The sequence below is a fragment of the Carassius carassius genome, chromosome 8 (genome assembly GCF_963082965.1).
Source record: "Carassius carassius chromosome 8, fCarCar2.1, whole genome shotgun sequence".
NCBI lineage: Eukaryota > Metazoa > Chordata > Actinopteri > Cypriniformes > Cyprinidae > Carassius > Carassius carassius.
The window spans coordinates 1724218-1868396 of NC_081762.1; the positions used below are offsets into that span (position 1 = coordinate 1724218).

Genomic DNA, 144179 nt, shown 5'->3' on the forward strand with positions numbered 1-144179 from the left:
AGAGCGTTATTGTTTCTGTAATTTCTCCTTTACTAGACGATTCGGACCGAGTGTACAATGTGTCCAGTTTGTGTGATGGAGAACGGTGTTCAGTGCAAGGTTGTTTCCAGAGAGACTCACTGTATACACTGGAAATATACGACAATTATATTGATACAGTGTCTCAATTGCTCTTCTCTAAAACCAATTTACAGCCTGGTAAGGACTCTAACCATCCAACCCATGCATAAAGAACTAGTTTAACAATCATTTGAGTGAACTGTTCTTGAAGTTATACACATACTGAATAAGTTATTGATCGGTTGTCTCTCTAATTCTCCACAGACTGTAGTCCAAAGAGCAGACCAGTCAGGAAATGTAAGTAAACAACCATTTAACACCCCATCATTTTATATTAAAGTTTTCTATCAACATTTAAAACTTTATTTCTCTATTTTTCAGATGACTAGGTTTACATGCACCCTCGTAATGTGAATCAAATCTGATTCAAGCAACATTGCATTAGGTGTGCTGAAAAAAACTACATTCGTGTTGATAGCTCTGCGTGACATGAACATAATGCAACGTGTCGTTAGTCAAAAACCTTGAAATGGAGACATTTTTAGTCTGGATACCAAGAAACTGCGATCATTATTAGTGCGCATGTGAACACAGTCAATGATAGAGTTACATCTGGTGCAGGAATTCATCCAAATTCTGTTTCTTTTCCAGATCCAAACAGTGCTGACAGGAAACTCAGTAACAAGCTCCTGATCTCGCTGGCCTTTTGCTTCTGGATCGTCTTCGTCCTCGAGAGATCCAGATAATGACAATCTACACCGCAGCTAATCCAGTTCTTCATCCAATACAGCATCTATCATCTCACACTTTATATTCCAGGACTATGAGCTTTCTCAGACCAAGAGGCCTTTCTGATCAAAAATGCACTAAATGGACCATTGTTTTATGATACATGTTTCTATATCAGACTTCCTGTGTCTTCCTCATTCTCTCAAACATTGGTCCACTTTAAGAGCACTGACACTTTATATGTGCATCTCTTTTCTGGTCTTATGCTACACACACAGCATTGCAAAATCTGAAATAAACTCAATTCAGTCTTCAAATAAGCACAACATAAAAAAAACAAAAACAGACATTCTTCAGGAGGCCTCAGACCAAATGTGCATTAAAGGGACAGTTATTATTTTTCCCTACATACTCTATTAGACTCAATTTGTATTTTATTATTGTATTGTATTATATACATATATTCCACATTTGATCTATGTTTAAAAAAAAGATTTAAATTAAATATGTATTTAAATGTTGTCTTCAGAAGTTATTTTGTTCGCTATTTATAAAGCACTTTAAATGATGTCGTAGCTTCATAAGCTTTCCTAAAGAAAGGAAGGAAACACATTGTGGTTTAGTGTCTGCACAGTTCCCGAAGCTCGTTTCATTAACAGGTGCTTTACAATCCACATTACACTCAGTGATGATTCGCTGGATTAGTAATTTGGTCGTTTGTTGAATGTTAGTAATTTGGTCGTTTGATGAATGTCTCATCAAATTATTGTACCCGATGAGATATAATATAAATAACACAAAATTCACTGTTGTTGGCACTAGGGATGTAAACGATTAATCCACGATCGAAAAGTTGTCGATGAGAGGATGCAATCGATTAAAGCTTTCGATGGTCGGTTAACCGATGTAACGTTGGGCTCGTGATCAGAACGCGCGAGCGGCTGTGAGTGACGGTGGGTCATTAAACGTACATTAAACAAAAGTACATTAAACTAGAAACAACACAAAAGTTAATATTAAAAGGCTACACTGATCAGTTTAAAATAGACCAGTATACCGGTCCTCTCTGCTGTTATGAAGTACGTTTTTGCTCATATGAAGAGGATCATCTTTTCTGTCTATGTGTAAATGTTTAAGTAGTTTACATTATAAATAATAGTTTAACATTCAAATACATTGCGAACATTTGGATTTGTGCCGAATGAGACATGAGCAGCAGGGCCATGCAGAGACCTTTGGGGGGGCAGGAGCTCAAAGTATAAAAGGGGAACAAGGCTTTAAATGGCACTGTTCAAAACATCAATACAGCAATATATTGTGATGCATTCCTTGCTGATTCACGTATAGATATGTATGATTATGTATTGATAAGAGAAGACAATTTTAAGTTTAAAAAGTAAAAAAAAAATATTTTCTTTCCACCTAATAATAACTCTGGGATTAGAAACTGAAATGTCTTAAATTGTCCCAACCTGATGGCTTTTTCTCGAATAATTAAGAACAGCGGTTATAGTAAAAACTGAAGAAAACACGTGTGCCTCTACATTTTCCTCTTTCTCACCAGCCTCTGTCTCCTGGCTTGCTGTTACCTGCTCTCTTTCTGTCACTTGTGCCTCTACATCTCCCTCTTTTTCTTCCTCTATCTCCATCTGCTCATCTGATCTATTACTTTCCACTCTCTGTCCATCTAGAAACAAAAGGACATTTCATACCTTTTCCTGAAATCTACTAGGGTCACATCTCCTTCACACTGCACAGTGCACTTTGATGTCAGGTATATTATTCCAACGTGATCTCATGAGAATACGTGTGTATTTTTACGTTAAATGTGGTTCTACCATACGCACATTTCCTTATGTTTTCATGAACATAAAAACGTACAATATTGACGTATTTATAGCAGTAAAACGTACAAATACTTATGTGTTAGCAGCTAAAAAACGTAAATAATCTAACGTAAAGTTTCAATGTATATGAATTCCCATGTATTAATATTAAAATCGTGGCTTTAATTATTTAAATCTGTTGTATTTAATGGTCATATCAATACATGTTTTTATTGAATTTATTGAAAGCAGTTTACTCATCTACTTAATGCTGCAAACTCCTTTCGGGGGATTACATAATGTTTTCTCCTATCCAATGACTGACAACCATAGATACACAAAAGCACAGCATAAAGCATCACATCCATTTTATTTGTTTGCTGTACTCCAGATCTTTAGAATCCAGATAATTGCAAGGAACATATCCAAATTCAGCCCTTTATCAATCGATCTTCATCTTCATTCTCAGCAACAGCGACCGTCACAGTCTTCTTCTTCTTCTTCTTCTTTTCGTTTTTTGGCAGATTGCAACCATGACTATAAAGGTGCATACCGCCACCTACTGTATAGGAGTATGTAACATGAGAAGATATTATCATGACTATATCAAAAAAAAAAAAAAAATATACTACCTAAATCCTATTATATATTCCAATATTTTTCAAATATTGTACAACTGCTTTCTGTGCATCCTTTACCCCATCTCCTGTTGTGCCTAACAAACCTTCAATATTCCACTTTCTTCCTACCTGACTTATCTTTTGATTTAGTCTCATCCTCTCATCCCTATATTTCTTACAATGCAATAATACGTGTTCAACATCTTCCTTGGACCTACATTCTATACATTCATCAGATTGGCTTTTACCCATTAAAAACAATGTTTTATTTAATCCTGTGTGATCAAACCTTAGCCTGGTTAAAACACTCTCCTCTCTTCTGTTACTTCTATTCACCCCCTGTGTATTAATAGATTTTTGCAATCTGTAATATTTCCTTCCACTTTTATCCACATCCCACCTGTCCTGCCATTTTTTCATAATTTCTTTTTTGATTATTGCCTTAGCCTCTCCTTTTCCAAGGGGTATATTTATTTTATCATTTGTCCTGGTTGATTTTTTTTGCGATTTTATCTGCTCCCTCATTCCCTTTTATTCCTATATGAGCAGGTACCCAACATAATCTCACATCTATCTGTAGTCTCTGTAATCTAAATAAACTTTGTTGGATTTCTAGCATTAGATCTTCTCTACTAGATTTCATATTTTGAATACTATATAAAGCTGCTACAGAATCAACACAACACACCACTCTGTCTGGTTTTACTTCCTCAACCCACTGTAGTCCTACAATAATCGCCATCATCTCTGCCGTATACACTGAAGCCTGATCAGGTAATCTTTTTCCAATACTTATGTTCATTGTTGGTATATATATTCCTATTCCTACATTGTCCTTCTCATCCTTAGATCCATCTGTATAAATTTCTAAGTAACTATAATATTTGTTCCTTATATATTGACTTGCCAGGTGTCCTTTCTCACTCTCTTCCCATTCATTTTTTAGTTCCAAAATGTTTAAGTCTATCTCAGTTTTGGTAAATAACCATATAGGTATATTACTAATAGGTATAGGTGAATTAAACCATATATTTTTCACTCTATATTCCTCTGATTTTGTCTTTGTTACCCATCCAAAGCCATTACCTTTAAAAGACCTATACTCCCAACATTCTTGAATAACACTTTTTGCATGATTTTCATGTCCACATCCACTTAAGCGACTCCAATATGTAAGCATGAGCTTATCTCTTCTCAGATCTGACGGCACTTCTCCTAACTCAACCTGTATTGCTTTAATTGGTGTTGATCTCATTACACCTGCACATATCCTCAATGCTTTGTTACTAATTCTATCTAGCTTCAGTAAATGTGTTTTAGCTGCTGCTCCATATACATAACATCCATAATCGATTGTTGACCTCATTAAAGCCCTGTAAATATATATTAGTGATTGTTTATTTGCTCCCCAGTCTTTCCCCACTACTGCTCTCATTAAATTGATGACTTTCTTGCATTTTGATTCCACCTTTTCAATGTGTATTTTCCATGTTCCCTTTTGGTCTAACCACATACCAAGATATTTAAAATGATCTACTGTTTCCATATTATGTCCATATAACTGTAGGTTCTGTTTTTCTATCCCTTTCTTCCTTGTAAATATCATATGGCAAGACTTACTTGGAGAAAGCTTAAAGCCCCAGCTATACGACCATTGTTCTACCTTTCCTATGGCTTCCTTGATTTTATTTCTTACCCTTATAGGATCTCGTCCTCTTGCCCAGATGGCCCCATCATCTGCATACAAAGCTGATCCAATCCTTCTGTCCAGATTCATAAAAATATCATTGATCATAACATTAAATAAAACTGGACTAATAACACTACCTTGTGGAATTCCATTACCAATTTCAAATTCCTCAGAAATTCCTGATCCCACTCTAACTCTAAATCTTCTTTCTGACAGAAAGTCTAAGACCCAATTATAAAACCTACCTCTTATTCCCATTTGGTTCATTTTAATTAACACCCCTTCCCTCCACATGGAATCATAAGCTTTTTCAATATCAAAGAACACAATACTCATTATTTCTTTCATTTTAAAAGTTTTTTCTATTTCATTGCTTACTTTCACCACCGCATCCATTGTGGAACGCCCTTTCCTGAATCCACTTTGATATGGTGCGAATAATCCTCTATATTCGAGGGTCCAGTTAAGTCTTCTGACTAGTATCTTCTCCATCCACTTGCAGAGATGTGACGTAAGGGCAATAGGTCTATAATTACCAGCATTATTCGGGTCTTTCCCAGGTTTATTAAATGGCAATATTAATGCTCTTTTCCAGCTTTTTGGCATTTTACCGTCTTCCCATATCTTATTAAATAACTGTAATATTATCTGCAATACTTTCCCAGGTATTTTCTGGAACATGATGTAACTTAGTTGATCTTCTCCTGTAGCAGTATTCTTAATATCATTTAATACTATCACTAGTTCATTCAAGTTTATTTCTGCATCCATAGTACATTCCTCACAATCTTTTTTAATAAACACATCTCTATTTTCTTTAAGAACCTTCTCTTTATGTAATCTATGTATATCATCCAAATGATCCCCACTATGAATACTGGCAAACTTCTTTCCCAATGCATTTGCCTTTTCTTTATCTGTTATTGCCAGTATTCCATCATCCTCTAATACAGGTATTTTAGTATACACTTTTTTCCCACTCATTTTCTTCATCATTGACCACACTTCTCCTATTTTAACTTCCCTCCCTATAGTAGAACAATAGTTCTTCCATGCATTTTGTTTACTATTCTTAATTATTCTTCGTGCCTGAGCCTTTTTCCTCTGATAATCAATTAAGTTATCTTGGTTCAAATTACCTCTTAACATTGTCATTGCCCGATTTCGTTCTTTAATAGCTTTTGTACATGTATCATTCCACCATGGGACCATTTTCCTATTCCCCCCAACTGACTTAAATGGTATGCTTTTTAATGCTGCATTCATTATTAAATGTGTAACCTCAGATGCACATTCCTCAATATCACCCTGCATTGAGACTGTCTCTGCTGAAATACAACATATTTTTTTAAATTTTTCCCAATCAGCTTTTTCAAACTCCCATTTCTTATGATTAGGCCTTTCTTGGAGATCTATTTCAATATTTATAGAGCAAAATATTGGAAAATGGTCACTTCCAATACTTGTACTTTCTATCACCTTCCATTCACAAGAGTGTGACATTTTATTAGAGACCAGAGTGAGATCAATACAAGACAGTGTGTTAGAACGTATATCAATTCTTGTACCATTCCCATTATTTAAACAAACTAATTGCCTAACATCCATCATTTCCTCCACTGCTTCTCCATTATTATCTGTATGCTTACTTCCCCAAAGACTATTATGTGCATTGAAGTCTCCACACCATATTTCTTTCCGGTTCCCTTGTCTACTTATTATTCCCTCTAATGTTTCTAGGTTTAATGATTTACAAGGGTTATATAAGTTTATTACTACTAAGTGTCCATCTGATTTATAAATTTCAGTAATTACACATTCTATTTCTGTTGTAGTTTCTATTCTTCTAAATGGTATCCCATTCCTTACAAATGTTGCACATCCTCCACCCTGATTCCCACCTCTATCAAACCTAACAGACTCATAACCAGGTATAATAAAATCAAGGTGAGGCCTTAGCCAGGTCTCTTGAATGCAAATAGTATCAGGTTTGACTTCAGACTCTACTATAAACTTCTTAAATTCTTGTCCATTTGCAGTCAGACTCCTAGCATTCCATTGTAACAGATGAAATACCATAATAAATTTAAGTAATACTCTGAGACCCTCCATCATTATTAGTGCTTAGCATGCCATGTATATCTTCTGCTTTTAAATCTTTGATACCCAAGAATTCCTCTGCAGCTTCTACCACTGTCTTGATCCTGTCACTTTTCCTTTCTTGTCGTGTGGCAACATTCACAACTTTACATATAAAAGCTACAAAGCTCTTTTTTTCTACCATCAAGGTGTTCTCCTCCACTAAACACTTATGTTTACATGGTTGCTGTATGGCAATGGGTATTGGGCCTACTTTTCCTGGCTGACATCTCTTTATGTTTAACCTCTGAGGTAGGCCTGCTGCTCCATATATTACATTTTCATTGAGGTTTTCATGACTCTCTATTTGACTATTTTTCTTTGTTTCATAGTTGCCTATGTTTTTAATAGCCTCTGCATATGACATCTTATTCACAACCTTGTACCTTTGTACTTCTTTAGCTTGTTTCTGGACCACACATCCAGCATATGCAGCACTATGCTCACCTCCACAGTTGCAGCATTTTAGCTTGGTATCCTTATTACATTTTCCATATTCATGGTCTCCTCCACATTTCGCACATCTTTGTCTCCATTTACATTGTTGTACTGTATGACCCATTCTCTGGCACTTAAAGCATCTCAATGGTTGAGGGATATACTCCCTAACTTTGTAATTGATCCAGCCTATTTGAACTTCATAAGGTAAGGATTTTTCAAAAACAAGCAATACAGATAGACTGTCTGATTTAATACCACTTTTATTGCTTTGGAGCCTTTTCACCTCTAATACTTTCCCACCTTTAATCTCACTCTTTACCTCGTCCACAGACATTTCCAGTGGAACATTTGAGATCACTCCTCTTAGCTTTGCTGCCATTCCTGGTACATGCACTTTAATCTTTCCACCACCAAGATTACTCATTTTCAAAATCATTTCTTGCTGCTTCTTATTTATTGCTGAAATTAGAATTCTTCTGTTATTCAGTAGTTTAGCGTATTTAATTTTCCCCATATCCTTCTCAATTGCTTTGGTCACTTGAACTGGGTGAAAATGACCTTTATCATTACTGAGCGTGATAATAACTTTCCACTCTTCCTGCTTATCATCTAAGTCAGGTCTACTGTTCCCCTTAGATTTAGCTTTAATCTTTTTGTTAACTTGTCTACCCTCCCCTCCACTACTCGCTTCAGACCAAGATTTTTTCCTTGCCTTTTTTGTTTGGCTAATCTCCATATCTGAAACCCTTCCATAATTATCGCTACCATCCGAGCTATCTCCCATCGTTACACTCACAATACAGTTCGGTTGCAATCTGCCTTCGCTTCGTCCAAAAACTTCCGTCCTCTCCAACCGGCGCGTCCCACCACACCCGGCATCGACGTCCGATCAGTGTGCACGTCACAGCTACAATGCGACGCAACTAGCAATCATCCCTCTAGCGGAAGAGAGAGGAACAGCACCAGACCAGTCGACCGTCACAGTCAAAGCCCGCGCTCGTTATGATTCGAATTTGAAAATAGCGCCAGTGCGCCACCCTCGAGAAACGTTACGACATGGTTTACGGCACTGATATCGAACTCTCATTGGTTCTAACCTAATTCTTCACAGATTGCGACATGCCGTGTTTCAGTTGATAGACATTTGAAAGCCAGCGTGCCTTCACGGAGAGAAGACAGATACATAATTTCACGGATTAATAAATTCAATTCTGCTTTGTACCCTATAAAAACTATTCCCTCCAGAGAGGACTGCGACTGGAACTCATTATCATTTGAACTTCTTTTGGTACCACTTTTGATATTTTCGCAAAAAATAAAAGATTAACGTTACATTTGCTTGTCTGTTATTTGTTTATTTATAACAGTAATGTTATGTAGTTTTAAGAAATGGTTATGGGTAGGTTTAGGTGTAGGATTAACGTTAGTGGCTCAAAATAACGTTTTCATGTTATATTTTTGCTAAAATTGTGTTTTATTCTTTTAACATTCTTTATAAAATGGGTAGGTCAAGGTTCGGGTGGGATTTAGGGATCTTACATTTATAAAAATAATTATAAAAAGGGAAAATATACATAAATATAAAAAAAATAATCAGATACGCATTGAAAAGCAGCTTCATGAGCAAATTTCTATGGATAACTGACTGGTCAGAGAATACGTTCTATCTGTACGTATTTGAGGTTGTTTTTACGTAAATTTAGATACGTATCGAACCTGTAATTACGTCCAGATAATACGTAAACGACACTGTAAATACGTAAAGGCACATACGTATTGGACAGTTTTAATTTACGTCTAAATATGTATGTTTTGATTGTGAGATCAGGCTGATTATTCATTTTATAATGACATTGATATTTTTACATTTATTTCCAGATAGATATTATTGAGTTTACAAGCTAAAGTGGTCTTGCTGTTAGAAACACTGTTGCTATTATAGAAAGAAAATATTTGGGTCACATTTAAAATATAATTATATTTTAATTAATTTCTGAATTGTTTTTATTTTTATTATGATAATTCAGAGAATGAGAAAATCTGAATAAGCCTTACCAGTGTTGTGATAATTATTTTGAAGGCACTCTAAGGGTTAAAAAATAAATAAGTACTGTAATATAATAATAGTTTAGTCAAATAACATAAAAGGCCCAGACCCCTCGATTCCTGTGAAAGTTTTCTCCCTCAAGCAGCACGCTAGCATTACTTCTGCACTACAGGCTACACACAGCAATATAAACAACATATCTGCGTGTTCTCACATCACATCGTTCTTGTAAAATAATAATGAGTAAATAAACATCAAAATCACTTCGCTGAGAATGAAATACAACATACCAGATTGTTGAAAATATCCTCTAGCAATTAAAAAATGCGCATGCGGCGAGAGGAATCGTCCCGGTCGGATGAGGTCATCGTCGTCAGGTGAAAGGTCATCATGTGGGTCATTTTATTCACGGCTAAATTATTATTTATAAATTTTACTAATATTTCGATTGGCCATGGGCAGGCATTCACAAAAGGGTATGTTATGACAAAAAAATTAGAGGAAATTTTGCTTTGACAAAAGGCCACTTTGGGCACCAAGGGGCAAAGGGGCAGGTGCTCAAGCACCCAACGCCCCCACCTCTGCACGTGCATGTTGTGCAGTAATAGAGCTGTAATCGGGCCATAAAAGTTAGGCCCGACAGGTAAGACAAGTACATTTTGATTGACAGCTTTTTTAAAGCCCGAACCCGTTTACAGCCTGACATTATTCAAATGTGCGCACGCCAGCTCTTTCGACTTTTATCAAGAATGAGTCATTTATACATGTTTTAACATAATTTATTCATAACTGACGTAGACTAGACCACTTGGAAGTTGGAATAAAGAAATAAAATAAGTCCACTGTGACATCGTAACATCTCAGCACTCTAATGATTGAATCCACTGTAGATGTCTTCAGCTCGTTCCTGTGCTCACTGATGGTGCTCATTATTCACTCATTATTCTCATTATAAACACGGTCAAAACTTTTCCACACCTCAGACTTTGCTTTAGTTGCTGGTGCAACCAAAACGTAATCGCCAGAGGCAAGCCTCCATTACACCTACTCAGCATCCATTTTCACATCTTTCGCACGCTAATCGAAACTCAACACATGACCGTTCGTTTACCTCGCAAACCGGAGCAAAAGCCCGAGCCCGTGTAAAATTATATAAATTAAGCCCGAACCCGTCGGGTCCCATCGGGTTCGGGCAAAGATGTTCAGCTCTATGCAGTAGAGATCTAGTCAAATAAATATACGTTACTGCAAATAAATCTAGTCAAAGCCGCGCTCGCTCGTCCTCGTCTGCATGCACGCGCTGTCATGATCTAATGCACTAGATGCTGGATTTATAAAAACAAATAGGCTAGGCCTGCATACCGCAACGCAAAAATTCAAAATCTGACATTTTCCAGAACAGAATCCAACAGGATCAGATTAATGTGAGCACCAGTGTGTTTTGCTGCAGCAGCGCCGATGGAAGCAGTTTATTGAATCAATTTAACGCCTTATACAGTATATACGCCAAAAATTACGTTTTGCATTTGTTAATAAAGTAAATAAAACGAAAACATGAATATTTTAATGCTATTGAATAAAAAGAAATGATCCACTCGAAAGTCTCTGCTCATCATGACAGGACTTGGATCAGTGAGCTGCGTCTCGGGCCGATGACGTCACGTAAGTTAGGTGTGCTTTTTGATCGCAATCTTTCCTTAGAAAGCCACGTTTCTAGCATTTGTAAAACTGCATTTTTCCATCTCAAAAATATATCTAAATTATGGCCTATGCTCTCAATGCCAAATGCAGAAATGTTAATCCATGCATTTATGACCTCAAGGCTAGATTATTGTAATGCTTTATTGGGTGGTTGTTCTGCACGCTTAGTAAACAAACTACAGCTAGTCCAAAATGCAGCAGCAAGAGTTCTTACTAGAACCCGGAAGTATGACCATATTAGCCCGGTCCTGTCAACACTGCACTGGCTCCCTATCAAACATCGTATAGATTTTAAAATATTGCTTATTACTTATAAAGCCCTGAATGGTTTAGCACCTCAGTATTTGAATGAGCTCCTTTTACATTATAATCCTCTACATCCGCTACGTTCTCAAAACTCAGGCAATTTGATAATACCTAGAATATCAAAATCAACTGCGGGCGGCAGATCCTTTTCCTATTTGGCACCTAAACTCTGGAATAACCTACCTAACATTGTTCGGGAGGCAGACACACTCTTGCAGTTTAAATCTAGATTAAAGACCCATCTCTTTAACCTGGCATACACATAACATACTAATATGCTTTTATTATCCAAATCCGTTAAAGGATTTTTAGGCTGCATTAATTAGGTAAAACGGAACCGGAAACACTTCCCATAACACCCGATGTACTTGCCACATCATTAGAAGAATGGCATCTACGCTAATATTAGTCTGTTTCTCTCTTGTTCCGAGGTCACCGTGGCCACCAGATCCAGTCTGTGTCCAGATCAGAGGGTCACTGCAATCACCCGGATCCAGTACGTATCCAGACCAGATGCTGGATCAGCACCTAGAAAGGACCTCTACATCCCTGAAAGACAGTGGAGACCAGGACAACTAGAGCCCCAGATACAGATCCCCTGTAAAGACCTTGTCTCAGAGGAGCACCAGGACAAGACCACAGGAAACAGATGATTCTTCTGCACAATCTGACTTTGCTGCAGCCTGGAATTGAACTACTGGTTTCGTCTGGTCAGAGGAGAACTGGCCCCCCAACTGACCCTGGTTTCTCCCAAGGTTTTTTTCTCCATTCTGTCACCGATGGAGTTTCGGTTCCTTGTCACTGTCGCCTCTGGCTTGCTTAGTTGGGGACACTTCATCTACAGCGATATCGTTGACTTGATTGCAAATAAATGCACAGACACTATTTAACTGAACAGAGATGACATAACTGAATCCAATGATGAACTGCCTTTAACTATCATTTTGCATTATTGACACTGTTTTCCTAATGAATGTTGTTCAGTTGCTTTGATGCAATGTATTTTGTTTAAAGCGCTATATAAATAAAGGGGACTTGACTTGACTTCCAGGGAGGCATGTTGTACACGCCCCATCCCTTGACTCCGCCCCCACGTCAAAACAGTGCCACAAAGAGAGACGTGCAGAAAAATGAAGTGCAAAGGTAAAATGGTATCGCAAGCTCAAACTAGACCAGGGGTACCCAGCCCTGCTCCTGGCGGTCGACTGTCCTGCAAAGTTTAGCTCCAATCCTAATCAACCACACTTAATCAAAAAATTAATTAGTTACTAGTTACCAGTTACTTCTGTAAATTGTAATGAGATTACTAGTTCCTGAATTTGAAAAGTAACATCACTACTTATTGCTTTACTTTTTTAGGGCCCTACGAAATCCGTTTTATTTTTTTCCTAAATTCCGTTAATTTTTTTCCAAATTCCGTTTTTCCGTTTTAATATTTCTGGATTCCATTTTTTTCTGTTTATTTTTTTCTCAACTCCTTTTTAATGGTTAAGTTTAATTGTATTAATCGAATACTTGACTTTAAATTAAACCGGACTCTTATTTCGACGTGTTAACGTGAATACCTTTACAGTTCCTTGTATATGATGTGACGCTAGTTTTACTCAAATCAAACGGTCAAATGCTCATGAAGTGAACGCAACATGACTCTCAGTGCAGTTCTGGAGGGGGGAAAACATTTCATAAGGCTATTTTAAGAAATAATGGAATAAATTAAGTTGTTTTTATTCATGTAAATATGTCAATGACTTGCTGAAGTGCATGAACACCAGCTATGTATGTATTTGACCCGGAACTCTCGCTCTCTCTCTCTATTGTATAAAACGTACATTATTATTATGTAAAGTATAATATTATACACTATAATATAATATAGTATTGAATTATAGTGATTATATCAAAGTTGTCTGTCTGGAACGCAGCATTAGGTTTACGTCAATAAACGAGCATGTACTACAATTATGAGTCATTCTTTAAGGTGACATTTCAGCACTTGACAAACGGACAGCGACTCCTCTAAGCAGCACTTAAAACACAGCTATGTGACTGTTGGGAAACGCACGTGAAACAATAACGAACTATCAAAATTACATTTTATTCAGACTAAAACCCCCCTAATTCAAGTGAGAAAGCGTTTTGTTTGTGTGTGGCTTTTGCACATCCTGTCATGTTGGTGACAGCTGCCTGCAATATATACATTTTGCAGCATTATGGTTAACGATTAATCAATTAATTGATCGTTAATTTAAACGACAATCGATTATGGAATTAATCGATATTTTACATCCCTAGTTGGCACACTTTGTAGACAAAAAAAAAGCCTTTGCTAAAAAGAAGAGAGACACAGAAGAGCGAATGGAGGCTGCTAAAGCCAGTTCAACACTGAAAACATGAAAAAGTTCCAGCAAGCCAGCAGGTAATTCATCATATAGAATATTTAGCAGCTTGTCACACTTTAATTATTTTATTTAAGTATATTTCCCATTATAATCACTTGTCTTGATACTAGTGATATAGTATAACACATTTTTATTAAAACCATATTAAAAGTAGGCCTATAAATAGTTAAAAAATATATAAATGTTCTAAATACGTTGTTTATCAGTATATAATATAGATTTATGCTGTAAAATATTAAATTAAATTAAATGTCTAATACTTATAGGGGAAAGGGGTAAGATTATCCATTTTCATATAAGTTAAAATGACGCAGAAGTACAATGAAAGTATTCCTATCATTTTAAATGATCAAAATCTGTCTATGACTAAGGCTTCTAAAAATATGGCTTCTTATAAAAAAGTGTTCCCATGGCTCAGTTTGCCCCGGGGTTTGAGTCGAGTCAGTGGGTAAGATGCACCATCTGGGTGTAAAATGACCATCTGACCAAATCTGATTCAAACCCATATGCAATAAATAATAATTTAAAAACGAATAAATAATTTCCTTTTTACAAACAGTCATATTTCTTTTCATTTTTTTTTTTTTTTTTTTTTTCATATTTTATTTAAAGCTTTTCACATTTTTTACAGAACAACCCCCCACCCCATGCCAGCAAAAAAAAAAAAAAAAATCAATAATGATAAATGCCTGTCAAAAGTGCATATACACACAGAAACATACAATATCCATACATATATGTATACATACACACATTGCAAACCTCTATACATACATTAAAAGATAATGCCAATACAAATGTTTACCCAATTATGAAGAAAAAATAATTATTGCACCCTGCAAGATGCTATATAATCTACAGTACCACGCCTATTAGAATATATGTCCAGTCTGTTAAATTCCATGATCCCCTTCTAGAAATTCCATAAAGGACTTCCAAATCTGAAAGAATTTCTTTGGTTTACCAGCAATTTCATATCTGATCTTTTCTATATGCAGCACACTGCTAAACTCTGTAAGCCACAACTCAAATTTAGGTACAAACTCTTTGTTCCACGTCAACAAGATTGTCTTCTTCGCTATTGTCATCCCATATTGTATCAACTGAATTTGATTAAGGTTATAGATCTCTAAAGAAGGGGCCCAACCTAATATCGCAACAAGGGAATCATGAGGAAAATCAGTTTTAAGTACTTTTGAGTAAAAACAAAAAACCTCGGACCAGAATTTACATATTTTTGGACAGAACCAGAATAAATGAGCCAATGTACCTTCATTAGACTTGCATTTAATACACAAAGGTGAGACAGAGGGATATATAGAATGTAATTTTGTACGAGAGTAGTGCAGTCTGTGTATAACTTTATATTGTATCAGTTGAAAATTAGAACTGATGGAGCAAGATCTAACACCTCGGAGGGCCTCGGCCCAGGAATCTTCTGAAATATCTATACCCAGGTCTTTTTCCCAGGATATCTTTAAATATTGTGTACGAGGTACTCTGGAGTTATTTAAGCATTCAACAAATTTAGAAACCAGACCCTTCATGTCAAGTTCAGAGGTCATACAATAATAAAGATGCTCAGGAGGGTTATAGGTTTCAAAATTAGGTATATTACTTTTAACATAGTTTCGTACTTGTAAATACCTGAAAAAATGAGCTGGGGGTAGTTCAAACTTTTGTCTGAGCTGAGCAAAAGAAGCAAATACGTTGTTAATGTATAAATCACCTATCAATACAATTCCTTTTTCTTTCCATGATAAAAAAGTTGTATCCGTCTGCGAGGGAGGAAATGCATGGTTATAGGCTATAGGAGTAAGAGAACAAGTTTGAGGGAGTTTAAAGACCTTCCTAAGCTGATACCACACCTTTAAAGAATTTACAATGATAGGGTTACAATTCTTAAATTTTCTAATAGGTTTATTTTGGGATATGCACTACGCCAATACATTAAGGCCCTTAAGTTGGCTGCCCAATAGTAGTGTTGAAAACAGGGAAGGCCTAAGCCTCCTACATCTCTCGCTTTACAGATATGAGCTTTAGATATACGATGGGCTCTATACCCCCAAATAAATGGCATGATCACCGAATCAAGTGTCTTAAAGAATGATTGGGTTAGAAATATTGGGACATTTTGAAACAAATAGAGAAACCTGGGTAAGGTAACCATTTTGATTGCGTTGACACGACCAATCATTGTTAAAGGGAGTACTCGCCAAGTCTCTACATCTCTCTTCAGTTTGTCTATCATAACTTTGTGATTTGTTTCATATAAACTTTTGAAATGTCTAGGAACAGTGATACCAAGATATTTTAATTCACTTACAGTTCTAAAGGGGAGGTTATTAACAAAAACTGGATCCATTGTATCATATAATGGCATAAACTCACTTTTCTGCCAGTTAATTGTGTATCCAGAGAGGGTGCCAAACTCCCTGATTAGGTCGAACAAGAAAGGCAGAGATCTCTCTGGATCTGAAAGAAAAAGAAGAACATCATCCGCATATAATGAGATCTGGTGTTTTACACCCCCCATCATAACAGGAGAAATATGCGGATGATTTCTTATACTTATCGCTAAGGGTTCCATCGCGATAGCAAAAAGTAAAGGGCTCAGTGGGCAATCCTGACGGGTACCACGATGAAGGCGGAAAGATGGTGATCTGTTGTTGTTTGTGAGAACAGAGGCGGAGGGGCAAAGATACAACATCTCAACCCACGAAGAAAAATTTTGTCCCAGTCCAAATTCTTTGATGGTGCTTAATATGTAGGACCATTCCACACTATCAAATGCTTTATAAGCATCCAAGGCTAGAATGGCTATTTTATCATGTTTTCCTTTACTCCTATAGACAATGTTCATGAGCCTACGTACATTATGAAAAGAGAATCTCCCAGGAATAAAGCCTGTTTGGTCTTCATGTATTATTGAACTGATACATTTACTTAACCGGTTTGCTAAGATTTTAGTAAATATTTTAAGATCATTACCAAGGAGGGAAATGGGTCTATAAGAGGAAGGGTCCGTACTATCTTTGTCTTTCTTTAAAATCAGTGCAATATTGGCCGAGTAAAGTGTTTCTGGTAATTTTTTGTTTTCAATAGAATTTTTAAACATCCTTAACATCAAGGGGCCAATTTGATTAGAAAAAGCTTTATAAAATTCTATGCAGAAACCATCTGGACCAGCCGCTTTCCCATTGGGAAAACTTCTAATGGCTGTAAAGACTTCTTCCAATGTGATGTCTGAATTTAAGTTTTCCCTCGCATTTTCACTGATTTTAGGAAGTCCTAGGGAGTGGAGAAATTTTGTAATATCAACTGAGCCTACAGTACTTTGAGAGGAATATAATTCCTGATAGAATTCACGGAATACATTATTTATTTCTGTTGGTTTGTTGGTCAAGGCCCCGGATTTAAGCTTGATGGTTTTTATGGCTCTACTAGCTTGTATGCCCCTAAGTTGACGAGCTAACAAGCGGTTGGGTTTGTCACCTAGTTCAAATTGTCTCTGCTTTATCTTTGATAAAAGGGTACTAATTTGGGCAGATAAGAGTGTATTATATTCATATTTTAGCTTCATAATACTCGCCAAAGTTAAATTGGACGATGTGAGTTTGAACTGATGCTCTAGCACTGGCAGCTCCGTCTCAATTTCTGAAAGTCTTTTGCCCCTCTGCTTTTTCAATTCTGCTTGAAAAGCTATAATTTGGCCTCTAATGACAGCTTTAAGAGCTTCCCATAATGTTGAGTCAGACACATCCCCCTTATCATTCAAAGTAAGAAATTCAGTAATATGGGTGGCAAAAGTTTCCTTAAAACGGTCCTCATTTAATAGAGTGGGATTAAAACGCCAAGAGTAAGGGGAGTTTTCAATCCCAAAGTCTACTGCAATAGAAACCGGGGAGTGATCAGATATTAGAATATTATGGTATTTAGAGGATAAGATCTTGGAGGTTAACTTAAAATCTGTTAAAAAGTAGTCAATCCTTGTGTATGAATTATGAACATTAGAAAAAAAAGAATAATCTTTGTCAGTAGGGTGCTGAAGCCTCCAAATATCAAGTACATTAAGTGAATGAATGAGATTATTAAGAACAGTAGCTGAATTAGAAGGTTTGGGAGGGCTGGGGGAGTGCCTATCCATAAAAGGATCCAAGATGCAATTGAAGTCCCCTCCAATAATAAGATAAGTGGAGTTGACATCAGGAATGATATTAAAAACAGATCGGAAAAAATGCGGGTCATCGAAATTCGGAGCGTACAAGTTCACAAATGTAACATGTTTCTCTAAAATTGTGCCAGTCACAATGAGATAACGACCATTGATATCCTGTTTAGTGGACAAATGTTGAAAAGGAATATTCTTGCGTATTAATATAGACACACCACGGGCATTCAAAGAGAAATTAGAGTGGTACATTTGGCCTATCCACCTACATCTAAGTCTGTGAGCACAGGAATGCTTAATATGAGTCTCTTGCAGGAACAATATGTCTGCATGCAAAGAATTTAAATGCGTGAAGACTTTAGATCTTTTAACAATATCATTTAAACCACACACATTCCAGCTCAGAATATTCAAATGCTTCTTAAGGGAGCTCATTTAAGTGTAGTTTGTGGTAAACCACAGGGTAAAATAAGTGACAATTAAGTACAGGCATAGGCATTGTAAGATGTGCAAAACAAACAAAAAAACTAATAAACAGAAAAATAAACTGGCATAAGTTTAACCCAATAAACCCGCATCTCGAACCCCCGCGAGAATCAAAATACCCCATTTAAACGTGGGACAGCCGAACGGGACACAAAGAGGAGGGGGAAAAGGATAAAGCGAAAAAGTAAACAAAAATCGATCGACGACTTAACTGCTTTTAACCTAACAACACACAGCTCCGTCTCCACTCATAATAGTAAGGAAAAAAAAGACTTCGCGTATAAACGAATGCACATTATAACGTTAACGTTACCAATAAACACACACCAAAGCATAAACACCTGAACAATATTCAGACATTACTGTCCTGGTCATTTTTAGTCCTCCTTAATGACAAAATTAACAAGTCCATGGGTTGCGCAAGCTATCGGTAACGTAGCTATAGGAACAGTGTCTTACCATAATGTACCACCGTAACATTAATCTGCTTCGCGATCCATCACCGTGAGAGATTGTCAATGTATGATTCGGCCTCCTGCGGGGACGAGAATATTTTCTTCGTCTTCTCATGAGTGAAGATGAGACGGGCAGGATACAACAGACCATATTTTATTCCTTTAGCTCTTAGTTTCTCCCGTGCACCGTCAAACTGCTTCCGTTGGGAGGACACCTCTGCTGGAAAATCCTGAAAAAAATATTTCAGTCTTAACAGTATCATGATGAATCCTGGCAATCATAACTCGCGGCCTGTTGTTCACGACGGGGCCAATGCGGTGAGCTCGGTCAACCTTTACACCACGCGGAAAGTTAGCTTCGCCCAAACAGCGAAGGTAACAAGTCAGATACAAACTGTGTAGGGTTACCCTTCTCGACGTTTTCAGGAAGACCGGCGATCTTGATATTTTGCCTGCGGGATCTGGTCTCTAAGTCCGTTACCTTAGACTTAAAAGACGTATTCTCCTGTGATAAATTGGAGCAAAGCTGCTCCAGCTGAGAGATGCGGCGCTCATAGTCAGTGCTAGCCTCTTCCAGGTCAACGATACGTGACGAGTTGGCCGCTAGTGTTGACTTCACTCCTGACAGGGAATCCTCCAAGTCATTAAATCGCGTAGTCATGGAACTGTCCATTTTCCTAATGGCCGAAAGAATAGCCCTAGGCGAAGGCTCGTCTTCACCCTCCAGAGTTTGAGAAACATCGATGTCTGTGGCCATTGTAACGTTAACGTTACCTTGACCGCACGTGTTTGAAACAGCCAACTTCGGACTTGCTGGGTTGCCTTCCACGGAATCGGCAGCCGGGGACGGAGCCTTTTTGATAGCTTTTTTAGATTTATTCATCATTGGCTTGTTAATTATACACAACTATCAAATTTAGCAGGGATAACGAAGTTTTAGATGATTTATTTCGCCAAGTGTGACGGAGCTAAGTGAAAACGCGTCCTACTCCATGTGCTGCTCTCTAGCGCCCCCATATATTTCTTTTCATGAAGTTAACGTTAACAACATAAAACCAACCAAATGCCATTTAAATTTCAATATTTCATTGTTAGTATTTCTGAAACGGTATGTTGAACACTAAAGTGGTAGTCTTCCTAAAAACAGAATAAACAGAGAATTTGTTGGCCATTAGAGACTACAGGTGGAAAGATATATCTAATTACAAAGTGATAAAAAACATTTTCTGGTTTGAATTTGGTGCACTTGTACACTGTCCCTATCAAATAAACTACAAGTAATATCTATATATGATAATCTAAACCAGTAATATAACATTAAAATACCAGTTTTATAATTCAGAGATTTAACTTAACTACAGTGCCTTATGGTGGGGTAAGTTTAAATGCTGACTCAATTTACCCCAAAGCATTTGGCTCACTTTGCCCCATAGCTGCCATTATGGAAAAAAATAGCTTCTGCTGGTTATCAGTTCAGGCTAATATTTAGCTAAATGATTTGCATGGGTGTATATGTTGCTAAATCACCTATCCATGTATGTATCATAAATATTTTTTAGACCTGGATAAATTTGCTTTGATGTAACAACCAATACATCTGTTATGCTAAAATTGTACTTTGACAAGCCAAAAACCGTTTTTAAAGTAAATGGGTGATTTCCTCTCCTCCCATGTGTTTCTCCTTTTCACAGTCTGGCAGTAATGATGGGTGGTTTCAAAATATATAGTTTAATACTATATTTATATAGTATATATTACAGTAAAAGTGTACAGTTGCCAAGATGCAGGGGGTGGCTCAACTTACCCCACTCTTCCCTACTTCCACTAAAGATGAGGCAGAAGCAGACTCAGATTGAGGAAGAGCTCACTCTTATCAGAACATCTACAATAATGCCTGGAATTATTACAGAGTGTGCTGTTTTCTCTGTCAACTGTATATTTGTAACAACACAATCATTTGTATTAACAATGCAAATTGTTAATTGTTCCCCAGTACCCCTTTTTTTGGTTTGGGCCACTGCCCCCTAGAATATCTGTGCACAGCCCTACACACACACACACACGCACACACACACACACACACACACACACACACACACACACACACACACACACACACACACACACACACACACACACACACACACACACACACACACACACACATGTTTGTTTTTGTGAAAAGTGTGTTCATCCCATAGCTGTAATGGTTTTTATACTGTAAAAACTGTATATTCTATGGCCCTACACCAAGCCTACACCTAACCCTAACCCTTACAGGAAACTTCAACTGTTTTGAAAAATGGGGACATGTGTTATGTCCTCATAAGTCTCCCTCTCCTTGTAATACCTGTGTCATACCCATGTCATTATACAGAGTTGTGTCCTGATATGTCAAGAGCAAAACTTTGACAAAATTTGATTTCTTGATGATTTGATATTTTATAATAGTGATTTTTTACATTTAAATTATAAGCAAAAACGTGGAAATGAATGACTAATAAGCCAATAAGTGCTCCTCTGCTGTCATCCACTGGTTAAAGTGATGATTTGGTTTCTTTTGTTCAGCACAAGGTATATTTCTGTTTAAAGCGGATCATTTTAGAGCTTTAAAGTGCTTGACATAGTTGTGTGAAATCATTGAAAAATGCTTGAATTTCTATCTGAAAAGCCTGAAATTAATAATGTCAAGTCAATTTATTTACATTGCACTTTAAGCAATACTGAAAAATAGTGTCAATAAAACAAAAATACATTAGTGCTGATTTATTTCTCAGTGGACTCTGTGCATCAATGTGTCACCAGATCAACACTAGTTCCCAACTAAACCAGTTCCCTAAGCACTTCATTTATGTTTTCACTTTTCAAATAAAAGTGTGGTTTCAGTTAAATATGTTGCAGGCTCATTAATTGGTAATAAATAATATTGAAGATAATAAATAACCAAAATGAACTGGGGTTGTTTTTGCAGCTGCGGTTGGCAGCAGAGGTTTGCTTGAGCTGCGGATCAGAAGTGGAAACACGTTGTGGTTTAATGTTTCTGCACTGAAAGGAAATCTGCAGTTTGATCAATGCTTTTACAGACGAAAGACAATGGAGAAGATCATGCTCTTTTGTGTTTTTTCATACTTGATTGTTCAGATCAGCTCCAGCGGTAAATATATTCTACTTTACAATTTCACATCATTGACTTTATTATCATTAAATATAATCAATGTTTTAATCATTTCAAAGAATCAGTTTATGATGTTTTCCAGATGCTTCAGAACATAATGTGACTCTGTTAAGATTTCAGCTGAATGAAAGCATCACTCTGAACTGCAACATGACATACAATCATGAAATAGCCTGGTATCACCAGAATCCTGAATCTGGACGACTAACACTGGTGCATTTTGCCACGGCCTTAATGAAAGAGAATCATATGATGAATCAAAACAGACACCTGGCAGTTATAGTAGATAGAATTAGAAACACAGGCTCGCTAGTTATGACTGGACTAATGGAGTCAGATTCAGGTCTTTATTTCTGTGGAACAAGATCAGGGTATTCAGACATGCACTTTGAGAAACCCATCAGACTACAGATCGAGGGTTAGTACTGCTGACTAATACATTTCTCTCAAATTTTCATCATCACTAGTAACCTACTACAATCTAAAGTGCTGTTTTTTTCCACTGCAATGCCATATAAGAACTATTTTTGTTTCCCCAAAGAACCTTCTAGTGATCATTTAAAAAAAAAAAAACATTTTCTATAGTGTGAAAAACATTTTCATCGTCCATATGACCGTTTTCCACTTAAAAAACCATTTGTGTTGTTTTGTCTTTAATGCAGTGTTTGTGCTCCAGATATGAATGATTCCTGAAATCTTGTTTGTTTTTGAGGAGTGATCATAAATCTGAAGTGATGATATATTTCATATATTTTCAGACAGAGAAGACAAAGTTCAGTCCGTCACAGATCCTCCAGAGGAAGATGAGATCACAGGTGAGAGCGGAGAGCGTTCTTGTTTGTGAGAAACTCTCAGTGTATTTATTTTTAGGTTATGCAATTTGAATATGATGTGGATTCTATATATAATCATCAAATAAAATAAAAACTTTTTTTAAGAGTGTAACTGTTTATGTTACTGAGCCTTGTCACATTATTACAGAAAGTGCTTCACAGATGTAATTTCAGCATGATTTCATCACAGTTCAATCTCAGCACAATGGATCAGAATCTGTCTGACTTGATTCTGTTGTTTAATGAAAGCTGGTTTCTGAATGTTTTCTGTCTGTCTGTAGATGAAGTGACGCTGACGGAGCGTGTGCTGATGTTCAGTGGTGTTGCTTTGGCTGTGTTTCTGTGTTTTCTGGTTATAATCATTGCAGGAAGAAACATTTACTGTCACGGTTGGCGGAAAGGATGGACCGCAGCCGAACATGCTGGTCTGAATGTTTAAAACTCACCTAAATGACATTTGTGAGCTTTATTTTTTAACAATAATCAGCATTTATACTTTACACCAGGCTCACCGATGTGATTCAGATGTGTTTCTGTCGGCCAGATCTCATAGACGTCTGTTTTATCTGTTCATGGCACAAACCTGTTCAAATAAAATGTCTTCAGTGTTCAAAGTGTTTTTGAGTTTCGATCAAATAAACAGCAGTAAAACTATCATGTCACGGTTGTATTTTTGATGAAAAAAATGTATAGAAATGATAATTCTTTCTAAATGTTATGTAGATCTAAACACACGGTCTGTGACTATAAACAGAAACAGATGCGAATGAATAAGTGTGTGTGCCGTCTTTCTTTAGTGAAATAACAATAAATACCACTTTATTTCTGTCTGACTAAATTGCAATCCTGAAACAAATTCATTTATTACGATCACTGTATCACTTATTATTGTAAAACTGATACAAATGGGTGCTTTTATCATGTTCATTTTGTGATTTCACTGGTTCCAGTAATTTACTTCTGATTAGTTTTCTGATAAATCTTATCCTAGTTTGTTGAAATGCTGAGGTTTCATTTCAAATATCTTCAGCTCTGTTCTGAGGTTGAATGAAAGTCTTTGGGAGCGTAACAACATGAGGCTAAGTAAATGAATGAATACATTTACACTCAGCTTACACTGACAGAAGTGCTATATAACAATAATTACTAATTACAATAAAATATTAAATAAAACAATAGAATAAAAAAAGTTTGAGTAATTAACCAGAAAAATTTCATTTGTGAACCTATCCCTTTAAACATTTCCTTGTTTGTACAGTCTGTACTTATTTGCTGAAAAGCATTTTTGACTCTATAGCTGTCACGGTTGGTAGAATTGTTGTGTCATTTTGATCTTATGTGGGTAGTGTTATGTGTGTCTCGTTATCACTGATTGTTTCATGTGGACGTGACCGCCTCTTGTTCCATCAGCTGCAGCTGCCACTCATTTCCTGCTCCCTATTTATTGCCCTGTCTTTCGTTTTGTGTTTGTCAGATTGTTATTTGAAGTCTACCGTGTTTGTGCCTGATTTTTCGCCCTTGATAGTTTCCTGTTTCACGTTCTAAGACTAGGCTTGGGTATCGAGTATTGATTGGAACCAGGACTAGCTCTGCGATTTTCCCGTAATCGGTCAAAAGTTTAAATTTCGATTCACAGTCTGCCAACCCAAAGAAGAGACCACTGAACACCAACGAAGAAGTCGAACATGGATGGCGTGTGTCTGCAGTCCAAAGTGTGGCTTCACTTTTCTAAACAGATTTAAAACATTTGCGGCAAGATTGTTTCATGCATAGGGGGTGCAGGTCATACATGATAAAGCTACTCCGAATTCATGGAGTAGAAATAAATGTGTGCCCCGTCTTTGACCCCCAGCCTGGCACTGCAGTAAATGCACTGCAGTCCGAATCTGGTAAGTAAAACAATACATATACAATAAATATGTCTTGTGCCAACATCGAGGCAGCTAACAAATTAGCCCACGTATTTTTTCATAGACAATTTACGACCTGAGATTGCGAAAGTTAGCCAGGCTGGTGACTCCATGACTCCAGGATGTGCTGAGCCTAACGTTATTCCGTTCACATATATATAAGAAGCACAATTAAACAAATACAACAGAGAGTCAAATTAAATAAATTTTTCAGATACTGGAGGTTTTACTTAACATGCGCACATTTATTTAACATCTTTTGTTGGTTAACATCAATGTCAGATAGGTATTTAATTAGGAATGCTGTCCCTTTAAGACTGAAGGCATGCATGAAATACTGACACACGTTCAGCTTTCACCCACCTGTTCACGTTCACTTAATCCATAACCGGCTGTATTTACGTGAGATACTCTACACAATAAACATCTGGGCTGTTGTGTGTGTATTTGAGCACTGGGAACTGATCGAGTGCTGTAGGAGAGAACTGAGGAAGTGGAACGAGCGCGAGAGAACACTTCTATCAGCGTGATTTCGCCTATCCCGCATTCACTAACTTTAAGTTAATAAACAATGAATTTATACTCCCGGGAAAAACAGGAAATCTGGTTACCTTACCCCTACCACTTTGGGTGCTGAGGCCATTGTTTCAGATCGCTAGTTCATGTTTTAATAGCCTATCAATCCACCGTGGCTGCTATACTGATTAGATTTGCAAACGGCCCTTATCTGATCGCAATCCAATGACAGGGACGCACATTTTGAAGGACAATAGCCTATAGGATGCATTTTGAATGTCCGGTAGCCCTCAAATAACATTATTGTCCTGTCTAGTTAACGAAAACGCGACATAAATTTAGTCATAATTTCATCATAATTTTGTCCTCAGATATTATTTTTAGCTCGTCAACGTCTCGTCTTTGTCACATAAAAATGTTTGTTGACGAATATTTTTCTTTGTCGACTTCGTTAATGAGATTAACACTGGTGAAAAGGCTGCATCCCTTTTCAGAGGTGGAATCACCAACATTTAGGTTAGTTAAGCAATAACGATAGAGCAAAGCTAATTGATACTGAGCTGGGGTGCGTTTCCCAAAAGCATAGTTGCTAACCTGTTAGCAACTTAGTTGGTTGGCAATGGGAAATTGTATTGCAACCAACAAAGTTGGTAACTTAGGACTCCGGAGCTGAGGGTAATTTTATGGACACTCATCTTGCATACCAGTTAAATCTCCCAATCACATCCCTTTCCCAGCAGATCTCCATCAAAGCTCTTAATGGTCAAGAACTCCCCAACATCACACTTACGAGTGATTCCATAACCCTCATCAACTCTGGCAATTACACAGAGACAATTGGGGATTGGGGATCGAACTCCATAACTATGTGGACTGAGTATTGTCACGAGTCCTGTCTGGTGTCTGATTGTTCGTCTGTGTCTGGTTCTGTGTTTCAGGAGAAAGCAGGGGTTCTGTCGAACGTGCCTGCAAATTACCTGGACCTGAAGGAAGTGTTCAGTAAGTCCTGCACTGTTTCTCTTCCTCCATACTGTCCCTATGACTGTGGTATAGATTTATTACGAGGTAAGTCTCCATCTAAAGGCAAGCTTTACTCTTTCTATTCCTGAGAGGGAAGCCATGGAGAAATATATTTCTGATTCTCTAGCAAGGGGGATCATCCGACCTTCCTCTTCTCCCGCGGGGGTGGGGTTCTTTTTTGCTGGAAAGAAGGATGGTTCTCTATGACCTTGTATTGATTACCGAGAGGTGGACAACATCACTGTAAAGAATACGTATCCTTTGCCGTTGATGTCTTCAGCTTTCGAGAGGTTGAAAGGAGCATCCATTTTCACAAAATTGGATTTACGTTATGCATATCATTTGGTTCGCATTAGCAAGGGGGATGAATGGAAAACCGATTTCTACACCGCCCAGAGGGCACTTTGAATATTTGGTTCTCTTACGAGAGCTCTCTCGTACTGCGTCTTAGCTAAGACGCTACGGGAAAAGTCTCTTTTCACGAAATACTGAAGCAAAAAATTATCCTTAATTTTGTATTTTTGTAAAGCGCATTTGCAGCAGTACACAGCCATAGGCGAGACGGCTCGCTCGCTCACTGGCTTGTTCTGCGGCAACTGCACAGCCTATCGAGCGCAGGCTGATGCAACATCAGACCAATAAGGGCGCTTCGCGCCCTTCTTGCCACTTCCCGCCGAAACGGGTGTGGCCCAACCTATAAAAGGAGCTCGAAAAGGCTGACTCACCTGATTTTTCATCTCTTCAGCGAAGCTCACGCATCGCTGGATCACGAGGAAGCAAGCGCCGTCTGGAAGAGCACATCAGCAGGACGAGCCATCCTGAAGCCGCTGGCACCGCCGCCTTCCACTGCCGTTCCTGCTGCGCTATCCGGCGCCCATATCCTTTATAATCCTTGTTCTGTCATAATCTGTGTGTGTGTTCGCCCTGCGACGCACGTTCACAAAAGAGCTGCGTCTTTTTAAAGATGCCTTCGTGCGGCTCGTGCAGAACCCCGCTCAGCGAAGGAGATCGTCATGTCATCTGCGTCTCCTGTCTGGGTGAAGACCATGCAGCGCTCGCGCTCGCTGATGGAGGATGTCCTCATTGCGAGCTGATGCCTATGGTGACTCTGAGGACTCGCCTGGCATACTTCTCGAAGCCTGCATCATCCGCTGCGCCGCAGCGCCGTAAGAAGCGCCGCTCGCAGCGCCTACCAGAACCGCCTCCAGCTCGGCCGAGCTCGCCGGTTCCCTCCGCTTCGCCGGTCTCCCCTGCATCGCTTCCCGATGCTCAGTGTCCGCTGCTTGCCGACGCGTCATCGGAGGAAGTGGATCTCAGGCCCGCGTCGGAGGAAGAAGACACGTGCTCTCTGCTGGCTTCGGGCAGTGAGGGTTGGACGAGCTCCGTGGATCTCGCGCCAGCTGCTCAGAGGCCCAGCAGACGGGGGGATATCGATAAGGAGCTGATGCGTGTACTCTCGTTGGCCGCGGCGAGCCTCGGCCTCGAGTGGTCTGCACCAGCGCCCCCTTCACGTTCCCGGCTGGATGGTAGCTATCTTCCGGATGAGCGCTCTTCCTCAAGCTCAAAACACGCCCCTTTTCTTCCTGAGCTTCACGAAGAAGTGGCGAAGGCTTGGGACGCTCCATTCTCGGCGAGAATCCGCTCATCTGTTTCGCCAGCATTCTCCACACTGGACGGTGCTAAGAACAGAGGCTACCTGTCACTTCCGCCGGTGGAACAGGCTATAGCAGCGCACCTTTGCCCGCCCTCTGCTGGACGGCGGACTAAGGCGGCGTTGCCATCCAAAGCCTGCCGCATGACGTCATTGCTGCTCACACGGATATTTTCTGCTGCTGGGCAGGCTGCGTCTGCGTTACACACCATGGCGACGCTACAGATTTTCCAGGGCGATCTTCTCCGCAAGCTGGATGAGATGGGACCTGAAGCGATCTGTCTCGCGGATCTGAGGAGTGCTTCGGATCTCTCCCTCCGCGCTGCTAAGTCCGCTGCACAGGCCATGGGACGGGTTATGGCTTCCGCTACGGTGGCTGAGAGGCATTTGTGGCTGACGCTTTCTGACATCAAGGAGTCTGAGCGCGCTGCGTTTCTTGACGCTCCGCTAACTCCTACCGGCCTCTTTGGATCTTCCGTCAACGAGTTTGTGGAGAGATTCGCCGAGGACCAGAAAGCTTCACAGGCGTTCAAGCACTTCTTGCCGAAGCGCTCCAGTTCTGCAGCTAGCCGCTCTAGACCGGCCCCACAGAGCTCTCAGTCACGCCCACCGCCTCCTGCTGCGCCATCACGACAGCGTCAGCAACGCAGCTCGGGACCCCGTTCTCGCTCTTCGAGCCGTCGCCCCGCGCCGCGGGAGCCGCGGCAGAGGATTGCGGTGAAGCCAGAAGCCCCGAAAGCATCCTAGCACTGCTGGGAAAGCGCCGGTGTTCGAGTTCCGCTGCGGCCGAGCTCTCACCCAAGCGCGCCGCTGTTGCAGTTCCAAGAGTTGCGACTGCCTCAGTGTTTTCTGCAATGAGCAAGCCTGCACGAGTGCCCGCTTGCCTGCACACAAAAGCCGTTATCACGGCTACCCAGATGTTTCACAAAAACAGCGTTTTTTCTGGTGTCCCGGCCACGGCCGATGGTGCTATAAATGTTGTGACGATGCCCACTCCTCAGTGCCCATCTCCACATGTAAGCACAGCCCTACACACAGGGCCTGCGCTCATAATGTCGACTCAAGTCGGTCGCGCACACTACATAGTAAACGTGCCCACCCCTCAGTGCCCACAATTACTATGTCACACGCGTCATGCGGTTTCTGTAAAAACGAAACCCGTGCACGCTCGTCCGGCCACGGCCGATGGTGCTTTAAATGCAGTGACGATGCCCACTACCCAGTGCCCATCCCCACATGTAAGCACAGCCCTGCACACAGGGCGGGCGCACATAAGATCGACACAGATCGGTCGAGCGCGCCGCATAGTAAACGTGCCCACTTCCCAGTGCCCACATACACTATGTCACTTACGGCGCGGGGCTTCTGTAAAAACGAGGCCCGTGCACGTACATTCTGCACAGGCAGACGGCGAGTTGAAAGTGGTAAAAGTGCACACATGCAACCCACGGTTACTCGCAGATATATTGAGTCCCACGGGACCCGCTCAGCCTCCCTCCAGTCGGTTAAGCGCCGGAACGGGGTCGAGGATGAGCGATCTGCCCGCTGTGATCAGCGCGCTCCCCGCCTCAGATGCGCAGCACACTCGAGCGCCGCCGTTGCCCAGTCAACGGAGCGCGTGTCACATCCAGCCCTTAGCCATTCATGCGAATGCATGGTCAGCGCTTCCAGGGGTTTCGGATTGGGTGCTAGGCATTATAAAGAGAGGCTACTCGCTACAGTTTTCTCGACGCCCACCGCGCTTCTCAGCGCGCGTCGAAACTACGGTCAAAACAGAAGTAGCACACATACTTCGGGCCGAAATATCGAAACTGTTGAGCAAAGGGGCTGTAGAGCCTGTGTCTCAAGCTCAAAGCGAGGGGGGGCTGTACAGCAGATACTTTCTGGTGCCCAAGAGAGACGGGGGTCTCAGGCCCATACTGGATCTAAGGCAGCTGAACAAGGCATTGATGAAACGCAGTTTCAAAATGCTCACGACCAGGAAGCTCCTCGCGCAGATTCGCGGAGGGGACTGGTTTATGTCAATAGATCTGAAGGACGCGTATTTTCAAATACAGATAGCGTCAAACCACAGGCGGTTTTTGAGATTCGCCTTCGAGGGCCAGGCATACCAGTTTGCAGTCCTGCCATTCGGCTTGTCCGTAGCTCCTCGTACGTTTACGAGGTGCATGGATGCAGCGCTCGCTCCTCTCAGACTCAGAGGCATACGAGTGCTGAATTATTTGGACGACTGGCTAGTTCTGGCCCAATCACGAGCGGAGCTCGTGAACCACAGGGCTGTTTTACTCGATCACCTCGAGAAGCTCGGCCTCAGTGTCAATTGGGCGAAGAGTTCGCTGAACCCCAGTCAGACGATCCTGTTTCTGGGTATAGTTCTGGACTCGTGTTCCATGACGGCGCGACTGTCACCACAGCGCACGATGGGCATTCAGCGCGCAGCGAGTTCTTTCCGCTGCGGCGCGACTGTGTCGCTCAAACACTGTCAAAGGATGCTGGGTCTCATGGCCTCAGCATCTCCGGTTCTGCGGCTGGGCCTGCTCCGCATGCGCCCCCTGCAGTTCTGGCTGAAGGCTCGGGTGCCGCGCAGAGCGTGGGCGTCTGGCCGGCTGCATTTCAAGGTCGATCAGAGCTGCGTTGCGGCTCTAGCACCTTGGACAGCGAACGGCTGGTACCGATCAGGTGTAAGCCTGGGGACTTCCCCGAGTGTGAAAATGGTGTCGACGGACGCCTCCAATTCGGGATGGGGAGCGCTGCTCGAAGGCAGACCGTCCTTTGGCCTATGGTCAGAACGGGAAAAGCTCCATCATATCAACTGCCTGGAAATGCTGGCAGTGGAGAATGCGCTGACGCGCTTTTGTCCCCATATCAAGGATCACCACGTCGTAGTCCATTCGGACAACATGTCCGTGGTGTCCTACATAAATCGCCAGGGCGGTCTCGGGTCCCGAAACCTGTACAGGCTGACGGAACGCCTCCTGATTTGGGCTCAGCGCAACGTGCGCTCGCTGAGAGCGGTGCATGTGCCTGGACTGCAGAATCTGGGTCCAGACAGGCTGTCCAGAGGCAATGTCCCTACGGGCGAATGGTCTCTACACCCGCAAACAGTTCGGCTGTTGTGGGAGAGATTTGGCAAGGCGGAGGTGGACCTCTTTGCGTCCCACGAAAACGCTCACTGCCCCGCATTCTTTTCCAAGAACGAAAGCGCGCTGTCACGGAAATGGCCGTGCTGCCCGCTTTATGCGTTCCCTCCCGTCTCCCTCCTTCCGCAGGTGATAGAACGGGTGAGAGAAACGAGATGTTCAATACTGCTTGTGGCACCTCTTTGGAAGAACCAACCATGGTTCCCAGATTTGATGCAACTAGCGGATGTCGCCCCATGGCCGGTACCGTTGAGGAGAGATCTCCTCTCGCAGGCCAGGGGCTCGATTTGGCACCCTCAACCGGAGTTGTGGTCCCTCCATGTATGGGCACTCAACGGTTACCCGCTGATCTCGCAGTGGGAGTGCTAAATACCATCACTCAGGCTAGAGCTCCGTCGACACGACGTCTGTATGCCTCAAAGTGGTCGGTGTTCTCCAGCTGGTGCACAGCTCGAGGTTATTCACCCCTTAGTTGTGAGGTGACGGAGGTCCTCTCCTTCCTACAGGAGCTGTTGGATAAGGGCAGAGCCCCATCCACGCTCAAAGTTTATGTGGCGGCCATCGCGGCGTTTTCTGAAACGGCGTCCGGTCAGTCAATAGGAAGGAACGATTTAGTCATCCGGTTCCTCAGAGGAGCTAGGAGGCTGAATCCTCCCAGGCCTCCGTCAGTCCCTATGTGGGACCTCGCGGCGGTTTTGGAGGCCTTGAAGGGTCCCCCTTTTGAGCCTATCCAATCGGTTAGCCTTCAGCATCTGTCGTTCAAGACAGTATTCTTGTTGGCTCTCGCTTCTGTGAAGCGTGTGGGTGATTTGCACGCGCTCTCGGTGAGCCAGTCGTGCTTGGAGTTTGGGCCCAATGACTCAAGGGTCATACTCAAACCTAGGCACGGTTATGTGCCGAAATCCCTCAACACACCGTTTCGGGCTCAGGTTATTGCCCTGTCCGCCCTGCCGGTGTCAGGGGAGGATGGAGACTCGAGTCTTCTTTGCCCTGTCAGGGTTTTAAGAGCTTATGTGTCTCGCTCTGCTGCCTTTAGGCAGACGGAGCAGCTATTTGTCTCATTCGGTGGACGTTCCAAAGGAATGGCTGTTTCGAGACAGACTCTATCCAGATGGATAGTTGACGCCATAGCGTTAGCTTACGCTTCCAGGGGCCTTCAGTGCCCGTTGGGCGTCAGAGCACACTCCACAAGAGGCGTCGCCTCATCGTGGGCGTGGTCTACTGGGATCTCCTTGCAGGATATATGTATGGCGGCGGGTTGGGCCTCGCCGTCTACATTTATCAGGTTCTATAACCTGGAGGTTCCCGCCTTGCAAGCAAGGCTGCTGTCGGTATAGAAGAATCAGGGCCCTGAGGGGAATTCTGAATTCATGAGCGCTAGACGCTGCCGACTGTTATATGGGCAGTATTGCGTAAGACCCGCATTGCCACATTGGTCAGGCCTTGCCTCGGCTGTGTGATGTCATATTGCCGCATCTACGGATGCTGCTAGATATGGGACGGAGGGTTTTTTCCCCCTTTTTCTGTCCCGGACTCTCTGTGAGTCCCTCAGGTGACTGTGCACTGTATATCCTGGGCGTTGCTTCAGGTTTATCGGTGTGTGATCCCTGCGCGCACGGCGTTTTACATCGGGTTCCCGTAGCGTCTTAGCTAAGACGCAGTACGAGAGAGCTCTCGTAAGAGAACGTACTCGGTTACTAAACGTAACCTCGGTTCTCTCTAGAAGAGCGAACGAGTACTGCGTTCTCTGCCGTGCGTACGATTCACTCTGGTTCGCTTCGGCGATGAAATAAATCAGGTGAGTCAGCCTTTTCGAGCTCCTTTTATAGGTTGGGCCACACCCGTTTCGGCGGGAAGTGGCAAGAAGGGCGCGAAGCGCCCTTATTGGTCTGATGTTGCATCAGCCTGCGCTCGATAGGCTGTGCAGTTGCCGCAGAACAAGCCAGTGAGCGAGCGAGCCGTCTCGCCTATGGCTGTGTACTGCTGCAAATGCGCTTTACAAAAATACAAAATTAAGGATAATTTTTTGCTTCAGTATTTCGTGAAAAGAGACTTTTCCCGTAGCGTCTTAGCTAAGACGCAGTACTCGTTCGCTCTTCTAGAGAGAACCGAGGTTACGTTTAGTAACCGAGTACGTTATGCCATTCGGGCTTTCCAACTCCCCAGCGGTTTTTCAGGCATTTGAGAATGACGTGTTGAGAGACATGGTATATCAATACATATGTTTACCTGGATGATATATTGATTTTTTTTCTTGGTCTCTCTAGGAACGAGATGAGTCAAACGAGTGTTCAGAGGTTGCTAGAGAATGGGCTTTTTTGTCAAGGTGGAGAAATGCATTTTTCATGTCTGTTTCTTTTCTAGGTTACATCGTCTCTTGTGAGGGAGCGCGCATGGATCCTGACAAGGTTAAGGATGTGATAGATTGGTGAAGTCCAGATTCCCGTAAGCCCCTACAGTGGTTTCTGGGATTCACCAACTTCTATCTACGTTTCATTTGTAACTTCAGCCAACTAGCCACACCTCTGAATGCCTTGACCTCCTCCAGAACTACGTTCAGGTGGTCCGATACAACCAAGGTTTCATTTACCAACCTAAATAGCCACTTCGTTTGGGCTCCCATCTTAGTCGCCCCTGATCCCACAAGTCAGTTCATGGTGGAGGTCGACGCATCAGAGGTGGGGGTAGGTGCAGTTCTTTCCCAATGCGCTTCCTCAGATGACAAGATGCTCCTCAGGATCTTCCGTCTCAGTCCCTGCGTCATGCTCTCCTTCTGTCTGGTTATGGACCTGATCTGTGGCCTTGAGAGATCTGCCCTTATTCATCGAGTGGCTCTCTGTTTATTCTCTGACGCTCTGTTGTGAACCTGGTTCATTAAATCTTCATTGCTGTTATGTCCAAGGACGTATGTTTTGTTTTCTCCCCGTTTCTCTCTACTCCTTTACTTTCCCTAAGCAGGAGGTAAGGGCTGCCACCTGATTCCACTAATTGATGACCTGACAGGATTGCGGGAGGGGAGGAAGCCGTGAGGTTTTAAGCTGCACCATGGCACAGCACAAGCTGTGTGTCTCGAGGCTGCATCGTGAGGATTTGTTCTCAACCCAGAAAGCTTTAGTTGGTGTTCTTGAGATTTTGGTTAATTCCTTTACAGTGTTATTGTGTTAACACCCTTGTGCTAACTGAAGCCTGTGACAAGGAATCTGGTTTGTTCTGAGCGTTATTATTTGTTTGTCTGTATTCATGTTATTGTTTGTTATCTATTAAGCTTGTATTGCTAATTTATTGGGAAAGGTAGTAGAGAGGTGGGTGCCATTTTGTTTATCATGTTATGTTTCTCCTGTTTATGCTAGTTAGGGAGTTAGGTTATTTTTATTGTATTTTTGTTTCTTTCTTTTGTTAGTTTGGTTAGGTTCTCCCTAATAGAGGGTTTTAGTTTATGTTGGCCTTGCACCCTCTCGAAGTCTTGACATCCTCCCATATTCGTTAAATAAAATAACTTGTTTTTGATATGAGTCAATGGTTGGCTTTTGTTAAAGCTCTGGGCTTGGCAATCGAACCTTGCTGCCTCCACACATCACCTTTTCTTATTCTGTTATGGTGTTCTATAGCCCTAGACTAACTGGGAACTTAACATTGCACTTGCATTTGCTTCCTCTCCTACTTTGCCGTTTCAATAGCCCACTGATTAATGCTTAAACCTTTTAAAAATGTCCTATTTCAATAAATAAGAATACGCTCCTGTTCTGTCATTGCTCTGTACTAATGTTAGTTTTTGCTTAGTCTTATGTAACTTTATTATTTTGAGTTTGATTAACTGACAGCCCATCAGAAGAGTACATGCAGATCGCATATATGCCTTGAATTGGGTTTGCACTAATTAAGTTAGTTCGTCCACAAGGTGGCAACACTGGCCCGGGCCAGCCAGAAAAGAAAAGGAAGAATCGCAACAGTGCCAAGTCCGCCGTTTCCCATGCAATTGGGCTACTGCAATGTTGCCAGTGGTTGTTTGGAAGCTACTCCAATAACATGATATTTATCCCCTGGGATATGAATTTAAGCAGGGGAACCCCGCCAAAAGATGTGGTTTTTAACCGGGGACCAGTTAAAATGGGATTGGGCTAGTTTTGTACTTGTTTTGAGTAGTGTTGGTCGGGTTTTCTTGTGAAGACCTGTCAACAACTACAATCTACCGGAGAACGCAACATCGTTGACAAGAGCTTGTATGAGGATATTATAAGATATCCACAACTCTAGCTTAAAACTAGTATAAAGATTATTATCATAACGCAGAAATAGCTCAGACTGGATTAAGGTGATTATTAAATGCAGTATAGTTTGAAAAGTCTGTGCGTTCGGCTGAACCTATGCTGGCAAGCGACAAAAACACACACAATTATGTCAAAATAAAGTTTTGGTGAGTGATTTTTTTTAAACACGGCCTTAAATGAGTTATAAAGTCCAAAATAATCGTGAAGAGCTGAGAGAAAACCTGACATGTTTCAGAAATACCTCATGCACGTCAGATTTTAAAGAGACAGCATGGCTTTTAAAGTGAATCTTGCTTAAGTCTGTCATTTATGGAAATCACGGAAATGAAAAAGAGAAATTACTCGACTGTTCTAGTCACTAACTTTTGTTGCTTGAATAAAGATTTATCTATATAGTTTATGCATGTAGAATGTTAAAAAAGAACACTAAATAATTATACTTTAATCTTGAATGGCAATAATTAATTGCTAAATTTGAGAGGAAGATGCGTTTAATAGAGACATCATCAACAGTATTATAATTATTATAATTTTTTTAATTGTGAGACTTTGTAAAGAGAAATCATTAAATATTTAAAATATACCATCTTTATGTTGTTTCTACATTCATTTGGAGGTTCAGTGTGAATTGATGACAATATTATTTGTGATCAATTAGTCACGATTAATTACATAAAATGCGTAAATAATTCGTTTTTTTTTTTTTTTTGATTGACAACACAAATGTTAACCTTTCATATTCGTTGATGTTGGTAATATTTTACTGCTGAATGTGCATTTAATTTTAATTCATTATTTTATAGTTTTCACTATGATAATCCGGCCCTCAAATGAAACTAATTGAATAGCCCTGACTTAAACCATTTAATTAACTATATAGCTGTTTAGACTTCGATGTATTACCTGAATTCAAACAGACTGAGTGAAATAAACCTATAATTGACTAAACAACAATTAAAAAATACAAGTGACTCAATGTGTAGGAGTTTACAGTACTCATATTTATTGGCTATAAAAATTAAGGCCATTGGTTCGAACAGTTTGAGATAGTTTGATGATTTTCACAGCGTTAAGAAAGGAAGTGGAAACACGTTGTGGTTTAATGTCTCTGTACTGAAAGGAAATCTGCAGTTTGATCGATGCTTTTACAGACGAAAGACAATGGAGAACATCATGCTCTTTTGTGTTTTTTCATACTTGATTGTTCAGATCAGCTCTAGCGGTAAATATATTCTTCTTTACGATTTCACATCATTGATCTTTTTTATACTAAAATATAATTAAAGTTTAATCTAAATAATTCCAAAGAATCATTTTATGATGTTTTCCAGATGCTTCAGAACATGATGTGACTCTGTTAAGATTTCAGCTGAATGAAAGCATCACTCTGAACTGCAACATGACATACAATCATGAAATAGCCTGGTATCACCAGAATCCTGAATCTGGACGACTAACACTGGTGCTGTCTACCTTATATAATAACGTTCTAAGCTATCAAAGACATCGCATATTTGCAGAAATAGGGACCAACAGAGCCTCGCTAGTTATTACTAGACTAAATGAGTCAGATTCAGGTCTTTATTTCTGTGGAACACCAAAGGAATCAGACATGCAGTTCATGTACTTCAACAAACCCATCAGACTAGTGATGGAGGGTTAGTACAGCTCTTCAGTTTCTCTCAAATCTTCATAATGTTTTTAATGCTGAAAATTATTTGACTGTTTCTCAATTTATTTCAATAATCTACGTTACAAATTAACTTTCCATAAAAGTTTTTTTTTTTTAACTGCAACGTCACAGAAGAACCATTTTTGTTTCCCCAAAAACCTTCTAGTGATCAGTTCATAAAGAAGCATTGTTTTCTATACTGTGTAGAACATTTGAATCATCTATAGAACCGTTTTCCTTTATAAAGAATCTTTTGTGTGATTGGAAGATTCTGTGAAAGTGCTTCTTTTTATGCAGTGTTTGTGCTCCAGATATGAATGATTCTTCAAATCATGTGTGTTATTGAGGAGTTTGCTGTTATAGTAATATTGAATCTTTTTGTGTTTGATGAAGTGATCATATATTTCATATATTTTCAGACAAGTTGACAGACAGAGAAGACAAAGTTCAGTCCGTCACAGATCCTCCAGAGGATGATGAGATCACAGGTGAGAGCAGAGATCATTCTTACTCGTATTTTATTTGATTTAATTTCTAAATAATTATTTTTATTTCAGGAGTGAAGTGCATTAGTGTATTTGTTATAGGTTATGCAAATTTTAATAATCTAAAGATCCTTTTGTCCAATGGAAGTATTACATGGATGTTCTTCATGAATCCATCGAAGCAAATTAAAAACTTTTTTTTTTAAATAAGTGTAACTGTTCATATTTCTTAAGCAACATAATTACGTGTCACATTATTACAGAATGTGCATCACAGATGTAATTTGAGTGTGATTTTATCACAGTTCAGACCCAGCACGACTGATCTGGATCAGTGTCTGAATGATCTGTGTTTCTTTATTCTGTAGTTTGATTGGTGTCCGATCAGTTCAATTCAATATTGCTTTATTGGCATGAATACCAATGATACAATATTGCCAACGTTTGGTGTACATATATAGAAAAAATAATGGAACTGAATATTATAACATCTTAGAATATTAAACAGTAACAATTTATAATGTGTGAACATTTGATACCACAGTCTTTAATTACATAGAAACACAAACATACTAAGGATCACTGTGATGAGACACACTGAGAAGACACACACACACACACACACACACACACACACACACACACACACGTTCACCTGCTGTCTCTCAGGCTGTGGCACGTCCACACGTCTCTCGCAGCCAGTGCTGCTGTGTGTTCCTCTCCTAATATTATCTTTATTTTTTTTTTTTCACTAATGGCTGTAAAGTTCTAATAATAGATTTTAATCTGATTTTAGAGTTCAATAGAATTGTAATTAACTTTTTTTGTGTTTTAGTTTCTTGATCCCAATGTTCCAGATATGTGTTTTTAGATTGTTTGATGATTTGATTGATTTTGATGTTTGGGTGAGAAGCAGTGCTGGTTTCTCTGTCTGTCTGTAGTCTCTACAGTCGAAGTGATGCTGACGGAGCGTGTGATGGTGTTCGGTGGTGTTTGTCTGGCTGTCCTTCAGTTTTTTCTGGCTACAGTCGTTGCAGGAGGAATCATTCACTGTTACGGTTGGCAGAAAGGATGGGCCGCAGCTAAACGTGCTGTTCTGACTGATTAAAAAAATAACTGAATGACACTGAATTTGTGTGCTTTATTATTCACTCTATCACAATAATCAGCATTGCTGTATGTTATCATTGATTGTGACTTCAGATCTCATTTAGACTTCTGTTGTGGTAAAGCATTAAAGTGCCCCTTTTATGCTATTTGAGAAGTTCATAATTTAGTTTTGAGAGTCCTCAACAATAGATTTGCACGCATACAAGAACACAAAAACACGTTCAATGACTCTTTTGTACATGATTCTCAAACGATTCATCTGTAGATTCATCTTTCCAAACCTCTCCTTTTGCGTGAAGCTACTCTGCTCTGATTGGACAGAAATGTGGAGAACTGATAAAGCACTGCAGTTTGTAAACCAGCACATTTCTCCATCCTTTATCATGACTTTAAATAATAAGAACAACCATAAGAACATTTCTAGACAATAGCTGATCAGCAGAACATGAGTTAGCCGGAAACCTAGTGTATACACAACACAACACACAAAACTACAGATTCGGACACTGGACACTGACTGATTTCTGGTTTATGAATCCCACATTAAACTGGTGGAGGTGAGAGAAGCAGTCTTCAGTGAAATGATGGGATTATAATGCTGGAGTATCATAAATTATTCACAGACTGGGTTCAAGTTTTCACACAATTGTCGACACAGATAATTGGAGGGGCATCATGGAAATGTGGTAACCTGTGACGTGTGAATTTCACAGAAAGGTACTTCGTTTTCAAAAGAATCCCCTCAGCTTTGTTTCCCCTTCTTTTTTTTATGTATGTCAATGTGTACTTGCATTAAATCTGAAGGCTGGGTCGCTCGTGTCATTTTCACCTTATTTCTCACTTCCTAAATTTACAAGTAACAAACCACAAGCACAGCGCTGACTGACTCTGTTCCCACGGCTGGGTGCTCTCCGATCCACTTGGGTATGAAACATTATACTAAACAGACTCGGGTCCCAAGTAATCATTTGTAAAGAATTTGTGCTTATTAAAAACGAATAACCAGCCTATATTCTAGTAATGTGCAAGCTAATAAGCAACTTGTTAAAATACCCTATAGTGATATACTAGATAATACTAGTCATTTTGTCACTTGAGGTGTTGTGGGGTAGTTTCTGACGCATGAGATCCAAGCAAAACATCCTCCTCCAAATACTGCTTATCAGATTTATTCATCACAGCTCGTACAGCTCATTTTACCTCACAGTTCTGCTGCACAATGCACATGAAATATCATCGGATGCCTCCACATATTCACCTCCAAACATGATCAAAAAATGTTGTGCTTCCCTCTAATTACACACCTGTCTTCTCTAACTCTTTGCCAACCTATATATTCATTAATTATTATTTTACTTTATTTTTTTATTTATTACCTGTATTATTATTTATATCATACTGTATGTTCTATTTCTTAGTTGTAGTTGATATTTGTTCAGTACCTCTATATTATATGTTGGAAATCAATTAAAATAATATAAGGTTTTACGAAACCATTTTGTAAGTGAATTGCTTCATTGATGGATCAGAATCTGTTCTGCTTTGTGAGTATTCTAAGACTATGGACTAAGCAGCATGTTAATTTATTGATTTCTAAAGAAAACAGATATGTTACTAATACTGACTATGTGAAATCTTGTTTAGTCCACAAGTAGTGCACATATGAATTTACATCTGCCATTGACATAGATTTCTGGCAGTCTATGTTATGAATAGCCATGCTATCAATTAATATATATATATATATATATATATATATATACACATTCATAGTCATGTTTGGGGCCCATGATACTTAACAGTTTTCATGGATGAAACATACAGGAAAAAACAAATCGTGTTTATACACGTTCATCGAATTCTGATCTGATCATCAATCCGGTCTTTGACAAAAACTTTGTTCAAAATGTTGATTTTTATGAAACCTACCCATGTTCAATTGTGATAAAAAGAATAAATAAAGATAGACAATTTTTGCATTGCTTAAAAGTAGAGGCTCTGTACCTTTATTTAATGTTTCATTTTCAGATATTCAGAGAAAAATATTCTGTGGGGGCATGACATTCTTGTGAAAATGACCCAAAATGCTGGCGCTGGCTGGAAACATTAATAAACGCTGGCGGGGAAAGAGTTAAAGTACAGTACTGTGTTTAAAGTATAAAAATTAACACCTAAATAGCAGTACAAATTCACTGACAGAAAACTATACTTAGAAGTATATATGCAGTATAAAACAATTAAACAAGTAGTTTACTGAGAGAATACTTCACTTTCATGAATCAAAAAATAAGTGCTACAAGTATTTAACAAGCAAACTATCAGCATACCTTTAAGTTCACTTCTATCATGGTTTGAGTACAAATGAAAAACAAAGTTGAAAACTAGTTGTGTATTGAAAGTTTACTACTGTAAATTTATACACTGAAAAGTAAGCCAATTTAGTTCAAAGTAGTTTTGAAATAGTACACTTACAAGTATACTAGTATATTGATACTTCATAAAGTACGAAGAATATACTTGAAGTTTATCGGTAACACTTTAGAATACCGTTTCTTACTTACTACATAACTAATAAGGAATTATTGAAGAACTAACAGGTGATTATTCATTAACACAACTCACTACTGTTAACTAAAGAAGATGTGTTAATTAATCAGTATGTTATATAATTTTATGATTATCTTAAGTAACAGTTAGCTAATCAATAACTAATGTATCCTGTCATACCTCCTGAAGAACTACTATTAATTATCTACTAGTTAGGGTTCAAGAAAAATAACTATGAAGTAACTACTAATGAACAGTTTTACACAATTACATTGAATTGTGACCCTTTCATATAAAAGTTATTAGCAATATTAGTAGTAGTATGAAAATGCAATATTAATAAATGCAATACATTTTATAGAGGTTTTGCCTATGTAGTAAATTGTTTTGTGAGTGTGTTTTGTAAGAAATCAGCTTCCAACAGGAACCCCACCACGACTCCAGTGCCTTGCGATAACTTAAGTTAAATATAAGTTAGTTTTTATATTTTATATAAAATTAAATTTTTTAATTTTAATTTACGTCTAAATATGTACGTTTTGATTGTGAGATCAGGCTGAATTATTAGATAATTCCTGAAGAATTACTTAGAATCTGAAACAGTATTCTAAAGTGAAAACATAGGGAACCCATTAGTAATTAATAAAGAATTATCGGATAATTCCTGAAGAATTACTTAGAATCTGAAACAGTATTCTAAAGTGAAAACATAGGGAACCCATTAGTAATTAATAAAGAATTATCGGATAATTCCTGAAGAATTACTTAGAATCTGAAACAGTATTCTAAAGTGAAAACATAGGGAACCCATTAGTAATTAATAAAGAATTATCGGATAATTCCTGAAGAATTACATAGATTCTGAAACAGTATTCTAAAGTGAAAACATAGGGAACCCATTAGTAATTAATAAAGAATTATCGGATAATTCCTGAAGAATTACTTAGAATCTGAAACAGTATTCTAAAGTGAAAACATAGGGAACCCATTAGTAATTAATAAAGAATTATCGGATAATTCCTGAAGAATTACTTAGAATCTGAAACAGTATTCTAAAGTGAAAACATAGGGAACCCATTAGTAATTAATAAAGAATTATCAGATAATTCCTGAAGAATTACTTAGAATCTGAAACAGTATTCTAAAGTGAAAACATAGGGAACCCATTAGTAATTAATAAAGAATTATCGGATAATTCCTGAAGAATTACTTAGAATCTGAAACAGTATTCTAAAGTGAAAACATAGGGAACCCATTAGTAATTAATAAAGAATTATCGGATAATTCCTGAAGAATTACTTAGAATCTGAAACAGTATTCTAAAGTGAAAACATAGGGAACCCATTAGTAATTAATAAAGAATTATCGGATAATTCCTGAAGAATTACTTAGAATATGAAACAGTATTCTAAAGCGAAAACATAGAAAACCAATTAGTAATTAATAAAGAATTATCGGATAATTCCTGAAGAATTACTTAGAATCTGAAACAGTATTCTAAAGTGAAAACATAGGGAACCCATTAGTAATTAATAAAGAATTATCGGATAATTCCTGAAGAATTACTTAGAATCTGAAACAGTATTCTAAAGTGAAAACATAGGGAACCAATTAGTAATTAATAAAGAATTATCGGATAATTCCTGAAGAATTACGTAGAATCTGAAACAGTATTCTAAAGTGAAAACATAGGGAACCCATTAGTAATTAATAAAGAATTATCGGATAATTCCTGAAGAATTACTTAGAATATGAAACAGTATTCTAAAGTGAAAACATAGGGAACCCATTAGTAATTAATAAAGAATTATCGGATAATTCCTGAAGAATTACTTAGAATCTGAAACAGTATTCTAAAGTGAAAACATAGGGAACACATTAGTAATTAATAAAGAATTATCGGATAATTCCTGAAGAATTACTTAGAATCTGAAACAGTATTCTAAAGTGAAAACATAGGGAACCCATTAGTAATTAATAAAGAATTATCGGATAATTCCTGAAGAATTACTTAGAATCTGAAACAGTATTCTAAAGTGAAAACATAGGGAACCCATTAGTAATTAATAAAGAATTATCGGATAATTCCTGAAGAATTACTTAGAATCTGAAACAGTATTCTAAAGTGAAAACATAAGGAACCCATTAGTAATTAATAAAGAATTATCAGATAATTCCTGAAGAATTACTTAGAATCTGAAACAGTATTCTAAAGTGAAAACATAGGGAACCCATTAGTAATTAATAAAGAATTATCGGATAATTCCTGAAGAATTACTTAGAATCTGAAACAGTATTCTAAAGTGAAAACATAGGGAACCCATTAGTAATTAATAAAGAATTATCGGATAATTCCTGAAGAATTACTTAGAATCTGAAACAGTATTCTAAAGTGAAAACATAGGGAACCCATTAGTAATTAATAAAGAATTATCAGATAATTTTGCAGGACTTACAGAATTGTAAAGTGAACCTATTAGTAAATAATAATAAACTACATCATTTTGACTAAGAACAACCTATAAAAGTAATCATAAACTTAAAAATTAAAACTTAAAACTGTAAAATTCTCTCATCTGTTTATTTCAGATGAGAACATTTCTTAATACAGCATATTTTATTCCATTTTAACATGTATACTGCCCACATTCGAACTTATTTAACAAACCTTTCATAATCAAAAGTTAAACATTTAGAAGCAAACAAAATCCATATTTTATTTCCATTATAGGCTAATAAGTGGGCTGTAACAAAGTTGCTACTGTAGTAGTACTTTGTACTTGTCCTTTTACTCAAGTAATTTTGAAAATGAATAGACCTACTTATAATTTTACTGGCGTAATATTTTATTGGGGTTATCTGTACTTTTACTCAAGTACTTGATTTGTGGGACACAGCCTGATTATTATAGTGTGTTTTTTTGCGTATAACTGTTCAGTAGTAGTTACTTCATAGTTATTTTTCTTGAACCTTAACTAGTAGATAATTAATAGTAGTTCTTCAGGAGGTATGACAGGATACATTAGTTATTGATTAGCTAACTGTTACTTAACACAATCATAAAATTATATTACATACTGATTAATTAACACATCTTCTTTAGTAGTTAACAGTAGTGAGTTGTGTTAATGAATAATCACCTGTTAGTTCTTCAATAATTCCTTATTAGTTATATAGTAAGTAAGAAACAGTATTCTAAAGTGTTACCAGTTTATCTAAGCATAGTTACAAAATGAACGAAGTAAATATTTTATTTGTAAGGGCAGTTGCCGCCTCACTTCTCTAGTCTGCATCTCTGGCAAAGCCAAAACATCTTCGGTCATTAAAACTGTGAGGGTGGGAAACAAAGCTGAAACGTTAGCTAAAGCCAAGGACACTGTTTTACGAGAAGTCCAAGAGGATTTGAAACTTCAAAGTCCTCAATATAAAGTAAAAAGGTCAATCTTAGGTTGTCTTCTGAGAGCAGGGGATTTGCAGAATAGTAAGTGCCATCCCAAAGAGATGAATCATATCCATCTTCCCCTTTACTTGTTCCAGTACATGCTTTTTTCTCAGCAACTCTTGCCAACCACAACGAATTGCACATCCATACTTGGCACAGGGCTTGACATTAAAAGGATAGTTCACCCAAAAATGAAAATTGCCCCATGATTTACTCACTCTCAAGCCATCCTAAGTGTATATGACTTTCTTCTTTCAGATGAACAGTCATTATAAAATTTTTCTGGCTCTTCCAAGGTTTATAATTGCAGTGAAGCTCAAAAAAGTGCATCTATCCTTCATGAAACTGCTCCACACGGTTCAAAGGGGCTAGGCTTTCATTAGTTAACACTTTAGTTAACCTTAGTTAATGCATTAACATTCACAATAAGCAATAGCTACATTTACTACAGAAGTTATTAATCTTTGTTAAAAAAATACATGTCTTCTTTCATGTTAGCTCATTAAAAAACAAAGTTGCAACTTTCGATTTTAACAATGTGTTATTAAATATTGGAAACCTAAGATTAATGACTGTTCAGAAGAGTTTTTCATGGGCAGTTTGTTAACTAATGAAGCCCTAATGTAAAGAGTGAACAAACAAAGAATCAAAACACTTTCAAACAATATCTCAGGCATGTTGTAGTCCAGATTAAAATGTAAAAAATGTTTGAAAAGACATTCAGAAAGTAGCAGCTGCTTTATTTATGGCATTTCCAGGATAACGGCTGCAATTTTCTGCAGTTTAGCGCCATCTGCTGTCAGAGATTGATTGTGCTTTCATAAAAAATGAAGAGCAAAGAATAAGCTTCAGGTGTGTTTAAACAATTATTAATTGTTATATTGCAATCCTGTCTATCAATTTCAACTAAAAATTACCATCAACAACTGACGTTGTGTCCATCCATCCATCGATTCTGTCATGTTTCTCATAAACGCACCAATGGGAATGGAAATATCTCTAGGTGATTTACTGATGAAGCACACACAGAGACCAATGCAATCTATCAAGAGCAGTGCAAACTAACGTCTGCTTTAAGACCATGATAATGCAATTAATGCTAAATCTTGATGGTTTATAATATGTTATAATGAATTGCGTTAAAATTGCAATACGTTATGTAATTTTTAAAGAAAATACTGAACAGAAAAAAATTATCTGACACAACAAATCCAGGTCAGATCTGTCACACTGAAATGAATACAGTGAGAGAAACTACCCAGATATTTTAGGACATGCTGAAAAACCAACGTCTTCCGAAAAACGGTACATATAGTGAAAGAGAAAAAAATCATTTCGCAACAGTATAACATTATAGAGATGTGAAAGTACATTGTTCCTTCTATACTCATATTGTGCTCAGGGGGATAAAAATGGAGCATATAAATAGAGCAGTGCTTCAGTCAGAGAGAATCACTCTTCAGATGCTCTTCATCAACTCAGGGTTGGTAAGATTATTCAGACTTCAATTAGTCTAGTCTCACTGATTACAGTCCTGATTATACACGCAGGTGATTATATATCTCTCTGAATTTTTTTTTTGCATGATGTTAATTAGCTCAAAATATTAATTTTTTAATTAAAAAATGCTTGACATTACGCCTTGTCATGTGCTTGTCCTTCAGGAAAGTAAATCAGTCATTCACTTGCCCGAGGAAAAATAGTTACTTTGGTGGTGTAAATGTAATTAATTGTGATGCAATATTCTTATCACTGTTTTTTTTTTTTTTTTTTTTTTTACATATTTAACATTATTAAATCAGCATATTTATCTGTCTATTTACTCAAAGTCAACCTATTTACTCAAAAAAAAATGTTTTATTGCTTGATGGATGTCTCATCTTTCAAGTAAAATTCTTGCATTTGATCAAAAAAAAAAAAAAAAAAAAAAAAAAAAAAAATATATATATATATATATATATATATATATATATATATATATATATATACAATAAAAACTAAATGGCAATCAAATCATTTAATACTTTGAGATTAACTGAACTAATATATATGTATATATATGTGTATAGTATATTGTTAATACAAAAATGTTGTGGAAAATTCACTGATATGTTTAAAAATGAAAATATTTTGCCAATAGTTGGCAGAAAGTCACTTACTGAGTGATTCATATTTCAAATGATAAATTCAAAATGATGGATAATTCAGTTTCATATAGTTATGCTGTGATCTTCAGAACTATTTTCATTGGTGAAATATGACAAAAACAGTCAGTACTGTCAAAATGTAATTTACAGTAATTTAATTTACTGCTTGTTAAAATATACAACTATACAATAGACTATAATACTATAAACTGTACAATAAACTATGAACTAGAATAAATGTAACATTTGCATAATTCATCAGGTAGGATTTGTGTTTACAGTTCTTTTATGTTGCTTAACTATATCATTTGTTTTAAGCAACTTCTATTGACAAAACTAAAGGCTTAAAAAACATACAAAACAGTGTTTTATGTAATTCAAAAACTGCCAGTAATTCTCAGGTTTAGGTGTAGGATGATAGAAAATACAGTTTGTACAGTACAAAACGCCTATGGAGAGACCCCGTAAACCACAAATGCAAGAATATGTGTGTGTGTGTGTGTGATGTGCTAGTACTAACAGTAGTAATAATTTTTATTTTATGACCTTTATGTTTTTTATCCCCCTGACAGGGTTTGAAAGACCACACACACAGACTGTAAGCAGCAGTGTTTCAGATCACAGTATTTGACTTCATCCTTCAGTACAGCGTGAGTCATAAGTCATTATTTATTAATTCATAATTGTTGGGCCATGGTTTGTTTAGGCATATTTTATTATTATTATTATTATTATTTAATCTTGGCATGATGGATGAATTAAATGAAACTGAAAACCTGTCATGATTCCCTTCTCAACCCTTTTAATCATTAGCTTTTTGAAATATAATTTTTGATCAAATTTCTTTTGTATAATAAACTAGTTTACATTGGCAAAAGTCAAATACACGATTTTAAAAACCAGACACTGCCATTTTTCTCTGGTTCGGAGTGACTGCAGCGGTCACATGGTACAAGCTGTTACGCTCAAGGTGTGTTCACTTCACCTCATAATTCATGAAATTTCAAGATTTCAGCTTGTAAAAAGCATTCATGTCCTCCTACAGCTCATTATTACAGTTTGTAGGCTGGGAGATCGCTCTTGAGCTGTCTCGAGACACTGTGGAGCTACTGCTATGGAGATCTATATAATACATAGACAATTCTGACGCAGTTGGTGTGAGCATCGCCTTTTATACTGCCTCGCAAGCTCATCAGTATTTGCATACGATGCATGCTTCACGTCAGTTGGCCAGTCAAATGGATTGCCATGAGCCAATAAGACTCCAGGAAAGATTCGAAGGGAAGGTACAAAGTGGTAGCACCGCAGTGTCTCGTTCCTGATTTTAAGGGACCGAGCTTAAGATAGTAACCGGAGAAGTCTCTAAGCGTTACGGCTTGAAACACATAAATGTAGATATGCATTTATTTGGTAATATTAATGTTTTTGCCAATGTAAACAAATTTTTTAATACAAAAATAATGTGAAAAAATATGACAGACATGCAGTACGGAGTTGAAAGTGTTCAAGGATGTGAAAAGCTCGGAATATAAAATCACGTGTTGTGATCTCAAGATTATGGGAAGTACACCTTGACTTAAATGCAGCATTAGAATCCTAGCCTACATCTGTAATAACGAGCTCGACGAGGAAGAAATAACCTTTTACAAGCCAAACATCCATTCGGTTTAGTGGCATTTATTTAGGGCCTCCAATATGGCCGACTTTTGTATTGATGATGCATCGTGAAAACATTTAATAACTGATAAAAAATTATTGAGCGTGCCAACTAATTAACCTTTGTCTAATTTGGACAAAAAATGGGCCAATATTTTTTTGATGTATAATGTAATTTATTATAACTGTCACTGTGAGTGGACAGGAAACATTAACAAAGCTCTTTACATCATAAGATAAAGCTACAGAAAGAATGCTACAGACAGTGAGTTTGATCAAGGTGGACGCTAAACTCTGCAGGAAATGTATGTTTGTATGTTTTACAGTGAAAATATTGGATTACATTTGTGCTCAAAAGTTTACATACCCCTGAAGAATCTTAAAAAATGTCGACGATTTTTAACAAAATAAGAGGGACTGTATTTATATGGTCCTGAACATGATATTTCACATAAGACATGTTTATAATACGTTTATACCATTGAACAGTTGAACCTTTTGTGCAAAGATGAATCTCAAAATAATAGTCACTGCTGGAAATGAGTCAAATATGCACAAAAAAAAGTCAAACAACTTATTCAGAGCAGTACTAAATACTCTATGAAATATCGTGCAATTTTTTTCAATCCCTCTTATTTTGCAAATAAATATCCAAATTTTTGCAGATTCTGCACATGTATGTAAACCTTTGAGCACAACTGTACATCATCACATACTTTTATCACAGAACTGTATATAGTTAAGTTATGCATTACTGTTAGAGTACTCTTTGAAAATGTTCAATGTCCAATACAGGTGAAGTGAATCAACCAGACGAGATGTCTCAGCAGTAAGTAGTTCTTGTTCAAAGCTTTGACTTTATCTTACCTTTTAAGTCAACTGATTATTATCATTATGAGTACATAATTTACAAGGCTTCACGGTTAACTACATTAGTTCAAATATCCTATTAACTTTATTAATACTTTTTAAAAACTAAGTGATAAATAATTGCAATTTTATTTAACAGTCCATTGATGTATAGCAATTCACTTTCAGACATGAACAGAGAAAGTTTATATCGACAGACACTTCTAATTTTAACTGAGGTAGCAAGATTATTATACTGATATTAGCAAAATAACATATTCAGCAGCTCATAGACCACAATGCAACGTGACTGTGGCATCTCAGCGAATCTGGCTTAATTTACCTCAGTAAATGCTAATTATAAATTGCATAATGGTTAATAGAATTGGTGCCCAAATTTCCAGTGTTGTCTACTTCTCCCTAATAGTTTTGATATTTCAGGAAATTTGAAGACCTCAGTGATGAACTGCAACAAAGCATTGAGAAACTCAATTCAGCATACAACAGAAATTATACAACCCTCAGAGATCAAATAAAGAAACTGGAAGACATCATCAAAGAACTTGAATCCATGCACAAGAACACTACGAAGGGCAGTTTGGTAGGAGCATCAATAGGGGCATTAGGAGGAATTACATTGTTGGGTATAGCTTTGGCCCCATTTACGTTTGGTGCTTCTATAGCTGTTACTGGTGTAGCTGGTGTTACTGCAATGGGTGTTGGAGTAACTGGAGGAATAATAGGTGCAGCGTCTAACATCACTAACATGTGGAGGCAGAAAGACCTGCGTCAGACTATTGAGAAGATCATCAATGATTTCCAAAGCACAATCGAACCCATGATTGCGCATCTCAATACAATTTCTCAAACCATAGAAAACCTTCAGAAAGTGGAGAGCATGTATTCTCTTCAAAATAAGGCATGGCTGACAACTGTTAAAGCTGTGAAGACCGCTGAAAAAATTAGTAAACTTTTATACGTGCTTCGAACTACTAAAATTGGGAAAGTGTTCGCAAGAGCTGCCAAAGCAATTCAAGTGGTTGGGAAACTATCTGCGTCGATCTCAACTATATTTTTTTTCCTTGATATTTACACAATTTACTGTAATTCAGCAGAGCTCTCTGAAATGAGTTCAGGAAAAGAGAAAAAAGCAGAAGAAATCAAATCAGAAACTTGGAAATTTATTTGTGAAATGAGAAAAATAGCTGCTAGATTTCAGGAGACTCTGGACGAAATTACATGTGCTAGAGATTCTATTAACAAAGCATTACAAATCAGTCAAAATAATTTTTGAAATGACTGAACTGCTCTGTTTAGTGTTGTCACTTTAAAATGAAATCTTGACAACTGAAGGGGTAGATATACATGCAAACTCTCATATTACAGTTTATTTGAAGAAAATGTTAAAAAAAATAAGGTAAAGCATACATGTTTACTCAATAATTTTGCAATATATGTGATTATGTAGTCTGCATGACCTTGGATAAACTCTATTTGCAAATAGTCTTTGTAAATGAACCACTTGCACTGGAGTTTAGATCTTTTTATTCTATGGGCATCCATTTAATTTGCTCTTTTTGTGAAGAATGTTACTGTTTTACAATGTAAAGACCAAAATAGATATTGCAAAATAAATGGACATCTGATCTCTCCGACATGTTCACCAAATTGTGTGATCTTTTATAGAAAGGTAGGAGTTTATTTAACAGAGGTGGAAGGTTGCACACAAGCACCAGCAATATCAATTTTTGCAAAACAGTGGGCCAATCAAAAGTTTTATAAGTGTTTCATTTAAGAAAATTCTTTGTCATCCATGCATTTATTTCATCAGTGCAGGCTGATATGTTATCTGTAGGGAAAGGAGCGGTGCATTTTAAACTAATGTATAGCTGTGTGTCATGATGGATAATGTGACCTAATGGAAGCACGAGATGATGAAAAGAAAAGGCCCAAGAACAGATCCCTGAGGAACACCATGCAAGACAACAGCAGCAGTAGACTTAGGCTTATGAACGAAAATAAAGTACTGACGGTCTGACAAGCTCAGTCTCTTCGAACATCTTTCTGACACAACCACAAACCAAATCACCAAGCAAATAGCTTACTTGACCACTTTTAAATGCCTTTATTTAGATTTGTTGACGTTAAATGCATTAGTCATTTTCAAATATATCACATCCATTTGTTAGTCTCGTTGTTATGAGAAAAAGATGAGCTCAAAAAAGGCATTGAGAATGAATACAACTGCAACAGCGGAATACAACCAATCTGCAGAAAGGGGCATTTCATTCCCATCCACTTGTTGAAATAGATAAATCAAAAAAAAAAAAGTGAGAAAAAAAAAAAAAATCAAAGCTGTTTATTCATTTTTCTATCACTGAACGACAAACCTAGGGAGGTGAAATCATGATGGGTACTCACATCACCAATGACTATGATATTTGGATCACGTGTCACTGAAGGTGTGGTTATGAGTACATTACATTAGAAAGATTGGTGGGAACTCTAACCAGTAGAACCTCTTTCTGTGTCATCAAGCCATGGAAGGCACAAGTGTAATAAAATAGGTTTCATTGACCAAAAATAGACAAGAGTAATCAACAACTACTAAATGAATACCATAAATGAAATAAGAATAAAGTGCATAAGATTCAGAACTTGTTGATCTGTTAATGTCCCTTCCCTTTCGGGACAAGAACTGTATTTTAGGAAGGTACATTTATCCATTTCTGATGAGTAGGGCATTGCATTCTGGTGCTTCTCCATTTCCCTGTTGTGATTGGCTGTTTCCATCAGATCGGGGGACATGTTGTGGCACACTCTTCTTTCCTCCTGTGGAACTTATTTGCATAGTCAAAACACAAAGTTAGGAAAGTGTCTCTAATATTTTACCAGTGCATTTCTAACTTTCCAAACCACAACCAGAATAAATTTGGCAATATTACGAACAAATTAAGTCCAAACATGATGGAAAAAATTTTAACATGCATGCATTCATTAGTCCATTAACAGCTGAGTTTGTGTAAGATGTTGCACTACACATTGCTTTCACTGAGAAAACGTGTGTGTTGTAGTTTGCATTAGTTGGAGAACATAGTTCTCAATAAATGGATTTGGAATGGACTCTGTATTCTCTCTTTGTTTCACTCACTGCTGCTGCATCCAGACGTCCTAAGGAATTTTTAGGAGGTCACAGAACAAAACCTGAGGAATCAAATTAAGCTCAAAAGGTAAATGTTGATAAATAATTACAATTAATTACAATTATTTATATGAGCTGCAAGTAGTAACTGTAGCAGAATTATATTGCCATCAACTAATCCATTCATCCAGTGCACTATTAGCATAATTTCATAAAAACTCTATGAAAGGATATTTTCATGGCCACAGAAAATACTTTCATACAATATTCATGCATTAGAGAATGTAGCAAAATTGGAATCCTAAAATGACTTTAATTTGTAAGGCAGAATCAGAAACTAATGTAATTTGTGCACAAGAGTTTTATTAACAAAAAATTACGCAAACTAGTCTAACAAATGAACAAACAAACATTCAATCACTCATACAGGGGAAAGGGCAAATTAGATTTAATGGTTGATACCATCAGGAAAACCAGAAAATTAAGCTATGAAAGAGTCAGTTAACCACTTGAGTAAAACCAACAGACAATTCAACAGACAATATACAAGAACAGCAATAATATACTGTACACAATGTATGTTCATTCAAAGACAGGTTCATGACAGGTTTTGTCATGAACTTCTTAGAGCAGATTCCCTTTTTATGGGCATTATGTGTTTGTTCTTGAGAGACTTGAGTTAAGAGTTGCTTTGCTGCATTCCTAGGAGCCATAAACCTAGTGCTATCAGATAGTGTGCCTTTAGTTACTATGGAACCAGAGGCCCGTTCTGCCTTTTTTTGAGGTGATAGTCTCAATTCAGGGAAAAGGTCCAAAGATTTGGTTAGATGAGGGGGCGTAAGATATTATTTGTTAAATATAACAAATAGTTGTGTGTCTGATTAGTTATAATGCTCCACACTGTGTTGGTGGGCGAAGGGCAGAAACTACATTTTGACCAATAGGAAGGCCTGTCCTTCCCGGGCTTTGTACCGAAGGTCTTCTTCTTGCCCTCAAGAGGTGTCTGTTTGGTGTCCTGGCATCTTTATCTGATGGTGTTAGACAGTTTGCTCTTGTTAGTCCACCAAAATGTAGCAAACCTTTGTCCACTATTGTGGTCAGAGATGGGTCCCATCATAAACTGGGATCTGTCCTGTCGTTTTTCTCATTTTCTCGTTTTTCAACTTTAAAATGGATACAATATAATAGAATTGAAGGCTGTGAAGAAAAGCCAGACCTGGAAAAATATTTCCTTTTCTTAATACCAGTCAAGTATTGTGATTGAACATTATCGTTTTGTATAATGAACAGGTTTGAACTTATATTATAATATTAGTTGTAGAAATGTACATATAGTTTTATTTTTAACAGCAAAGACATCTAAAGCTCTGTTAATTCTCAATAAGAACTTCTGTGGTTGTCTGATAGAAACAAAGTCTGTCTGGTTGCTGGTGAAGCTGATAATGCTGATGTATGGTCTTTACTCCTCCTCTGCTGATATTGAGAGATGAATGTTAGCATAAAAACAATGTACTAAAAACAGATGGCAATGTTGTGAAATTGATCCCTTTTCACACAAATCTGTGAAAACAACTAAAACTCTGTATTATGCATGACAGGTTGGTGGTCAGCGATATCACTTTGTCAAGAAATACCCAGAAAAAAACTTAACATGCATGAACCAATCTGCATGATGCCAGTGTTTTCACACATTCACGTTTTTGTTGTTTATTTGGAGAAGGTAAAGGAATCTTTTTCAAAACCTGCACTTTGTAACCCATTTTCAAATGCTTGCATTTTCAGGTCCCCAAAACAGTGTGGTCATGTAAATGAACAGCCAAAACACATAACAGTTCTGTTTAAACAGCCCCTTAATGTCTTCTTAGTCTTCATTTGATTTCCTCTAAGCCATTAGCTGGAAGTCAGTTTGTCACAGTGTCTGGGTTGTGTTCCCTGGGTTTCCACTAGGTGTCCTCAGTTCCCACGGTGTTTATCATATTATCACTTCCTGTCTCCTTATTTGGTCACCTTCCTCCTTGTTTAGTTAATTGATTGTTCCCCACCTGTCTCCTGTTTCCCCATTATCCTTTTGTGTATTTATACCTGGTCTGTCTGAGTCTTAGAGGAGGGAGTGGTCGAGAGGAGATTCAGCACCACTCTCAGCCATGGCCTCCCTTCGACCCGGGGCTCGTGTGGGATGGATCAGAGCCACTGTCTCACCATGGCGGACGGAGAGGGGAGAGGAAGCGCACGTCCGCCACGGTGGCGCCACTGCCCATGATTGCCGCGAGTCCAGTGCCACGGTGCAAAATGGCTGCCAGCTCAGCGCCAACGCCCAAGAAGGCCTCTGACTCATTCTTGGATTATTTCGCTACGCTGTCAAAGATCCTAGAGATTCCCAAGACGGTTCACGTCATGGCTGCTGAGCCAGCGCCTCAGCACAAGATGGCCGCCAGCCCAGAGCCACAGCACAAGATGGCCGCCAGCCCAGCGCCACAGCACAAGATGGCCGCCAGCCCAGCGCCACAGCACAAGATGGCCGCCAGCTTGGAGCCACAGCACAAGATGGCCGACTCAACGCCTGAGTCTCCAGACAAGGTGTCACCGACTCGCCATCATAGAGGGCGGAGGAGGAGGAGACAGGCATCTACCGTTCCTCAAAGCCCGGAGGACATTCCCGAGGCGGTGTCCGATGCTGTTCTGGATGCCGAGGCAGTGCCCGATGCCGAGGCGGTGCCCGATGCGGTGCCCGATGCCGAGGCGGTGCCCGATGCGGTGCCCGATGCTGTTCCGGAGGCCGAGGCGGTGCCCGATGCTGTTCCGGAGGCCGAGGCAGTGCCCGATGCTGTTCCGGAGGCCGAGGCGGTGCCCGATGCTGTTCCGGAGGCCGAGGCGGTCCCCGATGCTGTTCCGGAGGCCGATGCGGTCCCCGATGCTGTTCCGGAGGCCGAGGCGGTGCCCAATGCCGAGGCGGTGCCCGATGCTGTTCCCGAGGCCGAGGCGGTGCCCGATGCCGTTCCGGAGGCCGAGGTGGTGCCCGATGCCGAGGCGGTGCCCGATGCCGTTCCGGAGGCCGAGGTGGTGTCCGATGCCGAGGCGGTGCCCGATGCCGTTCCGGAGGCCGAAGTGGTGTCCGATGCCAAGGCAGTGTCCGTTGCCGTTCTGGAGGCCGAGGCGGTGCCCGATGCTGTTCCGGAGGCCGAGGCGGTGCCCGATGCTGTTCCCAAGGCCGAGGCGGTGCCCGATGCCGTTCCGGAGGCCGAGGCGGTGCCCGATGCCAAGGCGGTGCCCGATGCCGTTCCGGAGGCCGAGGCGGTGCCCGAGGCCGCTCCCGATGCGGTGCCCGAGGCCGTTACCGAGGCGGTGCCTGAAGCCGAGGCGTCTCACGTCTCCACAGGCAGTCTTAAGTCAAGTCAGGTCCCCATTGACTTTCCAGAGTTGAGTCAGTTCCCGGTTGACCCTCCAGAGTCGAGTCAGGTGTTCATGGACCTTCCTGAGTCAGGGTTAGTCACCGTCGACCATCTAGAGTCAGGGCTAGTTCCAGTTGACCCTCCAGAGTCGCTAGTTCCAGTTGACCCTCCAGAGTCGAGTCAGGTTCTAGTTGACCCTCCAGAGTCGAGTCAGGTTCCAGTTGACCCTCCAGAGTCGAGTCAGGTTCCAGTTGACCCTCCAGAGTCGAGTCAGGTTCCAGTTGACCCTCCAGAGTCGAGTCAGGTTCCAGTTGACCCTCCAGAGTCGAGTCGTGTTCCTGTTGACCCTCCAGAGTCGAGTCGTGTTCCTGTTGACCCTCCAGAGTCGAGTCGTGTTCCTGTTGACCCTCCAGAGTCGAGTCGTGTTCCAGTTGACCCTCCAGAGTCGAGTCGTGTTCCAGTTGACCCTCCAGAGTCGAGTCGTGTTCCAGTTGACCCTCCAGAGTCGAGTCGTGTTCCAGTTGACCCTCCAGAGTCGAGTCGTGTTCCAGTTGACCCTCCAGAGTCGAGTCAGGTTCCAGTTGACCCTCCAGAGTCGAGTCAGGTTCCAGTTGACCCTCCAGAGTCGAGTCAGGTTCCAGTTGACCCTCCAGAGTCGAGTCAGGTTCCAGTTGACCCTCCAGAGTCAGGGCTAGTCACCGATGACCCTCCAGAGTCAGGGCCAGTCACCGATGACCCTCCAGAGTCAGGGCCAATCACCGATGACCGTCCAGAGTCAGGGCCAGTCACCGATGACCTTCCAGAGCCAGGACTAGGTACCATGGACTTTCCAGAGACAAGGCTAGTCATCGTGGACCTTTCAGAGTCAGGTCAAGTCACTGGGTGGCCTTCTGCTCCGCCCTGTTGGACTCCGGCATCGACCACAGGGGTGTGGTGGTCATCTGCTCCGCCCTGGGGGGCTTCCGCTCTGACCACACGGACGTGGTGGTCTTCTGCTCCGCCCTGGGGGGCGCTTGCCCTGACTACACGGTTGTGGTGGTCTTCCGCTCTGCCCTGGGGGGCTTCCGCTCTGACCACGCGGACGTGGTGGTCCTCTGCTCCGCCCTGGGGGGCTTCCGCTCTGACCACAAGGACGTGGTGGTCCTCTGCTCCGCCCTGGGGGGCTTCCGCTCTGACCACGCGGACGTGGTGGCCCTCTGCTCCGCCCTGGGGGGCTTCCGGTCTGACCACACGGACGTGGTGGTCTTCTGCTCCGCCCTGGGGGGCTTCCGCTCTGACCACACGGACGTGGTGGTCTTCTGCTCCGCCCTGGGGGGCGCTTGCCCTGACTACACGGTTGTGGTGGTCTTCCGCTCCGCCCTGGAGGACTCTGGCCTTGACCACACGGACATGGTGGTCTTCTGCTCCGCCCTGGGGGGCGCTTGCCCTGACTACACGGTTGTGGTGGTCTTCCGCTCCGCCCTGGAGGACTCTGGCCTTGACCACAAGGGTGTGGTGGTCTTCTGCTCCGCCCTGGGGGGCTTCATGTTGTTTTTTCCTTTTGTTTTTGTGTTAATGGCTGTCCCAGTTCCTTTCTGTTAGTCTGGCCCTCCTAATACTTTAACAATATTGCTGTTTTAGTCCTAGGGCCGACTGACTAATAGGATATTTAGGATAGTTTCATGTTTGTTCAACTTCAAAGTTGTTACTTAAATTATTTACTGCCATAATGCAAGTCATGATCAAATGTGATCATTACAAATATTCAGAATATCCACGGTATAATTTAACAGTGTTCCTGCTGTCAAATAATTGCTAGTGTTACATATTCTCCCAGTCTAGGGTTGGGAGAGGGCTAACAGGGTAAAATTAACCAAAAAGAGAAACAAATAGAAAACATCCCTTGAGTCCTCTGCCCCAGAAATGCGACAACCACTTGTTGTGGAAAATAAAAAGTGTTTATTTGTTTTAATAACACAACATAAGAAAAATACAAGTAATTAATCCTCAGGAAAGGGTCTTAGCCAAAACAACAAAGATAAAGGTTACTAACTGCCAGAAGGAGAACTAAATCACCTAAACAGAAGAAATAAACAACTTAATCTTCCCTCTACTATCTTGATTCCCAAAAACAATAGTGAACACATTTAAAAGAAAACATGGCACCCTCTCCTTAGAGCTAACAATGAGGCTAGAAAAATTAGAAGGATTAACAAGAGGCAACATGCCTTTTAATACAGACAAATTTTAAATGGAAGAAAATAATCACAATAATTGATCGACCAAAATGGATCTTAATAGCAGGTTTAAACAGGGCCTTATTTAAAGTCCATTTCAAGGCTGTTTACATAAATGTATAAAGTATATTTTTTCATTCTGTTTTTTATTTATTTTATTTTTTGATAATTATACAGTATATTGGATCCACAAGTAAAGAAAAATAATGACAGTTCACTTCACAGTGCAGACTGAATTACATTACACTATAGTAACATGTATAACAGAACAACAGCAACAAAATATAACCAAGATTAAGTGGTTTATTTGTGAAGAGCTACTCTTAAGGCTGACAGAATAAAAAATACAAAATAAAAAAAACATTCAAACCAATGCTCAATATAAGAAGATCATTATAGTTGCCTCTGTGCTTTTGTCTAACCAGGACCGAAGTGCCATTTTCCAACTCTGTATTAAACTCTCTGATAGCAGTGTCTTTAGCGTCTTTAATTTCTTTCAGAGTCGTCTCAAAATGACCAGCTGTTTCTTTCATCTGATTAATGAATTTCAAAGCATCTGATTTGGTTTTTTTAGCAATTTTTTTGTCTGCCGAATGATTCATTTCATAGATCTCCACTGAATTTTTAACAATGCAGTAAACATCAGCAGCAACAAACAGAGCTGAGATTACACCACTGAGCGCTGCTGCTGAACGGACAGCTTTTGCCGTTTTTGCAGACACACTGACAACTCTGACGTTCTCTGAAGACAAACGCATGGATTTGGCAACCTTTGATGTCATATGGATGTTTCTGACAGTCTCTGAAGATGAACTAATTTTTTTGACAGACTTGAAGGCTGTTTTAGCCTGTTTAGACAATAATACAGCATTGTTAAAGTATTTAGCCACTTCACTCTTCTGGGACATTTCAGCTTTAGGAAGTCTTGAAATGGCTGCAATGCCTCTCACTTTATCTCTTCCTCCCTGCATCATCCTTGCTGGTATATAATCATTCATATCCTGCTGCACCAGCTGTTGTATGTCTTCTGTGCTGTTGATTATTTTATTTAGAATCTCAAGCATTGCGTTTATTGTGTCCTGGAAATCACTGGTGATCTTCTCAAGAGTCTCTCGCAGGCGTTTCTGCTCGCTGTTATTAATGCTGTTGCATATTACACCTGTTGCTCCTCCAGCTACTCCAAGAACACCACCAACAGCAGTAAGACCTAAAGAAACACCTAATGTGACCGGGGCCAAAGCCAGACCCACTATAGATGTGATTCCTCCAGCTGCTCCCATTGTTGCTCCTGTCAAACTGCCCACTGTAGTGTTCTTGTGCATGGACTCCAGTTCATTAGTGATGGTGGTGAGCTTCTCTATTTGACCAGTGAGTGACTGATGCTTTGTGTCAAAATCTAAGTTCAATTTGTTTATCATTGGTTTGAAGTCATCAAAAATGTAAAGCTTCCTGGAATATTAGAGAGTATTTTAAATTATTTGCATTTTATAAATTGCCAGTGTTATCAGTCAACAGGTGACATGCATGTCCTTACAGCCAATTCATTATACTTGGATTCCCATGTACAGTAGCAACAATTTTTTTTATGTTATCCTCCAGAAATCAAATCAATCATGCTTGTTATCATTACTGGAATATCATTGATAAACTATGTTGTTTTCTCTGTTCTCATGTATTTGAGTGAATCTGTCACTGTCTAACATCTGCTTACATGTACGTGCATGTCCCCACTGATCAAGTACCCACTATTAGTAAAGTACACTGTGTGATACTTGTCAAAATACAAACATAAATGACATAATACACATTTATAAAGCTTAAGTTTAAAGCAAGTAATGCTTACCGTTTACATGTCTCTTCTAGTTGATCCCCAAGAGTGTCAAACCCTGATTTATAGTGGTCCATCACTGCAGGCAGATATATTTCTGATCGAGTCTCTGATCAAAGTGAATTAACTAATTTAAGTAAACTAAGTTACTTAACTCATCCATGAGCAAGCAGTATGAATATTGCTCTTAGAAGTATTTACAATGTGATTAAGAAAAACAAACTGGCTTACCTTAGGTTTAGGCTAAGCGTATCCACTGAATTCACTTTGTTTTCCAGTTGACATGATTATGAAAAGGGAGAAAGGCAAGGTGGGTGTTAAATAGTGTCATAAAATGCAGTTGTTAGAAAATAGTTTACAGCAGTTAAGCAATATTACTTACTATCATGCAGGTTACCTATAAATACCCCAGTGTTAAAGGAACACCGATCAGCGTTTGTATGGGGACTGCTAGCTGAGTGTTAGAAACATGCTCCAAACCACTGATTCAAAAGAAAAGATTTACTAAGGATTCAAAGCTTCATGGAGCAGTGTTTTGAAAGAGCCCATCACTAATTCAAAGTGTAAATTTGGTTAACTCGGGTCATGATTTTTTTTTCACAAAAGCGGCATTGTCAATTATTGGTTAAGCATATACCTTGAGTCTGTCCAGTTATTGAGCAAGCTTGAAACGTTTTTTGTACTTTGTGTGCACATGCTGTGAAGGCTGGGTGAATGAAGGACTGGAAACAATAGCGAGTTTAACAATTTAATAAAAGTAAATAAACAAACAGGAGTACAAAGACGATGCTGGGAAGACGACAATCCAAGATGGCGGTGAGGTGATGAGGAATCCGGGTGATGACGGTGAGAAGGCAGCAGGAGAGGATGGCACAGGAACTGCCGGGAATAGAGCCAAAGGTAAGTCTTTGTTGCTGAGTGAAAGTGCGGAGAGTGGATGAGGTTCCGGGGAAAACACGGACATCCAAACGCATACAACAATGAAGCCAACAGACAGAGGAAGCGACATTAAACAACGTTCTCACAAACACAAGACGTGAGACAAGCCAATATATAGTGAGTGTGTAATGAGTGACAGCTGCTGCTGATGACAATTAACGGAGACGCCCACAAACTAATCATTGCCGACGCGAAACACACAGACTTCACCACAAAGTGCAAAACCCAGAGATCACGGTTTACCAACCGTGACACATGCATTCTGTACTCGACTATTAAAATAGTAAATAAATATCTGAGTATTTAATTGCCTCTTTGTGTTAAAATTTCTTGCACATATATTTTATTAAATCCAACAAAACATGCATAATTTTCTAAGACATCTCTTTTGGCTAGAGTTCGACATCAACCCAATTTTAATTTTCAACCAAAATCCAGTGTTGATGCTTTAGTCTATATCCTGTCCTGCTAGGTAGTTATTGAGTGCAAGAGTCAGTCAAGCTACTCTCAAATAAGAAAACTCATAAACAAATTAGGAATCCAATCTCAAGGATCAGTATTGGGGCTGATGATCAGGATTGGTGTACTATAGAAGCTGAGAAGTCTTTACAATAACACTATGATTAAAAATGTTTCACCCTGACTACATGATGTTAAAAGTAACGTTGAAGCAGTGTTACTGTTATTTAGGTTCTTAAATGATTAATTGACACCTAATGATAACGAGCAGAATCACTGGAGGAAAGAGAAACACAAGAAATATGACTTCAGTTGAAGTTTTCAGATTCATAGAGGCTTAATTAAAAACAGATCACAAAACAATTAAAATTTGTTTCTAAAATCTAAATAAAACATTTTTTATTTACTATTACTAAATTAACAGTAATACATTTACAGAAACTGCATGTACATATTATTAATATACCCCAACCTTTTAGCTGTCCTGATTGAAGCGTTGCTTCCTATTGAATAATGCAATAAAACTGGAGAAACTATTGAGACAACAGCTCGACCCGAGAAGTGAGTGTAGACTCAAACTGCACGTGCTGAAATGAAAACTCTGTGACTTCCTGATCACAGTTTTCAAGCATCTGCATTACCATCTCATTTGCATCCTTTGCAGTGATGGCCGGAAGCAGTTCAGTGTGCACATTAAAAACACACACAGCACAAGGATAAGAATAAATTCCACCTATCATGCACAGAACTTCATCATACCCACACAGGAAATAGACTCTATGCATGGTCACTTCTGCGTTTTGTCTCAGTTGTACTGTTGCTTCTGGTGAAGCGCTGGAAGCAATTATTGCCATTCATCATTTGAATGAGCGCTGGAAGCATGGCATTTTTCCCTGGATTACAGTGGATGACATCAACCGAATTGTAAGGTTGGCATCTGTCACTCCTTCTAGTAAAAAGGAGAAAGGTTTTAAATTGTATATTTCGAGTTACATCAACAACTTTGAGGGTAAGTATTCTCAAGCTAACAAGCTAGCTAGCTTTGTTACTGAATGTTCATACTTTGAGTCAGAGTTTTGTTTTCTATCTATTTATTCTTTTCAGATCTTCTGTTTTTATATTTTCACTAGCAGACATGTCATGCCCATTCAAAGTGAGGGGGCACGTGCTATAAAAAATAATATTTTTTACAATCACACCGGTGTGATTAGATCTTCAAGTGTGGCACAGCCAAATCTGCGCTCACTGGCTGCCGCTGGGCAAAAGAAAAATGCATTTGTACAGCGCAGCATTACAACCAATCACACACGATAATGTTGAGCTTGTGAATGCAATTGCGACGGTAAGATGTGTCATTGCTGCATTTTGTTTACTTGCTCACTGACTGAATTATCTGGCTAATAAAACATAATAAAACATAATCCTATATCAGTTATACATCAGTTATACAGCTCTACAACCCAGACTCCCTCAAAAACAAGAGTGTTCACTAGTATTGTTAAAGCCAGGCTCACACTACAGGAGTTTTAGCCCGATTTAGACCTGATTTTCCACCTCCCGAGAATTGGAGCAAAAACCTTGTCGTGCAACTCAATCGGGCCCAATGTTTGGCGTGGAATATTTATGAAATGTGATTGGTTGTTGGACATGTCGGTCAAACGGCCTCATGGGCTTGCCTTGGCCAATGAAAGCTGCCATGATTTCCAGATCTTATGTAACTTTATTATTTTGAGTTTGATTAACTTAGACCATTTAAATAGCTATGAAACTTTTAGACTTAGATTTATTTCCTGAATTCAAACAGACTGAGTGAAATAAACCTATAATTGACTAAACAACAATTAAAAAATACAAGAAAAAAAATACATATTTATTGGTTTTAAAACATAAAACCATTGGTTTAAATTGTCTCTCAGTCTAGTTCTGTAGGCTACACAATCATGGGGAAGACTGCTGACTATTCTACTTTACGATTTTACTATATTGATATTTTTATCCTTAAATATAATATATATTTTTTTATTATGACAAATTCAGAATGGCCTGGTGTGACGAGTGGGGCGGGGCCGAGGGACATGGGAGCGAGGCCGGCGGAGTGATTGGAGATGAGCTACACCTGTTCGACCCGCCGGTCTCGAGGCCCACGGAGGAGATGGAAGGATATAAAACTGGAGCGACGACAGTGAAGGACGAGAGAGGACCAGGCCTGGGCTTTTAGTTGTGTTTTGATTTTTATTTGAGCGCACCAGTCGTCCGTGAGGGGCTGGTGCACTGTTTTGTGTTTATTTTGTAATTAAAGTTTCACGTTGATTGTACGCCGTTTCCCGCCTCCTTCTTCCGAAGATTACAAAGGATTATTTCATTACACCTGGTATCACCAGAATCCTGATTCTGGACGACTAACACTGCTGCTGTCTGCCAAGAGCAGGTCATCACTGTTGAATCCATATTTCAGGTTTGTGCAATATAATTTTAAATGTGTTTACATTTTTTATTGACGCTTATTATTTTTTGATCCATGACTGCACTGTTTGTTATAAAAAAAAATTGCATTCGTTTTCCAGTTTTGTGTGTTATTATTTTACACGTGTTTTAAAATAATTGATTTATGCTTATTATTTTTCGATCTGTGACTGCAATACATTTGGCGGGATTCTGATCCCATACTAAACTAAATAAAATAAACTGATAATCTGAGAAATGTTGAAGGTGTCTGATTAAATTTTGTTTTGACAGTATGTTTAATTTTTACAGTGAAGACTATGTAGTGCTATTCTACATTTGATTATTCGGTTTCTGTACCTGGAGACCTACTTGAAAAGAATTTAGGCATAATAAATAAATAGAATGAATATATTATATATTGTAATACAATTTCAAACCCCAGATACAGCCCTTCTACAGACGAATTACTCAGTGAGTATAAAAGAAGGTGCATTACACAGTGAGGAACATAAATAGTGCAAACAGAATCTGGAGGTAGAAATGTGCTAAAATAACAGAGGGAATCATAAGAACATTGTGAGTGAGGAGTGCAGACAGGTTATTGAATGGCAAAGAACCCACGATTTCATGGATTAGCCAAATATGACATCAAGTACCACTTCATTCGAGAGCAAATTGCAAGTGGAGTCATAGACTTGAAATACTGCAAGACTGAAGACATAATTGCTGACATATTCACCAAAGGACTGAGTGAAGAAAAGTTCACGAAGCTGAGACAGTTGGCTGGAGTGAAACCAGTTAATTAATTATTTTGTTTGCGAGTGAGAAGGAGTATTGAAAAAACAAAAAAAAAACAAAAAAAAAAAGTCTTATCAGAATAATTGTTTTTAGCTTAAACTTTTTAAGTTGACAAGCTAGCTCATGAATTCTTCTTATAAGTTGTTTTGAATTCTTGTTCTTTTACTGAAGAAGAGATTTTACTGCGTGTTTCAACATGCAGTAAAGTATGACGCACTTTTTGTTCTGTGCGGTTAACAAAGAAATCACCGCTCTGAGTCTTTATTAAAACCAACAGGGACTGCTTTATTTATAAATACCCCCCATTTGTTTTGTTTTAATTACTTAAAGCATTTTAAAACCATTGAGGGGCATCATTGCTCACTGATAAATGCACTTACCTTGATCAAAATGTTACTGTAGGTTACCACAAGTTCCCTGTATGTGGTAGTATGTGGTAGAGTTTCCCACCACATCAATTCCTGCATCCGCAACTAGAAAAAGATATATATAAAATATTTCCTATGATTAAGCACTTTTTTTCATTTAAATAATCTAGTTATGTTCTGGAGTGAAATGAGGCACAGTAAAACTCAGACAATGCTTTCACTTCTAAAAGCAAAAGTAAAAGTTGCCAAAAAACAATCGAGCACATCCATATGCGGAAGTCTCGTCTGAATGGAACAATGCTTTACATTTCTGGGCTCTAACTTCTAGTCACATTCACATATTTTCTGAGCCGATTATATAACGTGAAACCTATTAAAATTATTTTTAAAAAGGTAGTAAGGTCTTATTTATATATATATAATAGCAGCACTTTTTGAGGGCTATAACCTACCATTTGTATTAGAATAGTTTAACTACAAATATTAAACTATAGTAACACTGCACGCGGTAAAAGGCTAGAAATAAAAAGGTGTGAAAATAATTAATATCTAGCACATGAGCATAGAGAGAGTTGTGAGTGCACAGGACACAGTTTAAGTGAGAGGAGACACATTTTAAGTGCTTGCACTCTTTCCGGACGAGAGCAGCGTGTATCTGAGCAAGCACAACTAGTTTTGTGATAGAGCAAAGGAAATCTGCGTGCGAACAGAGAGATTCGCGCTCGTGCATGATTTTAATGTGCTTTCGCGTTACAATAATACACTCTCTCTGCTGACCGCTTACACATACTGTATCACACTACAAACAGAGTATGTGTGAACCTGTATAATGTATAACAAATCTATTTCAACACCTGAGGCACTGCTACAATTAATGAGCTCTATGAACAATGCATGGCAAAAAAGAAAAAAAAAAAGTCCCTGGACTCTGCATTTATTTATTTATATATATTTTTTGCCATAAGTCTATTTTGTTACACCTTTACTATAGTGATTATTTTGATTTATGTCTGTTCTAGAGACATTACAGCTTTTTGAAAAAAGCTCTAATTGGTTTTCTTTTGGAAATATATTTCAAAATAACCCTGAATGCATTAATGACTGTAATTATATCTTTGTGTCAAAATGTGATTAAAATCAAAATCGTAAAATTGATCAAAGAAATCGCGATAGAATTTTTTTTTTTCCATATCGCACAGCCCTAGTTCATTCAATAAATACAGTTAACAATCTAGTTTCTGAGTGCCAAGTTATTAACTCAACAATAGTCAGTAATTTTTTTCCAGTGGGCCGCGCAAACATATGTGTTTGGTTGTGTGGGCCGCGAGTTGAAAAATGTTGGGAACCACTGATGTACACCACTGAAGCCGTTATTCACATGTGTCGTACCTTATGTGTCGATGGAGGGCAGAGCTACAGTAGATGTGCACTTAGTAATAGACACTCCGAATAATCTTGTTTTCCATTTGCATTAAGATTATTTTTATTACCACACTGGCATATAATTTTACTTAAGTAAAATGCACGTAATTTAGACCCCCCCCCCCCCCCCAGGAAACAAGAGCAGGTATCTTATATCATTTTCTTATATAGAAAATCAATCTTTATTATTATTATTTTTTTATATTTATATTTGGGGGATACAAACATTTTTCCAGCGTGCATCAATTAAGTGTTTAAAAAGTGTGAGGAGACCAAAAGAAACTCTGGGTTTATCGAAGAAAACCTGCTCCTGACCAGGTTAGGTTCATAGAGTAAGTTACTTTGGTAACTGACTCTGAGTGTAAGTTAGCTCTCTTTCAGAAACGGGCTTGACTTACCCTGCTTTCTCAGGTTTGACAAACCTCCCATTCTGAAACAGAAAACCTAGAGCAGTGGTTCCCAACCTTTTTCAACTCACGGCCCACACAACCAAACACATATGTTTGCACGGCCCACTGCAAAAAAATTAACTGACCCCCGCTATTGTTAGGTTAATAACTTAGTACTCAGAAGCTAGATTGTCTTTATTGAATGAACTGGCAAGGAACAGAAAATATCTCGGGCAGGCACCACTTGGCACAACTGCTGTTGATCTGTATCATATGGAGCAGTGGCGGTTTATTCTTAATCCAATCAGTGAGCTCGAATAGTGGAAGCATAGTTACAGTTTAATATTTATTTTCTGTTATTTAATTATATATATGAAATGTTATTATTTTATGACTTAGACATTTTTACATATATGAACAACATTATTTCTTTTAATAGTAATTGGCGGCCCACCTGCAATACCATCGCGACCCACTAGGGGGCCGCGGCCCACAGATTGAAAACCACTGACCTAGAGTTTCCCTCATTTCAGGGTTAACATACTTTTCTTAACATACTTTTTTTAACATAGTTTTCACTTAACCTCCTTTGTGAAATGGGCCCCTGGTGTTTTCATTTATTGTCTATAATCAGGTCATCATTACATTTTAGTTATTTTAGTTATCTGCGTTTCTTTTGCTCAAGACGTTTAACAATCACCAAACATTAAAGTGGATTCAACAGTTTTAAACTGATGATGTAGTTTCTTCAATATTTTGCATATGAACTGAATCCAAGCTTCAATTGTATTAATACTCATTTTAAAATGTATTATAGGATAATTAATAAACTAGAATGCTTTACACAAGTTTAATTTTAATTTATTTAATATATCTATATAGCACCGTTCAAAACAATGTTACAAAGTGCTTTACAATAAAAAGGTTTAATTGAAATCATTACAACAAATACCATCATAAGTAAGAAAAAGCTGTGTGATAAAAAGGTTGTTGATTTCAAGTGAGACTTCAATCTCAAAGTCATTGGTGCAAAAGAGAAACCATTGACTAGAAGAACTCTACTTAACACTGAAAATCAAGAATGGTTACAATTTACAAACGAAATGATACTGACCACAGTTACTGACCAAGTAAAACAGCAGCAGTAAAGAAAACCTGATAAGACAGAAGAGCTGCTTTCAGTGACAGACCCACGCTACACATCACAAACACATTTATACAGGGATAAACATTATACTATCACTTTCATTTTGTCTCAATATTTCATATGGATCTTACATGAAAAATAATAAATAAATAAATCTTAATCCAAGCTAAACTTAAATGTTAGCAACCCTGCAATAAATCGACCAATTCATAAATGTTGACTTATTTCCACATCATTATTGCACATCAGTATTGCTGATTTACTTTCAGCAGACATGAATTTACTAACTATAATAACATAACTAAACAGGCTGGAGTTATACATGTTAAACCAATTAAACCAACTGGTAACTTTTTACCAATTAAAATGAAAGCTTAAGAGCATTTTGATTTCAAACACTGGTGACACAGCCACTTCTGTCCATGTCATTTTGAAGTAACACCACAGACTTTATATTACAAGTTACTGGAGGCTCTGTGGTGTTAGCAGAAAAGACAGTAACAACGCAGACAAATCAGCCTAAATCCAGACTTTTCTGTTATCATGATGTTTTCAAGATCAGGGGACATGTTGGACATTTTAATAAGTATGAATTTATAAAATATATATATATATATATATATATGTAAAAATATGAAAGTTATCAACATAACACCACAGACACTAATAAAGTGTGACACATGAAATTGTCAGACATTTAGCTAACTTTAAGAAAACTAATAAGAAAGAATGTCCTCCCCATGTACCCCTCAGAACAAGCACCTGCAGTGACCTTTACACACAAGAAGTACACTCTTAGAAAAAAGGGTTCATTGGGGTTCTATATAGAACCATAGGGTTCTTTACTCAACTCCAAAGAACCTTTTATGCTAAAATGGTTCTATAATGACAAGAAAGAACCCTTTTGGCACAAAGGTTCTTTAGACTATTATTCATTCATATATCACATTATTCTGCAACATTTTGTATTTATAATTAAATTATTGTTTGTAGTAACTTAATATCACATTTTAATCATGCTGATTTTTGGAGAAAAACTGAAATGGCACTCTTTGTGTGATATTGATTAACTACATAAAATGATATAAATATATACATTTTCTAACCCCCATATCTTGAATTATGTGATCATTCACATGCATTCATAAATGCATTTGAATACACCGAATAATGCAGTGAAAGAACGCACTCAAAATGGACACAAGCCACGCGCACTAGTATGACTTCATCATGTAACTTTACATTAGCCTAGATGCATGCACTTTTTAGGCACGATTTGTTTAGTTTTTGAATATACTTGATACTGTTAAAAGGCACATCATTAAAACAAAAAATACGATTTGACATATCACACCTAAACACGCGTGGAAAACGTAATTAGAACTAGCTACTAAATTAGTTAAAAATGCCTATCCATATACAGCTATGATTCGCGAACCCCAAACTGACTCATGATTCGCGATCCCGCTCCGAACTCCCGAACTGACTCAAATGATTCACGCTCCAAACTCTCGAACTGATTCAAATGATTCGCGAACCCGCTACGAACTCCCGAAGGGATTCAAATGATTCGCGATCCCGCTCCGAACTCCCGAACTGACTCAAATGATTCACGCTCCGAACTCTCGAACTGATTCAAATGATTCGCGATCCCCAAACTGACTCAAATGATTCGCGAACCCGCTACGAACTCCCGAACGGATTCAAATGATTCGCGATCCCGCTCCGAACTCCCGAACTGATTCAAATGATTTGCGATTCCCAAACTGACTCAAATGATTCTCGAACCCAATCCGAACTCCCAAACTGACTCAAATGATTCGCGATCCCGCTCCGAACTCCCAAACTGACTCAAATGATTCGCGATCCCCAAACTGACTCAAATGATTCGCGATCCCGCTCCGAACTCCCAAATTGACTCAAATGATTCGCGATCCCCAAACTGACTCAAATGATTCGCGATCCCGCTCCGAACTCCCAAATTGACTCAAATGATTCGCGATCCCCAAACTGACTCAAATAATTCGCGAACCCGCTCCGAACTCCCAAATTGACTCAAATGACTGCAATCCCCAAACTGACTCAAATGATTCGCGATCCCGCTCCGAACTTCTGAACTGACTCAAATGATTTGCGATCCCCAAACTGACTCAAATGATTCGCGATCCCGCTCCGAGCTCCCGAACAGACTCAAATGATTCGTGAACCTGCTTTCTACGTCGAAACATCCACGAACATAACCAGGTGAGCAGATCACTCTCTCACTATTTGATTGCTCTAGTCTTTATCCACTCATCATCATCATCCACCAATCAGAACACACGAGCACTCTTTGACTACAGCTGCTGTGCTTCAAAAGCTCTTGCAGCAGCTCCCCAGCCGGCACATGACCGACCTTCAAGGTTGAATGAAATAAGGTCAGTTGTGGTTTCAACGTTGAAACAACGTTGATTCAACGTTTAAAGCCGAATGGTTGAAAAACTTCCAGCACATGACCAACTTTCAACGTTGAAATATGATTGAAATAAGGTCAGTTGTTTTAACGAAACAACGTTAAAAATGTTTAATGCTAAATGGTTGAAAAAGGTTAACAAACTTTTAAATTATTTATATTAAATTATTTGAGATTATTATTATTTTAATAGCATTTTAAAATATTTTAGTCATGATACCTATTCTAAAATCTAAAGGTATATGTTAAATATTATCATCATTAACAACAATAAAACTAAATACATTTTGCTGCTTTATCACACTGAAACAACTCCTATTGGTAATTTTATTTTATTACTTTGATCATGATCATGTTAATCTGGCTGTCAGTCAGGAAACTGGACAATTAATTTGTTCGCGCCTTTCTACATTTAAAAATATGACCGTTATTGTCGTCTTTCTGTCAAGTCAAGTCAAGTCACCTTTATTTATATAGCGCTTTAAACAAAATACATTGCGTCAAATAAATGACACTTCTCATCCAGTTTGGAAGTTCTCCAATATAACAGTATACGTACACATTCTATTTTAAAATGAAAAATGTGTATACTCTATTCTAAATGTACCATGATTAGGCCTTTTGTGTTTTTCAAGGCACATACACAAAAAAAAAGAATAATTAAACAATTGAAAATTATAAGTAAAAAAAGTGCAAATGAATGACCTCTGCTGTCATCTACTGGTTAAAGTGATGATTTGGTTTCTTTTGTTCACCACAAGGTATATTTCGGTTTAAAGCGGATCATTTTAGAGCTTTAAAGAGCTGGAAATAATTGTGTGAAATGCTTGAAAGTCAATGAAAACTGCTTGAATTTCTATCTGAAAAGCCTGAAATTAATAATATCAAGTCAAGTTAATTTATTTACATAGCACTTTTACCAATACTGAAAAAATAGTTTGTCTGATTTTTGATTTTGGGCTTGTATTGGAGTTGTTTTTGCAGCTGCGGATGCTTAGTTTTCTTGCGAGACTTGGCAGCAGTGGTTTGCTTGAGCTGCACTCAATTATTGGACTGTTTTTGTCATTTGCTATTTAATGTTTCTCTCGTGCACCAGAAATGGCAAAGATTATAAGCTGGACAAAGTGGTGCATCACAGCAAACGCTCACAAAATTCGCACTGGCAGATTTTTTTTTTTTGTGTGTGCAAAATGTGACAAATGAGAGTTATGCAAGAAGAGAGTTATGTTTGGAGTTCTGGTGATATGATATTTTTGCCTTATCGCCAACCCCTTATTTCTATATAATGTGTAATTACGACATTGCACACCAAACAGCAAAGCTTAATAAACCATAACTTTAAATAAATAAAGCACTTCAAATTGTGTCAAAGCTTCGAAAGCTTTCCTAAATACAGGAAGTGGAAACACGTTGTGGTTTAATGTCTCTGCACTGAAAGGAAATCTGCAGTTTGATCAGTGCTTTTACAGATGAAAGACAATGGAGAAGATCATGCTCTTTTGTGTTTTTTCATACTTAATTGTTCAGATCACTTCTAGCGGTAAATATATTCTCATTTACAATTTCACATCCTTAACCTTATTATCATTAAATATTAATCAATGTTTTAATAATTTCAAAGAATCAGTTTATGATGTTTTCCAGATGCTTCAGAACATAATGTGACTCTGTTAAGATTTCAGCTGAATGAAAACATCACTCTGAACTGCAACATGACAGCCGTGTTTCATGAAATAGCCTGGTATCACCAGAATCCTGAATCTGGACGACTAACAATGCTGATATTTGCCTTAGCCATGGGCAGGATAAGAGAGCTAGTTTCAAACCGTCAAAACACTCGCGTAACAGTTAAAGAAGATAGAAGTAGAAACACAGTCTCACTAGTTATGACTGGACTAATGGAGTCAGATTCAGGTCTTTATTTCTGTGGAACAAGATCAGTGAATTCAGACATGCACTTTGAGAAACCCATCAGACTACAGATCGAGGGTTAGTACTGCTGACTAATACATTTCTCTCAAATTTTCATCATCTAACCTACTTCACTCAAAATGCATTTTTTTATTTTTTTTCACTGCAATGCCATATAAGAACCATTTTTGTTCCCCAAAGAACCTTCTAGTGATCAGTTCTTTTAAAAAAACATTGTTTTCTTAGTGTGAAGAACATTTTAGTCATCTATATAAACATTTTCCACTTAAAAAAAGTGTTTTTTTCTTTAATGCAGTGTTTGTGCTCCAGATATGAATGATTCCTGAAATCTTGTGTGTTTTTGAGGAGTGATCATAAATCTGAAGTGATGATATATTTCATATATTTTCAGACAGAGAAGACAAAGTTCAGTCCGTCACAGATCCTCCAGAGGAAGATGAGAACACAGGTGAGAGCAGAGAGCATTCTTGTTTGTGAGAAACTCTCAGTGTATTTATTTTTAGGTTATGCAATTTGAATATGCTGTGGATTCTACATAGAACCATCAAATCCAATAAAAACTTTTTAAGAGTGTAACTGTTCATAACATCGTGATTGTCACATTATTACAGAAAGTGCTTCACAGATGTAATTTCAGCATGATTTCATCACAGTTCAGTCTCAGCACAATGGATCAGAATCTGTCTGACTTGATTCTGTTGTTTAATGAAAGCTGGTTTCTGAATGTTTTCTGTCTGTCTGTAGATGAAGTGACGCTGACGGAGCGTGTGCTGATGTTCAGTGGTGTTGCTTTGGCTGTGTTTCTGTGTTTTCTGGTTATAATCATTGCAGGAAGAAACATTTACTGTCACGGTTGGCGGAAAGGATGGATCGCAGCCGAACATGCTGGTCTGAATGTTTAAAACTCACCTAAATGACATTTGTGAGCTTTATTTTTTAACAATAATCAGCATTTTATACTTTACACCAGGCTCACCGATGTGATTCAGATGTGTTTCTGTTGACCAGATCTCATAGACGTCTGTTTTATCTGTTCATGGCACAAACCTGTTCAAATAAAATGAAACATTTCTGAACAAATAATCAGCAGTAAAACTAAGAAATCATGTCACGGTCGTATTTTTGATGAAAAATTATAGAAATGATCATTATTTGTAAATGTGATGTAGACCTAAACATACTGTCTGTAACTGTAATTAAACAGAAACAGGTGTGAATGAATAAGTTTGTGTGTACCACTTTATTTCTGTGTGGCTAAATTGCAATCCTGAAACTAATTAATTTATTATGATCACTGTATCACTTATTATTGTAAAACTGATACAACTATAATGCCGTGTTTTAAATCTCTGATTATACTACAAAAATGGGTAGAGAAATTTCAGTTGTGAACCTATCCTGTGTAGCATCTGATCATGGGCCCATCCTTCAGAAGGAGCTCTCACCTGAATATTGAACTCTGTCCACTTCCTGTTTCCTGCCACATTACCACAGTTCTTATTTATTTAAGCCACGTGTTTCCACTACAATTTTGCGAAGTATTGCCATTTCCTCTGCTTTACTAAGAATTCTTCTATGCAATTTCTATTGTTTATTGTTATGACCATTGCTTTTGTTCTCTTGACTCTCGTTACTGGATTACTGGATTATTTTTGGATTTATCTGCAATTAGATATTTTCTCCATACTCTGACTGATGCCATTGACCTGACTTGGACCTATGATTGTTATTAGTACTTGGGGCACAGATAATTGAATAAAGACCCACATATGGAATCTATTAGGCCTACCTCTTCCTTACAGAATACTTCACCAGGTTCCAGCAGATCCTGCGGAGGTCTCTCAACTCCTGTCAACCATTGTGTATCAAAATGATCTGCTCAAGGGTTTTCAAACTCAGTTATTGACACTATAGACCCCTTAAAAGTTTGTAAACATTGCAACGTCTCCGGGTGGACGGGGCTAAGCTGGAGGCAAAAAGAGGCGCGGACGCAATGTTGACAAGCGTAAGCTTGCACGTTTTAGGAGGGATTTATTAAACATGGATGCAGAAGAAGGTTCGGAACTGTCCGAATATGTACAGTCACTGACTCTGCGGGACCGTGACAGCTATTTTTGTAAATTAACTCTAGCGGATGGAAGCAGGCTACCTGACCCGTATGCCATACGGCCATGTTAATTACTTTTGGGTGGTACGGGGAATTTTGTCAAGGCTTATTTTCTAATGTAACCTATCGCTGGGCTAACTATGATTAGCAATGTGTATTATTTTAAGAGACCATTCAAAGGATGGCACACACATCTATCACTGTATGTTTGTTTAACATTTAAACTAGCTAGTGCGCTGAAGGTTGGCGACTTTTCACCTATAAAACAGAAACTTGCTGATTTACTGGATAAAACCAACACACCAGTTCATATGCATAGATTATTTAACCTGATATGAAGTGTGCACTGCAAACACAAGCATTATTTATGATCATCTCCGTCCAGTCTGTACTCCGTGTTGCATTCAACCACAATTGTCTTCTTGATTTCTGTGAAGGAATTTCTGCCGGGATCCGGTAAAACTTTAGTTTTGAAACAAAAGTGCTGTTCCTTCTATTCCGGCAGTCAAAAACACAACGAGAAGACATTTTAAAGTCAAAACCTCAAACTTTTAGCGCACCTGCTATAGCGTTTTTTGTTTTTTTTTGCAACAGTGCTCTATCTATTTTTCAAATCAACCTCAAGATTTTAGTTAAGACCATATGAAATGTTCCTTTATAAGGACTTTGCTGACAGGGAAGGCACTTGAATGGGCTACAGCATTTTGGGATAACGACACACATGCTCCTCAGTCATACAATTATTTCACTCAACTGATTAGCGATGTCTTTCAATACCCTGCTGGTGGCATGGATGCAGCAACTGATTATGCTGTATAGTTGTGAACTCTTGCTGCACAAAGAAGGTTTAATGATGTTGCTTTTAATCACATATTTCATTCTAGTCTGTCTGCTAAGTTACAAACAGAGTTAGCAGAGGTGACTCACTTGACATCTCACAGTTTGTTACCCTGCTATCAAGATTGATAATCTCTTGCAATAACAGCCTAGTCCCAAATTTAACCTAGCTTATCATGTGCCCACTACTGCGGTTCAAGGCCATCACTGTTCCAACTGTCCTGTTAAACCTGCTGCCAACTTATCTCCAAGTTATCGAGTAAGTCACTTGCTTAATACTTTACAAATTGGTCCATGCTTATTACTTCACATTATGTTGTCTGTCACTAAGCAAGACCACCAATTCTCAGCGCTAATAGATTCTAGAGATGCTGCTAATGTGATTCATCAAGATTTAGTGAAACACTTGAACATCCCCACAATCAAATTTGAACCCCCTATCATTGTTACACATAGCTGATGGTCCCATTGGAAAAGGTTGTATCACCCATTCCTATACAACTTAGATTTGGTCTTTCTCACACTGAAGAAATCACTTTCTATGTCATGTCATCACCACAAAACCCAGTTATCCTTTGATATCATTGGTTGTCTACTCACAATCCACATTTTTTATGGAAGGAAAAGGAGTTGATCCGTTGGTCTCCTTATTGTCAATCCCACTGTCTGGAACTAATGAAGCTACCATCTGCACTACTTATCTCACCAAGAATCTCTTTCCTTTGCCAGATAATGTCCCCCATGAGTACAGTATGCCGACCTAGCTGAGGTATTTAGTAAAGAGAAGGCCACCAAACTGCCACCACATCCCCCCTGGGACTGTGTCATAGATATTTTTCCTAACACCTCACCCCCTAAAGCAAGTACATCCAATGTTTATCCATTTTCAATTCCTGAAACCTAGGCCATAGAACAATATAAGAAGACGCATTGTTGTATGGATTCATCAGATCATCCATCTCTCCTGCAGCTTTTGGGTTTTTGGTTATGCCATATGGGCTGTCCAATGCACCTACAGTTTTTCAGTCATTTGTTAATGAAGTTTTCAAAGACCTCCTGAATATGTGATTGTCTATATCTGCTCTAGAGTAACCTTTTTGTTAAGGCTGAAAAGTGTGAATTTCATGTTAGTTCTACCAAATTCCTGGGTTACAATATTTGCCATACAGGAGTTCAGATGGATGATGCCAAGGTAAAAGCTGTCCTTGAGTGGCCCATACCCAAAACAAGTCAAAGAGTTACAATGGTTTTTAGGCTTTGCTAACTTTTACCGCTGGTTCATCCCTGACTTCAGTACCATATCAGCACCACTCTTCTTAAAGGAAAGCTAAAGAAATTAGTGTGGACAGAGGCAGCTACATCTGCGTTCAATCGGCTCAATTCTTAAGAATCCTGACCCTAAGCTTACTTTTATTGTAGAGGTATATGCCGCTGACTGCGGAGTTGTAAAATCAGTAAGGCAGATGCACTGTCACGTATCCATGACTCAGCTGATTCACAGACAGGACCAGAATCAGAATCAGAATGAGCTTTATTGCCAGGTAAGTTCACACATACGAGGAATTTGTTTTCATGACAGAGCTCCGCAGTGCAACATAACAGCGACATAACAAAAAACACAATAAGGAATAAAAAATACAAAAAAATACAAATAGGTGGGTAAGGATTGACAATATACAAATTGACAATGTATGGCAGGTATATTAAAATGAGCATTTATGTATGTACATGTACAACTGTACGCTAAGTATATGTGTTGGATAAATAAGTGTATGTGTATATAAATATAAATATAAGTAGTGTAGTGTGTTCCATGTATGTACATGTATGTATGTATGTATATTATGTGCAAACGATTTACGTGTACGCTAAGTATGTGTGTTGGATAAAAAGTGTAGTGTATATAAATATAAATAGTGTAGTGTGTCCCACAGTTATTATCAGCTGTTCATAAGATGGATTGCCTGAGGGAAGAAACTGTACCAACAGTTCAAAGAGGGAGTGTGCTGGATGTGAGGGGTCCAGAGTGATTTTAACAGCCCTTTTGCTCACTCTGGATAAGTACAGTTCTTGAATAGATGGGAGGGTTGTACCGATAATTCGCTCAGCAGTCCGCACTACCCTCTCTAGTCTTCTGAGGTCAGATTTAGAAGCTGAGCTGAACCAGACAGTTACTGAAGTGCAGAGGATGGATTCGATGATGGTGGAGTAGAACTGTTTCAGCAGATCCTGTGGCAGGTTAAACTTCCTCAGCTGGCGAAGGATGTACAACCTCTGCTGGGCCTTTTTCACAATGGAGTCAATGTGAATGTCCCACTTCAGGTCCTGAGAGATAGTGGTGCCCAGGAACCTGAATGACTCCACTGCAGTCACAGTGCTGTTCATGATGGTGAGTGGGGGGAGTGCAGGGGGGTTTCTCCTGAAGTCCACGGTCATCTCCACTGTTTTGAGCGTGTTAAGCTCCAGGTTGTTGAGAGTGCACCAGACAGCCAGCTCTTTAACCTCCTGTCTGTAAGCAGACTCGTCACCGTCCTGAATGAGGCCGATGAGTGTGGTGTCATCTGCAAACTTCAGGAGCTTGACAGAGGGGTCCTTAGATGTGCAATCGTTAGTGTACAGGGAGAAGAGCAGTGGGGAGAGAACACAGCCCTGGGGAGCTCCGGTGCTGATTGTACGGGTGCTGGATGTGTATTTTCCTAGTCTCACTAGCTGCTGCCAGTCTGTCAGGAAGCTGTTGATCCACTGACAGACGGAGGTGGGCACGGAGAGCTGAGTTAGTTTGGGCAAGAGGAGGTTTGGGATGATCGTGTTGAAGGCAGAGCTGAAGTCCACAAACAGGATCCTCACATAGGTCCCCGGTCTGTCTAGGTGTTGCAGAACATAATGCAGTCCGATGTTTACTGCATCGTCCACAGACCTGTTTGCTCTGTAGGCAAACTGAAGAGGATCTAGCAAGGGTCCAGTGATGTCTTTCAGGTGGGCCAGCACCAGTTTTTCAAATGACTTCATGACTACAGACGTTAGAGCCACAGGCCTGTAGTCATTTAGTCCTGTAATTTTGGATTTCTTTGGGATAGGGATGATGGTGGAGCATTTGAAGCATGAAGGGACTTCGCACAGTTCCAGCGATCTGTTGAAGATCTGTGTGAAGATGGGGGCCAGCTGGTCAGCACAGGATTTCAGACAGGCTGGTGTAACGCAATCTGGGCCTGGTGCTTTTTTCCTTTTCTGCTTCCGGAAGACCTGGCGCACCGCATCCTCGCTGATCTGTATTGCAGGTGTGGGGGAGAGGGGGGAGGCAGGAGGTGTGAATGGTGAGAGCGCTTGATTGGAGAGGTGTTCGGGGTGGGTTGCAGGAGTTGTGAGTGGTGTGAACAGTTGTTTGGAGAGGTATTCAGGGTTGGTTGCAGGAGTTGTGAATGGTGAGAGCGGTTGATTGGAGAGGTGATCAGGATGGGTTGCAGGAGCTGTGAATGGTGTGAACGGTTGTTTGGAGAGGCATTCAGAGTTGGTTGCAGGAGTTGTGAATGGTGTGAATGGTTGTGTGGGGAGGTGTTCAGGGCAGGTGATGGGTGTTCTTTCAAACCTGAAGTAAAACTCGTTCAGATCGTCTGCCAGTCGTTGATTCTCCACAGTGCTGGGGGGTGGTGTCTTGTAATTGGTGATCTTCTTTAGGCTTTTCCACACTGATGCGGAGTCGTTCAAAGTGAACTGAGTCCTTATTTTTTCAGAATAACTTTACCACTTTGATCTCCTTTTCCAGTGTGTATTTAGCCTGTTTATACAAGACATTGTCCCCCTTCCTGTAAGCATCTTCTTTGGCCTGACGGAGCTGTCTGAGTTTTGCAGTGAACAACGGTTTGTCATTGTTGTAATTTAGTTGAGTCTTGGTAGAAATACACATATCCTCACAGAAACTGATATATGATGTTACGGTCTCTGTGAGTTCATCCAGATCGGTGGCAGCAGCTTCAAAAACACTCCAATCAGTGAGGTCAAAACAAGATTGTAAATCCTGCTCTGCTTCATTAGTCCATCTTTTTACAGTCCTTAATACAGGTTTAGCTGATTTTAGTTTCTGCCTGTAGGTCGGTATAAGATGAACCAGAAGGTGATCAGAACGTCCCAAAGCTGCTCGTGGAACAGAGTGAAATGCATCCTTTATTGTTGTGTAACAGTGATCCAATATATTACTGTCTCTTGTGGGACAAGTAACATGCTGTCTGTATTTTGGCAGTTCACGGGAGAGATTGGCTTTATTAAAGTCCCCAAGAATGATTAAAACAGAGTCTGGGTGTTGTTGTTCTGTCTCTGTGATCTGATCAGCGAGTTTCTGTAAAGCTGAGCTCACGTGCGCTTGAGGAGGGATGTAAACACTAACCAGAATGAACGAATGAATCTCCCGCGGCGAATAGAACGGCTTGCAGTTTAATGAAGAGCGTTTCGAGATTTGAGCAGCACGTCTTCTTTAACACAGTTACATCTGTACACCACCGTTCATTGATGTAAAAGCATGTCCCGCCGCCGCGCGATTTCCCCGTTGATTCTGCGTCGCGATCCGCTCTAAACAGCTGAAAGCCCGGCAGATGGAGCGCGCTGTCCGGTATGGTGTCATTCAGCCAAGCTTCCGTGAAACACAGAGCAGCAGAGTGAGAGAAATCTTTATTTGTCCGAGAGAGCAGAAGCAGTTCGTCCGTTTTGTTGGGTAGAGAGCGGAGATTTGACAGATGGATGCTAGGCAACGGTGTTCGGAATCCGCGTTTTCTGAGTCTCACGAGCGCGCCAGCTCTTTTTCCCCGTCTGCGCGTCCTCTTGAAGCGTGTGATCAGCGCAGCCGCTCCGCCGACAAGAATGTCCAGCAAAACATCAGAATAGTCGAAAACCGGTGAAATATCGGGAGATGTGTGTTGCCGAATATCCAGCAATTCGTCCCTGGTGAAACTGATTGCAGGAATATAACTAAAGACAGGACAAACTAACAAAAACACAAAAACAACTGCAGAGCACGTCACGGAGGCAGCCATCCTGTATCGGCGCCACTCGTCATTTAAACTAGACCAGAAACTAGTTTACCATCCTCCATCATCATTGCACCCATCTGTTGGGATATTATGGAATAAATTCAATGTGCCCAACAAGAGGAGCCATCCCCTCTGGGGTGCCTGACTGGCAAGGTCTATGTTCCATCCAATCTTCGCTCCAGAATCATTCAGTGGTTCCACAAATCTAATTTAATTGAGGTTCAACAAACAGATGCAATAGGGATAAACAAATGATAAAGCAATTTTTGTAAATAATATGATCAGCGATCATAATCTAGATGTACTCTGTTTGACTGAAACCTGGCTGAAACGTGATGATTACATTATTTTAAATGAGTCTACCTCCCAAGATTACTTTTATTAACACGAGCCATGTCTAAAAGGTAAAGGGGGAGGTGTTGCTTCAATTTATAACAATGTTTTCATGATTTCTCAGAGGGCAGGCTTCAAGTAGAACTCATTTGAAGAAATGGTGCTTCATGTAACATTATCCAGAGAAACAAATGTTAATGTGACGTTTGTACTGGCTACTGTTTACAGGCCACCAGGGCACTATACAGACTTTATTGAAGAGTTTGCTGATTTTACATCCGAGTTAGTGCTGGCTGCAGATAAAGTTTTAATAGTTGGCGATTTTAATATCCATGTTGATATGAAAAAGATGCATTGGGATCAGCATTTATATACATTCTGAACTCTATTGGGGTTTGACAATAAGTCTCAGGACCTACTCATTGTTGAACTCATACTCTAGATTTAATACAGTTGTAAGGAATTGATGTTGATGGTGTTGAAATTATGCAGCCAAGTGATGATATCTCAGATCATTATTTAGTTTTGTGCAAACTTCATATAGCTAAAACTGTAAATTCTATTTCTTGTTACAAGTATGGTAGGACCATCACTTCTACCACAAAAGGCTGCTTTGTAAGTAATCTTCCTGATGTATCCGAATTCCTCAGCATATCCTAAACCTCAGAACAACTTGATGATGTAACAGAAACTATGGACTCTTTCTTTTGTAGTATTTTAAATACAGTTGCTTCCTTACGCTAAAAGGAGGTTAAGGAAAACAGCCTGACACCATGGTATACAGAGCACACTCATACCCTAAAGAGAGCAGCCCGGAAAATGGAGCGCAGCTGGAGGAAAACAAAACTAGAGGTATTTCATATAGCTTGGTGGGAAAGTGACATATCCTACAGAAAAGCATTAAAAACTGTTAGATTTCATTACTTTTCATCTCTGTTAGAAGAAAACAAACATAACCCCAGGTATTTATTCAATACAGTGGCTAAATTAACGAAAATTAAAGCATCAACGAGTGTTGACATTTCCCAACATCACAGCAGTAATGAATTTATGAACTACTTCTAAAATTGATACGATTAAAGAGACATTTGTAACCATTTAGTGGTCAGCTACAGTATCACATCAGACAGTGCACTATAGATCCCCCGAGGAACAGTTCTACTCATTCTCCACTATAGGAGAGGAAGAACTTTACAAATTAAATCATCTAAACCAACAACATGTATGTTAGACCCTATTTTATCTACGGTCCTGAAAGAGGTGCTTAAAGAAGTCATAGATCCTCTTCTGACTAATATTAATTCCTCATTGTCATTAGGATATGTCCCCGAAACCTTCAAACTGGCTGTTATTAAGCCTCTCATTAAAAAAATGCAAAGATTATAGACCGATCTCATATATAGAAAAGGTAGTATCCCTACAATTATATTCCTTCTTAGGGGGCGGCAGTGGCTCAGTGGTTCATGTAGGTTGTCTACAAACCGGAAGGTTGGTGGTTCAATCCCCAGCTCCACCTGACCAAGTGTCGAGGTGTCCTTGAGCAAGACACCTAACCCCAGCTGCTCCCGATGAGCTGGATGGCGCCTTGAATGGCTGACACCGCAGTCGGTGTATGAATGAGTGTGTGAATGTGAGGCAACTTGTAAAGCGCTTTGGATGGCCATGTGGTCTGTTGAAAGCGCTATATAAATGCAGTCCATTTATTTACCATTTAGATAAAAAATTGTATCTGTGAGGATTTCCAGTAAGGATTTAGACCGTATCGTAGTACTGAGACTGCTCTCCTTAGAGTTAAAAATGACCTGCTCTTATCATCTGATTGTTGTTGTTGTATCTCTCTATTAGTGCTATTGGATCTTAGTGCTGCGTTCGACACTATTGACCACAACGTTCTTTTGCATAGACGAGAACATTTTGTTGGCATTAATGGAAGTGAATTTGAATCGTTTAAATCATACTTATATGACCACCATCAATTCGTAGCATTGAATGTAGAGCTATCATATCGATCACACGTGCAGTATGGAGTACCTCAAGGCTCAGTCCTAGGACAGTTACTCTTTGCACTTTACATGTTACCCTTGGGAGATATCATCAGGAAACACAGTGTTAGCTTACCCTATTATGCTGATGATGCTCAGCGCTATATTTCTTCGCCGCCCCGATGAATGGAACGGAATGCATAGTCGATATAAAAAACTGGATGATGAGTAATTTCTTACTGCTTAATTAAAAAAATATATATAATTATAGGACCTAAAAACTCTGCATGTAATAACCTAGAATGCTGTCTAAGACTTGATGGCTGCTCTGTCAATTCTTCGTCATCAGTTAGGAACCTAGGTGTGCTGTTTGATAGCAATCTTTCCTTAGAATGCCATGTTACTAGTATTTGTAAAACTGCATTTCTCCATCTCAAAAATATATCTTATTTACGGCCTATCGTCTCAATGTCAAATGCAGAAATTTTAATCCATGCATTTATGACCTCAGGTTTAGATTATTGTAATGCTTTATTGGGTGGTTGTTCTGCATGCTTGGTAAACAAACTCCAGTTATTGCAAAATGCATCAGCTAGAGTTTTTACTAGAACCAGGAAGTAAGACCATATTAGATCTGTTCTGTCAACAATGCACTTGCTCCCTATCAAACATTATACAGATTTTAAATTATTACTTCTAAAGCCCTGAATGGTTTAACACTTCAGTATTTGAATGAGCTCTTGTTACATTATAATCCTCCACATCCGATGTGTTCTCAAAACTCAGGCAATTTGATAATACCTAGAATATCAAAATCAACTGTGGGCGGCAGATCCTTTTTCCTATTTGGCGCCTAAACTCTGAAATAACCTACCTAATATTGTTTGGGATGCAGGTACACTCTTGCAGTAAAACACTAAAGTGTTTCTAATATCGGCAGTGGCTCAGTGGTTCATGTAGGTTGTCTACAAACCGGAAGGTTGGTGGTTCAATCCCTGGTTCCACCTGACCAAGTGTCAAGGTGTCCTTGAGCAAGACACCTAACCTCGACGCTCCTGATGAGCTGGATGGCGTCTTGAATGGCTGACACCGCAGTTGGTGTATGAATGGGTGAATGTGAGGCAACTTGTAAAGCGCTTTGTATGGCCATGTGGTCTGTTGAAGCGCTATATAAAATGCAGTCCATTACCAAATCCATTAAAGGATTTTTAGGCCTCATTAAGTAAACACGAACCGGGAACACATCCAATAACACCTGATGTACTTGCTACATCATTAGAAGAATGGCATCTACGCTAATATTAGTCTCTTATTCCGAGGTCACCATAGCCACCAGATCCAGTCTGTATCCTAGTCAGAGGGTCACTGCAGTCACCCGGATCCATTACGTATCCAGACCAGATGGTGGATCGCAACTAGAAAGGACCTCTACAGCCTTGAAAGACAGTGGAGACCAGGATAACTAGAGCCCCAGATACAGATCCTCTGTAAAGACCTTGTTTCAGACGACCACTGGGACAAGACAACAGGAAACAGTCGATTCTTCTGCACAATCTCACTTTGCTGAAGCCTGGAATTGAACTACTGGTTTCCCCAACTGAGCCTGGTTTCTCGCAAGGTTTATTCTCCATTCTGTCACTGATGGAGTTTTGGTTCCTTGCCACTGTTGCTCTGCCTTGCTTAGTTGGGGTCACTTCATTTACAACAATATTGTTACTTGATAGCAAATGATTGCACAGAAACTGTTTAAACTGAACTGAAATGATGGCATCCCTGGATTCAATGATGAACTGTCTTTAACTGTCATTTTGCATTATTGACAAACTGTTTTCCTAATTAATGTTCTTCAGTTGCTTTGACGCAATCTTTTTTGTATAAAGTGCTATATAAATAAAGGTCACTTGACTTGACTTGACAACCCTCGCTACTGGTCTTCCTGGAATTAATCGTTCCACAGCCTTGATCAGAAATTCATTTTGGTGGCCAAAATTGATTGTTGATGTCAATAATTATGTGACTACATGTCAGATCTATGCTCAGTTGCGAACACCTCGAAAACTACCTGCAGGGTTGTTGGAACCACTACCAATTGCCCTAAGACCCTGGTCACACCTGTCTGTTAACTTTATCACTGATCTACCTAACTTACAAGGGTTCACCACTATCATGATTACCATTGATTGCTTCTCTAAGTCTTGCAGTCTTATTCCATTAAAAGGTTTACCCTCTGCAATGGAAACCATTCAAGGTCTGTTCAACCAAGTGTTCAGAAATTTACGGAATACCTGATGATATTGTTACTGACTGAGGATCACAATTTACAGAATGGGTTTGGAGAGCCTTTTGCAAACAGTTAAACATCAATGTCAGTCTCACATCTGGCTATCACTCTCAAGCTAATGGATAAGTTGAGCGTCTCAATCAAGAAATTGGCAGACATTTAAGATCATATTGTTGCTAGGAACAGGAGAAGTGGAGTATATTCCTTCCATGGGCGGAGTATGCTCAGTATTCCCTCACACACTTTTCTACTGGTTTGACCCCCTTTCAGTGTGTCCTAGGATACCAGCCTCCTTTATTCCCATGGTCTGGGGAGCTATGTGAGGTGTCTACTGTGGATAATTGGGTGATCTCAAAAGTTCAGGCCAAATGGTGTGGCTTTCTACTCTGGGTGACCTACACCTGAAAATCCCTTGTAATGAAATTAAGTCAAAGGTATGTTGGTCTGTATGATTGTACTAAGATTTTATGTCAAGTTGATCTTGTCACGTATTGTTTGGAATTGCCTACTAATTATCACATCTCTCCCTCCTTTCCTGCGTCCCTCCTGAAACCAGCCCACATGGCAACAAGCTCTGAAGCTCCTGACATGAATCCTCCTCAACCACTTGAGATCGATGGAACTCCTGCCTACCGGGTTCGGGAGATCATGGATTCACCTACTTTGTCCAGATCATCCGGCACCCAGATCCAGGGGTCGTCCTAGGAGAGGAACACTTGGAGGTATTCCTGGAGGGGGGGAAACTATAGCATCTGATCATGCTCCCATTCTTCAGAAGGAGCTCTCACCTAAATATTGAACTCAGTCCACTTCCTGTTCCTGCCACATCAGTTCCTCTCTTGTCATTTCCTGTTACCATGTATTTAACCCATGTGTTTCCACTACCAGCTTTGCCAGTTCCTCTGCTTTACTAAGCGTTCTTCTATGCCATTTCTATTGTTTATTATTATGACCATTGCTTTTTTTCTCCTGACTACTGTCTCTGGATTACTGTTTTGGATTTGTCTGCAATTGGATTGTTTTCTCCATATTCTGACTCAAGTCAGTGATCTGACTTGGAGCTATGATTTTTATTAGCACTTGGAGCACAGATCATTGAATAAAGACCCGCTTATGGAATTATAGGTCTTATAGGTCTACCTCTTCCTCACATCCTTTTAAACATTTCCTTGTTTGTACAGTCTGTACTTATTAAAGTCTGATGAGATATTATATGTTTTGATGTTATAATTTTGACTGATAGCTTGATGATTTTCACAGCGTTAAGAAAGGAAGTGGAAACACGTTGTGGTTTAATGTCTCTGCACTGAAAGGAAATCTGCAGTTTGATCAATGCTTTTACAGACGAAAGACAATGGAGAACATCATGCTATTTTGTGTTTTTTCTTACAGAATTATTCAGATCAGCTCTAGCGGTAAATATATTCTACTTTACGATTTCAAATGATTGAACTTTTTATCCTTAAATATAATTAAAGTTTTATCTTATTCATTCCAAAGGATCAGTTTATTATGTTTTGTAAATGTTTCAGAACATGATGTGACTCTGTTAAGATTCCGGCTGAATGGAAGCATCAGTCTGAACTGCAACATGACATACAAACATGAAATAGCCTGGTATCACCAGAATCCTGAATCTGGACAACTAACACTGCTGCTGTCTGCCAAGAACTCATCATCACTGCACATTAAATACTCTCAAAACAATCGCATGAGTGTTCATGGAGATAGGATGAGCATCTCACTAAATATTATTGGACTAATGGAGTCAGATTCGGGTCTTTATTTCTGTGGAACAGGACATACATTTAATTCAGTCATCTACTTCAACAAACCCATCAGACTAGTGATGGAGGGTTAGTACAGCTTTTCAATTTCTCTCAAATCTTCATAATGTTTTTAATGCTGAGAATAATTTTACTGTTTCCAATTTATTTTAATCATCTATGTTACAAATTAACTTTCCATAATTTTTTTAACTGCAATGCCACAGAAGAACCATTTTTGTTTCCACAAAGAATCTTCTAGTGATCAGTTCATAAAGAAACATTGTTTTCTATAGTGTATAGTGTAAATATTCTGTGGATGTTGTTCTTTTTATGCAGTGTTTTTGCTCCAGATATGAATGTGTTGTTAAGGAGTTTGCTGTTATAATAATATTGAATATCTTTGTGTTTGAGTAAGGATCATATGTTTGAAATATTTTCAGAAAAGTTGACAGACAGAGAAGACAAAGTTCAGTCCATCACAGATCCTCCAGAGGATGATGAGATCACAGGTGAGAGCGGAGAGCAATCTTACTCATAATTTTTTTTTTTTTTTTTCAGGAAATTATTTATTTTATTTTTTAGTTTAGTTTTTAGAGTATTTGTTATAGGTTATGGTAAATATTACATGGATGTTCTTCATGAATCCATCAAAGCTAATTAAAAACTTTTTTTTTTAAAGTGTAACTGTTCATATGTTCCGAGCAACATAATTACGTGTCACATTATTACAGAATGTGCATCACAGATGTAATTTGAGTGTGATTTTATCACAGTTCAGACCCAGCACGACTGATCTGGATCAGTGTCTGAATGATCTGTGTTTCTTTATTCTGTACTTTGATTGGTTTCTCTGTCTGTCTGTAGTCTCTACAGTCGAAGTGATGCTGACGGAGCGTGTGATGGTGTTCGGTGGTGTTTGTCTGGCTGTCTTTCAGTTTTTTCTGGCTACAGTCATTGCAGGAGGAATCATTCACTGTTATGGTTGGCAGAAAGGATGGGCCGCAGCTAAACGTGCTGGTCTGACTGATTAAAAAAATAACTGAATGACACTGAATTTGTGTGCTTTATTTTTCACAATAATCAGCATTGCTGTATGTTATCACTGATGGGGACTTCAGATCTCATTTAGACTTCTGTTGTGGTAAAGCTCTCGAGGAACATTAAAGTGCCCCCTTTATGCTATTTGAAAAGTTCATAATTTGGTTTTGAGAGTTCTCAACAGTACACAGTTCACATGCATGCAAGATAAAAAAAAAACATGCACTTTCATTGACTCTTGTGTGCATGATTCTCAAACGATTCGTTTCAAAATTCATCTTTCTAAATCCCTCCTTTGTGTGATGCTGCTCTGCTCTGATTGGTCAGATATGTGTCCCTGGAGCGAAAAAAAAAACAGTCACAAGTAGCACAGATATATTTGTAGCAATAGCCAACAATACATTGAATGGGCCGAAATGATTGATCATGCCAATGTGGTAACTTGTGACATGTGAACAAATGACTAATTTCAGTGGTTCAGAGTTGACTCTTTCTTTTGACACACTTCCAGCTTTACAACTTTGCAAACTATTTACATTCAAATACAGCTACATTACATATTAAATAAAAGGTAATTTAAAAAAATCCATAATGGGGCACTTTAGTACATTTAAGCTGAGTTCAAGAGAAAATATAAATGCAATGGCACATAAATGATGGGAAATGAAGTCCAAACAAACAAACTAAAATAGAAGTGCCTTCTTCTGGGCTGTTATGGTCACTCCAGCAGATGTCTGTGACAAATTAAACAATGTATTACAGCTGTCATGATAAAAATGAAATGTGCAAATGAATGAAAAGTCTTACAACCAATCACACACATTTCTGTTGAATTTAGGAATGTATTGGCCAATCAGAGGATCCTAGATGAGTCAGCACTGAAAAGCCTGTAGCTGAGTTGAGTGCGCACGTTTGTGAATTCCCTCATCTTAAACAACCAGAGGTGGATGAAGTACACAAATAAAGTACAAAAACTACTTGTGTAAAAGTACAGATACACTAATTTGTAGCCTTTTATTGTCATTGCATATAACAACGAAATTTAAATTGCACTTCCCATGGTGGTAACACATAATATAACAAAACTACTGTACATTAATACATAAATACATTACAAGAGAGAACAAACAACATAATAAAATAGCTAAAAAAAATATGGTCATTAAAAAAAAAAAAAAAAAAAAAATGCAGAGCAGTCTAAATGCTCATGAGTTCAGGTATTTTATAGCATTTGGATAAAAACTATTCAAAAGTCTTGAGGTGCGACCCCGGAAAGATCTGTAGCGCCTTCCAGATGGCAACAAAATGAAGAGGCCGTGACCTGGATGGGAACAGTCCTGAATTATATTTTTTTGCCCGCTGCATGCATCTGGTGTAATATATGTCCATGAGTGAGGGGAGTTGTGTGTGAATTATATTTTGTGCTGATTTCCTTACTCTGTCCAGCGCTTTTTTGTCAGCAGCGGTGCAGCTACTAAACCACACCAGAATATCGTGTGAGATTATACTTTGGACAGAACAGTTGTAAAAGGATAAAAGCAATTTCTGGGAGAGGTTAATTTTGTTGAGTGACCTGAGAAAGTACAGCCGCTGCTGAGCCTTCTTCACAAGGGCTGTAGTGTTGGTTGCCCAGGTGATGTCCTGTGAAATGTATGTCCCAAGGAATTGGAAGTCCTTAACCCTCTCCACAATTTCTCCATTAATGTAGATGGGGGCAAGGTCAATCTTTTTCCTGCGGAAGTCTACCACCACCTCTTTGGTCTTAGAGGCGTTGAGAGACAGGTTATTGGTGGAGCACCAGGCGGAGAGTTTTTGGATTTCATCCCTGTAGGCGGACTCATCATTATTGTGAATAAGTCCAACTACAGTGGTGTCATCTGCAAACTTGATAATAGTATTACTTTCATGAACTGGGGTGCAGTCGTGAGTGTATAAAATGTAGAGTAAGGGGCTCAACACACAACCCTGGGGTGCCCCAGTGCTGAGTGTGAGAACAGATGAAAGTTGCGAGCCCAGACGAACTGACTGGGGACGATCTGTAAGGAAGTCATGGATCCATCTGCAGATGTTTGAGCTGATGCCCAGTCCATGTAGCTTGGACACCAGTCTACCAGGAATGATGCAATTAAACGCAGAACTAAAATCCACAAACAACAGTCTTGCATAGGTGCCAGGATGTTCAAGGTCGGTCAGCACACAGTGCAGGGCTGTGTTGATGGCATCAGCGGTTGACCTGTTTGCTTTATAGGCCAACTGGTGCTGATCCAGTGTGGAGGGGAGGGAAGCTTTTATGTGTTTTAGCAACAGTCTTTCAAAGCACTTCATAACAGTGGAAGTGAGGGCCACTGGTCTATAGTCATTGAAGCTATTCACTGCTGATTTTTTCGGGATCGGCACAATGATAGCAGATTTAAGGCACTTGGGAATGGAACAGGTAGACAGAGAGAGGTTAAAGATGGAAGTGAATACCCCAGCCAGCTGATCTGCGCAATCCCTCAACACTCTCCCAGGGATCCCGTCGGGCCCGGCAGCCTTCCTGGAGTTCACGCCAAGAAATGCCCTCCTGACCTCCTCTTCTCTCAAGGAGAATGTCGGGGCATCTTCTCTGGGCAAGAGTATTATTGATCCGGCCGATGCTGACTCAGTCCCATTCGCCTCAAAGCGCGCAAAGAAATGATTGAGCTCCTCGGCCAGATTGCTGCTGGTACTTGGGCTTGGGTCTTTTGAACCCTTAAAGTTCGTGAGGTGTTGTATTCCCTGCCAAACGCGCCGGGGATCCCCTTCATCGAAGTGCTCCTCTATCTTCCTCCTGTAGGCCACTTTTGCTTCCTTGATGCCTGTCTTTAATTTGGATCTGGCGGTGCTGTATAATTCCGTATCTCCAGACTTAAAGGCTTTATCCCGTTTTTTCAGCAGCAGCTTGACCTCCCTGTTCAGCCATGGTTTATTATTTTGATAACATTTGATCTGTCTTTCAACAGTGACATTATCAATGCAGGTCTTAATGTAGTGCAAAACAGTGCAGGTGTAATCTTCAAGACTCTGCTGTGAGAAAAGTGCCCAGTCCGTGCGCTCAAAACAGTCTTGCAATTGTGGAATAGCACTAGCAGGCCACAGTTTTGGTAGTTTCACAGTGTGCACGGATCTCTTAAACACAGGTCTATATGCTGGTGTGAGAAAAAGGGTCAGATGATCAGACTGCCCTAAATGGGGGTGAGCTGAGACCTTGTATGCCCCTCTGATATTACTATAAACATGATCCAGAGTATTATCACCTCTGGTTGGACATGTTACATACTGATGAAATTTGGGAATTACAGTACACAGGTTAGCATGATTAAAATCCCCTGCCACAATAAAGATTCCATCCGGGTGGGTGGATTGCAGTCTATTCATACTAGTTTGCAAGATGTCCATAGCTACATTAGCATTAGCGCTAGGTGGAATATAAACAGCCATGATAAAAACAACAGTGAACTCACGCAGCAAGTAGAAGGGCCGGCATCTCAGTGTTACAAACTCCACATCTGGTGAGCAGTGTCTTTCAGTCACTGTAGCATCTGTGCTCCAGCTGTTGTTAGAGTAGATGCAGAGCCCCTCTCCTTTGCTCTTTCTGGAGTTGCCGGTTCTGTCGGCCCGGTGCGCTGTATGACCCGCTAGTATAATAGCTTCATCCGGAATCCCAGAGTGCAGCCACGTCTCTGTGATTACTACCAGCGAGCAGTCTTTAGCGTAACTATTTGGCTCGATGATCATCGCCAGCTCATCCATTTTGTTGCATAGCGATCTGGCGTTGGACACAAAAAGGCTGGGCAGCGCGGGCCTGTGTGGTGCCCTCCTTAGCCGGACTCTAATCCCGGCTCTGCGGCCTCGCTTCGCCATCTTGACCATCAAAGATCATATCATAATAATAATACTCCTGTACTTTATTTGGGTAAAAGTACAAAAGTACTTGATTTTTTAATATAATTAAATATTAAAAGTAAAACGTAGGCCTACTTATTGATAAACATTTATTTATTTTGCAATTCTAGCCTCTTGCTAAAATACGTCATAACACTGATAACTATTACAAAAAATGACTGATAATTCAAGTGTGCAAACATGTGAAAATAACAAAATATAAAATACAGAAATGTGGAAAACAATGTGTGTTGCCTATGGCTGCTAATACACTACTTTCTTGGTCTCTCTATTGGTCTCTGAAATTGGCATTCTGCTATAAACAAAGCTGATTTTATTACTTCTATTATTAGTCATTCAAAGCTTAATCTCATTGCCCTAACAGAGACCTGGATCAAACCAGAGGACACTGCTACACCTGCAGCACTCTCCAATAATTTCTCATTTTCCCACTCTTTTTGGATGAATTAGATGTGCTGCTCTCAACCTTTCTTGAGGATGGTACTCCCTTAGTTATGCTTTCAGATTTCAACATCCACCTAGATAAACCTCTGTATGCTGATTTCCACACTCTGCTTGCCTCTTTTGATCTCAACCAAGTGTCAACTACTGCTACAAATCAGGCAACCAACTGGACCTTATTTATACACGACACTGGTCAAAACACCGCTCTTCTGTTCCGATCAAAACATTAAACAGGTTCTCCCCACTCAGTGATGCACCCACTGAGAAACCTGATGAAAGTGCTCTAGTTATTGGTGATTCTATTGTACGGAACGTGAATATAGAGACACCAGCCACCATAGTCAAATGTTTACCGGGAGCCAGAGCGCCTGACATTTTGGCAAATTTAAAAGTGCTGGCTAATGCTAAACGTAAATACAGTAAGATTGTTATTCATGCCGGCGCTAATGATGTTCGACTTCGCCAGTCGGAGATCACTAAAAATAACATTAAAGAGGTGTGTGAACTTGCAAGCACGATGTCAGACACTGTAATATGCTCTGGTCCCCTCCCTGCTTACCGTGGTGATGAGATGCATAGCAGATTGTCATCACTCAATGGCTGGATGTCTAAGTGGTGCCCACAGAATAACATTTTCATAGACAATTGGACGAGCTTTTGGGGCAGACCTGACCTGTTTAAAAGAGATGGTCTTCATCCCTCCTGGGGTGGCGCCACTCTTCTCTCTAGAAATATGGCAAATAGTCTTAGTGTTTATACTTGACTAACTGGGGCCCAGGTCAGGAAGCAGACAGACTGGCTAAACCGACCGTCTGCTAGCCGCCTCCCGTCACAGAGGTCAGTTAATTCTTAGCACTTAGAGACTCTTTCACCTAGATATCACACTATAGAGACTGTGTCTGTTCCCTGAACTAGAAAATACAAAAAACGTCCAAGCCAAGTTAAGATTAACAATTTAATTGAGGTTCAACAAATAAAAAACAGATGCTATATGGATAAACAAATGATAAAGCTTGGCTTATTGAATATCAGATCCCTTTCTACGAAAACACTTTTTGTTAATAATATGATCACTGATCATAATATAGATGTACTCTGTTTGACAGAAACCTGGCTAAAACCTGATGATTACATTATTTTAAATGAGTCCACCCCCCAAGATTACTGTTATAAACATGAGCCACGTCTAAAAGGCAAAGGTGGAGGTGTTGCTTCAATTTATAACAAAGTTTTCAGGATTTCTCAGAGGGCAGGCTTCAAGTATAACTCGTTTGAAGTAATGGTGCTTCATATAACATTATCCAGAGAAACAAATGTTAATGATAAATCCTCTGTTATGTTTGTACTGGCTACTGTATACAGGCCACCAGGGCACCATACAGACTTTATTAAAGAGTTTGGTGATTTTACATCTGAGTTAGTTCTGGCTGCAGATAAAGTTTTAATAGTTGGTGATTTTAATATCCATGTTGATAATGAAAAAGATGCATTGGGATCAGCATTTATAGACATTCTGAACTCTATTTGGCTTAGACAACACGTTTCAGGACCTACTCATTGTCGAAATCATACTCTAGATTTAATACTGTCGCATGGAATTGATGTTGATGGTGTTGAAATTATTCAGCAAAGTGATGATATCTCAGATCATTATTTAGTTTTGTGCAAACTTCATATAGCCAAAATTGTAAATTCTACTTCTTGTTACAAGTATGGAAGAACCATCACTTCTACCTCAAAAGACTGCTTTTTAAGTTATCTTCCTGATGTATCCAAATTCCTTAGCATATCCAAAACCTCAGAACAACTTGATGATGTAACAAAAACTATGGACTCTCTCTTTTCTAGCACTTTAAATAAAGTTGCTCCTTTACGCTTAAGGAAGGTTAAGGAAAACAGTTTGACACCATGGTATAATGAGCATACTCGCACCCTAAAGAGAGCAGCCCGAAAAATGGAGCGCAGCTGGAGGAAAACAAAACTAGACGTATTTCGTATTGCTTGGCGGGAAAGTAACATATCCTACAGAAAAGCATTAAAACTGGTAGATCCGATTACTTTTCTTCTCTTTTAGAAGAAAACAAACATAACCCCAGGTATTTATTCAATACAGTGGCTAAATTAACGAAAAATAAAGCCTCAACAAGTGTTGACATTTCCCAACACCACAGCAGTAATGACTTTTTGAACTACTTTACTTCTAAAATCGATACTATTAGAGATAAAATTGCAACCATTCAGCCGTCATCAACCATTACTCCTTCATAAACAGCCAGAAACCATGGAGTTGTGATTGATCATCAGCTAATTTTCTCAGATCACATTGTTAAAACTGTCCGATCCTGCAGATTTGCTTTATTCAACATTAAGAAGATCAAGCCCTTTCTTTCGGAACATGCTGCACAGCTCCTTGTACCAGCTCTTGTTCTGTCCGAGCTGGACTTTTGCAATGCTCTCTTGGCAGGTCTTCCAGACAGTTCTATCAAACCTTTACAATTAATCCAGAATGCGGGAGCAAGATGAATTTTTAATGAGACGAAAAGAATACACATCAATTTATTAATTTGCACTGGCTACCAATGGCTGCTCGCATACAATTCAAGGCATTGATGTTTGCCTACAAAACCACCACTGGCTCTGCACCTATTTACCTAAATTCATTACTTCAGACTTATGTGCAAGTGAAGTTTGTGTTCTGCAAGTGAACGTCGCTTGATTGTGCTATCCCAAAGAAGCACAAAGTCACTTTTACAATCTTTTAAATTAAATGTTCCTTTCTGGTGCAATGAGTCCTTTGCCATCTTCAAGAGTCGGCTAAAGACACATCTCTTCCATATTTATTTTACCCTCTAACTTTAGCACTCACTATTCTAATTGCATTCTAAAAAAAAAAAAAAAAATTCGAACTACCTTTCTAATCTTTTTGTATTCTTTTTTCTTTTTAATTATTATACAATTATAAAAAAGAACTCTAATACTAGCTTGCTCTATTCTTTTTCTATTTTATCTGTTTTCTTTTTATTTATTTTATTATTTAAAGCCCTTGCTTCTTGTACTGTGTTTAAGCTGACTGAGACTTGTTATAGCACTTATATATCATTGCTCTCTTGTTGTTTTTGAATGCTTCTAATTTCCTCACCTGTAAGGAAATTTCCTCACCTGTTTGGATAAAAGCATCTGAAAATAACTAAATGTAAATATAATGCAAATGTAAATATAAAAACATGCGCCACATTGGCCAAAATGTGTTAGTATTAAAGAGGTAATATGACGGTGCTAAAAAGAACATTATTTTGGGTATTTGGTGTAATGAAATGTGTTTATGCAGTTTAAGGTAAAAAACACACATTATTTTCCACATACTGCACATTATTGTTTCTCTTCTATGCCCCACTTTTCTGGAACATGTTGATTGTTACAAAGCTCATCGCTCTGAAAAACGAGGTGTGCTCTGATTGGCCAGCTATCCAGTGCGTTGTGATTGGCTGAATTCCTCAAGTGTGTGATGGAAATGTAACGCCTTTTAACATACTCTGATGTGTGTCCTGGCCAGACTAGACAAAACCAATAAAACCCATTAAAAACGAGATACTATTTGCATCCAGTAGGGATTTAATTACTGATTATAATGACTCATAAAGTCTCTTTACATGTTGCGTATCAAGCTGCTTAAACATAAAACATAAAACATGTCTGTGTTTTTTGATTGGAGAAACAACAAACAACAAGCACTACGGCTACACTGCTCAAAACTCGTGTACTTAACAGGCTGTGAGTCAGAAGCGGCAGATTTCAGCCTCACGCTTTAGATTGTTGAACTGTTTTCTCAATAAACTTCTTCAAATGGATTCTAACACTTCTTCAGCCTCACCCTCATTCCATGCTATCATATTATCGCACTGTTCAATATTATTTTAGGCCTACTATTTTTTATTGCATATTGCACTGAGTTTAAAGCATGTAATGTGCTTGTAATTTTGCAGACTTGGTTTATAGATTATTATGTATATGAGTGAATGAGAGTTTTTTTAGTGTCTATGCAGTTTTAAAAAACTGATATATCAATTGTTAGCTAAGAAAAGAATGAGCAAAACCTATACATGACAAGTGTGAGCTTTGCTTATGGAAGTGAATACATTTGCATTTGTAACTGTTTTTTATTTTAATTTAAATCACTTCTTTGTGTATGTCTATGGGCTCATCCAGCCTGAAATACAGGCTTTGATCCAGGATGCTCAGATAATCACAAATGGCTGTTTATAATTATTTATAATTATTCTGTTTATAATGGCATTGGATTTTAATGTCATTTATGGTATTTGGTATTTGTTTGAGGAACAGAAAGTCAAAACTGACAACAATCTTCCTCCCTGTCGACGCTTTTACACTTTTTTAACCTGAATTCAAAGACTGAGTGAAATAAACCTATAATTGAATAAACAACAATTAAAAAATACAAGGACTCAAAGTGTAGGAGTTTACAGTAATCTTTTTTTTTTAATTTATTGGTTTTAAAAATCAAGGCCATTGGTTCGAACAGTTTGAGATAGTTTGATGATTTTCACAGCGTTAAGAAAGGAAGTGGAAACACGTTGTGGTTTAATGTCTCTGCACTGAAAGGAAATCTGCAGTTTGATCAGTGCTTTTACAGATGAAAGACAATGGAGAAGATCATGCTCTTTTGTGTTTTTTCATACTTGATTGTTCAGATCAGCTCCAGCGGTAAATACATTCTACATTACGATTTCACAGTATTGAACTTTTTATCCCTAAATATTTAATGTTTTCATAATTTCAAAGAATCAGTTTATGATGTTTTCCAGATGCTTCAGAACATAATGTGACTCTGTTAAGATTTCAGCTGAATGAAAGCATCACTCTGAACTGCAACATGACATACAATCATGAAATAGCCTGGTATCACCAGAATCCTGAATCTGGACGACTAACAATGCTGATATTTGCCTTAGCCATGGGCAGGATAAGAGAGCTAGTTTCAAACCGTTAAAAACACTCGCGTAACAGTTAAAGAAGATAGAAGTAGAAACACAGGCTCGCTAGTTATGACTGGACTAATGGAGTCAGATTCAGGTCTTTATTTCTGTGGAACAAGATCAGTGAATTCAGACATGCACTTTGAGAAACCCATCAGACTACAGATCGAGGGTTAGTACTGCTGACTAATACATTTCTCTCAAATTTTCATCATCACTAGTAACCTACTAACACTTTAAAAATGCAGTTTTTTTAATGCAATGCCATATAAGAACTATTTTTGTTTCCCCAAAGAACTTTCTAGTGATCAGTTCTTTAAAAAAACATTATTTTCTTAGTGTGAAGAACATTTTAATTATCTATAGAACCGTTTTCCACGTAAAAAAGAAAACTTTTGTGTTGTTTTGTCTTTAATGCAGTGTTTGTGCTCCAGATATGAATGATTCCTGAAATCTTGTGTGTTGTTGAGGAGTGATCATAAATCTGAAGTGATGATATATTTCATATATTTTCAGACAGAGAAGACAAAGTTCAGTCCGTCACAGATCCTCCAGAGGAAGATGAGATCACAGGTGAGAGCGGAGAGCGTTCTTGTTTGTGAGAAACTCTCAGTGTATTTATTTTTAGGTTATGCAATTTGAATATGCTGTGGATTCTATATATAATCATCAAATAAAATAAAAACTTTTTTTAAGAGTGTAACTGTTTATGTTACTGAGCCTTGTCACATTATTACAGAAAGTGCTTCACAGATGTAATTTCAGCATGATTTCATCACAGTTCAATCTCAGCACAATGGATCAGAATCTGTCTGACTTGATTCTGTTGTTTAATGAAAGCTGGTTTCTGAATGTTTTCTGTCTGTCTGTAGATGAAGTGACGCTGACGGAGCGTGTGCTGATGTTCAGTGGTGTTGCTTTGGCTGTGTTTCTGTGTTTTCTGGTTATAATCATTGCAGGAAGAAACATTTACTGTCACGGTTGGCGGAAAGGATGGACCGCAGCCGAACATGCTGGTCTGAATGTTTAAAACTCACCTAAATGACATTTGTGAGCTTTATTTTTTAACAATAATCAGCATTTATACTTTACACCAGGCTCACCGATGTGATTCAGATGTGTTTCTGTCGGCCAGATCTCATAGACGTCTGTTTTATCTGTTCATGGCACAAACCTGTTCAAATAAAATGTCTTCAGTGTTCAAAGTGTTTTTGAGTTTCGATCAAATAAACAGCAGTAAAACTATCATGTCACGGTTGTATTTTTGATGAAGAAAATGTATAGAAATGATAATTCTTTCTAAATGTTATGTAGATCTAAACACACGGTCTGTGACTATAAACAGAAACAGATGCGAATGAATAAGTGTGTGTGCCGTCTTTCTTTAGTGAAATAACAATAAATACCACTTTTCTGTCTGACTAAATTGCAATCCTGAAACAAATTCATTTATTATGATCACTGTATCACTTATTATTGTAAAACTGATACAACATCAATGCGCTTTTAAATCTCTAATTAAACTACAAAAATGGGTTCTTATGTCATGTTTGTTTTGTGATTTCACTAGTTTCTGATAAATCTTATCTTTGTTGGTGAAATGCTGTGGTTTCATTTCAAATATCTTCAGCTCTGTTCTGAGGTTGAATGAAAGTCTTTGGGAGCGTAACAACATGATGGTAAGTAAATGAGTGAATACATTTACACTCAGCTTACACTGACTATATAAAAATAATTACAAATTAGAATTAGAATCAGAATCAGAATCAGAAAGAGCTTTATTGCCAAGTATGCTTGCGCATACAGGGAATTTGTTTTAGTGACATAAGCTTCCAGTACACAGAGACAACAACACACAGACAAAAAAAAAAAAAAAAAAAATTACAGGAGAATTACAAACTGGCAAATAAATAAGTGTATAAACAATTGTGCTATAAATGATAATGGAATAGGATTGAGTGAGATGCAGGAATGTTCTAGGATGGAGGGGTAACAAATAAATATAAGGATATTGCACATTTTTGCATAAGTTTAAGTGGGAAACATTTAACTGTTCATGAGGTAGATTGCCTGGGGGAAGAAACTATTCTTGTGCCTTGCTGTTCTTGTATTTGCGGCTCTGAGGCGCCGGCCAGATGGCAAAAGTTCAAAGATGGGGTGACTTGGATGTGAGGGATCCAGAGTGATTTTCTGAGTCCTTTTCCTCACTCTGGATGTGTACAGTTCTTGGAGGGTGGGCAGGGGAGCACCAATAATCCTTTCAGCAGTCCGAACAGTTCTCTGTAGTCTTCTGATATCTGATTTTGTAGCTGAACCAAACCAGACAGTAATTGAAGTACACAGGACTGACTCAATGACGGCTGAGTAGAACTGTTTCAGCAGCTCCTGTGGCAGGTTAAACTTCCTCAGCTGGCGAAGGAAGTACAACCTTTGTTGGGCTTTTTTCACAATGGAGCCAATGTGATTGTCCCACTTCAGGTCCTGAGAGATGGTGGTTCCCAGGAATCTGAATGACTCCACTGCAGCCACAGTGCTGTTCATGAGGGTGAGTGGGGGGAGTGCAGGGGGGTTTCTCCTAAAGTCCACAGTCATCTCCACTGTTTTGAGCGTGTTCAGCTCCAGGTTGTTAAGACTGCACCAGACAGCCAGCTGCTCAACCTCCTGTCTGTAAGCAGACTCGTCACCGTCCTGGATGAGGCCGATGACTGTAGTGTCGTCTGCAAACTTCAGGAGCTTGACAGAGGGGTCTTTAGAGGTGCAGTCGTTGGTGTACAGGGAGAAGAGCAGAGGGGAGAGAACACATCCCTGAGGGGCACCAGTGTTGGTGGAGCAGCTGTTTGACATGAATTTCCCCAGTCTCACTAACTGTTGCCTATCTGTCAGAAAGCTGGTGATCCACTGACAGATAGAGCTAGGAACAGAGAGCTGGGTCAGTTTGGTCTGGAGGGTTGTTGGGATGATGGTGTTGAAAGCCGAACTAAAGTCCACAAACAGGATCCTCACATAAGTCCCTGTTTTGTCCAGATGTTGCAGGATGAAGTGCAATGCCATGTTGATTGCATCATCCACGGACCTGTTTGCTCGGTACGCAAACTGCAGGGGGTCCAGTAAGGGTCCAGTGATGTCCTTCAGATAAGCCAGAACCAGTTTTTCAAACGACTTCATGACGACAGACGTTAGAGCCACAGGTCTGTAGTCGTTAAGTCCTGTTATCTTGGGACTTACAATAAAATTACAATAAAATATTAAATAAAATAGAGTAGAATAAAAAAGGTTGAGTAATTAATGAGAGAAATGTCATTTGTTAACCTATCCTGTGTAGCATCGGATCATGCGCCCATCCTTCAGAAGGACCTCTCACCTGAATATTGAACTCTGTCCACTTCCTGTTTCCTGCCACATTACCACAGTTCCTGTTACCATGTATTTAAGCCATGTGTTTTCACTACCATTTTGCGAAGTATTGCCATTTCCTCTGCTTTACTAAGAATTCTTCTATGCCATTTCTATTGTTTATTGTCATGACCATTGCTTTTGTTCTCCTGACTCCCGTTTCTGGATTACTGTTTTGGATTTATCTGCAATTGGATATTTTCTCCATACTCTGACTGATGCCATTGACCTGACTTGGACCTATGATTGTTATTAGTACTTGGGGCACAGATAATTGAATAAAGACCCACATATGGAATCTATTAGGCCTATCTCTTCCTTACAGAATACTTCACCAGGTTCCAGCAGATCCTGCGGAGGTCTCTCAACTCCCGTCAACCATTGTGTATCAAAATGATCTGCTCAAGGGTTTTCAAACTCAGTTATTGACACTATAAGCTGCCAATGAACACTTGAAACAGTAAGTTTGTTCTCTTACTGCCCCATAACCTGACTCTGTAAAATTTGCTCTACCAAATAAATTTGATGGTTCTCCTGACAACTGTACTGTTTTTTGTGACAGTATATCTATTTTTCAAATCAACCTCAAGATTTGAACCATATGACATGTTCCTTTATTAGGACTTTGCTGACAGGGAAGGCACTTGAATGGCCTACAGCAGTTTTGGATCATGACAGATGTTCGTCAGTCATACAATTATTTCACTCAACTGATTTGCGATGTCTTTCAATATCCTACTAGCGGCATGGATTCAGCAGCTCAGTTAACTCAGTTACGCCAAGGCAACAGACCAGCTTCTGATTATGCTGTATAGTTTTTAACTCTTGCTGCACAAAGTGGGTTTAATGAAGTTGCTTTGAAGCACATTTTTCATTCTAGTCTGTCTGCTAAGTTACATTCAGAATTAGTTTGCAGAGGTGACTCACTTGATATTGATAATCTCTTGCAATCACAGCCTAGTCCTAAATTAAACCTAGCATATCATGTGCCCACTACTGCGGTTCAAGTACCAAATCAGTCTGGTCCTACGGAGGCCATGCAAATAGGATGAGCTCATATTACACCTGAGGATAGAAGAAGATGATTGCTCAATCAGCTATGCTTCTCTTGTGATGAATCTGGCCATCACTTTTCCAACTGTCCTGTTATACAAGTTATTGAGTAAGTCACTTGCTTAATACTTTTTTCACATCCCATCATGTTGTCTGTCACTAAGCAAGACCACCAATTCTCAGCACTAATAGATTCTGGAGATGCTGCTAATGTGATTCATCAAGATTTAGTGAAACAGTTGAACATCCCCACAATCAAAGGTCTACCCCCTATCATTGTTACCGCCGTAGATGATAGTCCCGTTGGAAAAGTTTGCATCACCCATCAAACTCTTGCTATACAACTAAGAGTTGGTCTTTCTCACACTGAAGAAATCACTTTCTATGTCATCTCATCACCACAAAACCCAGTTATCCTAAGATATCCTTGGTTGTCTACCCACAATCCACATTTTTCATGGAAGGGAAAGGAGTAGGTCTCCTTATTGTCAAAAATACAGATCAAATATAAAATATAAGATACAGCTATACAATAAGGGAAATGTAAAAAAAAAAAAACATATAATAAAAATAAAAATAAAGTTAAATAAAGCAGCGCAAGGCACACGGCAGATAGAGTGCAAACCAGTGAAAGTGCATTAGTGTATAAGTTATAAAGTATGCAGATTTTAAGAACCTTTTGTCCAATGGAAAGATTCTGTGGATATTAAAGAGTGTAACTGTTTATGTTACTGAGCCTAACAGCTTGTCACATTATTACAGAAAGTGCTTCACAGATGTAATTTCAGCATGATTTCATCACAGTTCAATCTCAGCACAACCGATCAGAATCTGTCTTGATTCTGTTGTTTAATGAATGTTGGTTTCTGAATGTTTTCTGTCTGTCTGTAGATGAAGTGACGCTGTTTTCTGGCTATAATCATTGCAGGAAGAAACATTTACTGTAGTGGCTCACCAGTGTGATTCAGATGTGGTTCTGTCGGCCAGATCTCAGACTTCTGTTGTGGCGAAGCTCTAAACTTCATGAGAAAGTACAAATGTCATCTGTTTCATGGCAAACTTGTTCAAATAGTGTCTTCAGTGTTCAATGTGTTGTCAAATAATCAGCAGTAAAACTAAGAAATCATATCACGGTCGTATTTTTGATGGATGAATTATAGAAATCTTTCTAAATGTGATGTAGACCAACAGTGAAACATACAGTCTGTGACTATAAATAAACAGAAACAAGTGTGAATGAATAAGTGTGTGTGCTGTCTTTCTTTTGGGAAATACCACTTTAAGAGGTTGATTGGCGAAATACCAATCAAAAGGTTGTGAGTTCGAGTCCCGGGCCGGCAGGAATTGTGGGTGGGGGGAGTGCATGTACAGTTCTCTCTCCACCTTCAATACCACGACTTAGGTGTCCTTGAGCAAGGCATCGAACCCCCAACTGCTCCCCGGGCGCCGCAGCATAAATGGCTGCCCACTGCTCCGGGTGTGTGTTCACAGTGTGTGTGTGTGTGTTCACTGCTCTGTGTGTGTGCACTTCGGATGGGTTAAATGCAGAGCACGAATTCTGAGTATGGGTCACCATACTTGGCTGAATGTCACGTCACTTTATTTCTTTGTGACTAATTTGCAATCCTGAAACAAATTAATTCATTATGATCAACTCAGCTTACACTGACCAAAATGCTATATAAAAATAATTATAAATTACTGCCTTTAAAAGTCATTTTGCATTAATTTTTAAATTGAATTTTAATGTCATTTATTTTATCTAAACATTAAAGTAATCACTTTGGTAATCTAAAATACTTTTCAAATGTAAATGCAATTTGACATTATACATAAAAAAGCCAATACTGAAAAAGACGACTATCATGAAAGTATACTCCATGCAACAAGTGAGATGTATCTTCATTTGCCTGAAGTCATATGACAGCTTTGTTTGAGGAACAGAAAGTCAACACGGACAACAATCTTCCTCCCTGCCATCGCTTTCAAACTCACAGTCACATTCGTAAACATTTTACCACCAGAAGAGAGGAGTATGTAATTTTATTATTTTGAGTTTGATTAACTTAAACCATTTAAGTAGCAATATAGCTTTTAGACTTAGATTTATTACCTGAATTCAAACAGACTGAGTGAAATAAACCTATAATTGACTAAACGACAATTAAAAAGTACAAGTGACTCAATGTGTAGGAGTTAACAGTACTCATATTTATTGGTTTTAAAAATTAAGGCCATTGGTTCGAACAGTTTGAGATAGCTTAATGATTTTCACAGCGTTAAGAAAGGAAGTGGAAACACGTTGTGGTTTAATGTCTCTGCACTGAAAGGAAATCTGCAGTTTGATCGATGCTTTTACAGATGAAAGACAATGGAGAAGATCATGCTCTTTTGTGTTTTTTCATACTTGATTGTTCAGATCAGCTCCAGCGGTAAATATATTCTACTTTACGATTACACATCATTGATTTTTTTATCCTTAAATATTTTATGTTTTCATCATTTCAAAGGGTCAGTTTATGATGTTTTCCAAATGTTTCAGAACATAATGTGACTCTGTTAAGATTCCGGCAGAATGAAAACATCACCCTGAACTGCAGCATAAACGAACAATTCACCTACAGATTTGAGATGGCCTGGTATCACCAGAATCCTGATTCTGGACGACTAACACTGCTGCTTTCTGCCAAGAACTGGCCATCACTGAACATTCAGTACTCTCAAAACAATCGCATGAGAGTTCATGGAGATGTGGAGAGCATCACAGCATCACTAGATATTATTGGACTAACGGAGTCAGATTCAGGTCTTTATTTCTGTGGAACAACGAATTTAATCATGTACTTCAACAAACCCATCAGACTAGTGATGGAGGGTTAGTACAGCTCTTCAGTTTCTCTCAAATCTTCATAATGTTTTTAATGCTGAAAATTATTTGAGTGTTTCTCAATTTATTTTAATCATCTACGTTACAAATTAACTTTCCATAAAAGTTTTTTTTTAACTGCAATGTCACAGAAGAACCATTTTTGTTTCCCCAAAAACCTTCTAGTGATCAGTTCATAAAGAAGCATTGTTTTCTATACTGTGTAGAACATTTGAATCATCTATAGAACCGTTTTCCTTTATAAAGAATCTTTTGTGTGATTGGAAGATTCTGTGAAAGTGCTTCTTTTTATGCAGTGTTTGTGCTCCAGATATGAATGATTCTTCAAATCATGTGTGTTATTGAGGAGTTTGCTGTTATAGTAATATTGAATCTTTTTGTGTTTGATGAAGTGATCATATATTTCATATATTTTCAGACAAGTTGACAGACAGAGAAGACAAAGTTCAGTCCGTCACAGATCCTCCAGAGGATGATGAGATCACAGGTGAGAGCAGAGATCATTCTTACTCATATTTTATTTAATTTCAGGAAATTATCTATAAATTTTTTTTACAAAAATGGGATCCCTACCAAAGCGCCATGGGTGCTGCCCCTTCCGGTGTCCTGTGCGAGCCACCTGCGCCCCTATTAGGTGTAGGCTGGGGCTCGGAACAAGTAATTCCACTCACAATTGTCAAATCACTACCTCACTGGTTGAGATTGGATAACACTGGGAAAACATACCCGTTCCGAATGGAACAGGGATGCTGTGGAAGCCCCATCCTTCCCGAAGGAGGTCTCGGGAGCAAATACATATATAGCATCCATTTAGGTGTATATGGAAAATTTTGAGGTGATTAAAACCCTCTTGGGGAGGCAGAAGTCTGCCAGGAAAACACGGGCTCTAAGGCTATACCGTGGACTATACACATACGAGTACTGCTTAGGTCTCAATATGGAACCCAGCCTTCCAAGGTCCTCACGGGTTCTGCTGCGTCCAGCTGCCTAGGGTGATGGAGGATCTCAACAGGGTCTACAGTGTGTACACTCTGGAGGAGTATAAGCAAGCCGACACTAACCGGGGCCTCTCAGTGCCACTACCCATTTGAGGTGAGAGCACAAGAGGATACCTGCTCTACACAAAGGCTATAGAACCTAGTGAACATGTTAGGGGTTGCCCAGCTCGCAGCTCTACAAATATCTGTCAGCGAGACGCCATGAGCCAGGAGGATGCAACACTTCTAGTTGAGTGAGCTCGCAACCTGAGCGGGCAGGGCACACCCTGTGCCTGGTAAGCCAGGGTTATGGCATCCATAATTCAGTGGGCCATCCTCTGCTTAGAGATGGCACTCCCCTTCTGCCGGCCTCCGTAACAGACAAAGAGCTGGTCTGAGGCCCTGAAGCTTTGTGTCCGGTCTATGTAGCATCTCAATGTTCGGACGGGACAGAACAAACCAAGGGCTGGTTCTGCCTCCTCCAGGGGCAGCGCTTGCAGGTTCACCACTTGGTCTTTGAAGGGTGTAGTGTGAACCTTGGGCACGTAGCTAGGCTGGGGCCCCAGGATTACCTGGGAGTCAGCCAGCCCAAACTCTAGGCACGAATCGTCAACCGAAAATGCATGCAGGTCCCCTACCCTCTTGATGGAGGCCAGTGCAAGCAGGAGCAGAGTTTTCAATGAAAGAAACTTTAGCTCAACTGAATGCAAAGGCTCGAATGGGCCCTGCTGTAATGATTTAAGCACTAGAGTCAGGTCCCAAGAGGGTATACAGGGGGGCCGGGAAGGATTTAAACTCCTGGCCCCTCTAAGGAACCTGACAATGAGGTCCTGCTTACCCAAAGACTTCCCATTCACGGGGTCATTGTACACAGCAATAGCGGCAACCTGGACTTTGAGGGTTGAGGGAGACGGCCTTCGCTCGTGCCCTTGCTGCAGATAGGAAAGCATGACCGCAATCGGGCATCTACGGCGTCCTCTCGGCAAACCTCTTTTCTTGGGTATAATGAAGTAAGGGCTGTAAAACCCCGTCCTCATATCGGCTGGAAGGACCGGCTCTATCGCGTCCTTCGCCAGTAGGACTGCGATCTCTTCCCGCAGAACAGGGGCATCGGACACTTTCACTATAGTGAAGTGGGTACCACTGAACATGGGGAGACGTTGGGCGTCGAGAGTGACCGACTGAAAGGGAACTGTTCACATTTACTGAGCAACATAATTACTTGTCACATTATTACAGAATGTGAATCACAGATGTAATTTGAGTGTGATTTTGTCACAGCTCAGACCCAGCACGACTGATCTGGATCAGTGTCTGAATGATCTGTGTTTCTTTATTCTTTAGTTAAGGGATTAAAGGATAAAAACTCACCTGCCTGTATCTATCTAGTAATCCCGAAAACACTGATTGCCTTGTTCAGGTGTGTTTAATTAGGGTTGGAGCTAAACTCTGCAGGACAGTGGCCCTCCAGGACCGAAGTTGCCTATCCCTGCTGTACTTTGATTGGTTTCTCTGTCTGTCTGTAGTCTCTACAGTCGAAGTGATGCTGACGGAGCGTGTGATGGTGTTCGGTGGTGTTGGTCTGGCTGTCTTTCAGTTTTTTCTGGCTACAGTTGTTGCAGGAGGAATCATTCACTGTTACGGTTGGCAGAAAGGATGGGCCGCAGCTAAACGTGCTGTTCTGACTGATTAAAAAAAATAACTGAATGACACTGAATTTGTGTGCTTTATTTTTCACTCTATCACAATAATCAGCATTGCTGTATGTTATCATTGATTGTGACTTCAGATCTCATTTAGACTTCTGTTGTGAATTTGAAAAGTTCATAATTTGGTTTTAAGAGTCTCCAACAGTAGGTTCAAATGCATGCAAGATCAAAAAACATGCACTTTCATTGACTCTTGTGTGCATAATCCTCAAACGATTCGTTCGAAGATTCATCTTGCCAAACCCCTCCTTTGTGTGAGGCTGCTCTGCTCTGATTGGTCAGATATGTGTCCCTGGAGCAAAAAAACAGTCACAAGTAGCACAGATATATTTGTAGCAATCGCCAAAAATACATTTGTATGGGCCAAAATGATTGATTGTGCAAATGTGGTAACTTATGACGCGTGAACAAATGACTTGACGAATTTCAATGATTCAGAGTAGACTCTTTCTTTTGACACACTTTCAGCTTTACAGCTTTGCAATCTATTTACATTCACATACAGCTACATTACATAGTAATGAAAAGGTTATTTTCAAAAATAACCTTTTCAAAGGTTTTAAGCTGTTCAAGAGAAAATATAAATGCCATGGCACATAAAGCTTGCTTAAAGAAAATGTATTCAATGTTAAATATGTTTGTTGAGAGTTCTGATCAAATAAAGAGACAATAAACCAAAAATCCCACGTGTTGTGCATTTTCTGACAGAAACATTAATTATTAGCATTTTTTTTTTTTCAGAAAATTTTACAATGAACATTCGTGATTTCCTAACTGCAATTAATAATGTAGTGTAGACATGATGAAAATAAGAGATCATTGCAGAAAAGGAAATTAACAAGGTCTTGTAGCCAAAATTCCACACAAACTCAAGACAAAGGGGAAAAATTTTGTCATTCATTGCTCTCAAACAAGAAGATCCAATTGCAGCTCTTAATGAATCGTCCACAGCAATCAAACAGCAATCCACACCAGGGCAAAAGCAGAAAAATATGCAAAATATAATCCACAAAAGGAACCCACAAAAACAGACAACAGGAAATAATACAAATGCAATCAAGGGCTAATGCTGGGTACACACCAAAAGATAATCTGGCTTATTTTGGGCCGATTTCACCCCTTCTGACAATCCTAGCTATGTCCCGATTATCTTGATGTTTCTACAGATTATCTTATCAGATTTTCTCTTGGTGTGAGATGTGTTAAGAGTGTCTGAACCTGATCGGAAGAACGTTGGAGCCGCCCTGATCGCGAATCGTAAATATTCAACATGTTTAATATTTACGATCAGAAATCCTGATGTCTGGCCTGGGGGGAACCCCGAGGACAAACGCATGGATGCTCTGGAGATTATCACGTGAAAAGAAACAATATCCAATCAGAAAGCGAGATGATGGAAGACAGAAGCAGTCATGGTGCAGCACAAAGTGACATTGATGTGGACAGCAGAGATGGAGGATCAACTTGTTGATTTGTGGCAACAGCAGGGCTGGACTGGGACAAAAAATCAGCCCTGGACTTCATCCAGACTGGCCCACTATGCATGTAAACATGCACGTGCACACACACACTACATGTCTATACATACACAGTGGCGGTTCTACATGGAGGCCTAGGGAGGCCTGTGCCTCTGTAGACATGTTCCTGGCCACCCCTGTGGCCACCCCCGTGCTGAAAAAAAAAAGTAATATGATTTTACACGCGAGCGCCAAAAGCGGAACTAATGTGACGCAACGTTCTACACGGGTAAATTAGTGCAGCGCACCCAAACACTTAGGAACTTAATCATATTCAGGGATGCAAACATCACGCTTTTCATCGCCTCCCGTTTTTTTCACATCAGTTTGGGTGACTTGGGTCTGATTATAATTTCTCAAAGTCATCTGAAGCAATTCCATAGCTTAATGTTATGGACAGAAGACTATTTACATCATTAAATTAAAGTTCACGGAAACCTTGTTTTCCCTCCTCTGCGGCTGTCAATCATTCTCCATTCAGTATTCAAATAGCGCGCACATTACATTAATCTGCATGTAAAATTACTGATTAGAATGTATTACTATCAAAACCAAGAAAAAACGATTAAAATAATAAACAAAGAAAATGCTAATGATTTTATCAACCTTTATTTTAAATATCTAAAGGTCTTAGTTTATGTGCTTCTTATTATTCTAATAGAAATATTAATGCTTAGGGTACACAATTTCAGCTGTAACTATTTCATGTGCTGCAACATAACACTTGTTTTTATTTTATATTAATTTACAGAAATTACCTTTGACCTGTTGGCTGCTTATAGTAGGTTAGTATTAAGACCACTGATCTACAGTAAACGTGATTTATAAAGACCACTGATCTACAATAAAATAAAAGAGTAATTAAGACAAAGAACGTTGTGTAGTGATTTATAATTAATTTTTCTTAACATAATCAAAGGCCTTTAAAAATCCTTGAAGTAGACTGGCTTACAGTATATATTCAAATGCAGAGCTCAGTGCTAGGGTTCAAAACTGTACTTGCCCTGCCAAAAATAAATACATAAATAAAAATAAAAATAAAATTGCTATTGTTTTCTTTGTAAATAAGCTGTAATCTCATTTCACAATTCCAATTTCAATACCACAATAAACACTAACTATTAAGTTCAAACATTAATGAAGACAAGTGAACAGTCAGCAATAAAATAGGAAAACATTATCATAAATAGCACCGTTTTCAGGTACAGATATTGCATAATCAAATGTACAATACTTCACTTAACACACACACACACACATACATACATACATACATATATATCCTTGTTAAAGCTGTTATTCAAGAGCAGTGAGTTATTTCTCTTTGTCTTTTGTTCACATTAATGACACAGACTGACAGGTATAAGGCTTCTCCCTGGCACTTTAAGGGATTTTTTTCTCAATTGATTACAAATTGAAAAAATATATCTCACATAAATGCTGTAAACATACAGAGACATAGAACATCAGCTGGTATTATTAAAGGTTAAAAATAACTAGTTAAAATTAAATATAATGCAGTTTTCATTATAATAACAATTATTTAATGACAGGTGAAAATATAATAAATATGTACTATAGTGCACATATTTAGCAAAATACTCTTTTCTTATGGCTATTTTTCTCAACTAACCTGCCATGGTCTTTAAATAGCTTTCTTGAGGTAAATGTAACGTTCTGTGACATAATTGTTTTCCTGCTGTTTTGACTGATGACTGATTGATCGATATTATTTATGAGGTATACATACATTTCGGTAAGTTGTACAGTATCTTTAAACAGAAAGTAACAGATGATCGGTTTACTTGAACTGAGGCGCTAAAACGATTTGTCACGTCACATTCTCTAAATCCCGATGGCCAGTACATGCCTGGGCAACAGCACAAATGTTTATACAACGTGTCATGTAAAAAATCATTCCAAACACTATCATTGCAATTTCTTCCTGCATATCATCCGCCATGCTTATTCTGAAGTCTCGCGAGATTTTGCGAGATTTCCTGTGTTCACAGTCGAGACTCTGGTTGAAAATCTGTTTGCGTGTGGTGTGCTGTCTTTGTCACATCATGACACACCACACACTATAGGAGCAAAATGGTTAAATCTAGGATTTTTTTTATCCTCATGTTTGTGGTCTATCACATTTTGAAAATCCTATAAGATGTAAAAAATCTTTTGGTGTGTACCCAGCATGAGAGAACATGGTGTATATAGAGGAACTAATAAGACTAATGACACACAGCTGGAAACAATGAGAACTAATAGACAGCGCAAAGGGTGATGGGAAATGAAGTCCAAACAAACAAACTATAACCCAGAAGAAGTGCCCTCTGGTGGCTGTTATGGGCACTCCAGCAGATGGCTGTGACAAATTAAACAATGTATTACGGCTGTCATGATAAAAATGAAATGTGAAAATGAATAAAATCCACTCACTCACACTGCACCAGATTGCTTTTTACATGCTTTTTTTGCAGCACTGAGTCTTACCACCAATCACATTCATTTCTGTTGAACTTAGGAATGCATTGGCTAATCAGGGGATCCTAGTTTAGTCAGCACTGAAAAGTTGAGTTGAGTGCGCACGTTTGTGAATTCCCTCATCTTAAACAACCAGAGGTGGACAAAGTATACAAATTACATACAAAAACTACTTGAGTAAAAGTACAAATACTGTAATAAATATTATCTAGTGAAAAACGAGGTGTGCTCTGATTGGCCAGCTATCCAGTGCATTGTGATTGGCTGAATTCCTCAAGTGTGTGATGGAAATATTACGCCCCTCACCATCCTGTGATGCGTGTCCCGGCACAACCAGACAAAACCAGTAAAAACCAATTACAAATGAGGCATTAGTTGCATCCAGTGGGGACATAATTACTGATTATAATTACTTATATACTGTAATACTGTATTTTTACGTGTTGTGTTGTGTTGCAGCTGAATGTTTCTATGTGTGACACAAACACTGGAAGTCTCAGGACTATCAACTGTGTGGTTACAAAGTATATAAAAATTACATTGAACACAGATCAGACAATTATAATCAAGAACTCGAAGTGTCCATTTTTATTACGTGTGAATTGATAATTTTGTCTGAAGATAGCATGAGAAAAACTGCAGCAAAATGCTGCCATCAAGGCAATGTCTTCTTCAGAGAAATCTCTTCTCATTTTAACAAGATTTTAAAGAATATAGTCACCCTGCACGTTTTACAACAGTGTGACTTCATAGTTAAAGAGTTCAGGTAATAGACTGACCAGCCTGCAGTCCAGACCTGCCTCTTATTAAAAATGTAGTGTTCGTTATGAAGTAAAAGATATGACAACACATACCCCAGACTGCTCAAGGTCTATTTATTTATCAGCAATTAGTGTTTTCAGTTCCAAAACACTTGCTTAATGTTGTTAGAAGAAAGGGTGATGTTTATCACTTGAAAAACTGTATCTGTAATTCAATGCTGCAACAAAGACCACATGATGCTTTAAAAGCAACAGGTGAACACATGATGAACGAATGAATGACATTTTTTTTCATTTGTCATAATTTATCCCAATTCCATTCGAGTAAAGTCACATGATCTTTCCTCCGTGACGGAAAGGGAGAAGCAGAATGTGCTTAAGCCAACGCTATCTCATGACTAATTCGTACAAATTTGTATGACCCCACTCGTACGATTTTATACGATTTGAACCCCAGTGTCGGGTAGGTTTAGGGGCGGGATTTGGTGTAGGTCATTCGTACAAATTCATACGAATTGTGCAACTCGTAAAATACGTACGATTTGGCAAAAATTGTATGAATTGGTACGAGTGTGGTCATACGAATTAGCCACCTTGTAAAATTTGTACGAATTGGTCGTGAGATAGTGTTGACTTAGGCTACGTTCACACTGCAGGCTGAAACGACCCAATTCCGATTTTTTTGCCCCTATGCGACCTGTATCTGATATTTTCATGACAGTCTGAACGACACAGATCCGATCTTTTCAAATGTGACCCAGGCCACTTGGGTATGTGGTCCTGAATCCGATACGTATCCGTTCTTTTGAAATGCGACCTCTGTCTGAACGGCCAGGCCAAATGTATCCGACCCGTACGTCATTGATACGCTACAAACGTCATACGTCTGCGTTGAAGTAGGCGGGAACGAGAAGATAAACTGATGAATTCTGTATTAGTGAAGCCACTCACATCATTATCCCACCACTCCTGGCTGTGACTCCGCACCCACATGTTTCTCTGTACCGAAGTTGCTAACACTGCTCCACAAAACGCCATGGCCAAAAACCTTGCTCTCCTCCTTCTTTTTAATTTTTTTTTTTAAAACGAGAAGATTGTAATTGTGCTGGCTCCGTTGGGAAAATAACTTTAATATTGCAAAAAGAGCTCCGCTGTTGACTACACTGTTGTACACATCCATGTTTAACGTTAGCTTTGACTATCCGTGCACACCCCTAATATATATCTATATATAGTATCCATTCTGGTTTTAGTGAATGTGCTCTAGTGACGTCGTTGAGCGTTGAGTACTCTTCTGCGCATGCGGGTCACTTCTGGGTCATTTCACGTTCACACAGGAGATCACAAAAGGTCGCATTCAATTGGAAATGTGAACGGCCTTGCAAAAAAATCGATTTTTTTTAAAAAATCGGAATTGAGCATTAATCCTTCAGTGTGAGTGTAGCCTTAAGCAGCTTTTCTATACATAGGATGCCTTCATATATAAAAAAGCCAATACTGAAAAAGACGACCATCATGAAAGTATAGTCCAAGCAACAAGTGAGATGTATCTTCATTTGCATGAAGTCACATGACAGCTTTGTGTGAGGAACAGAAAGTCAAAACTGACAACAATCTTCTTTGTAAAAATCTTAGCACCCTAAAAGAGGAGTAAGTGAACATGAGAATGTTTAATTAAGCTTAACACACCACATATTTGTGTTTATTAAAAAAGTTTTCTCTCAACATTGAGAAATAGGAGGGATTTTTCACTCCCAAAGGTGGTGCTGACAGGAAAGATGCAAATGTCTTTGTGTTCTCCTCAAGCCCTCACAACTGCATAAACAACTGAAAGCCGTGTATAACAGGGACTTATCGTGTTTATTTGCATCTTTTGGTTGATCACTTGTATTCCTCAGATGTGGATAAAAGGATGAAAGCCTCTGGCAAAAGAATTGATGTAAATTTAAGTGTAAGTGTAAATGTATATGTAAATATAAATGTATTTGTATATGAAAATGTATATGGAAATGTAAACGTAAATGTTGTGTATTTTTCTGGCTGCAGTCATTGCAGGTGGAATCATTCACCATCACAGTTGGAAGAAAGGATGGACCGCAGCCAAACGCTCAACTCTGATTCACCACAAATCTCCTGTTTCTGATTTATTTTACAGTTTAGCTCAATATATCCCTGCTCTTTGCTTTGCTGTATTTACCACAAATTAAAACACTAAACTGTGGCTCAGATGCTTTTCCTGTTGACCACTTCAGAGAAACTGAGATGTTGTGGCAATGTTGAAAATACATGAATGACTGTGGTGGTTATGACTTCAGTTTGAGTGGTTCATTTGTGCTTATCAGTAATATTTAGTTAAATATAAAAACACTGCACTGCCTGTAATGCCTTTATTCATTTAAAAAAAAAAAAAAAAAAAAAAAAAAAAAAAAACATATATATATATATATATATATATATATATATATATATATATATATATATATATATATATATATAAAAGGCTCAAAGTTCAAATAGTATGTTTTACACAACTCTTAGAGGATGAGCTCAAAAAGAACAGCAAACATATGCTTGAATATCATTAGGCTGTATATTATAAAGCAAATATAAGATGTTTTATGTTCCGGGTAGTTTGGCCGTGAGGCCACACATTTATTTCCCGATTATGTCCCATTTTACAAGATGTAATATTGGTCTTGGGTGTCTCCAGAATGTGTCTTTGAAGTTTCTGCTAAAAAAACAAGAGATCATTTATTATACCTGCTGAAAACTGTCATTGTGGGGGCGTGTCTAAAAAAAGCTATGCCTTTAAATGCAAATATGTGTGTTTGTGTGTGTGTGTGTGTGTGTGTGTGTGTTTTACCTGTTAAACGTTTGATGCCTGAACAACAGACAAGCATGAGTTTTACCATGTAAGTTCTCATTTTGAATTACAGATCAATTCATTTAATTTTGTTACCAATTTTTTTTTTTTTTTTTTGTAAAATAGCTTTAAAAACAGTTTATGATGAACTTATCTGTTAGTGTGATTATGATGATGACGAGTGATGATTTTGATATGGTTATGATTTATCTGTGGGTTATCTATTAGATTATAACACTGATTTCACAGATGAAAGGACTGGTTGGAGGAATAGCCTGTTGTTTGTGGGTTTGGGATTGAATGAGCATTTGAGTATTGGATCAAATTCCCACCAAAGGAACTGCAGTCAGGGATATAAAAAAATAAAAAAACAAGCGTGAAACCTACATGTAAAAATGCAAGTAAAAATATATTGCACACAATTAAAAAATGAAAGCAAAGTTTTCAGAATAGCAAACAATGGTCAAGGATTGAAAAATTGTAAGTATAAATTGAAAATAGAAAAACGTATTTAAAATAATAATAAGCATGAATCAAAACTTTAAACACATTTAAAATCATATTGCACAAACCTGAAATATTAATGCAAAAGTTTGCAACTTGCACGCAAAATTATGTTTTCCTTGGTTATATTTTTCTGTTTTTCACCTGGATCTTGTTTCCAAATTCTGCTCTTGCTTTTCCAAATGTTGTGGTCAGTGACGGAGCCAGGATGTTTTATTAGGGTGGTCAGGGAGGGTCAGCCACCAGTCTAAGGGTGCCACAACAATCTTCATAATTTCAATATAAAAATGAATTTGACTATAACTTACTGGACTGTTTTAGCACCTAAAGCACAACTGAGTACAATTAGTTTCTACTTAATTGTAACTAAGATTATTCCTCACCTTCAGGTATTTTAATAAAAGGGCTTACTAAAGCTTTATTGCTCAGTCAGCTTGGTTCTGGTTCTTAAAAGCCCCGAAAATCTTTCTGATAAATCCTTTTCTTCTATCAATTTTAAAATTTCCTCACATATTGCACTAGACAGGTAGGAGAGATTTCCTTTCCCAGCATTTCCAAAGCGAGCTGTATGTTCCCCTGAAATGAATCGAACTGAGCAATGAGTTCAAGTAATGCATATAAAAAAATTTGAAACGGCAATCTTCTTTGCACTCTATAGCATTTTATAATTATTTGTACAACTTAACCTGCTTTGTATATGTATTATTTAATGCATAAGCGATTTATTAAAAATCATTTTAAAATGTCTAATAGCCTCCAGTTGATATATAACTGAACCTACCTCGAATTTAAACTTGAGAAGATCCCAGCGTTAAAGGTGCCATGTGCAAAAATTGAGGTAAAAATATCCAAAAAATTACCTACACGCATCAAAAGAATGAGAAGAAATAAGGGCGATGATGTCATTAAAAAAATGTCAAGTTATAGTGCTGCAGAGATATCAACCTTAATTAGCAGTAGCATTACTAGCCCCGGCCCGACAGGAGTCGTAATACCAGTTTCGGCCATGGGAGGCGGTATGCGGGCAACATAATCACCAGCCAACCTGCAATACACGAATAACTCGCACGGCTTGTGGGCGTAATCTAACCTGATGTCAATCATGTGGAAAGTACAGCCCACTACTTCATGTGACTTAAGCCCTTGGCAAGAGACCACCACCCGCTACAGGGAAACAACCGCGCTCGGAATCACAAATCAAATCCGATAAGAAAAGGAGCCGAACCAGAGTAAACAACAGAGTAAAGCAACTGATGGACCTGAAAGAAATGAGGTTCGACACCGAACTTGCAACATTTCTTTTGGATTGGTAGATTTTGGATTAGTTAGATGCTGTTAGTATTTCGCTAGAAGTTTGTTTTATATGTTTGTGTATTTTTTTTTCGGGAAGTTATAACATAGAAATGTATCGAAGGCTGTTCTAAAAACGTGCTAATGTTAGTGATGGCTAACCGTAGCTGCGTTTGATAATTAGCTAGCTATAACTTACCCATTTTTTATATCATAACTAAGCTGCTTTGTGTAGTCTGTTGGTCTCCGTGTCCTCTTTGCTTCGTGGTTTTTCTGTACGTGAGAAAATTGATGTGTGGCGTGAAAGCGTGTGAAAAGAGTCATGAATTGCGTGTGTCTCACGGTGAATGCTTGAGAGTTGGCAGCTCTGGTTATGTTGGTTGGCGCTAGCTTGGTCAACATCAGCTGTCTGATGTTGACCAATGATGTTGACAGAATGCTGTCTGTCAAATTAATTTAATTCAAATATTGTGTATATACAACTCAATGTAATATGAACAAAACGAATAGGAACATTTTCACTGGTAAAGGTGAAGGGGAGTAGCTTGAAGATGTCATGTTTCAAAATCACTTGACATCACCCAACGTTCCTCTGGGCTTCAGCTATGCTCTAGGGTTGTTGTGAAGGTAGGGGCGGAGCATAGAGACTATGCCGTTTCTCGTTTGTTACTCTAGAGTAGACCAATTCACTTTATTGAGGCATACTGCCCCCATCTGGTATGGAATGTGGAGTAGGACTTGATTTTTTTTTGCCAGGCATGACAGATGGCACCTTTAACCTCAAATAATCGTGCTCTATTACTATTCATATTTAAGTGTTTGGGAGGCACCCGTGTGATCACTTGAATTTTTTCCTGATAATGAAGTAAAGAAAAACTGTGATACCTCATGAGAAAAATTTTACTTTTAAAGGAACCAATTGAAAACAAATGCAAATACTCCCTGGTTATATCATTTGAATGAAGGTTGCATTTCTCTCTAAAAGCACTCCCAATAGGCTACTATTCATCTCCCAGCAAACATTTGGATGTTAAATGGACGTTGAAAAGACATCCCTCTGTCAAATCCCATCAAGATTGAAAAATATATCCAAAATGAAAATTTAACCGATGTCTTTAACGTCTTCTTGCCGTGAGTTACACATATTTTCTGCATGTCCCTGGATATGTCATCTTCTGGATGTCTATTTTGTGTTAATTTAAGTATATAAGCCTGCATATAAAATAATCACACACCCATTCTGTAACACCATTAAAGGCAATCACTTCTGTCTTTAGGTTTACACTCTTTTTTTTGCATCTGTTTCATGAATGAAGCATTAGAAAAAAAGGCAACCAACATGCATTACATGTTATTTTACTCTAGAATAATCTTACATAAGTAAAAGATGTTATGCATTATGTATTATATTAGTGTAAAAACATTATTTTGTCCCATCTCTCTATTCAATACCACTGTGGTGTCCTTGAGGGAGACCCTTAACCAGGTGTAACTCTGTGAAAGTTAACAGGACACTTCTGATAAAGACAGGTGGTCTTTAAGAGAACGTCCCCTGAGTAGATAAAGGTCAACAATAGAAATTATATAATTAATAGACAAGGAACAAGATAATTTGTGAATGTCATAAGGCCAAAATCAGCTTGAATCATAGTATAAAAGGGTATCTTTGAATGGCTTCTTTTAAAGTTGGCCACCGGCCCTCATATTGAATTTCACCATCAAGGCTTTTGACATATTTACATTTAGTCATTTAGCAGATGCTTTATCCAAAGCGACTTACAAATGAGGACAATGGAAGCAATCAAAACCAACAAAAGGGCAATGATATGCATGTAATAAATATAAATAAATCTACCAGCTCTGTAGTATTTCCATCAGTAAGTTCCTTTTCTGTTTTGATATGTCTGACAATAAGGAGTTAGATGATGTCTTAAACTTTATGTATAATGGGTAAATAGCATGACCTATAAAGCTCCTGAGAAACTCTGCTCAAGTGCACCGAGGGCAAAACCTGCTTTAAACACAAAGGATGCTCACACCAAATGTTGATTTCATTTAGTTAATAGTTAATTGATAAAGAAAATCCATTATTTTTGACAGCATTTTTACACAAGTGTCTAATACTTTGAACAGCACTAGATTTGCAGGAGGTTTCTTAAGCATCTCTGAGACACAGTTCTTCTGGATTGAGTCTGTCTCAGTTTGTTTTCTGTTTCATAAGTATATGCTTAAATTTAATTTAATAAAATAAAATTGTGTCTTATTGCAAGAAAAATGGGTTGAATAACAAAACTAAATTGCAGTGGCTTCACAATCACTAACCACACAGGGCACTTTGTGAATACAATTAGTCATTACAGTTTTTCTCAGTCGCTTTGGTGCATTTTCTCGCATCAGTATTTACATCTGCACAACAGTTAGTTCAACCTCCACAACATGCTTTTGGACATGCATCAATTGCTTTCATACAACTGTCTGCTGTTTTATAACATTACCATTTGCTTATGTCATGTCAGTCAGAATTAACTATACTTGTGAATGCTGAGTAGTCATTCCATATAAAACTAATAGTCCTCATTTCATTGCTTGAGTCATTACATACAAAAATGTTGAACTAGTTGTCAAAATCTGTCAAGCAAATTTTACACATTTTTTAGACACTCTTTACAGGGACATAATTCTTGAGAATGCGAGGGGTCTAACTGGAGACCATCTGAGCAAGCATGTTGTTGTTTTGGATAATGTGCATTTTTACCACTCAGATGTGGTCAGACAGTGGTTTGCAGCACATGATAGGATGCTGGTGGCACATCTCCCTCTCTACTCCCTACTCACCATTCCTAAATCCAATACAGGAGTTTTTATCTTCCTGGAAGTGGAAGGTATATGCATCCACATACCCAAATGACCCTGCTAGAGGCCATGGATGCAGCATGTGATGACATCACAGCAGAGGGTGGATTCGCCACTTGAGGAGATACTTTCCTCGCTGCATTGCAAGAGATGATATTCACTGTGATGTAGATGAAATGATGTGCCCAGACAGAGAGGAACGTCTGGATGTGCATGAATGATTACAGTACTATGTATGTTGTATGTTCAGTTCCAGTATGTACTGCAATATTGTTTACAGTTGTGCACTGCTCTACCCAAAGGGAGTTTATGTTTGTTGTAAATAAGGGTGTATTTTTTCTTTTGCACAATGAACACATTAGAATTGAAAAGAGCATATGCAGAAAATACGAGAAACATACATATTCAGTGTCTTGTACTCAGTTACCTCACTAAATACAGTAATGTGTAACTTTACTGTATTTTCAAATGGCTGTGCAAATAGTATATAGTGTTGTCTTAAGCATTTTCAGGTAGTGTCACCAAGATCTGACTTTTTTGCATTGGAAAACACTGACAGAGTAAACTGTCATAATGAAAACATGACAAAACCATTTGATCTTGTTCATAAACAATGATGTCAAGACTTTTCATCTTGATACTTGCTTTTGAGGAACGACCTAGTCATTTTGAGCAAATGACAATGCTTTTGCGGGTTATCAACTAGGTTTTGCAGTTTGTACTAATTGTTTTGAGAACTGCAAATGTGCAAATGTAAATATAGTGCTGTGAGAAATGCACCAAAGTGACTGAGAAAAAACTGTAAACTCAATACAAATGTTCATGATGTAAATACAAAATATTTGTGTTTCATAAAGTTTTACTGATTTTTTTTACAATTGTTCTTGGTTAACTGTAGATGTGTAAAGGATGTCAGTGGACATTACTAACAATCTCCTTGAAGCCTCGGGTCAGTTTCTTATTTCTGTAATATATTTGTACATTTGTATTGCCAAAATGACTGCATCGTTGCTGCGTACAATTAAAACAAAGCAGCATAGCCTATAAAATAATAACAAAAGTTTTTTGGACATGAAAATAATAACATAGGCGTAGGGTCTCTCTTGAGAAAACAAAACAAAACTATATTATATTGTACTGTATGTAATACTCTGTATGCCTTTGCAAAAATTGGAAAGCCAAACCAAATGAGGCATTTGTCCTAAAACAGATAATTTACATAAACCTGCTCAGCAAGTTTGAAATTTATGTGTGTGATGTGATCTGGGAAAACCCAACACATGGTGAAATTTGACCTTTTTAGGTTTTGATACCATATGAAAGCTGAGTGCAAGCCCTTTGCAAAACTCATTTGGTCCATAGCTTGAACGTAACAAAATATATCTTAAGTTGGCTGATAGCTATGATTTTCTGGAATGGAATTTTGAGTCTGGATTCACTTTCACTTCTACTTAACGATCGCTGTCTGTCAGGAGCGCTATACTGCATCATTACACAAACAGACTAACCTTACCCTGAATGTTAATGTTTATTTTCAGCAAGTATATACATATATACATATGTATATGTATATTGTCACACACCTGGACTCATTTTGTGTGTTTTTTGCCCCTGTGTCCCAGTTTCTGTCTTCCGTGTTCGGTTTGATTAGTTCCCAGGTGTGTCTATTCTATTTCCCCATGTGTTCCATGTCCCGGTTAATTTAGTCATGCCATCCACCTGTGTTTTCCCAATTATCGTTTGTACTTAAGCCTTGTCCTTTCTGTTCTGTTTTGTCGGGTCTACTCGTCTACTCGTTACTCGTTACTTGTCAACTTGTCTACTTGTCAACTTGTCACCTGTTACTTGCCACTTGCCACTTGCCACCTGTTATTTACTACTTACCTTGTTTATGTTTGATTTAATAAATCCTTGTTTCGTTTATCCCTCGGCTTCGTGTTCCTTCCAGCAGCGTAAGCCGTGACAGAAGACCCGACCTAAAAAGTTATAAACTGCGTGTTTTCTCTCTGTTTTGTTTTCCGTTTTTTCACTGTCTTTTTCTTTCCGTAGTGTGTCATGGATCCCCTCTATCGCCCCGAATACCTCCTCCTCCTGCTGGAGCAGGAGGGACTGTCTCTCGAGGACCATACCAGACGGTTTCTCTGGATAGCTAATGCGACCAGCTACCCGGACCACGCGCTGGTCCTCGGGAGGATTTCGCCGCCTTTATAGAGTGGAATCTGGTGAGAAATGGGTCACCTCTCACGGTCGGCCCAATGGAGGATCTCGCCAGGTCCACTCTGGACCCAGAGCCCAGCCTACAATCTCCCCACGGTACGAGGCATAAGCCCGAGCCCACCGAGGACGGAGAGCCAGAGAGCAACCCGTCAGACCAGGTGCGAGAGCCGGCGACACTGCCCACCACGAGGGAGCATAATGTGGAGCGCCAAATGGGTCAAAATGAGGGGGTTTCCAATGCACCTATGCCAGATCCTCCTGTAAGCCCAGGACGGGCTCCTGATCCTCTGTTAAGCCCAGGAAGGGCTCCTGATTCCCCGTTAAGCCCAGGACGGGCTCCTGTTCCCCCGTTAAGCCCAGGACGGGCTCCTGATCCTCTGTTAAGCCCAGGACGGGCTCCTATTCCCCCGTTAAGCCCAGGACGGGCTCCTGATTCTCTGTTAAGCCCAGGAAGGGCTCCTGATCCTCCTTTAAGCCCAGGAAGGGCTCCTGATCCTCCTTTAAGCCCAGGACGGGCTCCTGATCCTCCTTTAAGCCCAGGACGGGCTCCTGATCCTCCTTTAAGCCCAGGACCGGCTCCTGATCCTCCGTTAAGCCCAGGACGGGCTCCTGTTCCCCCGTTAAGCCCAGGACGGGCTCCTGATTCCCCGTTAAGCCGAGGACGGGCTCCTGAACCCCCGTTAAGCCCAGGACGGGCTCCTGAACCCCCGTTAAGCCCAGGACGGGCTCCTGATCCTCCGTTAAGCCCAGGATGGGCTCCTGATCCTCCGTTAAGCCCAGGAAGGGCTCCAGCCCCAGAGCTTACTCCAATGCCTGCTCCTCCAAAATTCCCACCCTCCCACCCACTCCTGCCTCCTCCTCCGCTGTCGTCTGGCTGCCCCTATGCTCGCCCTCAGCCTACCATCATTGTGGTGCGAGCTCAGCGGGACCGCCATCCTCCAGCGACGCCTTGGTCGGCGTCTCCCTCACCTCCGCCTCCAGCCTCTGAGGCCTGGACTCCGCCTCGGCCCGTTGACCCGTCGGCTCCACCATGGCTCCTAGCTCCTTCCTCTCCGCCGTGGCCCGGCAGTCCGCAGGCTCTGCCTGGCTCCCTCGTCCCTCCGGCTCCGCCTTGGTCTGGCGTCGTCCATCCTATGCCTCGGGACTCCACTCCTCCGGCTTCGCCTCATCCCTCCGTCCCTCTGGCTCCGTCAGGCTCCTTCATCCCCTCGGCTACACCTCAGTCCTCGGTCACTCTGGCCTCACCGCGGCCTTCCGGATCCACATCGCCGCGTCAGTCACCAGAGCCATCAGCTCCGCCTAGGACCTCCGGCTCCTCCCCGTCACCCTGGCTCTTCGGCTCTCCGTCTCCGCCTCGGGCTCCTCCTCCACTTGCTCCGTTGCCGTGGGTCGAGTCCCTGGAGTCGGTGACCATTCCTCCTCCATGGCTCCTTCCTCCGTCGGCCCCACCTTGGGCCGTTATGGCTGTGGCCTGGGTCCTGCTGGGTACCTCCTGCTTCAGATCCTTCCTGTCTCCTCCTTGGCTCCTCCCTCCGTCATCTCCTCCCTGGCTCCTTCCTCTGTGGTCCCTGTCTGCTGGCCCCCTCCTGGGAGGCTGTCCTCCACCGGAACCTCCTCCCAAGTTCCCACCCACGCCTCCCTTTGTTGTTTCTACGGTGCGAGGACGCACCTACCGGGAGGGGGAGTACTGTCACACACCTGGACTCATTTTGTGTGTTTTTTGCCCCTGTGACCCAGTTTCTGTCTTCCGTGTTCGGTTTGATTAGTTCCCAGGTGTGTCTATTCTATTTCCCCATGTGTTCCATGTCCCGGTTAATTTAGTCATGCCATCCACCTGTGTTTTCCCAATTATCGTTTGTACTTAAGCCTTGTCCTTTCTGTTCTGTTTTGTCGGGTCTACTCGTCTACTCGTTACTCGTTACTCGTTACTTGTCAACTTGTCACCTTTTACTTGCCACTTGCCACCTGTTATTTACTACTTACCTTGTTTATGTTTGATTTAATAAATCCTTGTTTCGTTTATCCCTCGGCTTCGTGTTCCTTCCAGCAGCGTAAGCCGTGACATATATATATATATATATATATATATATATATATATATATATAATCACTAACGTTAATAAAGCTGTCACTCATCTTCATTGTGATCTCACATGATCTTCAGAAATCATTCAAATATAATGATTTACTGCTCTAGAAACCTTTTTTAATTATTATGATTATTATTGTTATTATTATCATCATCACTATTTAAAACAGTTGAGTTCATTTATTTTTCAGGATTATTTGATGAATAGAAAGATACAAAGATCAGCACTTAGCTGAAATAAATGCTTTTGTAACATTATACATTATACCATTCAAAAGCTTAGAGTCAGTATAATTTTTTTTTTCATAAATAAATTACAGAAATTAACATATATATATATATATATATATTTATATATATATTAGAAGAAGAGAGGAGTAAGTGAATTTAGGAATGCTTAACTGAATTGAAACCACCATAAATTTGCATTTATTTAAAACATTTTCTCCCAACATTGAGAAATAGGAGAGTTTTTCACTCCCTAAGGTTATGCTGAAAGAAAGGATGCAAATGTCGGTGTTCTCTTCAAGTCCCTTACAATTTTCAAAAATGTTGTGTTTTTGTCTACAATAGTTGCAGGTGGAATCATTCACTATCACGGTTAGAAGAAAGGATGAGCCGCAGCCAAACACCAACTTCTATTTCTGCTTTATTTTACAGTTTACCTTAATATATCCTTGCTCTTTGCTTTGCTGTATTTACCACAAATCAAAACACAGAACTGTGGCTCAGAAAACGTGCATGCACTCAATAAAACAGCGATGACTCACCTGAATGCCTCTGATTGGCCATTGCATTCCTAAACTCAACAGAATAGTGTGTGATTGGTTAAAATGCCCAACACTGTAAAAAAAAAAAAAAAAAAACTAAAAAAACTAAAATGAAATACAGTGCAACTCGAGAAAATCTTCATTGAATGCCACTGTGAAACACTTTCTATTAATTTAAACTTTGTAAACAACAGACAATTCATTTGTGCGGGGGAAGTCTTGTTTAATTTAGTGGTATTTTTGTCCCAAGACCCCATGACTTTAGGCAAGTTCTGCCTATGGATGTTTCCTTCACTCAAAAACACATCAAATAGCATTTGATATCAATATTTACTCTATCCAACCATTGGAAAAGCATGCTGGGAATTAACAATCACCACTCAAATAAAACTGCAAAATTGAGCTAATTCTCTTAAAATATGATAATTTTTTTTTATCTACAGTGAAGTGAAGATGTTTATGATGAACATATCCATTAATGTAATTATGATGATGCATTTGTAAAAGCAAGTGCAGAACGTGGAAACGAGCCAAGTGAAAAACAGCATAAGCATACAAAAAAGAAGAATATGAGCAGAAAATGTCTGAGAGCACTATATATATATATATATATATATATATATATATATATCGTAATTCCTCAAATAAAAACCGGTAGTCAAATAAACGCCGGGCCTCTTATAGCGGCCGGGGGCATGGTCAACACGGACAAATATAGTCCGGTCTTAAATAAAGGCCGGGGGGAAATTTGTGCAGCAGAGTCAGATAACAAATGTACACGCCCACTGCTGGAGTGTTTCTCGTTCTCGTGTCAAGAACCGGTTGCATCACTTTTCGGATCACCAGTACACTGAACTGAGAACCGTTTCTGTCGGACGTGTCTGATTCGAGAACCGAGGAGCTGATGATACTGCGCATGAGTGATTCAGCATGAAACAGACTGACACAGAGCGCGTCTGAAACGAACTGATTCTTTTGATGATTGATTCTGAACTGATTCTGTGCTAATGTTATGATCTCTGTCCACTGGAACGCTATCGCTTTTAATTTAAAACAGATTATATATATATATATATGTGTGTGTGTGTGTGTGTGTGTATATATATATAAATATATATATATATATATATATATATATATATACATGTCAGGGTTATGCACTGACACTGTTTATCTTGTGTTTTGTTTCTTGTTTCTGTCTTGTTTCAGCACATGGCCTTGTTTGTTTTCCTTGTCCATGTGCTTCTTTAGCCCCTCCTCCTTGTTTCCTCTTTACCAAGCCCTTTTGTTAGCCTTGTTAGTCTAATTGTGCTCACCTGTTCCTCGTGTTTTCCTCCCTTCTTCTAGTGCCCCTTACCCTTTTGTGTTTGCTGGTTCGTGGTCATTTTTACCCCCCTCTGTCACCATCTTGGTCGCTGTCTGTGGATTTGGCTGAATATGTGTCTGTGTCTCCCTGCCTGGTTGGTCTTGTGCCCTTGTTTAGTCTAGTCCTTCTAGTTTTGTGTTCTTGTCTTGCTCCCTGTTTTAGTAATTTGTATATTCTTACTTTTTGCTTTTATTTGTATTTATATATTTATATAATTTGATCCCATAACAAAGGACTACACTGGAACAATATAATCCTTTAAATCTGACATTTTTATCATACAACAGTTAGATATTCATGTAAAAAAATTTATTTATTATAATTATCTGAGCGTTTATCCGTTACATGAAGCTCTGTGTAAAACTACCACATCACCAGCTCTTCTGTTCTCATCAGGTTCAAACTTCTGCTGCTCTTCTGGGTTTTCATTTACAGTGGTGAGTATACAGTAAAGTAATTTTTGTTTCTAATTGTATCAGATTTATATTTTCAGTTCATAGTGATTCTAATCTAGCTGATCGTGTTATTGAACCACAGCCAGGACTCCTCCATTGACGTTCTCAGGGAAGGCTGTGTAAAATGAAGAATCTCTTTTTAGCACCTCATTGGGCTTAAATAGCCAAATACACACAGCTCTGATACTTTTATTGAATAATGATTAAACTGTCTGTATTTGCAGAACCCGTCCCTTTACATGTGATGGGGAAAAAGGGAGGCAGCATCATCCTGCCATGTGAATTAAAGACCAGAGATATTTTTCATATTCGTTTAAACAGAGAGTCAAAAAACATCCTTGTGTATCAAAAGAAATACTGCAGTAAAGGAGTATGTAAAAAAGGAGCCTGTGACGTCGTAATCAATGATCTGAGCTTCAGTGATGCTGGGAAATACATCTTGGATATATATTACATTAATGCTGAGTCAATGCTGGGGCCACAAATCAGGACGTACCAACTTCATATTTATGGTAATGTCACATCAGAATGTGCTTCAGGTTTTCCTTTAGTAGTAATTGTGTGATATTGCATGTAAACAGCAGAGACTCTGAATGGGACAAACTTGATATTCAGATAATCATCTTTGGGTTTTTCCAATGACTTTAAAAAATGAATACAATACTCTTATAACAATGATCTCATTCTTTTTCTCCTCAGATGATATTTTTGTGAAAATAGGTGAAAGGCTAAAGTTGGATGTTCTGTTGCCAGATGCTCATCAAGTTACACATCAAAACAAAAGCAGCTCAGAATGGAAGAAGGTCTGGCAGAGAGACTGCGATAAAAGAGTTAATATAACACACGGTCGACTGAGCTTCACTGATGGGACTCTGAGCATTAAAGAGTTTACGGCTGATGACGCAGGAACATACCGAGTTCTGGGCTCTGATGGAGAAATCCTGATCACAGTGACAGTCACAGATGAGAACAGTTCAGTGGATGCTTAGAAATATTATTATTAAAGTGGACAGCTGAGGTTCATTATTCATGATTTGAAACGCAAACTGATGGTAAACTGTGTGATTAACCTCTCAATATCCTCTACAGAATCAAAGGGAAAACTGAACAACACGCCTGATGACAAAAAACGTAGTAAGTGAAATAGTTGGCACTGAGAGATTACGAAATCTTTAAACAGTAAACATAAAAATGAAAATAAATATATAAAAATGTTTGTTCTTCCTGCTGTAGATCACTGGGGTGTGTTGGGGCCGGCGGGACTGTTTGTGTCCGCTGTGTTTGCTCTGCTGTTTCTGATTCTGATTGCTGCCGGCATCAAAAAGATGCAGTGACTCCTGAAACATCTGGACAGAGGTTTCTGCTCATCTGTCTTCAGAGCCAAAGATCTGCAGACGATTCTGTCGACGTATATCCACAATATATTTTTCATTTACTGTAAACACTGTATTTGCAAAACTAGTTCCAAAAAAGTTGTGACGTTGTGTACAATATAAATAAAAAGAGAATTCAATGATTTGTAAATATCATAAACCCATATTCTATTCACAATGGAACATAGGAAACCTATCTTATTAAACATTTAATCTGAGGAAATGTACCATTTTATAGAAAAAAGAAAGTTATTTTGAATTTGTTGGCTGCAAGAAAATTTTTTGGACAGGACAAACACAATGCTGGAAAAATAAATGTTACTAAAAAACAGCTGGAGGAAATGTTAGCAACTAATTAGGTTTATTTTCAACAGTTCAGAAAGAGGTTCGGGTATAAAAAGAGCACCTTAGAGTCTCTGAGGTTTATCAATCTGTGAAAAAACTGCATCTACAAATTATGGACCAGTTTCACAATTACAACACGACCGATATGGGTTTTTCGTGGAGCCGATGCCGATATTAGGGAGTAAAAAAAGTCAGATATCGATATATCGGTCGAGATTCTTTGTGCATGTTTTATAGTACAATACTTCACAAACTTTTGACTGGTACTGTATATAAAATACAAAATATACATAAATAAAATATTTTTACATAAACATGTATAATATACATTTATTTATTTTTTTGCAAAAAAGGCATTAGTGAACAAACAGGGGGCCCCCAAGTGTACAAGAATTCAGACAGCTTAAAAGGGGTCATATGATGCGATTTCAACTGCTGCTTTCTCTTTGGAGTGTTACAAGCTCTTGCTGCATAAAGAAGATTTGTAAAGTTGCACAGACTGAAGTCTCAAATCCAAAGAGATATAGTTTGTACACCATCTACTGATTCACGAGCTCGGGAGCTGATTGAGACGCATCCTCTGACTGGACTAGCAAGGAGCAGTTACGTCTACATATTATGTATTTGTGATCAGTTTTTAATTAGAAATACAGTCTAATTGTAATGATCACTTGAAACTGTAGCCAGATTAAACAGAGCTAGACTAAAACTGACACTAAATCCTGATCAGTTAAGTGAACTTTGCAGAAGCAGAAGTAAAAGACACACACCTTCACTCGTGGCGCTGGATTTATCTGTTGAGCCAGTGGTTGGTTCTTACACCACTCTTCTGTTTTCAGATAGCGCTCGCTCAACTCATTTATACATTGCAAGGATGTGTTAGTAATGCCGCTGAAGGTATAACTGTCAGTCTCCTCACCCAATGTTCAAGACATAGTTACAGCCTTGCATTATGTCTGTGTGGCCACAGTTTTACAATCAGTTAAGATGTGAAACTCATCCATTTCGTGTCCCAGGCCTTAGTCAAAAGATTGTGATGAAATGCTGCTCGGCATCTGCTTATGTGGAGTGCTTTCCCGTCTTTTACTGCAAGAGAACAAGGCTTCATGATTCGATGAGACAGGTGTTTCACCAAAACGATCAACTTACACTGTACACAATGTCTCGTTCCTTTCTCAGAGAACCGAGTTTACATCAGTTCTTCCAGATGAGATGATTGGGTGTCTATAATTTTGTTGTCATTTCGAAAAATATCCCTGAATATGAAAATGCATTAAATCCCAATATTAGACTCTTTAGTCTTTAGTAATGTTGTCTATCCAGACATTGGTGAGAGGAGCTTGTGGAAACAGTCTCTATCAACAAGGTGGACTCTTTGTACTGAGAGTAAATAGAGATTCCCAAACTGTTCTTCCCCTCGCTTGGGTCCCAAGTGCACATGTGTCCCTGAACCTGTGCCCATAATAGCCATTGAATAATCCAGAACAGCTCAGACGTGACTCTGAACACATCAGCTCTGAGATCTTCAAGCTCCACAGAACTTCTCCAGATTCTTTCTGTCATTGTGAAGAAACATCTTGAAGAATGAGAAGCCTGATGTGTGTGCTGTTCCTGCTGATCTTCTGCTCCAAGCAGGGAACTTGTTCAGAGCGTAAGGGCTTGCATCTTCAATCAAGACTAAATATAATGTTTTCAGACAGTTTATGACAGGTTTAGTTTCATTTGTTGCATTTGCTCAGGTTTGGTTAATGTTGGTTTTAGTACCATTCTCTCCTAAAACTAGTTTTAATCTCACCAACAGCTTATGCTCCTCCAGTTCCTGAGAGATGCTGCTGGTCTTTTATTGACTTTCAAATTCCAACCTCAAAAATTGTCAGTGCTCTGAAGACAAGTTCACGTTGCCCTGTGCCTGGCATTGTGTAAGTATTTAAACTCTGAAACATAGAAATGTGCTCCTGTATAGATGAATCATAATGAATGCTAAAATGATTTTGTGTATGCCAGCACTTTAAACAAACATTTTGAATGTGAACTTTTCCCCTCAGGGTTACGACACGTAGAACTGAATTTTGTGTGAAACCAAACGAGGATTGGATAAAGAGCTTCATGGAGAAAAGTGTTTGGAAATGAAACATAACACATATGCACAAAATAATACTGTTAATGATTTATACAGCTGTAATTTCTTCTTAATTATTATTATTTTTGCTGTATCTCATCAATATTACAAGGTATCTTAAAAAATACTGATAAATGTTAAACCTGTTCACATTTAGCCCTCAATATGCTGACATGTGCAGGATGACAATACAAATGAATATTAAAATGCTTGAATATCAGCGGGTGTCTCAACTTGGTGTCAAACTCCTTTGAATTTATTATTATTCATGTAAATTTAAGTATTAATAAATACTCATAGAGAAAGACAGCAATATACTGCAATTAGCATAAAATTAAATAAAAACCCATCTGAACAGTTATTCAAGATCTTTAAGTTTACTAAAGCATCATTCAGATGATGATGGAGATATTCTGATTTAGAGCTGACAGGACTGAAGAAGAGAAGCTGAAGGCCATGTTATTTTCCTGGAGTGAATTTTCAGTCAATTCTGAAAGAAATGTCTTCTTCACATTCTCAAGCACAGCAAAGAGAAAGAAGAAGAAACAGACTTCCAGCACTTTGTACTCGGACCCTAATAATAATTATATTCTCAGAAATGGATTTACAAGAATGTCTTGTGATATAAATGATCTAATATAATGAAGTACGTCATTCTGGACACATCAGTGAGACACAATACAAAGGTTGGTTTATTTTGGCACGTTCACATCAGATGGAGGTTAAAGAGCTTAAATACGATCAAAGAGATTCATACAATCAGAGCAACTGAGAGAGAGAAGATGATTCTCTAACATGACAAGATGCTCTAATAATCGCTACATTGATTGGTTCTGCTGTATTGTGTGTCTTCTAGTAACATAATGCATATCTATTAATACTAAAAGTTATGTAAATGCTTCTTCTTTTTGATCAAGTATGACAGAATCAATTTGGGGGTGTTTTCCCAGCATCCAATCAAAATGTAGACATGACTTGGACAACAGACAAACATTGCTAATGTGACAGAATCCATATTATAAAAGACACAGATGGCTATAGTAAAAACTAAATGTATAACAATATATAAGTGTTTACACTGTATTCATTGTACAAAATTCCCTGCCTCACGCATGCGCGAGTCGAGCTTGTCCAGACTTGTCTGATGCATGCGCAAAAGTTTTCAGTTCGACAGCATCCAGCATAGTAGTTTGATACGGAGTTTCCCTGGCTTTATTCCTTTAAAGTCTGTTTTTCCTTTGTGTGGTATTGCTGTGCGTTAATAACTCCGTAAGTAATAATATTTATTATCATAGTAGATGTGTTTCAGAGTGTGTTATAGCGTAATTCAGTTTATTTTACCTCAGGAAAATAATTGCATCGATATAAATACCATAGCTGTAATCCACATGTATGAGACAAATTATTTGTTTATTTGCAATCAAAGATGCTTATTTATTTGTATAAGAGCGTTGCTTGTCATGAGTGTCAATGTAAATATGTATTTAGTCTCTGACCAGCATTTTAATAATTATTACAATGAGCACACGGGAGCGCTAGAACAGCGCGCGCACACAGTGTAATTTGACAGCACTTGTAAGCAGCAGCAGTCCCGGTCTGTTAATGAAGCTGCATTTAGTGTTCATATGTGAAAATAAGCTCTTGTTTCTTTTGTTTACTATTGCCTCAGGCAATTAGTTCTATATAGAGTTCCTATAGCATACAGTATATTGTTTTATCTTTGCATCTGTCATTTATCATTTCATATTATAACATGTATATTTATCATCTTCATTTGTTCTCTGACAGAAACCACATTTTGTGCATGTTCACACGAATAAACATTGAGACTTGACATGTTCACTCTGGAGTAGCTGCAGTTCTTTCTAACCGGAGAAATAGGCCAGCTGAGTTCCAACCACCCAACTGCGCACAGAATATCCTACATTCATAGACATTATAATATTTTCGTAAATTTGCTTTGGCTTTAGCACAGTGGACATTTAAAAGACAATAATTTTTATTAAAAATAACTCATATTTATACTTATAATGGCTTATATTTTTCTCACACCTCATAAGTGGGTCTTTGTACATGTAAAACACATATCTAATTTTATAATTTAGGAAGGGAATCATCCCCTGCCAGAGAATTTTCCAGCATGTAGCGTGATTTTTTTTATTTTTATAAATAGGCCTATATTGATAACATAAATGACAGATATATCCTACATAAAGCTGATTGCGATCTCACAAAGGTATAATCAATGCATGTCTCTGTACTGCACAATCAATCTTTTATTTACGTCGTTATAATACGATGTTTCTCGAGCTTGCAGAACTGAGCACTGGACAAAAACTCCAGTCTTTTAAGCGTTTAATGAGTTCTAACTTTAACGCCTCTGATTGGTTATTGAGCTCAAAAAATCAACAGGTATGTATGTGATTGGCTACATTGCTAAACGCTGTAAAAATGTAAATGCAAACCTGTTACCATCTCCGAAGCACAAACACAAATGTTCAAAAAGCTTTATTGAAAAGTCCTGTTAGCTGCTAATCACACGATTGCATTGACTCATATTTTTGTGTTGCTGTCTGCTCTCCCTCCTAAACTATAGATCCATGTGAAGGTCTGCTAAATGTAACTTTACAGTAAATGATGTCCTTTAGCATACAGTATCTGACCTATGATAATAATGAGGTGCTCCTAACAGTTGCTTGCAGTTTAATCTCAGCTAAGTAAAAAACTATAGTGACTAAGGGGTTATATTTGGGGATCTGTGGCATTAATTGTCGGACAGCGTGTTCTCTCTTTAACACACAGAGACGTTATCAATAAATACGTTAGTAGTAACAAGAGAATGTCTCCACTCAAAAGAACTGCGCTCAGTGCTGCTCAAAACACATCAGAAGTGCACCAATTACAAAGAATCACGAATTTCACACAACAGTATAGGCCACCATTAAAGGTGAAGCTACGTGACAGTAGATTAAGGACTTGAGAAGCAACAAAACAAGTGAGTATACCGAGGGAATACGCAAACATCGATCCCTAGAATCATAATGTACAGCCCGGGCAAAAAGAGCAATCATACAGCGTACACTTGTGTATGGCCCCGACTACACCACTGATCAGCAGCTCCCATAGAACAGATGTAACACGTTAAAGAAATTAGGATTTCAATATTAAAGTTCATTTGTATTGTCCAGTTTTTCCCTACATTGATTTCTTGGCTTTTTTTTTTTTTTGTAACTTAGGTGATATGAAGCAGACGCTTATAAAAAGTCTTTTATAAGTCCAGAATTTAGATTTAGAGGAATAATCTGACCAAAATGGTCTGTCTGTCACGTTTCTGAACTTTGTTTCCTTATTTGGTCACCTTCCTTTTCGTGTTTTAGTTAAGTGATTGATCCCCACCTGTTTCCAGTTCCCTCATTACCTTCTGTGTGTATAATTACCCGTTCTGTTCAGTTCCTCCTCGTCCGTCATTGTTTATCGTAATGTTGATGTGTTGAATGTAAATGTGTCAAAGCTATATCTGTGTGTTAATGCTAAATGTAATCTTGTATATTGTCTGTATTCTCCGTCGTCATCAGTAAACTCCTTATTTGTTCCAGATCCTCATCTCGCACTTTGTTTTACGTTTAGCACTACCATAATTTGTAACACTGTCGTGCCAGTTCATGATTTTTCTGTTCTGTCATGCTCAAATGCTTCAATTCAATTCAAGTTTATTTTTTATAGCGCTTTTTACAATACAAATCGTTACAAAGAATATGTTATGTTTCTACAATATTTAGTAATAGCTTATAAGTGGTGACTGTCAGTTTGTGCACGTTTGACAGGATTATCTTCAGAAAGTCAGATGGCTGTGAAACAGTTTGTAAATAATGATTGAATATTTGAGTGAGCTTCTGTTTTCATGTACACTTCTATTTACATCTATTTTTATTTTTGTAGTTAAAATGAAGAGAAAAAAATCCAAAGGACATAAAATGCTTCTTTAGTAAGAACAATAAAGATCATGATCAGTCAAGACTGGAGAGAGAAGATGCTTGTGAAAAAGAGTCAGAAATGCATGATAGTTTAGAGAAAGAAGAAAGTCCAGAAGAACAGAGAGCCCATCAGAAAGGTGATTGAGTTGTGACGAGAGTCAGCACTGAACATCTAGAGCAAGAAGAAAAGAGAAGAGAGATGAAGCTGAGAGTGAGCAAGAGCAGCCCTGTGCATCTACAAGCACTTCATAGTGTTAGAGAGAGTGTGGATTTACTGTGTTTCAAAAGTGTTTCGAAAAGTTTCAAAATGTATGGGGCAGAGGTTAAAAATGTTATTACATGGAATTATTTGATCATTTATATTTTACTGAATTACTGAAGCCAGATTTGAGAAAAAAGTAAATATAGTCGAACATTTGACTCTTGTTCTTTAATAGACTATTTATTACAGTGTTTTTAAAAGTGCTTACAGTAAAAGTTGTACTTGAGAACCTCTCAGTGAAACCATTCACTCATATACATGATACTCTTTAGTCCAAGTCAGCAAAATTACGAGCACATCACATGCTTTAAACTCAGTTTAAACTGGTAAAACAATCTTTTAGTAAAACTCTAAACACTGTTCTCGTCATTACACACATTCAAAACTAACAGCTCTTTTCTTTGATTTGGGAAACACTGTGATTAAATGCCTTGTTAATTTACTGATGAACTGCACACAGTGATCATGTGTGAAAACACCTAGACATCATTTGTTCATATAGAAATCAAAACTTCCGTTTTGAGGAAGATACAGAGGTCATTACCACGAGTAAAATCTTAGAATTGTCTTAATCGCAATTGTGTTTGTTAGAGCATCTTGTAATTTTAGAGAATCATCTTCTCTCTCTCAGTTGCTCTGATTGTATGAATCTCTTTGATCGTATTTAAGCTCTTTAACCTCCATCTGATGTGAACGTGCCAAAATAAACTAACCTTTGTATCGTCCACACAAATATCACCACACAGTCCGCATTTCACAACTAACTCTGAGGAAATAAAACCAGTAATGAATGTTAGAGTAAAAAAATACTAAAAAAATAACACACACACAACACTGTGTAGATACTTTGTGTCTCACTGATGTGTCCAGAATGACGTACTTCATTATATTTGATAATTTATATCATAAGACATTCTTGTAAATCCATTTCTGAGAATATAATTATTATTAGGGTCCGAGTACAAAGTGCTGGAAGTCTGTTGTGTTTATTGTGTTTCTTCTTCTTTCTCTTTGCTGTGCTTCAGAAAGAGAAGAATGCATTTCTTTCAGAATTGACTGAAAATTCACTTCAGGAAAATAACATGGCCTTCAGCTTCTCTTCTTCAGTCCTGTCAGCTCTAAATCAGAATATCTCCATCATCATCTGAATTATGCTTTAGTAAACCCAAAGATGTTGATTAACTGTTCAGATGGGTTTAATTCAAGCACTAAACTTAAGAAGACTGACCACCAGACACAGGACTGAAAACAAGCCAGAAACAAACGATCTGTCTGATATTTATTATTATTTTTCTGTATAAGTGTAAATTATATGCTAAGTGCAGTATTGCTGTCTTTCTTTGTGAGTATTTATGCAAATTTACATGAATATTCATAAATTCAAAGGAGTTTGACAACATGTTGAGACATCTGCTAATATCCAAGCATTTTAATATTTATTTGTATTGTCATTAATATTAAAAGATATATATATATATATATATATATATATATATATATATATATATATATATATATATATATATATATATATATATATATATATATATCTTTTAATATTAATGAAATACAAAAAAAAGAAAAAGGAATTACAGTTTTTTAAATCATTAACAGTATTATTTTGTGCATATGTGTTATGTTTCATTTCCAAACACTTTTCTCCATGAAACTCTGTATCCAATCCTCGTCTGGTTTCACACAAAATTCAGTTCTACGTGTCGTAACCCTGAGGGGAAAAGTTCACATTCAAAATGTTTGTTTAAAGTGCTGGCATACACAAAATCATTTTATCATTCATTATGATTCATCTATACAGGAGCACATTTCTATATTTCAGAGTTTAAATACTTACACAATGCCAGGCACAGGGCAACGTGAACTTGTCTTCAGAGCACTGACAATTCTTGAGGTTGGAATTTGAAAGTCAATAAAAGACCAGCAGCATCTCTCAGGAACTGGAGGAGCATAAGCTGTTGGTGAGATTAAAACTAGTTTTAGGAGAGAATGGGTATAAAACCAACATTAACCAAACCTGAGCAAAAGCAACAAATGAAACTAAACCTGTCATAAACTGTCTGAAAACATTATATTTAGTCTTGATTGAAGATGCAAGCCCTTACGCTCTGAACAAGTTCCCTGCTTGGAGCAGAAGATCAGCAGGAACAGCACACACATCAGGCTTCTCATTCTTCAAGATGTTTCTTCACAATGACAGAAAGAATCTGGAGAAGTTCTGTGGAGCTTGAAGATCTCAGAGCTGATGTGTTCAGAGTCACGTCTGAGCTGTTCTGGATTATTCAATGGCTATTATGGGCACAGGTTCAGGGACACATGTGAACTTGGGACCCAAGCGAGGGGAAGAACAGTTTGGGAATCTCTATTTACTCTCAGTACAAAGAGTCCACCTTGTTGATAGAGACTGTTTCCACAAGCTCCTCTCACCAATGTCTGGATAGACAACATTACTAAAGACACGAGTCCTGCGACAGGATCATGGTGTAAAGTGCATGTCTCTGCGTGTTGATGGATAACCAGAGTCTGAATCCACCTTTTACTGAAACTCATTCCTCTGATCAGATCAGAAACACATTCATTTTCAATAACAATGAAGGAAATATTAAAAATGGAAACATTTCAATGGGTCTCATTCATGAAACACGAGTAGAATACATTTTTTGTGTAAATTGTTTGTAAAGCCAATTTGATGTAAACTTTCTAATTCATAAAAATGTTTGTATTTTAAACAGATTAGATAAAACAGATAAAAATTAATTTACCCTGTCTTTTAATTTACCCTCTCTCCTCATTTTTTTCTCACTATTTTTTTGTTTGTTTACATTTTTTTTAGAATAGTTGATATTTTTACTTATTGAAGATTGTTGTTCTTTTACATGGCTATATCTAGATTACACTAGAATGAAGTGAAGAGAGGTGAATGCAGACATCGCTGTGATCACTTGATAGATGGGCTACGTGCACAGAGGAGGAGGTGGTGGGGCTTTGGTGCTACCGATGTCCGTCAATCTACTCCACAACTAATCACAGGCCCCCTCCTTGCTTGGGCCCCGGGGCTTCAGCTCCACCTAGCCCAATGGTTAATGCAGCCATGCTTTTACAGTGTGATGAAAATGATGCTACAGTAGCTGCAGCTGTCTCCCTTCTTGCCTTGATCCTATAGGTGTGTCCCTATCCATACGTAATGACCAAAACACGCATTACACTTAATGAACAACATAGGCTAACTATAATAAATCTATGCTGCCTTCAAAAATGTATAAGATGAAGATAGTGAAAGCTAGGAAGAGGTCTGCAATAAAGTAAATAAAAAAGCTTTTCCTATTTTCATTGAAGTTTGGGAGAGAGGTATCATATTCATGTAATGGCAAGATACTTTGCAATTCATGTTTGCTTAGGAAGTTTACTGCTAATTTTAACTTAATATCTGTTAATTAGAACACACGACAGCTCACTACTGACAATGTGATACAGTTATATGTAAAATACTTTCCGTTTTACTTTAGGTCGTTGAAGCGTTTGATCATCCATTGAAACAAATGTCCCATGTTAATGTGGGCGTGTGTTGTGAGCGTGACACGGGAGTAAACTTCCTTAAAATAGCGTGAAATACACAAGAACAGACACCACGAACTTAAAAGGCGTTGTTATGCACATCAATATATTTAAACGCGTTTATTTATTTTATTTTTAATCTATGATCCATGGAATAGCGCATGTGACAAATCTGTCGCCGTCTATCTGTTGGTAATCCAGATGAACAAGCATCCCCAGTAACATGATCCCAGTTGATCCATAACTGGGACTATTGAGATAGAAGATCCTGAGTAGCTGTACCACTGCCTGCCATTGGGAATTGTGCCGTCTCTTAAAAGACCCTTTAGAGGATAGAGAGGACAGCTGAGAGGATCATGGAGTCTCTCTTTCCTCCATCATCGACATTTAAAAAACACACTGTAACTGCACAGTCACCATTGTGGCCGATCACACACACTCTTCACACACACTCTTCACCTTCCTGTCATCTGGAAAAAGGTTCCGAAGCTTTACTAAAGTGAAGTGACATTCAGCCAAGTACGGTGACCCATACTCAGAATTTGTGCTCTGCATTTAACCCATCCGAAATGCACACACACAGAGCAGTGAACACACACACACACACACACTGTGAGCACACACCCGGAGCAGTGTTCATCATTTATGCTGCGGCGCCCGGGGAGCAGTTGGGGGTTCGATGCCTTGCTCAAGGGCACCTAAGTCGTGGTATTGAAGGTGGAGAGAGAACTGTACATGCACTCCTCCCACCCACAATTCCTGCCGGCCCAGGACTCGAACTCACAACCTTTCGATTGGGAGTCCGACTCTCTAACCATTAGGCCACGACTTCCCTTGTTCCCCACAAAGCCTTCTTTGTGTCACTGCACTATTGCATTGATTCGTTGTTTGTGTAACAGTTATGTCCTTTTAGTTTCATTATCAGGGACTTACAGTTTGTTTCTCATCAGTTAAATATTTATAGCATTTGAAGCATTGTTTTTAAATATTTTACATATGAATCCTATGAAAATCTATGATGTTACATTTGTTAACTAAACTGATCAAAATAAATATAAATAAATATTTAGATATTACAACATATCCCTGTGCACTTTTAGCATTTCAGGTACTGTTATTAAAGGGTGTACATATTGTATAAATCAAACCAAAATCCATGCAAAATAGCTCATATTACATCTAACAGAGAACATTAAACTACAAAACTGTAGGTGTGACTCTAATAAAACCTAACCATATATGGTGTGCCTCACTTCTGAATGGGTGGTGCTGCAGATAGCTGTGGTTTCTAGAGGATCAAGGTTACCTGTCGAATACTTTCAGTTTTATAGCATTAAATCTCACCGAACATGCTGTGGTATACAAACTTTTGATACCTGAACATAAAACTCATGCAATGTAAGTTGTTTGTGTTTTTAAATATAAATCCAGTTTGTTGTGTTTTTGTATTAGAATATACTTGTGTTTCTGTTTGGGGAAGACTAAACCTGCTAGAGCTGAAGAAAGGAGTCAACAAGTTTACGCTGAATGTGACCATATGATACAATGATGATGACTTTTGTAGAAGTTGAAGTATCAACACAAGCTTTTTACTCAAGTAAAAGTGTAAAAGTACTGGTTTCAGAACTACTTAAAGTATAAAAGTAAAATTAAAATAAGGGGTAAAAAATGCCATTAAGAACAAAAGCTTAGGCCGCGCCACAAGGGCCTATTGTGCAATGTAAGGAGTAGAAGTAAAAGTCGGCTGAAAAATAATTACTCCAGTAAAATATAGATACCCAAAATTTCTACTTAAGTAAGGTAACAAAGTATTTGACACCTCTGAATGTAAAATAGCACTGCAGAGTCTTCACTGTAAAAATTAAATATACAATCAAACCAAAATTTATTTGGACACCATCAAGATTTCTCACATGATCACAGTTTATTTGCTATAGTTTGGAAAATTATAATAAAATAAGAGAAGAACTCAGATATTAACTTTATCAGAACAAATTAATCTTGATAATGTCAGATAACTTTGATAGAAAGAGCAAAATTTAGCAAAATATAGTCAGGTAAAAGTGTCTGAATAATTTTTGGTCCCAATTATTATTATTATTATTATTATTATTATTATTATTATTATTATTATTATTATTATCATCAATTTCTAGCCCACTGTATGAAGAATTTTTGGTTATACTATGGTTATAATATATATAATATTTTATATAGTCACATGAATTATAGTGTCCTGCACCTAGTAAAAAAAAAAATCAAAAATTATATCAGGTGTCTGAATAATTGTTGGTTTGACTGTGCATTAACTCTTGTTAAAACTACAAAGTAATTCAGTCAAGAGCAGTGAGTGGGTTTCTTTCTTTTTTAAATTTTCTTGGATTAACATTACAGCAGCCAGTAGCTAAATTAGGCGCGGTCACTTTAAGAGACAATGAATGCATCCAATATAATACACATCCATATTTTCCTCAACTGTTTACTTTCATTTAAGACATAACCTACAGTTATTTCGAACATATTTTTCAAGATGGGTATTTTGACATATTTTTAATGTATTTGTCGGTAAAAAAGCAAGAAGAGGCAGATTCAGTGTTTGAGCGCTTTGAGCCGCTGAACACTAGAACACAGCAGCTGCTGAATTAGGCTCTTTCACATCCTTCTCTGTTTGTTCAAACTGCAATTTGTATTTGTTCGTTCAGGTGCAGGAGGGTGCTGTCAACTGTCCCAAGCGTCTTTTTAGGCTGGCCTACAGTTAAGTTGAGACAGTTGAGATCGCCGGGGCCCTCTCACCCGTGGGCCCCTGTAATCGTCACCACCTTTCACCCCACTAGCGGCGGCCCTGGCAGGGTTACTAATGTAATGATCACATTATTACTAATTTCCTAAAGCCTGTTGTTTGATGGATAATTTTCATTATCACACATGCATCATTTATTAAACCAAAGATTCAGATTATATTCAGACAAAATGAAAGTGAATTTCAAGTCATGTTATAACAATCAGCATTGTATTCCTGTATAAACTGTGATGTGTAGCTTGTATTTGTAACATGAAAACTTTTGAAACTTTTGCTGCTGCTGTTTTGCTTTGTTTAAAGCGGTCAGTATGATTTTTGTTTATAAATTGTAGCAATTCTTGGTTTTCAAGTTATTCTAGTCAGTTGTTACGCCACTCAGACATTTGATGATTGATGAGGGAAGTTTTAATTCTAATTTATTCAGGAATTTTTACCCTCATTTCATAGCTATTAAGTCCACTAAGATGTGAGCAAAACATTTGAGCAAGTGACTATATTAACTCCATACACATTTACACAGTATTACATAGTATTAACACATATAATTGTCAATATGTATTGAATGAATATTATATTATGTGTTTGCAGAAACCACCTCTATACATGTACCGGGTAAAAAGGGAGGCAATGTCACCCTGCCATGTGAAAATGGGGATAGTGAGATTTTTGATGTTATATTAAAGAGTCTGTCAAAAGATATCCCTGTTTGTGAGACTGAAGAATGTGATGGACGAGTATTTAAAAAAGCAAACTGTGATGTTGCCATTAAAGATCTGCGATTCAGTGATGCTGGGAAATATGTTTTGAGAGTTTATTACTTCAATGATGAGTCAGAGCTGAAGCGACTGATCAGGACGTAACAACTTCATATCCAAGGTAGTCAAAACTGTTCAAACCATCAACATGTGCTTTCTTGATTTCCTTAATTAACAGACTCGAAATATCAGTTGTCACCAATATGGGTTTTTCTAATAGTTGATTTCATCTAAGTAATGAAGGAATATATTTAATCACACAATTCTAAATGTGTGTTTATGGCTTTGATTGATTGAGACTATTGTAATGATGATTAATGTCTTATTGTTTGTCCTCAGATGAGATTTCTGTGAAAATCGGTGAAGAACTGAATTTGGATGTTCTGTTGACCAACGCTGATAAAGTGCAGCATCGGAGCAGAAACAAGAAGGCATGGAAGAAGATCTGGAGCAGAAGAGATGGAGTTCAGAGAGAACAAATGACTGGCACTGATGGAAACCTGATCATCAATCATTTTACACCCAGTGACTCAGGATCATACAGAGTTCTGGACTCCGGAGGAGAAATCTTGATCACAGTGACTGTCACAGGTGAGAGAAAATTCGTTTAACACTTTATATGAAGCCCATATTTATAATACATTATGAGTGTGTTCTTAAGTCATTATAATATATGCATAATGCATAAAAAAAAAACTTATATGGTGTATCATCTCATGAACAATCATAAGAACAGTTATTATACATCATAATAATGTACTCATGTATTTGTGGTTGTAACTTTCAAGAGTATGATTATTTATAACACACAGTGAACATCATATTAAATCTACTTGAATTTATAATTTATTATCTCATATCTTGACATTGTTTATTTAAGATCTGCACAGTATCTTACTACATCTTGTGAGTGTTTAGATATTAAGTGTTTTTTGAGTATTACCTGATAGGTTAATGTTATTTTGATGTGAGCTAGTGTAAGATCAGTTGTAATATATATATATATATATATATATATATATATAAATATATTTGTGTGTATGTGTGTGTGTGTGTGTGTGCGTGTGTGTGTGTGTGTGTGCTTGCGTGTATGCGTTAGTGTGTGTGGCAGCTCAGGACATAAACACAGGCTTCAGCAACTTGGGATGCCCAAAAAGAGGGCTACACGGCTAGCAAAGTACTGTGCTTTGTTTGTTAGGGGGTGCTGATGGTACAGTGGATAAGACACATGCCTTTGGTGTCAGAGACCCGGGTTTGAATCCACTGTGACACACCAATGTGTTCCTGAGCAAGACACTTAACCCCTAGTTGCTCCAGAGGTGTGTGACCTCTGACATATATAGCAATTGTAAGTCGAAAGCGTCAGCTAAATGAATAAATGTATATGTAAATGCTATCATAGGCAGCCGCCAACTCAGTGATATGCTTAATATTGTGAAGATCTGCTGTATGCCACTGGTCTATGATTTTTTTGTACATGTATCTAACTGCATCTGTAATATTTATATCCCTGTAAACTATTTATTTTAAGTGGATTTAAGTTAATTGTTAAAGGGGTCCTATTATGCTCTTTTACAGGGCCTTGATTTTGTTTTAGAGGTGTACTAGAACAGGCTCTCATACAAGGTTGTTCGAAGAACACATTATTTTTCACATATTTTACATTATGACAACACCTCTCTCCCCAGTCTGGCAAGAACAGCTCAAATTTTTCCTGTATTAAATGAAGGCCCGCCTTCTGAAATACAAATGTGCTGTGATTGGTTAACTGGGCCAGTCTGTGTTGTGATGAACAGCACTCAGCGACAGGTTGGGAAAGTTCACGCCCCTTGTCATTGCCACCTGCAGCTTCAGTGTAAATATTGTGTCAATATCAAATCAATTTGAGCGTGATTTAAACCCGGATGATTGTAACCACTCTAAGCTCATCTGTCTTGGGAACTCTAGCACGTCTCCAACAAAGTGATAAATCTTGTGACCTTCTCTAGCGCAGCTCTACCAGGTCTCGTACCATTTCATTTTAGTTTTTGAAAAGTGATTTCTGTTAAATAAAATATCTCCTTTTAAAGTGGACATTGAGCTATTCTAACTTTGCAGGTATTTTTTTTATGTTCAAACAGCAACATTACAGACTAACTGAAGTTGAAAAAGCACAAGAAGACCCCTTTAAATGTGTGTGTGTGTGTGTGTGTTAGAGTACATTTTGTTTTGATCCATCTATTTACTACAAGCAACTTTGCAACTACATGTCATCTAGCTCTCTTTATAGTATAAGATGACTTCGGTTAAGGTTGGCGGATTGGGGGAATAAGTCTTGCAAAGTTGCTTATAGTCAGTAGAATGTCTTTTGGGGAACCATCAAAGAAAGTGTTAGCAGATATTTAGCAGACAGTCTACTAATACTCTAATGACCGCTAGTTGACATGTAGGTCATGATACATGATATTACAATAAAAATAGAACAAGGCAAATATGTCATATTACACATTCATCTGATCTGATGTATGATCTTGTGGCTGTTTGATACAAAATTATTATTTAAGTAACAGACGAAGCAGACAAATACCACTTTCTTTCTTTCTTTTATTTTGGATAGCCCCTTGAGATGTACCATCTCATTTTCAAGGGGGTCCTTTCAATCACTAATTG

At 38.7% G+C, this 144179-nt stretch overlaps 6 protein-coding genes and 1 long non-coding RNA gene across 23 annotated transcripts; 6 read left to right on the forward strand and 1 right to left on the reverse strand.

The window, feature by feature from the left end:
* The first annotated feature begins 22068 nt into the window (after positions 1-22068).
* On the forward strand, positions 22069-23909 carry LOC132144955 (uncharacterized). 2 transcript variants are annotated; one of them, XM_059555576.1, is made up of 4 exons: positions 22069-22224; positions 22328-22663; positions 23034-23060; positions 23360-23909. In XM_059555576.1, the coding sequence occupies exons 1-4, from the start codon at positions 22164-22166 to the stop codon at positions 23515-23517; spliced, it is 582 nt and encodes a 193-aa protein (XP_059411559.1). In that variant the 5' UTR covers positions 22069-22163; the 3' UTR covers positions 23518-23909. The 2 variants fall into 2 exon arrangements, with proteins under 2 accessions (XP_059411559.1, XP_059411558.1); XM_059555575.1 differs by having other exon boundaries at positions 22074-22224; positions 23004-23060; positions 23360-23906.
* A 12559-nt stretch (positions 23910-36468) lies between these two features.
* On the forward strand, positions 36469-87791 carry LOC132144953 (uncharacterized). 6 transcript variants are annotated; one of them, XM_059555567.1, is made up of 4 exons: positions 36469-36805; positions 36915-37241; positions 37675-37743; positions 38682-38861. In XM_059555567.1, the coding sequence occupies exons 1-4, from the start codon at positions 36745-36747 to the stop codon at positions 38846-38848; spliced, it is 624 nt and encodes a 207-aa protein (XP_059411550.1). In that variant the 5' UTR covers positions 36469-36744; the 3' UTR covers positions 38849-38861. The 6 variants fall into 6 exon arrangements, with proteins under 6 accessions (XP_059411550.1, XP_059411554.1, XP_059411555.1 ...); XM_059555571.1 differs by having other exon boundaries at positions 36924-37241; XM_059555572.1 differs by lacking the exons at positions 36915-37241; positions 37675-37743; positions 38682-38861 and adding exons at positions 86479-86834; positions 87188-87256; positions 87612-87791 and having other exon boundaries at positions 36471-36805.
* LOC132144959 (uncharacterized) lies at positions 46305-49469 on the forward strand. The gene is made up of 3 exons (XR_009434423.1): positions 46305-46389; positions 47559-47636; positions 49438-49469. It is a non-coding gene; the product is annotated as an uncharacterized LOC132144959 (long non-coding RNA).
* LOC132144597 (uncharacterized) lies at positions 58389-65135 on the reverse strand. 3 transcript variants are annotated; one of them, XM_059555161.1, is made up of 3 exons: positions 65088-65135; positions 60298-60331; positions 58389-59687 (listed from the first exon to the last, which is right to left on the reverse strand). In XM_059555161.1, the coding sequence occupies exon 3, from the start codon at positions 59654-59656 to the stop codon at positions 58562-58564; it is 1095 nt and encodes a 364-aa protein (XP_059411144.1). In that variant the 5' UTR covers positions 59657-59687; positions 60298-60331; positions 65088-65135; the 3' UTR covers positions 58389-58561. The 3 variants fall into 3 exon arrangements, with proteins under 3 accessions (XP_059411144.1, XP_059411143.1, XP_059411142.1); XM_059555160.1 differs by lacking the exon at positions 65088-65135 and having other exon boundaries at positions 60298-60700; XM_059555159.1 differs by lacking the exons at positions 60298-60331; positions 65088-65135 and adding an exon at positions 60082-60171.
* LOC132144954 (M1-specific T cell receptor alpha chain-like) lies at positions 71795-73660 on the forward strand. The gene is made up of 4 exons (XM_059555574.1): positions 71795-72025; positions 72130-72474; positions 72809-72865; positions 73162-73660. The coding sequence occupies exons 1-4, from the start codon at positions 71965-71967 to the stop codon at positions 73317-73319; spliced, it is 621 nt and encodes a 206-aa protein (XP_059411557.1). The 5' UTR covers positions 71795-71964; the 3' UTR covers positions 73320-73660.
* An 8896-nt stretch (positions 87792-96687) lies between the features above and the next one.
* LOC132144952 (uncharacterized) lies at positions 96688-107252 on the forward strand. Of its 8 annotated transcripts, none has more exons than XM_059555562.1 (5): positions 96692-96875; positions 96986-97032; positions 104183-104468; positions 104899-104967; positions 106984-107240. In XM_059555562.1, exons 1-5 carry the CDS (start codon positions 96815-96817, stop codon positions 107148-107150), a joined length of 630 nt encoding a protein of 209 aa, XP_059411545.1. In that variant the 5' UTR covers positions 96692-96814; the 3' UTR covers positions 107151-107240. The 8 variants fall into 8 exon arrangements, with proteins under 8 accessions (XP_059411547.1, XP_059411548.1, XP_059411545.1 ...); XM_059555559.1 differs by having other exon boundaries at positions 96694-96875; positions 96977-97032; positions 106984-107233; XM_059555561.1 differs by lacking the exons at positions 96692-96875; positions 96986-97032 and adding exons at positions 103550-103626; positions 103955-104025 and having other exon boundaries at positions 104136-104468; positions 106984-107226.
* An 18677-nt stretch (positions 107253-125929) lies between these two features.
* LOC132144949 (uncharacterized) lies at positions 125930-127856 on the forward strand. Of its 2 annotated transcripts, none has more exons than XM_059555554.1 (6): positions 125930-125971; positions 126274-126314; positions 126557-126844; positions 127032-127304; positions 127422-127466; positions 127566-127856. In XM_059555554.1, the coding sequence occupies exons 1-6, from the start codon at positions 125949-125951 to the stop codon at positions 127664-127666; spliced, it is 771 nt and encodes a 256-aa protein (XP_059411537.1). In that variant the 5' UTR covers positions 125930-125948; the 3' UTR covers positions 127667-127856. The 2 variants fall into 2 exon arrangements, with proteins under 2 accessions (XP_059411537.1, XP_059411538.1); XM_059555555.1 differs by having other exon boundaries at positions 127086-127304.
* Positions 127857-144179: the final 16323 nt, after the last annotated feature.

Coding starts and splice junctions, on each gene's coding strand:
- LOC132144955 (XM_059555575.1), top strand. CDS start 22,164: ATGGAGAAGATCATGCTCTTTTGTGTTTTTTCATACTTGATTGTTCAG. Junction 22,225..22,327: donor TGTTCAGATCAGCTCCAGCG/GTAAATATATTC, acceptor GATGTTTTCCAG/ATGCTTCAGAACATAATGTG. Junction 23,061..23,359: donor AGAGGAAGATGAGATCACAG/GTGAGAGCGGAG, acceptor GTCTGTCTGTAG/ATGAAGTGACGCTGACGGAG.
- LOC132144597 (XM_059555159.1), bottom strand. CDS start 60,143: ATGGACCACTATAAATCAGGGTTTGACACTCTTGGGGATCAACTAGAA. Junction 59,688..60,081: donor CTAGAAGAGACATGTAAACG/GTAAGCATTACT, acceptor CTAATATTCCAG/GAAGCTTTACATTTTTGATG.
- LOC132144949 (XM_059555554.1), top strand. CDS start 125,949: ATGTGTCTGTGTCTCCCTGCCTG. Junction 126,315..126,556: donor CTGGGTTTTCATTTACAGTG/GTGAGTATACAG, acceptor CTGTATTTGCAG/AACCCGTCCCTTTACATGTG. Junction 127,467..127,565: donor GCCTGATGACAAAAAACGTA/GTAAGTGAAATA, acceptor TTCCTGCTGTAG/ATCACTGGGGTGTGTTGGGG.
- LOC132144952 (XM_059555559.1), top strand. CDS start 96,815: ATGGAGAAGATCATGCTCTTTTGTGTTTTTTCATACTTGATTGTTCAG. Junction 97,033..104,182: donor AGCTGAATGAAAGCATCACT/CTGAACTGCAAC, acceptor GAAAACATCACC/CTGAACTGCAGCATAAACGA. Junction 104,968..106,983: donor AGAGGATGATGAGATCACAG/GTGAGAGCAGAG, acceptor GTCTGTCTGTAG/TCTCTACAGTCGAAGTGATG.
- LOC132144954 (XM_059555574.1), top strand. CDS start 71,965: ATGGAGAAGATCATGCTCTTTTGTGTTTTTTCATACTTAATTGTTCAG. Junction 72,026..72,129: donor TGTTCAGATCACTTCTAGCG/GTAAATATATTC, acceptor GATGTTTTCCAG/ATGCTTCAGAACATAATGTG. Junction 72,475..72,808: donor CATCAGACTACAGATCGAGG/GTTAGTACTGCT, acceptor ATATATTTTCAG/ACAGAGAAGACAAAGTTCAG.
- LOC132144953 (XM_059555567.1), top strand. CDS start 36,745: ATGGAGAACATCATGCTCTTTTGTGTTTTTTCATACTTGATTGTTCAG. Junction 36,806..36,914: donor TGTTCAGATCAGCTCTAGCG/GTAAATATATTC, acceptor GATGTTTTCCAG/ATGCTTCAGAACATGATGTG. Junction 37,242..37,674: donor CATCAGACTAGTGATGGAGG/GTTAGTACAGCT, acceptor ATATATTTTCAG/ACAAGTTGACAGACAGAGAA.